Source organism: Cinclus cinclus, chromosome 6 (assembly GCF_963662255.1).
Source record: "Cinclus cinclus chromosome 6, bCinCin1.1, whole genome shotgun sequence".
NCBI lineage: Eukaryota > Metazoa > Chordata > Aves > Passeriformes > Cinclidae > Cinclus > Cinclus cinclus.
The window spans coordinates 52,211,532-52,347,845 of NC_085051.1; the positions used below are offsets into that span (position 1 = coordinate 52,211,532).

At 44.2% G+C, this 136,314-nt stretch overlaps 1 protein-coding gene across 1 annotated transcript; it reads left to right on the plus strand.

Annotated features, from left to right (window-relative positions):
• Window positions 1-11,275: 11,275 nt before the first annotated feature.
• RCOR1 (REST corepressor 1) lies at window positions 11,276-93,385 on the plus strand. The gene is made up of 12 exons (XM_062495644.1): window positions 11,276-11,462; window positions 11,558-11,617; window positions 52,088-52,171; window positions 69,711-69,763; window positions 73,738-73,899; window positions 76,443-76,561; window positions 79,991-80,069; window positions 84,587-84,781; window positions 85,753-85,830; window positions 85,990-86,047; window positions 86,606-86,835; window positions 88,992-93,385. The coding sequence occupies exons 1-12, from the start codon at window positions 11,276-11,278 to the stop codon at window positions 89,031-89,033; spliced, it is 1,347 nt and encodes a 448-aa protein (XP_062351628.1). The 3' UTR covers window positions 89,034-93,385.
• Window positions 93,386-136,314: the final 42,929 nt, after the last annotated feature.

Below are 136,314 nucleotides of genomic sequence, written 5' to 3' on the forward strand. Positions count from 1 at the left end.
GGAACATATTTACTTGCTGTAAGGAGCCATCTAGTGAGGGTTTACTGCACATAAAATTAAAGGAACTGTTTCTTCACTGTTAGCTGGCAGTACCGACAGAAAACGTGCTAATTTTTCCCCTCCCCCCCCTCCCCCCCCCCCCCCATGTTCTCCTTTCCACACTTAAGGTGTCAAAGGTCCTGAGCAGGTGAGGCTGTGCAGGACCAAATGCTCCTTCCCCACAGTCCCTGTGCAAAGGACAGCAGCACACGTGCTCACCCTGGCTCAGCTCTGCTCTCAGAGGATCTGCGTGGTCCCCAAGGACCTGCCCTGTGCGCTGACAAGAGCGAAAGCCAAGTGTGTGGGTGGAGAACACAGGGAAGGGCCAGGCTAGGCAGAAATGAAAGGCCGAAAAGTTGGTCCTGTTCTGGTGTGCGGGGAGCTGGAGGCAGAGCCAGCCGGTGAAAGTGCCCTTCATCACGCAGGCTGTGATGGCATCGCTGGGAGCTTAATTTAATTGGCAGAAGGCTGAGCCAGAGCTCCATCAGCACACAGATAAAAGAGAATGGTGAGCACTTCTTGTGAGTCTGCTTTTCAGGTTTGTTTCGTTCTTTAACGACCGAGGAGCTCGTGCAGATGGAAATGTAAGGGTAGAGTTGAGGGTGTCTGTGCACTGCAGAAATCTGAAGTCACTGCTCCTGGAGCATCAAAAGCACGGCTACAACATGCAAAAAATGCAAATTCATATTGTTACGAACTGTACAGTCTGCAAAGGGCCCAAGCACACTAAGTTAACTATTAAGCCCTCATCCAGGGAAATGACAGCAGCTTTGCTACAGGTTAGAAGTAAGATTTTGTGTTGCGCTCTGAAATTTTACCCATTGGGCGCAGCTAGGTGCAGGGACAGGGTGGAGAGGCAGCATCGCCTGTGTCAGGTGTGCAGGAACAGTCTCCAGGCTAAAACCCAGCGGGCAGTGGGGTGCCCATCAAGGTGTGCCTGGATGCTGCACAGCAGCCCATGTGCTGGAGTCTCCATCGTGACATTCACTGAGGGGGCCCCTCTGGTCCCTGCCAGCCTCCTGGGGGGAGTTTGCAAGCAAGCGAGCAGCTGCACAGCGCTTGGAGCAGCCTTATGCTGTGCTGGCACTGGAGTAATCCTCCCCATCTCCTGCCTGCCTGTTTGCAGCGCTGGCTCTTAGTAGGCAGCTTTTCTGCTCCTCGATAGCTCAGCTCTCTGCTCTCCCACGTTGTCCTCAGCTCAGTTCCCTTAGGCACAACTGGCCAGCCCTCAATGGGAGAGCTCCAGCTCAGGGGCACACTGGAGGAAAGAGACGCTGAGACATTTGACACTGCGATACACAATAAACAGGACAGTCATTTTTCATAGCTACGATGCATATCAGGATAGGGAAAGTAATCCAACTTTTATAAACAAGCCTGTATTCTACAAAACCCAGACACTCTCTCATGCACAAGAAAATGCCCTGAATTATGAATGCCTGCCATTTTACAATAACTGTTCCTTGCTTTTATTTTTTTTCCTTGAAAATGAAATAAATTAATTTTTTTCTTTTTTTTACTTTACAGTGAGAAAAATCCCCATTTTTAGTCGGTGGAAATCATTGACTACATCAATGATTAATAGGTTTAATGTAATAGCTGCAATGGAAATTTAGAAAGTAAACAAGCCAAATAGAGCTGAATGGATTTGTTACAATGATTTCATTAGGGAATTTTTAAAAGTTTGCTTTATACTTGCAGTTTGTTGTCAGAAAGAATTGTCTGAATTCAGTCAAATGGTTTGTTCTTTGTCTGTCCATGGTCACCATAGCTACCATTTCAATCTGTTAACATATGTGGTATTATTTTGTTCCTCTCTCTTTAACTCTGTTCACAGATGCTGTCAAGATTTCCCTCTGTACATATCTGATCGGTTCATGCCAGGTTTGGCTCTGTGCCTTTCCAGGGGAGAGCCTCTGTGATCAGGACAAGGTGGTTCAGCACTCAGTGCAGACACAGAGACAGGATCAGAACCTGGGGTGGGGATGGCTCCTGCTCCACTAAGGCATAGGGCCTGTGAGAAATACCTTGGGAAGACATTGTCAGAGGTGTACCTTTTTTCTGGAGAGGTGGGTATTCCCTGGATGTGCTGTGGCAGCTCCTTGGCTGCCATAAATCAGTACAAATGCATTCATTTTAGTGGAGGTGTCGTGTCTGCTGGTAGTCAGGTCCTGTGATGCTGCTCATTACACAGGTTTTGGGTGAGGAGCCAAGAGATGGAGGGAAGCACGGCTACAACATTTCAAATAAATAAGTAATAAGACTGTACAGGCTCTGTTCTTTTTCTTTTCCAGTCTTAGAAAAGGTTCAGGTTGCCACTGAGGATGGAGTTATATCCACTCTGTGCTATGGAAGGGATTGGAATATTTAGTGGAGATCAGATTATCCACATTCCGCATTTTAATTAGCATTGAGTGAGGAAAAAAAATCAGTTTTTTTCTATTGCTGAATGTGAAGGTGATTGAGATGGCTTAATTTTCTTTCCAGCTGTGAAGCAGGCAGGTAAATATATTGATGTATGTATGCAGTACAGTTTATAGTGAAGCTGTAAGAGAAATCAAATAGTCTGGAAAATACACAATTTCCTTTCAACAATGTACTCAGAGTAAGAGTAAAGTTAAGGTGAGTCCATATATTTATATTTTTAAGAGCATAAAATCATTTGATTAAAGCTCTGTGGCTCTGATTTTTCAGAGCCACTGAGCACTCTTTTCTCTGGTTTCTTTTAACTAGAGATGTAGGTTTTCAGCATTTCTGGCAGCTAGGCCCCCTTTACTAATGCCTGCAGAGAGTAGCTGGAGAAAGTGTGAGAAACATTATTGTAATGAGGGGCTAATTCTGCCTCTCCTTCCTGCCTCTCAGTGTGGATGAAAGAGTGCCTGCAAGTCGTGCTATGTGCAGGGGAAAAGGGAATTCTGATTACTGGCTCTGCGTCCCCAGGGGCAGGGATGCTCTCCTAGCACAACTCACAGTAAGTCGCATCTGCATTTCCAGTATAAGGCCCATTTTGAAGGACTCCTAGTTTAGCTATAAAAATTCACTTAGCATGCATGAATAGAAACCAAATTGACAAGATAGACCATAACTGCTCTGAAAGGGCCATTAGTTCCTGTCGTATGAAAAATCCACATTTTTAAAAAGCAAGTATTATTCACATTTGCACAACAAGCTGTAACTGTTCCTTCTAAGTCATTACAGACTGTATGGAAATAATAATTTTCAAAATCACTATTGATACCACAGGCACAGAAACAGCAGGAGACAGATACCTTTGCTTGATTTGAATCCAGAGTCTTCCAGTGCCACTGAGCAGGTTGGGATCAGTTTAAACCTTTGATTTACACCAATGTAACTGAGAAGAGGAAGACCACAGAATAAAGGCTTGATCTGATAGCTGAGTTTCTGGTGTCATCAGGGGAATCCCAGAGGGGCAGTGGCTGTAAGAGGGTACCAATGAAAGACCATCCATCTCCTGTGCTCAGTCCTGCCGGGCAGGGGAAATGAATCTGTATTTGGTATGTTCCATATTTAATAAGGGCAAAGCTTAGGTCAGATAGCAATGTAGGTGTGTTTTTTTTTTTCTCTCTCTCTCTTTTGTGGTTTTAAGAGGTATCAGGTCATGGCTTTTTAGAAAATTGTTTCTTTTGGTTCATGATTTGGTTCAAATGCCTCACTTGACACCAAACAGGTTTCATTGATTTTTTAAAAATTTCTTTTCTGTGTTTTCATGTGTTGCAGGTTTTCTTTTTACAAATACCAGTAAAGAACTAACCTGTATTTCTTTCTCCCTCTGAGAACACTAGCATTTGAGATTTCCAGATTATATTTGGGCTGAATGAAGAGAAAATGTTCAGTCAAGAGTTGGCACTAGAGTCCTGTTGAGCTGTCCTGCCTTAGGGGTGTGGTCACAGAATCTGGGCCTGAGCCTTCTGGTTTTACAACAAAGGGAATTTCCAGACATTTCAGCAGTGATCCCCACATATGTCAGAATGATGTCAGTATGATTATCTTACCTCTCACATGCATATATGGACATACCAACCTGTATGTTTTTTACTCTGTTACAACAGTTTGCTTGGACCTATGAGTTTTGAAGGGAGTTTCAGATTAATTTGAATAGTTCCCTTTCCCGTGGGAATGCCAGTGCTCAGAGGCCCTGCAGGATAGCCCTGGCTGCATTTCCCTAAGATCACCTACGTCATGAGAAGAGACTGGGCTAAGTGGTGGAGTAAAAAGAAGGCTGTGTTGGCAGAAAGTCAATGCGGGGATTTTTTGGTACGATTTCAGGAGCAAGCAGCTGCCTCTCAGCTGGACTTCTCTTCCCCATTGCTGGCATTACCAGGATAGCAGCAAGACAGCAAGACGAATGGAGGACTCCCAGGGAGGCAGGAGACCACCTGGCTGAGGGACTTTGTTGTGGTCAGAGCCCTGGGCACCAGCACGTCTCCATGGGAGGGTGCAGGCAGGGGCTGTCTGACATGTTGCAAAGGTGGGACACCTCTCTCTGGGCAGTCCCACCCTGGACTGCAGTGACACGGGCCACTGGAAAGCTGCCACCATGGAGGGGCTGGCATAGAGGAATTTTCCTACTGGATCCAGGCGACGTTTCTCATAGTTAGTTATCCTTGATACAGCAGTGTCCTTCAAAGGTAATGCCACAGTACTGCATGAGCTCCTGAGGAGAACCTCTTCCCTCACTTAATTAAAGAAAAAGGAAAAAGAAAAAGAAAAAAAAAAGAAGAAAAAGAAAAAGAAAAAAAAGAAAAAGAAAAAAAGAAAAAAAAGAAAAAGAAAAAGAAAAAGAAAAAGAAAAAGAAAAAGAAAAAGAAAAAGAAAAAGAAAAAGAAAAAGAAAAAGAAAAAGAAAAAGAAAAAGAAGTTGATTTAAACACTGAAATGCAAGGGATTGTATTCCTTGCAAAACTCTTACAATGGATATCTACTGTTGAATCTCAATCCTTTTCCCACCAGGTCTTGTAACAAAGAGCTCTCCAAAGGGATTGTATACATTTCTTGTTCAAAATCTCCTGTGAGAAGAATGATGTTATTTGACTCCCAGACACCCTAAAAATGATGGCAGCTGTCCCCTCCAATTCCATCTTCCTTAACAGACTAGCACTGCTCACTGGCTGCCCCAGAGACAAGTGAGATGGAAGTTTATAAAAAGAGAGTGGTATATTCCCAGTTTAAGTGCTGTGTTAACTGCAATCATCAATACGATTAAGTGGCTCCCTAAAAGGAAATATTTTCCCCCATATGTTTTTTTTTTTAAGGAGTGATGAATCTCTTCACACAGTGTGTTTCTCATCAGATACAGAGATTAACTTAAACACACAACTGAGTGAAGCAATCTCATCAGCTATCTGAAGCTTTCTACTCTGATTTTGCTGCATGCCTCTTCCCCATCCTCAGGGAGGGGAAGCCACTTGCCCTACCTTACTCAAGGTTTTATTTTTGGGAGAAGGCACCAGCTATGGTCCTAGAGCCTGTCTCACCTCCTCTCACTGCTGTCATTTCCCATTTTCTCCTCCTGAGCTCTTCTCCAGGGCTGATTCGAGGTGCAGGACAGGGGGCAGAGAGGGACCACCTGCTCGGGGTGCTGCTGCCAAGGCTGCCCAACCCTGGCTGGGCAGGGGGGGCAGCTGAGGTGGAACAGGGCTCCTCAACATCTTCAAGTTTAATTCACTGAGAGGAGCTCCCAGGAGGAAAGGGAGGAAGTGGGGTCCTGTGAGGGGAACATAGGGTGGTGAGGAGAGCTGTACACCCCTGCCAAAAAGGAGCCAAAACTCTGCAAAGGGGGTGGTCACAGCAGCATGTGCAGATGGGTGACTCCTGTTCCCATCAGCTTCACAAGCTGTGAAATATCTCCCAGCACAAATGCTGAAACAAACCCACCGGGGACTGCGTCCACGCTTTGCTGGGGACAGACAGGGTGTTCTCTGCAGCTCTGCCCACAACAAGATTGTCCTGTGCTCTCGTCCCACTGCTCTCCCTGGCATCGCCAGCCTCTGCTTGTGCAGGATTTCATCCTCTCCTTCCTCCCAGGGCCATCTCTTAGTGCCTCCCCTCCGGGTCAGCCTGGAGCAAGGCAGTGTTTCCTCGGTGTCTGCCCTGGTCCTGCCATGTTCACCCTGCAGCCTTTTCCTGCTGATCCAGCCCCAGCTCTGCACCCTCTCACTCCCACCACACTTCCCCCCCTCGATTTTTTTCCACTGGCCTCCCACTCACTACAGGAAATGAGCCATTCTCTCCGGTGGGAAATAAAAGTTTGGATTAAAATTTACTATATTATTCCTTCTCTAAAAGCAAATTTTAGGCTGAAAGGCTCCAAGGACAAATTTCCAAAGACCTGCAAGAGATTTAGGGACAGATTTTAAAAGTTTTTAAGTCACATTAAAATGAAATTAGACTTCCCTTGTTGTTTTTTTTTTTATTTAATTTGCATGTCATGCCTGTTTATGTCTTTTAGGCATGTAAATGCTTTCAGAGATTTGGGGGTTGAACACCCAAGTCCCCTTGAAACCTAAGAGAACCTGGCATCATCTCATGTGCATTCCTTCCAAATTCCAACCAAAATTGTTGTCGAACTTGGAGTGTGAAGTTCTAAAGTAAGAGATAATAAACCTAATTTCCTCTCTGCATTAGCAGGCAGCTTAGCACCAGGGGAAAAAAAAAAAAAACCCATAGTGTTGACTGTATAAAAATCTTGTTCAACGGGTAACATTTTCCTGATTAATAGCTTTTCAGTATTAAAAACAATCAGTCTAGAGCATGATTAATTGTCCTTTTACTACTGGTAACCAGCTATATGTATATACATGCATACACACATGTATACTTGTGTAAACACACAGACACATTCTCACTGGGGTAAGCATTTTTAGTGCGTCTGTTTTCAAGGAAAATACATTATGAAGGAGGTGAGAGAGCTGCTTTCTACAAGTCCAGTTAATGGGAAGGTTTTTAACTCTCATAACCCCTTGTTGCAGAACTAGTGACCCCGAGGATGCATGATGAGCGTTGCTGTCCTGGAAAAAGACTTGAGACACTTACCTGGGCAGGAAGGAGGCCAAGAAAGAGGCAGAAGACACTCTTCTTTTCATCCAGGGAATAAAAGCTGCTCAGTAGTTGGGCATCCTGGCTGCATTTCTACTTCATCTGTATTTTACTTGTGGGACTGACAGTGTTAATGATAATAAGAAAAGTTTTCATTTAAAAATTGGCAAGGAGAGGTGTTTTTCCCTTAACAAAGAGAAACAAATTTCAATAAATTTTTTTAAATGACAGTCCTGGCTGGTCCAACCTGTTAGGCCACAGTACACGCACAACAGTGACACTGTCTTCACAAGGAAAAGGCTTTTTTTCCACTCTTTTTGCTCTAATATATTAACAGGTGAGCAGGTTAACCACTACATTACAGTATTGTCCAGAAGCTGCAGCCAAGCTCGGGTGGTAGGAAAATACCATCTCTGCTTTACATAACTTGGTCTGCTACAGATCATACATGAAATTCCTCTTGAGGAGCCTGAGCAGGACATACAGGTGTGTGCAGCCATATGTGGATCATGGCCTGATGTCTCTAAATGAAGTTTTGATCCAGGTAAACGAGACTCTGTACCTACCAGAGGCTCTCTTGGTGCTCAAAGAGTTTACTCCCTGTCTGTCCCACTTTGCAGAACTCAAAACAATGAAGTGTTAACACAGGTTTTCTCCAGAGCAAGTGCTGTGAGCCAGAGTAGAATTTGTTGCCCCTTTGGCATTAGTTAGAGGCTGCATCAAGTGTATTCACTGTTGCTGCTAAAAAGTGAAACACAATTCTGTATTTTGTGTACAGCGTTTATGTACACGCTTGCCTACACTCTGCAAAGAATTTTCTTTATGGCCAGAAAGCAATTTTTCAAAGTTTCCTTCAAGAACAACACTGAAATCTGCTGTGGTGTTTAGGGACACTTGGAAAAAATTCGGGAGTTTTCTTTAGCTTAAGCATAAAGAAACCAAACACCACTGTTCAGAAAGCAAAAACAAACAGGAAGAATTTTCTCAGTGGTTAGAAACAAAAAGCTCCATCAGCATCAGAGATGTTATATTCAGGGCTCATGAATTTCTGCAAAAGGCTGGAAAATGAGGAGCAGCCCTGCTGTGGATGAAGAGGGTGTTGCTGGCATGGGACAGCAGCTGTGACAGGTGCAAAGGGGCTGTGACGGTGACAAGGCTGAGACTTCCTGCTCTGGACACACACACACACACACACACACACACACACACACACACACACACACACACACACACACTGCACAGTGCACACACACGCAGCCCTTGGCAGCCAGGGGACAAGACACGGACCTGCTGCTGCTGCTCCTGGGCACCTGCTTATCACCTGCTGGGGTCAAGGAGCAGCCTGGTGAGCAGGCAGGAGGGGCACAGCGTGACCTGGGGTGGCATCACAGCTCAGGAAGGGGTGGCATCCCCCAGGGCACTGCCGAGAACCGGGAATGTGCTGCTTCCCCAGCCCACTCTGACAGCATGGAGCTGCTCAACCCCACTGCTGGGAGGGGCTGCTGGGCAGGGCTTTGGGACAGGCACGCTGCGGGGAAGAACAGGCAGAAAATGTTGTTTCGACAGTTCAAATGAGGGGAATTGTGTTATAAATAATTTAAATTATTAAGATTTTAATCCTGGAGCTGAAGCGGGTGATGGCCGTGAAGAGAGGAGAATGGAGGGAGGAGGGGGAAGTGGAAGAAGATGAAAATTAGGCCCCAATTTGCAAAACTGCATACACGTGTGTGTCTCAGTGTAAGATGTACACACATTTCCAAATGTCACCTGTGGTCTCAGGTTCAAGTTCAAGTTCAAGTTCGGGTATGTTTCACCCAGGTCTTGGGTGAACCTTTTTTTTTTTTTACCCCTTCAGTACTAGGGCCTTCAAAGCTCATTTTAAAATGAAAGATCAGGCGTTCCGTTTCTGCCCTTGCATTTCTGGGGTTGAAATCCTCGAATACAGAGGAGGAGGATAATGAACACTCAGCCATATTTGCATTCCTGTCTATCATGAAAATGTATTCAGTGCTACAGGACTAATACACTTTGCAATGGGAAATATTTGTGGCTGTCAGTGCTGGGGTTTAAGAGCATCACTAATTACTCCCCTAATTTAGAACTGGTATTTTCAAAGAATGTGGGAACAAGAGTCACCATCATAAATTTTAGCTTTGTGATCTAGAAAAAGTTGTTTTTAAATATGTACTTATTTTTATGTAGTGAAAATAAGCTTATTTTTTCTAGTGGTAAATAACCGGGGAGAATAAATGCTCGCAGGTACGGTGTATGTGTAAACAAAGGAAACTGACTGCATATCAGTATGTACACACAACACACATACCGAGTGAAGATGGGAAAAGAGATATTGTGAGGACCACAGCATGCTGAAGCAACCTACCACACGCCTCAACGAGGTATTTCTTTATTTTAATGGAGAAAAATAGTGCGTGAATATTAAGGACCCTTTCCAAACTACTTCCTGGAAGTGAAATAATTTTGATAATCTTAGGCACAACATGGAGAAAGGGCAGGAGACGACGGCTCTCCCTCGGCAGGTCTTTCCCCCTCCCCCTGTGCAAATTCTCTTGGATTAAAATGGCAGAGGGAGGCGGGGAGTGGCTGGGGACAGTTTGGCTGATACGAGATAACCGCTGCTAGTCAAATGGCACTTTTAATTGCTCGGGCCAATAAAAAAAAACTTGCTGCAGAAGTTAATTTGAATGAAAATAGCTGACACACCCCACAAGATGCTTTCCGTGCCCGTGCATTGTGCTGCCTCAGCCTGATGTACAGCTCGAGTCACAAATGACAGCGTGCGGTCTGGATGTACTTTGGTTGCCCATTTTAGCTACGGCGGGGCTGGACGCTCCGGTTCCCCCCTCCCCCCGCCCCAGGGCTCTCCCCCACGCCGTGCGGGTTTTCCCGACAGGATCCTCGTGTGCCGAGGGAAGGCAAAGGGAAGCGGGGCCGCTGCCGCTTTTGTTCCCCGCCTCGCCCCGCTGCCGGGTCACGGCGGGCAAAGCTCGGAGCGTGGGACGCTGCCGGGCCGGCTCGGTTCGGCTCCGCCTCCGGGGCCGCGTGGGCAGCCGGGCGCGCCGCCGGGAATGCGGGACGCGGGGTCCGTAGCGCGGGGGCCCCGGTTCGGAACAAGAGGCCAAGGGGGAGCCACGGAGTTACTCGAGGGGACGCGGGGCGAGGGCGGCTCCCGGGCACCGTGCGAGACCCCCGGCGGGCGGCTCTGCCCCGGGGGAGTTGGGAGCGCCCCGCGGACCCGTCCGCGCGGTGCCGCTTCCCGGCTGGCTGCGGCCGCTCCCCCCGCTCTCCCCGACCCCGGCGCTGTCCCGCACTCTCGGCGCCTCTTCGGTCGGGCCGCCCCCCTGCTCTCCTCGGGCCACTCCTGGCCGCCGGGACCCCCCCCATCCCCTCGTAGGACTCTCGCCGCCGCTACCGGCGGGAGCCGTCCCGAACGCACCAAGCACGGACCCCCGACCCTGCTGGGCTCAGCTTCCCCCGGGCAACTGAGCTTTGTATGGAATCCCATTCAAACCACGCCGTAACCTTCCGCCACGAGGAAGGCGGGTGGGGGGGGGGGGGAAAGTAGTCCCTCCTCCCGGGTCCGAGTTCCCGGCGGGGCGGCGGAACCGGGGCCGAGCCGGGGGAGCGGCCGGGGAGGGGCTCCCCGTCGGGGGGTGCGGCCCCGCCTCCCGCCCGCTCCGCTCGGAGCAGAGGAGCGCGGAGCAGAGGGAGCGCTGGGCGGAGAGATCGCGGAGCCCGCACACACACGGCCCGCGGTCCGCCTCCACCGCGCCCAGCGAACGGAAGCGCCGGGCCGGCGCGATGGACAGGCGGCGCCGGCCAATGGGCGGGCGGGATGGCCTCCCAAAATGTAGGTTTGCCCAATGGCGAGGGGCAGGAGCGGGGGGAGGCGGGGCTGGCCGCGGGCAGCAGCGCAGGTTGAGCGGAGTCCCAGCGCAGGGCTGGGATGAGCCTCAAAGTTCGGGGCGATCGCGGTGGGGGATGTAGCAGCGCCGCCACCGCCGCGCACCGGCCCGGCCCGCCCCGGCTCCCGCCCGCCCTTGGCGCCTCCCACCGCCCCCCCCCCGCAGTTTTTAAACTCTGATCTTCTCTGCCCCCCCCCCCCCCCCCCCCCCCCCCCTTTTCCCTTCTTCTCCACACCCCCCCTCCCCTTCCTCCCCTAAATGCCAGCCATGATCGAGAAGGGCCCGGAGGTCTCGGGGAAACGGCGGGGCAGGAACCAGAACGCCGCCGGGGCGAATAATAACAACAACGGCGGCAGCAAAAGTTTATCCGCCGCCTCCAACGGCAACAGCAGCGTGAACTCCTGGGAGGAGGGGAGCTCGGGGTCGTCCAGCGATGAGGAGCACGGTGAGGAGCGGGTGCGGGGTGCGGTTTTTTTTGTGGGGGGTTACAGGGGCCGCTCGGGCCCACGCGGGTAACGCTTCTCCCTCTGCCTCCCTCAGCTGGCGGCGGAATGAGGGTCGGGCCGCAGTACCAGGCGGTGGTCCCTGATTTCGACCCCGGTAAGTCTTTATTATGTTTTAAGGGGGGCAAGTCCTCCCCCTCATCCAGTGCTTTGGACCCCCCCCCGCCCCTCCCCGATGAGCAGGGGTACTCCACCTCCCCCCCCCCACCCCGCTTTCCGCTCACCGGCTCCAAAAATAATCTCCCCTTAATTCCACTCTCAAACACCCAGAGCAAGAACAAGGACCCCCCCCCTCCTCCCCCCTTCCCCAGCGCACACGGTTGATAAAAGAAGTCTCGATGCTTTCCAGAGGGCGCTTTGCAGGCAGGGAGGAACAGGGAAGCTGGCAGGGCTGGAGGAGGCAGGAGATGGCAGTTGGGTGGGTTTTTTTTCTTCTTCTTCTCTCTTTCTTTCTTTTTCCTTTTTCTTTTTTTTTTCTTTTTGTTCGGGTTTTTTTTTTTCCCCTGTTTGTTTTTCCTCCTTTTTTTTGTTTGTTCCATCCTCTCATGAACTCGTGTTTCTGAGGTCTCAGTGGTAGGGGTGGAACTAGAACACATTAAGTTATAATTATAATTTTTTTTCGAAGGTATTTAAAAGTGACTTGGATCTGTATTTTAATTTTCTGTCTTCCTAAGAAGCTGGGTGCCTCTGTCCACCAAAAAAAAAAAAAATTGTTTCACGTTCCAGCTATTCTGCTGCGGTTCTTTGTAAGCTAATTTAAAGTGGTATGGAAGCAAATTTTGAGCAAACAAAGGAATTGGGGCTGTGCTGAAAGGCAGGTGCTGGAAGCACAATATTACTGATGTGTCTCCGTGTATAGAAAGACAGGTTGTTGACCTCTTTAGTTTCAAATCTAAGCTTTTTTTTTTTTTTTTTTTTTTTTTGGTATTGTTCTTTTATAAGTGGAGGTTGTAGCTAGTGAAAACCCTCCTTCTCTCTGGAGATCCTAGCGTTTGGAGTTGTCCCTTTGCCCAGCCCAAACTTAATTGAATCCTCCGCACCTCTCACACTAAAACAAAAAGAATGGTATGGAAAGCCACAGTGTCTCCTTATCGAATAATCCTGAGAGTTACTATTGTGTGGACTCAGGAAAAAGATTTATCGTGGGTCATCCTCAGACTGTGCACTAATGTTGGATGCCTTTTATATTATTAAATATATCTTTCTGTTCCTAACTGTTAAGATCTCAGGGTGGGGGTAGGGCAAAGAGGATTTTTTTTTCTTAAGTTCAGTATTACTTGTATTCATTTACAGAATAATTTCTCCCCACTCCTTCCCTCGTTCGTTTTCTTGACAAAATAATATACAAGGGAGGTCCATTTCTTGGTTGACCAGGAGGAAAAAGGGGGCGGACAGGGGGGAGGAGGAGGAGGAGGGAGGGGGAGGAAGGGGGAGCTGTTAGCTAGGCAGCAGTTGACACTGGTTTTCAATCTCTAGGTCAAACGCTGCATTTCTGTAGCACACAACGTGCATCACACTGACTTATCAGCCACGTATCACAACAATACTTGGGCTTTACAGTCACCCTGGTGAATTATGCTCTTTTGAGCAATTCATTTCTCTAAAGTAATAGGTGGAGGGGGGAAAAATGTTGTGAGCTGCTTCCTCACTGTTGTGTACTGAGATGTACATTGTTCTGGTTTAAACTTACAGACATACAGTGTACACAAAGTAACCTTGCTTTCTGTGCTGTGTGGAGTGGAAGGGAGGGGGAAGTATGTGATCTGAAGAAACAAATTTTTTTCTGAGTGATCTGTACCCTAACATGGGATCAGCAGGTGATTGTGTTTGAGTACACAGTGTAATACAGCCAGCTCATGGTAGGTTCACCCAAAGTAAATGATCAGTCTTCTGATGACCTGAATGGACATCAGTTCCTCCTTTACTGGCCTCTTGTTGGTTTTTTTTTTTTTTTTTTTTTTTTTCTTTCCCCTCCTGTTTCTGGAAAGTAAACCTTTTAGTTGAGAAGTTTGGGATGAACTTTTATCTGCATGTGTGTGGAAGAGTTTGTTTCCAGTCTTGTGGAATTACCCAGGAATTGTTCTGCAATGCCATGTTGTTCCCTGAATTTTGTCATCTCTTCTTGGTTCTAAAGGCTACAAGCTACATTAAGTTCATTTGTCATGTCTTTTTTGTTTCCTTCTTTAAGAAAGAAAACCCTAAATGAGCCTTACATGCTCCATTAAGACCTTTTGACTGAAACTGTTAAGTTATTCTGTCTCGCTAATAATGTCAAAAGTTAAATCTATGAAATAGTGTTATCAGAGTGCGCATACTGTGCTATGTCTGTTCACTAAAAATTGTAGTGACTGGTTGACCAAAAGATCCTAAAACATGAAAGTTGCTTTTTGTGGAGTTGTGGAGGCTTTTTTCCTTCAGGTTATCTGGGTGGGAAAATGTGGGGTGCTCATGCTGATCTGACTGTGTCTGAGGGGAAAATAACACAGACCAGGCCTTGTGTGTATTTCTTTTTTTAAACTTAATGTTCTATTATACCTCGGGTTTGGCTGAGGTCTATTTGTAACTGCTTATTCTTACATCAGTATTTTCCGTGGAAGTTCCTCTGTCCCCATGCCGAGGGGCAGAGAAAGCATTTCATTTTGTTTCACTTCTCAGCCACATGTGAGCTGCTGCAAAGAGCGGTGAAATTGGAAGGCTTTGAAAGGTCTGAAATCCTTTTCTGTGCAGCTGCAGGAGAAAAGAGAGGTAGAACAAGGCAGTGGTTAGATGTTAGTCTGGGTATCATGAGTTAAATAGTCAGAGAAGAGCAAAAAACTCTTGCATGGTATGGCCTGTAAGTGAAGAGAGTGTTCTCAGTGGTTGCCTACATTTAGAAAGTGAAGGACTTCTGTCCTTTTTGTTAGCATGGTGAAGGATACAAAGTTTTTGTTTGTCCCTTGCTTTACCCCAGAGTATGAGGAAAAGGGTTAAGGGTTTTGCTGCTTTGTTTTTCCTTCACCCTGGTAAAGAAAATAACACTTCAAGAAACCAGAATATGACAAGTTCACATTCTGAATTAAAATACCTTGGTCTAAATTTATATTATTCCTTGTGGCTAAAACTTGCTGTGGCAGTGGCCAGGGAAGGGCCTGATGTGATTATTTGACTGTAAAAATGCTCGTGGCTGGAATCCTCTGTAGGAGGTGGTTCTTACTCACAGCTCTTTTAGTAAGTCTCTTTACAGTGGCAAGGCCTATTCCATGAGCTGGCAGAGCCTGTAGGTTCTTTGCTGAAGTTAATGTTGCCATCCTTTTTACCTATCCCAATCTCCCCATGTCATGGGAAAGTATGTTCTCACTGTATGGATCCTACTTCTTTTATTATCTCAAAAACTTAGAGCTTTCTTATTATTGTTACGGAACTTAGAACTTTATTGTTATTTGTATAGTAAGAGTAGCTGTACAGTAAAGGCAAGGCTTTTTCAGAGGCAGTGTGTGTACTAAACAGGTCAGTTCAACTCGGGAAAAGAATAGGCAAAACTTATTTGACTGAAAATCCCATACCAAAGCTCACTAGACTCAGTAAAACTTGCGCTTCGGCTATGCTTCACTGTTTGGCCTTGAGTTCACAGATACGATGTGAAAAATTGCTGTTGTGTCTGCTATTTCTTCACTTACTAGAGCCCAAAATTCTTTGTGTTAAACAAAGGCTGATATTGGTAGGTCAGCATTTCTTGTGAGTTCTGAGACAAACAAGGAAGATTTTGAAGAAGTAAACTATTACGGCTCTTTTAATCCATACAAATGAAACCCACATGTGCTATTAATGGAAAAACTCAGTGGAAGGAAACATTGCATATCCTAAAGCTAAATAAAAATCTTTCATATATGGAGGCACTGATATTGTACTTGACTGTTTTATTTGTTGCTTATTAATTTATGCTATTGGAACACTGAAAATAGGAGGAGGAAAATTAGTGAGCACTTTAACACAGCCAGTGAATTTCACTATGATTAAAGCTTCCATGATTTTGAGGAGTGTTAAATAACTCCCTGAAGAGAACAGTTACTCCCAAATTTTGGCTTGTATTGAAGGCTGACAAACTTTTATTTTTTTGTCCTTCTTAGCATTACAACTTTAGATTTCCTTATCTGTTGGAATGGCAGTAAAAATACAAGTCACATCTTTGGACATTGATTATGTTGATCATCTTTGGAAAGCAGCTTCTGGGGCTCTTTCCAGTAAAAATAGATAAGGAAAAGCAGATTTGACTCCACAGTGTCTTGTGGAAATGCAAATTTGGAATGTATGTCAGCTGTGAGACTTCAATCCCTTGCTTGCAGTGTTGCTGTTTTCCCAGTTTTTTGGTTTTGTACTGCAACAGTAAAAGTAAAAATGGTGGAAGGAAATCTGCCTGTAGTGCTTTCACCCCTCAGAAAAGCCTACTGGAAGGTGCTCACTGCCACAGTGTCACTAATCCTTGAGGAGCTTGTTCTCTGGTCCACACTGTTATCTTCACTCTGTGTGCTCCTGCACAAACAGTTGGTATTCCCAGGCCTTCTTTCATGACCAAGACTCTGTTGTTTCAACACTGGCAAAAAATTAAGGGGAAAAAAAAAAAAAGAAACCAGCAATTCTTTTCACTATAGTGAGAAACCTTGTCAATGTAGTTGTGTCTAAGAAGAGCTTAAAAAAAAACAACCAAGAAAGTCACTGCTGTGTCTTATCTGGTGTGTCTGATCACTGTGTGGAAGTGGTGGCATGGCCATGTCCTAGGGGAGGAGGCTAATACATCCATCCAACTCTGGCTGTTAAAATGTGCCTACTCTCTGCCTATTGAGGTTCAAAGGTTGAAAGTATAATATTGGGACAGCCCGTGGGTGTCTGATTCCCCTAGAGCTGTTGTATTTCTCTGCTGGTTGTAAAGACCATGTTTTATTAGGCTGTATCATCAGCTGCTTCATGGGGCTCTGGGCAGAGGCACCTATTGACCTACACAATCAGGACTGCAACCTTTTAACAAGAGGTTATTTTAAGCCCCCTTATGACGTACACTTGACAAGTCCAACTCCAAGCCTGCTTTTTCTGGTTCCTTCTTTGCAGCTAGTCCTGTGCCTTGCAGTTTTTAATAGTTTGCAAGTAGTCTGAGTACCCAATGGGTATAGAGAAAATGGTGTTTTGCTGGATGGACTCATCAGAAAATGGATGAGAGAAAAAAAAAGTGCTTTTTAGGTGAGACTTTGGGATCTCCGTCTAAGCAAGTGGCAAATTCAAAACTGAACTCCTGAAACTGGAAATACTGGTATCCTGGAAAGCTATCTCATCTCTTCAAATGACTATGCCTTAAACTCAACAGGCAGGAACTCAGTGAAACAGTCCCTTTGGAAAAGAAGGAAGAGTTAAGAGGGTGTTTGATCTAATCAGAAATGCCAAACCATGAAATGCTAATGCCCAGGGTGTTCAGACTGACACAGGCTGCCTGATGTCTTGGTAAACCACACACGCCTTGGGTCTTTCCCAGTTGTTTGAGGAGATGTACATCATACCCAACAGGAATGTGCTTTCAGAATTCGATGGTGGAAAATATATGTTCTGCAGGTTTTCTCTTAAACTCTGGTGGGAGAAGAGGAGCTTTTTCCCCCTACTTGTACTCTGCTCAGTGCCATACTTCCTCATGGGCTATATTTGTCTTGCCCTCCTTCTCAGAGGTCACAGCCTCTGTGAATGTGCTGTAGTGCAGAGCAGATGAGCAGGTCCTCGAGCTGCTCCAGCAGAAACTGTTGCCAAACCCTTGGGTTTTTGTTTCAGCACTAAAGGAATTCAGGTACAGTCAAAGGGTCAGGCTGGTGTCCAGCAGCCCTGGGGAAGGAGGAAGGTGACTCCTGTCATCTCCTTACTGGGCTGGCAACTCTGCTGGTGTGTGGGTGAGTCTGTCTCATCTTTTTCTGTAAGCAGTAGGTACTGCTGGTCTAATCTCCAGGGCAGGAAAGGCTGCCGTCCTGCTACTGCAGAGTGAGGCCGACTTGTAGATGCTGATACTTTAGCTTATCCTCTGCTTTTAAAATCCACCCTGGAGAAAAAGGTGAGTAGTGCTCAAGTTGGAATCTTTATTATCTGTACCTCTGGCACCTCAGCAGTACAGCTATTGATTTGGTGCCGTGTCTTTTTCACCTGTGGGCTGCTTGCCTGAGGGGAGACTGTTCTTGAGCCTACATTGCTCAGTAGCCAGCTTTCACCCAGCCTGTTGACTTGTCCTGTGAAGAAGTGCAGAGGCTCTAGTGGTGAGCACAGCTCCCACTCAAACATGTTTCAAGGCATGGAGCTTTGTCATTATTCAAATAGTACCAAGAACATCCTTCTCAAACCTTAATGCTATTGTAAACAAACAAATCTCTGTGTAGCCAAAGCCTGTGGCTTCCTTCCCTGCCTGGCACATGCGGTGTTTGTATGTAGAGGTAATAGCTGTCTCATGTACTGACAAATGTATTAATGGCTGGACTGGAATTAATACTAGGTAGAGTGACTGCTTTGTTCTTCATAGCTGGTTCCTGCTGCTTAATGAAGTGCTCTTAAAACTCTTGTTTTCAGTCCTAGTTAGGTCTGTGACTTGGCTAAGTGAAGGCTTAGAGCTGCCTGTGATTAGTCATTATAATTAGCTCGGAAATCTTTGCCTCTGTGATCAAGGCACACTGTATAATGCGGCTTATAGTGGGCTCTAGCCCTGTCACATACCTTCAGAGTAGTGTGGATGACAGTGCTCTGCTGGACATATGTATGTATTTAACTGTGTTGTAACTTTAATATGCAATTTCTTAATATGTGCCAGGAAGGTAAATCTGAAGTAATTGACTCCTCAGAAACTTGTGGTTAGTGTTAGTCCCCACTTCCCTTGGACAGGGCAATTTTTGGTTTTGGCCAAGGCTTGCCTTGCCCATACCAAGTGTAAGGTAAGATTGAGACATGGTGACTAGTTTCTGAGTATAGAGAGCAAATAAAAAGGAAGACTTTGGGGTAGTTAGTATGTGCCCCTTTCCTAGGAAGTCTGTTCCTCTTTCTGCACTGGGTGACCTTGTCTTTTGAGTATTAGTCTTGGCGGTGTAACAAGAGGAGCAATCCCACATTAGGTGTTTAAACTTGAAAGAGCAGTTTGAAATTCAGTTCTTGAAAATAAAAAGTTGATTTGTAAGCTAAACTTGATCTTAAAAAGCATTTTTTAAGGAATGTTTGATTAGGTGTCTCTTTAAAATTTTCAAACCTTTAATTTGTCATTCCATATGAAAGTTTTGATGACTTTGTGCTTTCTGAAAGTGCAAGAGGACGTGTTCAGCCTTAATGAAGGCAGTGAAAGTTTCTCCAGCATACTGGAGAATTGGGCTGCTTTGGTGCTCCTCACATTGTTTTGAAATGCAACTGGTTGTGATGAGCACTGGCTTTAAGTATTGTAGGTCAAACTCAGTCAATTTTCTGTACTTCTCATGTAAGATTTTGAGATGAAATCAGAGTTTAACCTACCTTTCCGAGTATCTTCAAAAATTCAGCTTTATGCAGCAGCTTGCTCTTTGAACTTCATAAAGGAGGTATTGGTAAATGTTGCCTCTCTGGGGGACAGAGGCTGCAGTAGTGTGATAAAATTGCAAAAAATCCCCTCTGGTGAGGCAATCCTAGTCTATTCTTCCCCCTTCAGCCCTGTCCCCCTATTGTGCAGGTATGTCTAGGGGATATCAGTAGGGTCTCATAGGTACTCTGTGTGTGTGTGAATAGGTGTGTCTCTGAAAAAATATCCCCCTGCCCTTTTAGGGGCAGGAGTTTGCGATTGTGAGTTTTTGTCCTTAAAGTTATTCAATCTTTCTTGCCCCTTCCCCTCACTTTGTGCTCTTCACCTGGATGGATTTCACAACTATATAACCTGAGAGAGCTTGTTTTGCAGTGCAGTTGTATCATTAGGGGAGTCTAGCCACATGGCTGCCTATTGCAGCTTTTCAGTTCTGCTCTCTGTAGGTATCTGGGATAACCTGCCATCATAGCTTGTGCATGTACTTTTAGATGACTGCATGTTTTATCAGGTTGGGCTTTAGTTCATAGAGAGACTTTGATTTGCAAGTTTGATATTGAAAATAATTACTAGTGTACATGACCTTGAGCTGGTGTCCTTCTAGACTTTGTAACCCTAATGTGAAAGCACAAAATAACAAATGTGTAATTGTAGTTGTGGCTTCTGGGTTCAGAAATCCCTCAGGAATATGTATAACCAAGCCTTGCATGCAGGGGTACAACACCTGCTGGTCCCTGGAGAGGGTACGGAGAGATTTTAGTTCTACACAGGGCTTGGAGATGGATAAAGACTAAGAAAAGCCTTTCTTGAGGAGGACATCACCTTTTCTCTGGAAGAAATGAATTGACACGACTGGGGAAATCTGGTCTACTAACAGCGTTGTTTTTGTAGCAATTCTTTACACGCTGCTTGTGTTGAAATGCAAGGAGTATTTTTTTTTCTCTGTCCTCTGACTTCCATCTTCTTTGGTCACCTAAACTCATTCCCTGTTCTCATCAGTAACACTGGTTTGGGTTTTGGCCTTGTGTAAATGGTGATGGGGATATTTTTCCTCCCACCCTGTGTTGAGAGCCCACTACCCCATATAGCAGGTTGGCTGGAGTTGTGCATAGTTCTGCCTTTAGGTTGCTAACAGCTGTGTGAGAAGGTAAAAGTGTCGCGTCTGTAACTGAAGCTTTTTTGTTCTAAGGAATGTAAAATGATCAGTGGTACCAGTGTGTGCATCTATTCCTTTGGCTGACATCTCTCCATCCTTAGGAGGGAGCTGGTGTAGGTGCTTCTGCGAGGAGTAAAGGACTGTGAAGGCAGGCAGGCATACCAGGTGTAGCATTTGTACTTCCTCAGTATTGTTTTCTGTCTGGGAATCTTAAAGATGTCCCTCCTGGGACCCTTGTGCTGATTTGTGCAGCTGCTACCACACTGTTCATGACAGTAGCCATGGGAACACAAGTAGGATGATACAAGTTTAAAACTCTAACTTGTTGCTAGGCAGACCCAGCTCAATGTGTGGATTAAGTAGTTTTAACAACAACAAAAAAACCCACTCCAGATATTTTGCCACTTCTGTGGGGGAAGACAGCTGGGCTCACCCCTAGCACTGGGTCTTTCTTTAGGCTGGCAGAATGAAACCAGCCCCGGAAGAGTCCCCTGACACCAGCCAACCTTGGGGGAAACCCCTCTTGTACATCTGAATCATGAGTAGGTGGTGGCTGGGGGGTGGCAATTTCAGCAGGTAGGTTGTGACACAACCTTTTGTAAAAAGCCGAGTGCTGTAAAGTAAAGCCATGTACCTCCCAATGCAAAACTGTTGTGCCACTCAGTCTAAAAGTTTTAGCCTGTATTAAAATAGGTACTGCTATAAGTGACATACACTCTAAACAAAGGTCATGGGCTTAAAATATCACAAGATCATTTTTAAACTCTGGCTGTAAAAATTAAAATTATGACTAAGGCAAGGTAAGTACCTTCAAAAATTGCACTGCTTTTGCACATGGTTAGCGTAGGTGCTCTGCGTGCTGCATGAGCTGGTGTAGACCTTTTAACTTGTTGATAAGTTGTTCTGTCCTAAGCTTGTGTTTTGGCATTTTATGTTCAAGAAACAAGGGCAGCCTGTTCCCTCATGTTATTTTCATTGTCAACATCTGACAAAGGATCTACTGCACATTATGGGGGCTCAAAGGGAACTGGACACCCAAACTTTCAGGGAGTGATGGCTCCTGTATGCTACTAGAGAGCTGAGCTCCAGCATGTCTTTGTCTCTGCAGCTGTTGGCTTCCTGTATCACAGCAGTAATTAGTTATGCTCTGGCCACTGGTTTAAATGGATCTTTTTTTATTTTATAAACATTTTCTCTGCAGTTACTGTCATTCCTGTTGGAATAAGGCCATTTATAGAGATGCTCCCAATTACCACCTGCTCTTTTTCTTTCTTAGCAAAATACACTCTTACCTAATTTAACCTCCCACAGCAATTGCTTTGAAGTTGTTTTCTCTTTGCATCTTGGCTCACTGCTATACCTTTTCCCTTTGACCACCTTAACAAACTGCAGTCCTTGTTTGTCCTTCAATAAATTACCTGCTTCTGGGGAGAAAGCCTACTTGTTTGGTTTGCCCCAAACATTTCTGTAGTTAACTCTTACAAGAAAAGATTTCTTTCCTTTAGTATGTCTCAGCCCCCTTTTTTTTTTTTTTTTCCTAGGTGCTATTTGTGGTTCTCCAACTTTCATTAGAGTTTTAGTACAGTTTATACATTCTGTCTACCCTCTTATCTACCAAGGCCTGCTTGGGTTTCTCTGCTCTTCTGTGTCCTCCTGAGTCCTCTTTCTTGGTACTTTGTTCATCCAGGAGAGACACCCATGTCTGAGCTTCATTGTAGTTGTGTTCTTCCAAGTTCCCTCTCAGGCTGAAAGAAAGTGGTTGTGATTTTTACTTTGTTATAATTTTGCTCTGTAAGAAGGGAAAATATATCAGAAGTCCATCCATCCCTTAACCTCTTTTACAACTTGCATGCCTCTCTGGACATGGTATCTGCCTGCTTTTCAAGCATTTGTGTAGCATTGACATTTTTTGTCTTTTCAAGCTCCTTAAGGCTTTTGTTGCATCACTGAATTCCTGCCTCGGCTTCTCCTGTGGAAGCCACTTGTTCTTGTAGGAGCAAATGCTCCCCCACACTTTAGCTGGTGGAGTATCTGTCTCTTGGCCAGTCGTGTCACTCTTCTGAACTATTGCTGCTGTGAGCAAACAGGTGTGTGAGCAAGGTGAGAGAGCTGATCTTTCCTTCAGCCAGGGCTGCCCCAGGAACTTGTGTGCTTGTCTGGAACCTTTAGGTGGCCCCTGCCTGCTGGGCACTGAGGCTGAATAGCTGAGAGTAGCTCTGAAGTCTGTCCTATGAATTTGGAGGAAGAGGGGAGGTCTCCTTGCTGGTCTTGTGAATAAAGCAAACCTTGAGGTTGCTAGCTGACTCAAACCTGTAGACAGTGAGGACATGCAAGAGCTTTTCTCTTTGCTGTAGTCTCAGCCTTGGGCTCATCACTGCGTGTGCTGAGGCTCAGCTTGGAGGGTACAGCTGGATCTCATCTGAAGTTCTCGTCACCTCTCTTCTCCTGTTTGGCTTTATGCAAGTATCAAATAACTTGGGAGAGAGGCTTGCTGGTGGGAACTTGGTGGTGGAAGGATGATTTTTCAAAGCTATCCTCTGGATTTCAGCCCAAGAGCTGAGTTGCTTGGCAAATAATTTCTTCCTGTGTGTACTGGCTCTGAGAAGTGGGTCTGCTCTCTGGGAAACTGCTGCATTGTGCTCTAGCTTCTTCTATATTTTGGGTGGGGTTTTTAGTCCTCTTGGTTTGGTTTTTAAGATGATTCTCCCCGAAGATTTGCCCGGGATTGTGAGTGCGTGGGATCAGTTTCTTTTCCTGGGCAATTTCAGGTGAAACAGCAAGCTGTCTTCCACACACAAGTCAGGTGCAGTCCTTGTGGTGCAAACAGGACAGGCACAAATCCAGCCATTCTGCCAGCAGGCTGAAAATTGGCAAGGCTTCAAGAGTTTATTTGTAGATTAGGGTGAAAAATTACTTTTTCTACTGGAGCAGATGCAAAGGGAGTTGGGAGGTTTTGCAGTTTTGGAGGTCTGGTGCAGCTAGTGACTGGGGAAAGTGTGCTGGTGCAGAGTGGAGATGGCAATCTGAGACTGACCACTGCTGGTTTGAAAGGATGTAGATTGAGAAGACATTTATAAATGCTAAAGCTGTTTATAAAATGTGTGTGAGAGTAGTTACGTTAGGCAGATTCATGTTGTTTATTGTACTCATCTTGCTGAAGTTATATTGAAGGGTGGAGGAGAAATAAAGACAGAACTTATTGTACCCCTAATAATATTTTTAGAGATCATGAAAGCAAATAAATGAGCTTTTGGGGAGTTAGACTTGGACTCAGTCCTTGTTGCTCAGACACTTGCTAGGAAGGGGTCTGTTTGATGCCCTCTTACCTGAGCCCTTGTGAAAGAGGCTCTGGGAGACACTGGGCACCTCTTGGAACCAGCTGTCTCCAGTTCATTTTGGTGGAATGCTGTCCTGTCTGGTTATTGTTCCCTCTGCTGTGGCCGCTGTGTTGCCTGCAGCAATACCTCTGTAGCAGCAGCCATGTCCTTTTGTTTTAGCTGGAGAGAAGGAAACCACTGGGTGCACTAGTGTTGCTTGTGAAATTATTTTGGTGTCTGCTGGGTGAGGGGATAAGAGGAGATGTGATGGGGTTTCTTAGAGAGATGGATAGGAGAAATTGTACATTCATATAGGCAGTGGATTTAATTAATGCAGCCACAACTGGGACAAAGTTTGGAGCAGGTGCACACCCAGAGCTTGCTTAAGTTGGATAGATGCCTGCTGAAATGTTTATCAAACATGAGAATAAAAGGAAAAAGGTTGTATTTAATCTTTTTTTTGATGATGCATTTCAAAAATAGGTTATGTTTCTAAAGTCAGCAGCAATTACAACCAGGGTTTGAAAAATGGACTTGGCATTTGCAAGCCACAGTGGGAAACACCTGTGCTGCAATACACCCTGCAGCAGGAAGGGCTACCAGGGTCGGGTGCTGCTTGCTTACCCTGGTGCTTGTTGGCTCTTGCAGCAGGCTTCTCCTTGTGTGCTAGGATTGCCTTTGCACTCATACTGCTGCTCTGTTCTTAGTCATTCATCAGTAGACATAATTTGGCTTGATATCTGTATTTCATTGCTGTAGAAGTGATTCTTAGCCTCTGGAGTAGAAAATGAATCTAGTTACTCCTAGCTCAGTTTTACCCCGGCATGCAGTTGAAGCACTAAAGCTGCATCCAAACTAAGGAAGACACTATTGCACTAATGTGCTAATTTTATACTCTTACTTGGCAGGTTGCCTTTGTAATCAAAGGGCTGGAAATTTTTCAGTTTGAACAAAATGTTCTAAGTAGCTGTGCTCTAGGTGGAAACAGATTTGATATGGGATACTGCCTTCAAAAGAAATCCATCTTTCCCTATCTTTCTGGGCATAATTGTTCTAACTAAAATTTGCTTTCCTGAAGCTGTAGCCAAGGCTTACCTGTGAAGTTTCCTCTGCAGAGGTGTATTTCATCAATCTCTGCATCTCATGGGAACGGAGGGAAGGGGATGTTTTCAGGAACTACCTGGAAACTTTAGGAATGACAATTGTAATGAATTTCAGCAAAACAGTTATATTGCATGTAATTTTCTCCCTGTATGGGCTTGGTGGAGAACTTGGTCAAAATACAAAAGTGTTTTTAAATAAGTTTGAAAGTGAACATCCTGGTAAGCTGTACAGTTCCTGACAGAGATTATGTAGTAGGAAGTAAATACCTGATTCTCATCAATAGTGTAAAAGTAATTAAAAGCATATTTTGATGCCGTTGGGTTTTCTGCCCTTTGTTTTAGGGAATCAGTGGCCACTGAGTAGAGAATATATGTATCCAGATTTACTTTTTCCAACAAAAATGTCCACAGGAACAGAACAATCACAGAGCAGTCACATATTTCTGAAGTGGTATGAAATTAAATGCTAACTCAAAGGCCATGTTTATGTTACTGGAAAGCTTAAAACAAATGGCAGAATTGCTTTTAGGCTGTATGAAACGTGTCTTTCTGTTGCCTTTGATTTTATTTTTTTTTTAAAGTAGCTTCCAGTGTTCATGAATCTAATGCAGAAATTTCAATACACTATTTTCTAATGAGACTAAAATTTTTCCTCCTGCAATACTTTAATGAGAGCTGACTGCTAAACTTCATTGCTTTGAGTTTGAGATGAAACAAAACTCTGGGTGCCATATGTTAAAAGGACAAGCTGACTTGACAACAACAATGTGTTTTATCTTCTGCATTTTGGCAAGATTTTGTAGTCCTGGAGGCAACTGTAGGGAGAGAGAAATCCCTGAGATTCAAGAATGATATGAGAAGGACTTGTGAGGTCAGCAGAGCAGGAAGCTTAAGTGTCTAAGATGGGAGATGGGAAATAGAAAGAAGGAAGAAAACCAAGATCAGCTGGAAAGTGACACTGGGTGAAATACTAATTTTAAAAAATCTCATGGTTTTTGTGTTCTCCTCTGAAGACAGTTGGCTGTTCTTTCTGTTGTTTTGAGATTTGATAGATTAAACACCCAGTTTTCAGTTCAGGTGAGTGCAAATCCACTCTCCTAAACTTGGAGCATGTGGTCTTGAATTGAATTCCCGACGCTGGAAGCCAGCCAGGGCTAGGCTAGTGGAGTGGTGCTAGAAGGGAAGCTACATTCATGACAGTCTTGAACTAGCCAAAGGCTTGTTGGCCTGAGACCTTGAGCTTCTCCACACTGAGCTGTGCTTCTGCTTCTGCCTGCAGCAGCTCTTCTTGTCTGTGTTAGAGGTTTACATATGTGGCCGGGTACTGCTCTGGCATCCTGAGCAAATAGGCAGCTTGTCTGGTGATGGGAGAGCCAGAACAGCCCCGTCCTTCCTCTCCTCCCAGGCAAGGAGACCTGTGGCTTTCTCTGCTCACATGCCCTGTGCCAGACCTACAGTTGCTTGGGCCATTCAGCTGGAGGTCTTCGTTGCTGTGACTTCTCTTTTACCCTTTCCAAAAACAGTGTGCTTAGAAGCTGAGGGCTTACATAGTGGGGTACATGCTGTGTTTGGCACCTGCTTTTGTTGCTGTCACTTGTGATTTCCTGTAACCATCAGCAAAGTGTGATGTCCTCCACAGCACTATTTATGTGGCCCTGCTGTGCTGGGCTTGGTCACTGTGGAGCTCGTGACTTGCTTGCCATAACCTGTGATACAGGTGTGTGGGGGATTGCAATTGTTTGTTTCTGCTGTCCTGCCAGTGTATTTTACTTTCCTGTTGGTACTCCTGCCTGTCCTTTGAGGTCAGACAGCATCCCTTTGTACTGCTGCTAGGGTATGGGGACCTCGTGTGTGATCACCTGGGTTGTGGCAGGCTGCTGGGAGTGAGAGTGAGCCAAATGAGCTGCTGGCTCTGGGGAATGTGCCTGAGCCAGATGCAGGAAGATCCAAACACTGTAAGTCACCATGCAGGCCAGCTCTTGGCATGACATTCAGCTGAGTAAAAGTTGCAGGACATGTGCTCTGCAGGCTCTAGAGTCTAGATTTAGCTCTGAGTGGATCTTCTGAAGTCTTGTTACTTCTGTTCAGGCCTGAGATGAACAGTAGAGGTCCTTTTCTTCCACCTCTGTTATACTGCATGTAAGTTCTTGGCTAGATACTTGTTTGGGTTAAGGAGCCCTTACGGCTTTCTCTCTTTCCACCTATAACCTCCCTTCTTTACAGACACCTTGCTTCATCCCTGAGCAGCACAAAGCATTCTATCTTTTTTGGAGGTGGAAATATTGTTATTATCCACATTTCTGGGCTTCTAAGAGGCTGGGACAGGTCTTGTGTAACTCAGATCTTGTGAGTCATGTCAGTTCCTGTTCCTTGTGCTGTTTGACAGATCTACCCCTTCTGGAAAACAAGCAGTCAGTTACTCGTGCAATGTTCCCACGGTAGGTGTTCAGACCAGGACCCTCCTTTGTCATTGGGGTGTCCTTGATGGAGCAGCTGGTCACTGTGGTGCAGAACCCTGCTCAATAAGAAGAGACACTTAGTGCCATTGTTATACAGGCATGAGATCCCTGTTGCACTTGGATCACAGTACAGTTACACCCTTTTGTTTTAGAGATGCTGTTGGTGTCACACAGCTGTAGAATGACAAAGCTTTTCTTGTCGAAACAGATGTTTAAGTGGCTATTTAACTTCTGTTGTAGTGAGCTACCTCCATGCAACTACAAGTCAATGGAGTAGGACTATGGGCTAGCACTGAGGGAGGTGGTGGGAATACTGCCTCCAAATGGCCATAAATAAATAGTCTTTGGTTGTGGCCAAGCACAGCTAGATGTTAGTGAAGCGAGGGAGAGAATGAAGTAATGATCGTGGACAGACCCTGGAATGAATTGGACAGGGGAAGCTGTCAGCATACCAAAAATGGCCCTTCTGTATAGATGTCTGACTAATTGGCAGTGATAGGGGAAAGCGCATGTAGGATGCTGGGATTTGACACAAGCCTCTGAAGGGCTCTTGGGCATATCTGACCACTGCCAGTGGCTTGACTGATAAGTGAAGCTGACTGATAAGTTCCTTCCAGGGTTTAGATGTGTAAGAACAAGAGGTGGGCAGTGGCAAGGGAAGAAAAATAACCTGTTCCCCTCCTTCAGTCATTTGGATTGTCAGAGTATGAGCTTGTGCTGGGATTGGGGAAAATAGCTTCTCTTGCCTGCAGCATTTTTGGCTCTTGGTACTTACTTCAGTCCACATAGAGGAGCTTGGGACATCAGTGTGTCACATGAAAAGTAGAAACTGTTCCCATTCAGGACAGAGCTTTTCTTACTGGGTAGTAAGATGAGTAATTAGCACCTCTACTCTGCCTGCATGTGTTTTCTCCACAGCTAAGCATTCATCAAGCTCTTAACTTTTGCATTCTCTTAGCCCCCAGCTGGGTCACCTCTCTTTGTACAATGGAGGCTGGACTTGGATGAATGAGAAATCAGTTAGGAAGTGAGCCAGTGTGGTATGCAGATAATGTGATGATGTTTCTTCCCCTTTCTCCTCCTTTTGGCCCAATGGCTTCAAATCTTGTTCTGAAAAAATATCCTCCAGTTGATTTTGCAAATGGGGCAACAGACAAGTTTTCCCTTAATAAGAGAAGGTAAACTTTGTTTAGAGTACTCTGCCCTGCAGCAAAGAGAACTGACATCTGCAGGTAAGAGGTAGTGGCTGGGAGAACACTCCAGAAAGAGCTTGGTTTCATTAAGGAGAGTCACCTGAAATCCTAACACGTGAGAATCATTGCCACTTGGTGGAAATTATGACAGGTGTTTCACCATAGGAAACTCATTTCTTGACTTCCAGTGTGACCTTGGGCTGAAAGCTGAACCTTTTAGCTTTCTCTGTTTTATGTTAAAGCTACCTGTTTTGTTCAGTATGGAGATGAGAGTGGACTGGACAAATGTGTGTGAATGTAGAAACATCAGAAGAAAAAATGCAGCCTGAGAAGAGTTTGTGTTTTATGAGGCAGGACTGGAATTCCCCATCTGATTTGGTGACAAGATGGGAAGAGGAGATGTCAGTGATTGTGGTCTGTCATATGAACAGAACTGATGCATCTGAAGTCTGGTCTGACCACAACAGACTTATTCATGTTCTGGAGGTAGAACAGGAAGAAATGTTCCTTTGTAATCTGTCTTCCAAAAGTCAGAAGTGTTTCTGGCTGCAGGCTAACTAAGATGCATTAACTATTCCACTGTGAATTCATTGTGGAGACAGTGTGCTTTGTCCAGCTTTATTGCAAAGCAAAGCAGGTGCAGCCTGTGCTTGGCTTGCCTGGCTACCTCGGGGAGGAGCCTGCATTCATGCACTGGGCGAGAGGGAGAGATGTCTCTAACAGGGAGGGCAGAGGCTAAATTTATGCATTTCCCCTTCAGGATGCTTGGAAGGAAGAGAAATACATAAGAAGCAAATGTGTGTTGGGTTTAGACTCTGTTATGCCAGACCTGTTCTGTGCCTTACGAGCAGCCTTGAAGCATCTGAAAAGTTTAACTCCTTCCCTCTGCCTGTAATGGAGTGATGAGGGACTGTGCACTGTCCAGTGCTGCTCATGTATGGGCACATTTGTCTGGGTTACCTTAATTTTGTAGTTCATAGTGCTGCCTCTCTTGCTTGCTCATGAAAGAAAAACTGCTCCCAGGGACCACTGAAATTGACTGCTTGGGTGTTGTCCCTCTTCCTGTGGGTGAAGCCTGGCATCATAGAGCAGCCAGAGCCCTGGAGCCAGGGGGTTTCCCTGACTCAGGAGAAACCCTTTTACCCCTTACACAAAGGTTTTGGAGGGTGTTTCTTCACAATTTGTATTCCATGCTTTTTGTTTGTGAAATAGTAACAGAAAATGGTTTCTGGAAATCTGGAGACCTGTGCCCTGAAAGTCTGTGAGGTAATTCAAGGTACCAGAGTGGGCAGGGAAATTCTTCAGGTTGGGTTCAGGCAAGTGCCTGAATCCCAGAATTTCCAGCACTCAGTGGCCTCATATACTGCAAAAGCTGAAGAAGGGAATGTCAAGTGATGCTAATAGAAGCATGTTCATTACTTCCAGATTTCTTTCTAGCTGCTTGCCTAAATAAACACCCTCTCCATCAGTCACACCATTCATTGTCTTATGCCTCTGAGCTATGCTGATTTTCCCCATGATGGTGTAAAACAGGAAATGAATTCAAAATCTTCAAGTGACAACTACAGAACCTCTCCCCTGCGAAGTGATGACAGGACAGCTGGTCTACAGAGACACCACAGCATTTGTCACTTGGCCGTGTGCAAGGTAGCCAGAGGGTACCAAGTGCCTGCCATGGTCATCAAAAGTCCTTGGTAGTGGATCTCAGGTTTGTTCCAGCCCACTCTGTGCAAGGTGTGTCTGTACAACACGCCTGTTATTTGGAAACTTTAGTAGTTGTGTTCAGTTGGCTCTTGGAAGGGAGAGATTAAAAGCAGGTCCTAAATGTGTTTGCTGTGGTCTGTGAAAACCGCGGTCTATTGGATAGTGAAATTATCTCCCTGGGTTCAGTTATAATGGAGCCTTAGGGCATCCTGAGGGGAATAAGCTCTTGCTACTCTGATGCAGAAGCATAATTTAAGGAGGCCCCTCTCAAGGTTCAAGGCCTCCTGGTGACCTACTTTACCATGAAGAGATGCTGTCATGACATGGACAAGCAGGAGCTGCTCCAAGGTCATGACCAATTACACTAGGCTGTAGTTTGACGTGTGTTCTGACAGATGGGCACACAGGTGAGCCAACAAGAGGGCAAGAGGTCAGAGTAGCTAGAACAGCTTCTAGATCTTGCAGCCAAACAGACGTTGTCCTAATCAGTACCTTGTGGGAATGGCTTGCAGAGAGAAGAATGAAGCAAACACTGGCTCATCAAACAGCTTGCTAGTATGCACCCAAGGGTTCTGGCAAATGTATTTCTGTAAGGCATATTACCAGCTATGCAGGGCATTTCGTGGTTAAGACAAATTGGTCTGTAGCTGTTCCTTGGTTATCATAAGACTTTTTGCAGGGTGCGTTTATCATGCTGAGAAAAGTTATCCATCCATCTAGTGACAAAAATCCCTGCTACTTATTCCTGGAAACTTGCTTTTGAATTGTCAGAGTGTGAACACTGGTGGGCTAAGCAGCAAGTCTGAAGTGTGTTGTTCTGGCTTGGTCCCTGCTTGGCACAGTGTGTGCAAAGGATCCCGGATGGAGCCTCCGAGTGCAGGAGCGCTTGCTGGAAGTCTGGCTGCCTGCATCTTCTCAGCTCTGAAATTTTATGCTTTTAGGTAAATGATCTTTCTCAGTAATTGGCCCAGGGCCTTGGAAGAGAGAGGTGTACAGTACCATGTTCTGCTGTAGAGATGCTTGCAGGGGAGCAGAGAGCAATGTTGCTGGTATTTTGAGAGCAGCCCATGAGGCAGATCATTCTTAAGTACGCTGTGACTGGTTCTGTCACCATGCAAATGTCTTTCATCATGGCTTTATCAATTACAGTTTTAAAAATTTCTGGACTTACTGGCTGTGTGCAGTTGATGTGGGATTGGTGGTGGGATACACTGTTAGTTTATATTTGAGGCAGAGGTATGGGTCATCTGCTGGCAATCAGAAATCCCCTATGTAAGTGCTGTGTGACCAGTAAACCAAACCCTTCTACAGCAGGACTTGGTGGGAAGTTTGCAGTGTAACTGCACAAAGCACACCTCTACGAATATAGCAGAGTATATACTGGGAATGCTCCAGGGATGCTTTTGTACTTAACTGCTATGGAGTGAATTCATGAACTTCAGAGTGTAAATGCTGTGACCCAGAGCCCAGCTAGGTCAGTGGAACAAGTCCCTATGGGTTGGAGGACTGTAGGCTGGGCCTTGTATTGCCATTTATCCTCTTTTCCAATTTATGATGTGAAAGAATTGTGAGGTTTTTTCCCTTCCATCACCTTTATGTAGCTAATTTTAATCCATGGTATTGTCTTCTCCTATCACCTGTGATTTTCTACAATTTTAAATTGGCAAGAGACTTGATTAAGGCTCAGTGATACGTGAAAATGTTTTTTAGTTGTCTAAGAGCTTTTATGGCAAGAGCAAAAAGATTCCTAGAACCTGAATGTTATGTCTTCATTTGTTTAGTTTTTTGCTTCAATAGCTGTCTCTGGTGATCGTTTTCAGGCAGTTCACCTGGTGTGGAGGTAAGATTGTTGTGAACTTTTCAGAATGACTTCTACCCCCTTGCCTCCCAAAGGTGTTCTGTACTTGGAGCCACAGAGTGGCAGTGCCTGGTTGGAATAAACTCGTGTGGCACATACAGAAGGAGGGACTGGGGAAGCAGGGGGGGAGAATTGTGTCTGGAACTCCAAAGGCAGAGAGAGTCTCCTTTGTTATGACTGGTACCTTGCTCTTCTTTCTAGTTCATTACATTATTACTTTTACCTGTGCATTAATTTTTGAAATAGTGCTAGAAAAGGAGAGGCATAGATGCAGTTTTCCTCTATTCTGAAGTCATAACAGAGATAGATAATTAGCTTCTCTGTAACTAACTTATCACCCTTAACTACTGCTCTTTGTTACTGGGTTTTCTAGAAGATCTTGCTGACTGGCATTGAAATGGGAAGTCTGCAATGCTGTAAATGACTGGATGGTTCAGTCTGATTTTTTTCCATTGAGCAGTTTACCAGACGGAGGAGTTAAAATTTCTTTTAATTGGCATCAGTCATCCTGAGCTAGGGCTAGACTTTCCCTTGGCATGTAATAATTTATCAGTTTCGTTATGGAGAAATATGGGATTTGAGGAAGAGTGGGATTTGTCCTGCCTTGTCTTTCTGTTGTATTTTGGCAATATTCCCTCCAAAGATACCATATGTAAAGACATTGCAGAATGCCAGAGCATCTTTGGACTCAGCCTGAAGATTGCTGTCTTTAACCTGACTGTAGAGAAGGAAGGTTTAGTTCGGCAGCCTCTGAGGAGCACACCTGAAGGACACAGAGGATTTTGGCTTCCTGGTAAAGTTCTGCTGCTGAATTGATACAATCATAACAATATAACCATGGAGCAACCTCCCTGCATTGCAAGAGTGGGCATAATGTAATGTGGCTCCTTTTTCATCAGTAACTGCTCAGTTTAACTTGCTCTCATCTCCTGTATCTGTACAGGGCTTTGAGTTATGTCATAACTGTCCTAGCTAGGCTTAGCAGCTGCAGTAAGTCAGCTGTACTCAGCAGTGAGATTCCTGGGTGTAAGAAAGCACTTCATGAACTCCTGTAGGTAACTCAGGTATGTGGGTATCATTGTCCTGCTATATTCTTTTAGTAGTTTAAGTAAAGCTTGAGCTGTGTAGCACATCTCTGGCTACAGATCTGCTCATGGTTCTAACTCTTTGTCTATACTAGAAAGCTTTTCCTGTGTGAGCCAAATTGGGCTGTGAATTTAATGTGTTGTAGTTAAGGCTTTATAATCCTTACAGAGGAAGTCCAGTTGCTTTTGAATAGCTTGCTTTTGCCTTCCTTCCTTTTTCTTTCCTTTGGGGTCTCCTATTTAGAAGGGAGTTTTGTGAAGCCTTAAATAATGTTTGGGAAGCTGCATACTTTCCTAGGTAGTCAAGGCTTTCCATTTCCTACTAGACTCCATTCTGAGGCTGTGAGGCCAAGGACACCTTTCTTCTGTCCGGTTGGAGTGAATGGTTTTTGGTTTTTCTTTGCCCCCTCTGGACAGGAGCCATTTTATGATATCTGGGTCCCTGAAAAGGCCTTTTTCTGAAGCAAAAGGGACAAAGCTACCAAGAGACTTGCCCCAGTTAACTGGCCTGACGTCGGTGTCTACTCTCACTAGCACTGGAACTAGGTATGCAACTGCTGGTGGTGTCTGTACAGGAACAATTAGACATAATTGGGGGTGTGACCACAAAGCGCAGTAGCTCTCCTGCAGGACTCCACCTTTTTGTTTGTTTATTTTTTCCTTTCACCTCAGAAAAGACATTTTTGTAGTTGAGTCTACTGTGGAAGTTGTTCTTCAGCAGGCACAGTGATCTGCCTGTGTTGGTGAGCTGTTAACAGTGGGTGATTAATTCTCTGGGTGTGATGGATGCTATGGCCACCAGGAGGTAAATGGAATTGACTTTCTGTGGTCTTCTCACTTTGAACTGCATGGTGAGAAATTCCCCCAAGATCAGTCCTTGCCTGACTTGTGGAAGTGCAGCAATTCTTTTTGCCCTGGAGTGTGGAATACTGTCCTGATCACGGCCCATAGGCTTTCTAGCCCTCTGCAAAGTGCTATCACCTATGCTGAAGGCAGGAGCAAATTGAGGCACTGAGGTAAAATGACTTACTTCTGCTCCAGGGAACAAAACACAGTTTTCTGATAGCATCCTAGTTCCATGCTCAGTCACTTTCTGTGGTAGTCAGAAATAAATCCATTTTTATACAGCTTTTTCTTTAGAACCGCATTGCATAAGCATTCTAGCAGGCAATCTAAGCTTTTGTTGTAGTGCTGCTTCAGAGAAGAAAACATGGGGCTTCTGGCCACAAAGCAACTTAGCAGGGTAGGTCTTCATGAATCAGTAATAAGATGCAGGGAGTCCCATTCCAAGGATCAGATCTTTTAGGTCTGTGAGAAGAAAGTAATATCCTTGGGTTCATTGTTTGCTTTAATAAATGAATAAAATGGCTTTATGGGTGTCTTGTGAACTCTGGGCTCAAAGTCAGAAGGTCATACTAACACATATCCTCATAACTGGAAGGAAATGGCACTTAGGACTGATTCATGGATGGTGGCGTGTTTCATGAAGGCTGGATAGTTCCCTAGGCAAGATTGAGTACATGAAACAACTCTTAATCTCAGTGGAAAAGTCATGGATGTTGTGTACTTGATGTGAGGACTTGACAGTGAAAAAGAGGAATTTATAATACGAGTCTACTCTTCTCTCACCATGTCCATTGTGGAAAAATCAGAAGAGATATTCTTGAGGTATATTTAGAATTAAAAGTGAAAAGCTTTAAATGCAAATGACTCCTGCAATTAAGTTATTCAGAATGTTTTCTGTCACTAGTGAATTTGAATGTATGTTTCATTTAAAAAAAGAAAATTGGTATGTATGAATTTAATTAGTGGTAACATGGGATCAGATTTACTTCTTGTCCTTGATGTTTTCATGTTGCAATGGAGGACACTTCCATGCAGACTGGGATGTTGTATTTGTTTCTTTATGTTTGCATTATGACATGAGGTTTTTCTTTATGAACCATTTCATAGCCCCCAGGATATTGAACCTTCTGTTTGAGTTAACAATATTGATACTTCCTATTTCTGACACTTTTCTTCCCTCCTTTGTCTCATTTTAGAAATACACCAACTGGCAACAAATACATTTATTACTGCAGTGTGTTGTGGTGTTCTGGTGTCACCTTTGAACAGTGACAAATGTACCCTGTATTAAAGAGCTTTGTTTGAAAGCATACCTGGTTGAAATTTATGAGCTAACTCAAGTAAGCATGGCATGTGTCTCATTCCTAAATGAGACAGTGAAGTTCCAAGTTCCTACAGCTGACTTCTTTGAAAGCTTCTGGTAAAGGTGGGAAGAAAAAAGTAGTTTTCACTCCCTATTTTTTCAGACTTCCAGCAGTATTACACCTCTGGATGATGCATGAGGGGAACAAGACTGATTGTCTTTACATTATGGCGTAAGAAGACAACACATGTACAAACCATTCTTTCTATCCACTATGTGTGTACATTGTTCTACTGGAATTTAGGTGCCTATGGAAGCTCCCCTTTCAATTTAAGTGCTACTTCTAGTGGCAGTGCTGAGAATGATACTGAAATTACCCAAATGAAAGAAATGGGAGGTACAAGGGAATCTCACAATGTTTTTTAGCAATGGCGGAAGTGGTAGGAATGTGTTATAGTTTCAAGAGTTTTATGCAGAAGAGCCAAGAAGCCTGAAAGATTGCTAGGTTAGCTAAATGGCGAAACCAGGGAGGATAATTGCTGCTTCTATTTAAAAAAAAAAAAAAAAGGTATTTCTTCTCCTTGTGGCAAGGTTTTTAGTGGCCAAAATTGATGGTTCTGTAGGAGCAGCAGAGGAATTGCTCCTGAAAGCACAAAAATCTGCTTTCCTAGTGGTATTGTTAGGACGTCCTTGGCTGATACAATGGAACTGAGTCCTCTGTTCAGGAAGGTGCCATCACAGGGCAAAGTTGGACATGACTGATTATAAACTTGGCGAGGGAGTAACCACTGACCACCCAACACGTGTTCACTCGGCAGTATTCTGTCAGGAGATGGCTCTAAGAGACAAATGCTTACATTTTGTTTGTCCATACCATGCCCGCTGTGTTTCCTGTGCCTTTTTTCTTTCCCCTGCTCCTGCAGGGGAAAATGTTTCCTTTCAGAGGGGTGAGCAGCAGAGCAAAGGCATGGTGCCCTTCCCTTACACAGACTGTGAGCTGCAGGGCACTTGCTGAGCCTGCTGCCATGTGGCCTTCAGTTTTAGGGATTGAGAAGCACCGTAGAAGCTTGTTGTGAAAGCTTTAACTTTTCAGTAGCGTCAAGCCAGCAAAGTGGGGCTAAGTGGAAAAATGTGTAGTTCCTTTGTTCCTGAAGACACTGGGACTTCAGCAGGGCTGTGCTCTTGGTTAGGCTGCATCGTGACTCAGTGTCAGACTGAAACAAGTTTTCAGCCTTGCCGACTCTGCACAGAAAGAACTGTCGTCCAAGGGCAGTAAGCCAGGGATGTGGAAACTGGTGCTCTGGTGTCATCTTTCCTAGAAATTGCTGCAGAGTTCTCTATGGAGATAGCACTGATATTTAAACAAACTGTGTAAAAGGGAGTGTAGTTTTCTTGTTATACTGCTCTAGTCAAGGGAGGAAGGACTCTCAAACAGATTGAGTCTGGGAATCTTACTAGACATTGCTTAATTATCGCTCTTTTTTCCTGTGCAGGAATAACTTAAAACCTGCTCTCCCAGGATCTGTGCTAGTCTCATGTGACTCTTCTGCATACTGACTGGATAGTTGCATAAGGAGCTGCTGAGGTTGTCAGGGGACATGCCAGGAGTCTGAGACTTGTTGAACTGTTCTTGGACTGATCATGTCTTTTGAAGAACCTGTTCATACATGTAGTCGAACTGTTGTGTCTGGGGGCGGGACAGTGAGGTGGAGGGGAAGAAGGAGAAGCAGAGGCTTTTGGAGGGGACTCTTTGCAGATTTAGACCAAGCACACCAGCCACAAACATCTAAACTCTCTTGCATGTAAGTTGATGCCTCTGGTTCAGGACAGCATCAGATGCAATGGGATTGTCCCGTTCTGCAAGTTGGGAACAGCTGGCAGTGGACCTGAAGCACTGCTATGAGAAAGTGTTTTTTTTATGGAGTGTTGTAAGCAGCTTTCTTTTGTCTTTCTCTGTGGGGGCAGGGAAACAAGCAAGGCCCAGCTGTCAGCAGTTTGGCCGTCTGAGGTACAGTGCCCAAGGTAGTTACAGGTCCAAGACTGTTGTTGTTGGGACTGTTTTTCTGGAGGCTGTGTGAGTTGATCAAGCATGTACCTTACCAGCCTGGATATCTGTTGCTGGTACCTGTGATAATCATGACCTGGAAGAAAATAATATCCTGAATTTCTTGGGACTTGTCAGGGGTTTTCCCATCTTCCTGCCTTGTGCTAATGATGTTACAAGCATTGCTGGTGTTCAGGTCTTGCTGGAGCAGAAACGCTGGTATTTGAGTTTTAGGCTGGATATATCAGAAAAAATACCTGGGTACAAAGATCTCAGCATTAAGCTGCTGAGAAAACTTAGACCATGTTCCTGCTGAATGATGGTGAAGATGGTATGTACCTTGGTCTTCAAGGAGTCCCATTTCCCTGCTGCTTCTGTGCCTTGAGCAGCAGCACCTGTTGTGTCTTCTCCTGCAGGATATTGAAGAGCTGTCTGTGGACGTGTGGGAGGGTGAGCATGTCAGTGTTGCAGCTGGATGCCCTCATGCAGGAGTGGAGGTGTAGGAAGTGTTAACAAGAGCATGTTCGGAGTCTTGCATTTGGGCCCAGTACAGCCAGCCAGTGCCTTCTGTGGGCATCACTTGGGTGGGATCTTGGGAACAAGTGGAATAAGATGTTCTTGTTGCTCTGCTCAGTAAATGCATGCTTCAGAAATCTGGCATAAGAAAAGAGCTTTAGTGGTTTTGTTTGGTGAGGCTGGTTTACCCTTGATTATTTTTAAGTGAAACTTGGTATCTTCTACAGGCTGTGGGCTCTCCCTCCTTTGCTGTTATATGTTCAGGCTAGGTATTAGTAATTATACCAAGAATCACTGCCAGTATCATGAATATCTGACTACAAATATCTTTGTTATTGGAAAGTCAGAGCAATTGGAGCATGTCTTGAGGGAGCTGAGGCTCTCAGCAGGGTCCCTGGCCATACTGACAAGTATTGGTTTAACCTGTGCAAAGCTCTTGCTGAGGGGTTGTGTGTGACCAAGGGGGGAGGTGAGACTGAAGGATTTCCTGAGGCAGAAGAAAGAGTAGACGAGGGAAGTATGTGGAACCAACGTACCCTGAATTATTTTGACACTTGTTTTTGCCTTTCAATATAGATATAACTGGACTTGTAGCAATTTGTATTTGAAAGGTGGCACAGAGCAGAAGACTGAAGACTTTCAAATGCACAGGGTTGCAGCAGTACCTGCAGCTTCTGGTCACAGATCAGAGCTCACTTGCACTAGGAATAGTTGCACTAATTCAACCTGTTGCATGGTACCTGTCTTGTAGTCTAGTCTTTAAAGTATTTTATTGAAATAGCAGCCTGTGAAAATCCAGATGTTAGGTAAAATGGCCATCTTTCAGTAAAAGCAATAAATAGTGCTGGGAAAGTTACAGAGAAAATGCAGGCCAGCTCAGAAGTGAAGAGGATGCAGCTTTTCTCCTGAGGAACATACAAGTGTCTCGAAATACTTGGCAGAGCCCCTTGCTACAGGTAAATGATATGTATTTGCTGGCCTGTCTTGTCTTGTAGGTTTGACAGTCTGCTTTCTTCTCTGGTGCCAGTATGTCTCAGCTTTTCTGTGCTGCAGCCTGCATATGCACCTGTACGGCTGTTGTGTTCTCAAAGCTGCACAGACTTTTTCCCCCCCTTTGAAGGCCCAGCAACCCTAACATGGTTTAGCTTCTCAGTCTCTAGTAACTCTAAATACTGTCTCTCCCTGAGGCTCTCTGTCCTCTTTATGTCCCTGTGTGTTTTGTTTCCCTTGCTGCCCTGTTCTTGTTGCTGCGCTTTTTTTTTTTAACTTCTGCATTCATCTGTACAAGCCCCATTAAACACTTCTGTACAAGCTGGGGGGGGGAGCTGAGGTTGGGATTTGAAGCAAACTGATGGCAGAACAAGGAACTACTTTGGCTCATGGATGCTCAGAAGGTGTTAATGTGGAGTCTGTTCCAGAGTAGCCAGGGTGGTAGCACTGGTTGTAAGAGGACAGGGACAATTGCTTAGTGCCTCTTTAGGTGTCTGGAGCTCAATATGATGCCATGTGGAAGGTCACTGGTTGCTTTCGTGGAGTTACCCAGTATTCACTGGGCGAAGAAAATGAAGCCACACTTTGAATTTGTTGAGAGCAGTGTGGGGCAGCATAACTGGTGTGCAGGGAGGCACATCTGTATTCCTATCAAACAGCTGCTAGGGCATGGCCACTACTTTTTTTTGTTGTTGTTTTTTCCATTCTCTGATTTGTGGAAAGGGAAAACAAGACCTCTGGGCTCTTAACACATTCAGGGACGATCTGGTTGCTTTCATGATGACGATGTTTTTTGGAAGAAAAGAAGAGAGGGGATATTTTGCCCTGAGCATAAATTATACCTAAGAGATATTCCCCCGCCCCCCAAATTGGAGAAAGCAAGAACTTTCGGCCTCAATAAGGAGGCGTTTAGGTGCTGAATAGGATCTCACTTCTCGGATTGGAAAGACTAATGGCCCCGAACACAGTGGAATGAAGTTAATTTTGTAGCTGTGTGTGCGCGGAGGGCCGTGCCGCAGCAGGCGCCGTGCGAGGGACGTGCCGTGGCGCAGGTAAGTGCTGTGCAAACCCTTCCTCTGCCTCCTCCTCCTCCCGGGGCAGTGCCAAGCCGGGTTCCTCCCTCAGCTCTCCACCAAACCACGCTCTGCCCCTTCCAGCAGCGTCCTGGCTCCTCGGTTTATCTGCGCTGCCAGCCTGGCATTCAGCGGGCTTCTCCTTATCTGCTTAGCCTCAGTGTCCCCTTTGTGCTTGCTTCCTGCTGGGGAGAAGGGCTGGCTCTCCCCTTCCCCCGGCTCCTGGCTGCCCAGGCCTTCCCAGCCCTCTCCCCTGTCTCCTGCTGCTTCTCGGCTCTTTGTGTGAGCTCTGCTCCCGATGCTCACCACGTGGTGGTTGCGTTTGAGAGCCTGTAGGGCCCTGCGCCTGCAAACTTCTGTCCTCTTTGTCAAACGGGGTGGGGAACGGGATCCTGCCGGTTCGCTTTTCCCTGAAGCGTCTGAGCAGAAAGCCACGAGCTTTTCTGCAGGCTGCCCCGAGTGCTGTGGGCCCCTTCTCCGTGTTCACCTCCGGGCTTGTGTCCCGATTGATTTCTTTGTAAATATGCTGTGGTATGCAAATGCTGGCACTGCAGAAGGAGCGTTTGTAATCCTAACGCAGAGGCAGCTCAGGAAAATCCAGCGTCTTTGCAGAGCTCTGCCCCTGTTGTGTTCCTCTGGGCTGAAGTGTACTTGCTGCTACTTAGTGCCAAGAGCCTGTGTCTCCAGGGCTTGGTTCACTGTTACTCGGCATCTTTTAGGATCAGGTTTGGTGTGAAGTGGGAACCTGCAGAGTGAGTGCAAGGCAGTACTTGGTGAGCAGCAGTGATGAATTGCTTAGCCTCTCTTGTTGTCATATGGTGTTCTTGCTCTGATTATTAATGTAGATGCAGGACAAGCTAGTTCTCAGATTCTTTGAAGGCGGGAGAAGGAGAGAAACCAGATAAGTTGTTTTGGATAGTCTTTTAGTAAAAGTTGAATGTTAAAACCAGAATGCCATGATTGTTAGCTACATTTTAAATATAGTCTTTACTGTGCCTCTGAGTTTGGCAGATACGGGGAAAAAACAAACTAACTTGTGAAATCTGTTGGAAAATTGTGATCCAGGAGCCGCCTGCATTTCAAGGGCATGTTAAATCTGACTTAGTGTTTTTGGGTATGAATATTATCCTTGCAGCACCCTGTGGAGGTGGGCCCCATGCAGACAGAAGGAGAGGGACTGTCTGTACCTTGGGGAGCTTGTGGGCTAATGAATGCACCAGTCATCTCCAAGGAGAGTTGGAAGCAAACTGGGTTTTCAAGATCTGATTTGAAATAACACAAAAATGTTTTATGTGGGTCCCTATTTGATTTCAGCATTTCTGAGGGTGGAGTGATGAGAGAGGATGATCCACAGTTAGGGCTCTTATATGGGGTCAGGGAAACCTCACTCAGCCTCTGTGAGCCTGGCAGTCAGCATTTTGTGTGTGTTGATAAAGGCTCTCATCTGCTGGTAGGGGTGCTGTGAGGATAAGGACCTGGAAGAGTGTCATGGATGGGGGTGAGAGGAGGATATGCAACTGTCACAGACGTTTAGAAGTCGGATTTGTGTGGGTTAAACCGGGCATGCTCGCAGCCGGTTGATTGCAGTTGCACACCACATCGCGCATGACTCAGTGCTGGGTGGGATTTGATATATAAGCTTCTTGCATGCTCACGTTGGCCTGAGGACAGGTATCCGTTTCTGGAGGTGGTTGTGGTGGGAGAGGAGGCTGCGTCCCCCTTCTGGAGGCTATGATCTCCACAGCTCTGCCAGCCAGGCCCCCTCTATAAAACCAGCTTTGGGTAGAAATGGGTTAGTTTAGGTGACTTCAGCACAGAGGTGAGGGCCTCTCCTGGGCATGCTGGCAGGGCCTGATTCTGCTGTTCTTGGAGGGCACTACCTCTCAGGGAGGTGCCATGGTGGTGCCTTCCTTGGATGTCCAGCCTATTCAAAGCACCCAGCTGAGTTTGGAAGATGTGTTTGCTGCTGCTGTGTGATGGGCTTTTCTGCCTGTGGTCTTGAAGAGTGTTGGTGTTTGACCCAGGTTTTAAAGAATAATAATGTGACAAACTTTTACTGTCTTTGAGAGCTGGCTGTGCTTGATTGATTCATTTGACTGTCTACAATTATTTGGTTCTGCAAGAGCAGAGTAATGTGGAATTTCTCTCTGTGTTGTCCTTTTGGGTGGACTCTTGCCTGGATGCAGATGTGAATGTGTCCTGTTTACTTGTCCTTCACAGTACTGTCTTGCAAAGCAGTAGCAAGTTTGCCTAGCAGCCTTATTTTGTAAGCCTTTGAGAATAGCTGGTCATTAGTTTTTTAAAATTTATTCTGATCTCCTGAGATGTGGGGTGAGGATGAGAGGTTCCCACATCCCATACTGTTTGAAAACTCAGTTCTAGTTAGTCGGATGCGTTCCTGGCTGTAGTCCTGGCAAGGTTTTTTGAAGTGGAAAAAAGAGACCAGTTACTCTGTTCACCAAGAATCTACATTTTATGTCACTGGTGCTTTCTAGACACTTGTACTTCCACTAATCAGTTTAAGCTATCTCAAAAGAAGGCTGTCATGAACTTTTGATGGGTGGGAAGGGAAGAGGTATTGCTAAAAATACCAAAAAGTGATTTCTGCTTAGTGAGCACTTGAGACTGACTTTTTTTTAGTTTCTTCTTGCATTGGGCAATAGAAACAGGCCAGCTGGTCCTTAATGTGTGGGAAAGATGAGTAAAATGCTGCTTGTTTGGGTTGCCAGGGAATGGAAAAGGGTTGCTTGAGCTGAGGAGTGGGGACTACTGGAATGGTGGTCTAGGCAGCATTGCTGTTTAAGGGGAAAGGGAAGTGGGGGGATGCAAGATCTGAGAAACCCTTCTGTTGGCTTCTTGGTCCTTGTGCCACTTTTCCCCGGGAAGCCAAGGGTGTCCTGCAGTTGGGGGTTGGAGAGGAGTCACTGCACTTGTCACTCTCCAAATAAAGCAACACTTGTGTATTCCCCATTTCAAATTACACATCTTGTTATTTCTGTTTCTTACCTTATTTTTGCTACTAAACTGCTGGATTGTCCTTTTGTCAGAAAACAGTATGTGAATGGGAGGAGTGGGCAGCAGGGGGAGGGAGTGTGGGCATCTGCTGAATGGAGGGAATGGGCAACGTGTTCAGCCGTGTGACAGGTGGCATTTGTTATGTGCTAACTAATATTGAGGGGGAGGGTAGGGTGGAACAACCCTTAACTGTATGTGTACAGAGAGGTCTCTAAACTGCCCTCAACTGTTTGTACAGCAGTGGTCTTGAAATTTGGTGTTGCCTTTCCAGATAAAGATCTTGGTAGACTTTTCTCATCAACTCAATGGTAATAATGGAAAAGCAAGTATATTGTTAAAAGCTGTTATGAAAGCATCTGAGAATGAAACAACACCTCATTATGGCATGTTTTATAAATCCTGTGTTGTGCCCTCTCTTTGAACACTGTGTACAGTTCTGGTTGTGCCCCGTTCCCATCCCTCCCCTATGTGTACGTGCTGCTTAGAGCTGTAAGATAACTGAAGTACAGGAATTATTCTTGTTTCCCATCTCCATACGAGGGAGAAGCAGAAAAGCCTGAACTGTCTAGCTTGGAAAGCAGATGACTGAGAATAGTGTAGTAGAAGGATCTGTAAAATAACAAGAGACATGGAGGAGGTGAACAGGGTGCAGTTATTCTCTGCTTCTCATAAGGCAGGAAATGGGGCCACCAAATGAAGTGACTGGGTAGCAGCTTCAGAGTAGAGAAGGGAGTGTGTGCATGGGTTTTCTTTGTTCTCCTTCAGACAACAAACATATAATTAAATTGAAGCACTCTGCCACAGGATGTTGTAGATGCCAAAATTACAAATAGGTTCAAAAAGGATTAGTCTATTTGATAGACTAATTTTTTTTAATTTTTTAAATTTATTTTTTATTCCCTCCTCCCATGAAGGGCCATTACATCTAGTGATGCAGATACAGTACCAGGCTCAGGAAGTCTTTCTGCTGGTCCTGGTCGTGTTATTCCGAAGTGCTGCTTTTGAATAATGGGCAGGACTGGCCCAAGCAGCTGCTCTTGTTCTTAAGGGAACACAACAGACGACCCCGTTCAGTGGGTGGGAAGATCTGAGGGCTGGCTTAGTAAGGAAATGGGAGGCTGTATGAATGTGGAGCTGTGCATGTAAGAGTTGCTGGTTGTCAGAGATCAGGGGAGGTAGCAGAATGAAGATCTGTGATGGAAAGAGAGGATGTGTTTGCCTTATCTTTGCTTCCTCATCAGTAGGTTGTTTGGCTTCAAATAGATTTAGCAGTGTCTAGATGTTTGTTAGCAGCACAAGACCTAGCACTTGAGGAAACTGCTGTGTTATTGTTGTTCTTTTTCGGTATATTAAATTCTATATGTGGATCTTAACTTGCGTGCATGTAGGCATTCCTGTGTAGCTTTTTGGTTATCTAAGTGAAACTGGAAGGAAAAAAAAGGAAGGAAGGAAAGAAGTGTCATTTTGTTGGGTCAGTTTTTGGAGAGAACAGAAATCAGGAGTAGTTTGCTTATTGGAGCTTGGTTTTCAGATCTGATTGTGTGCATACATTTACCTATTTTTAACAAGCTTAGGTCACTGTATGGCTCTGTTGAGGTACTTTTTTTTTTTTTCGTAGGGTTGTGAGTGTGCAGGGATTCCCACGGTTACATACGGGGTTATGGGGTGCTAGCCATAGGGTGTATGGGGCCTGTGAGGCCCCGTGTGTGGTGCTTTCTTTTGTTGGTACTGACCAGTGGGGTAGAATGGTTCTAGTCCTGATGGAGCTTTGGAGTTGCTCAGGCACTGAACTGCAGAGAGGGGAGGTGGGAGGTGCTCCCAGGGACGTGGAGCAGGGAGAAGTGTGCTTGGGAGGGCAGGTGAGCCTCAGTGGTTCAATGTGACATGTGTGCTACAGACTTTGGCTTTGTTCTGGTTGCTGCTTTCTGACTGTGCATTCAGGATTGTTGTGGTATAGTTAGCAGCTGTCCTCCTTTAAAAAAAAAAAAAAGTGGATGGTGTTGTAAAAAGGCTTGCAGGAGATTTCTGATAAAATCTTGATCAAATGTGCCTTTTCTCTCTGCTCTTAATTTTATACTTGACTCTCTCTTTAAACAAACCTCAGCCCTTTCACATTTCAGTACAAAACCCCAGCTATGTCTAGACAAAAGCTTGTTGTGATTAGCAGAGGTGTACTGCTCAACACTAAGCATGTGCAGGGGTATATTCTTGTTCCTGATGGGGTAATATGCTTCCTGTTCGTGTATGGATTGCAGGGCTTATAGGTGCAGAACTCGCTGAAAAGCTCCGGTTGAAATTGTATGGGTGTAGAAGATTTTACACACTTAAAGTGTATATTGAAAGACTGTTTGCTTGTATAGTTATTCAGACCTCATCTATGGCTGCACATTGGTGCCACCTGCTTGCAGGAGAGAATGAGCAGACTCCTATTATTCAAGAAAAAAAAATACAAGGCGAGGCCTCAACATCTGTTCTGGCTTTATTGTTCAGTCTGGCCTGGGCTGTGGGCAGAATGTAGGCCACAGCTTTTGCACTACTGCTGGCTCTTAAACTGGAAAGGCATCTTGGATCAGATGTGTTCTTTAAAGGTTTAAAAATAATAATATAAAGATGCAAAGTTCAAACTTAGGATGGGTTACTTTATAGAAAAGGCAATTACTGCTATCTATAATTTTTCTCATTTTCTCTTCCAGTTCTTCTAATGGTAATAATTTTTATCACTGCAAAGTGACCTTTGTAATCATTGCTGGGTGATTAATCTTTAACTGGGTAATTTTAAAAGCAATATTTTGCACACAGTTGTAACATACTGTGGGGTTTTGTAGCGCAGCACCTACAGTAATTTTGAGGCAATAAGGTCCTTCACTCCATGTTTCCAGTCCTGCTGCTCTGTATAGAAACCCAAATAGTTGCTTTTGTTTCCCTAGGCAGATATAAAAATGCCCTCAGAACTTTATTTGCATATAGATTATAGTGCCAGCCGGGTGTAGTCATGTATAGGAAGAGCTAACTGCTGCTTCATTTATAGGTTTTTAATTAAAAAATGTTTCTCAGTTTGCAGGATTCCAGTTCTGTTTCATTTAATACTGCTATAGTGTGTACAATGATGGTATTTCTGTGAGGTACCAGCTGCTATGACTAGGCAGTCCTTGGAAAATACGAATGAAAGGGAATCACAAGCATTATCTGCTGACTCAGGGAGAAGTCACATGCAGAAGGAAGTGGAGATGAGTAGCAAAGTTCTTCAAATGTCTTTGAGTTGCTGCTTGGGCCATCAGTGCCAGTAGTGGGGGAGGAAGGTGGAAAAAACTTTCCTTCTGACTCTGAATTTAGTTTGGATTCTCTTGTGTCACATAGGTGTTGTGCTGTTGTGCACACCGCAGCTGTGCATTTACAATTACACTGTGAGCCTGAGTAATACCAATGAACCCATAAGAGAGGTTTTTTTCTACTATGGGAGCCCGTGCCTCCCTTGTCTTATTTTGTTGAACAGCTAACATGGGTATTGTAAATGGGGGATTTTACACTATGCAATAAATTTAAGTTCTACATTGATAAAGAAGATGCAGGGTTGGGAATGGAAGCACTTGTTTAATCTCACTTTGCTAGAAGTAAGTACATCAGGCTTGATCCAAAACTGCTTTAAGAAGCATTCAGCAGCTAAGTTATTATATGGCAGCTCCAGCTCTTCCAAACAATAAAAGCATCTATTCACCTTTGGATATTACACAATGCATATTTTATGTATAATGCTCAGGGTTGCATATGAAGAGGAAGAGATATTTCTTGCACTTTCTTTTAAAATCTGCAGTGTGTGATTTAAAAATGAGTTAGTTGGGGAGGGATCAGTAAGTGCTGTTTGTAAAGCAGTAGCTTTTGTAGGTGGGAATCTTACCATCCTGTGCCTTGGGTATTTCTGTTGTTTTATAAACTTTATTAACTTCATGAAAGACATTGTTCAGATCTGGAAGTATATTCTTACCTGTTGTTTTGCAAAAGATCAGTACCTGAAGAATTCCCTGTAGTTTTATGGCAAGTGCTTTTAAACTTTGGTTTAAGGCTCATGTTTGCTTTCCAGAGAAGGTACAGAAGTATGTGTTTGTATCAAGCACCTGACTGTGGACCTACTCTTCTGAGTTAGCTTTTGCAGATTCTAAATAACAGAAGCTGCTGACCAGAGCAAGGTCTCACTCGTCATGGTGTGTGTTGCAGTGCTCTCACATAGTCATGTGTTAGTGTGCTTTGCTTTGAAATCCAGAGGGTTTCAGTAGCTCTGAAATGCCTTGTGCAAACAGCAACAGCAAAAAACATCATAAACTGCTGAGAGGGTTATGGAGAAGGCAAAATGCTGGGGGCATCCTGCCCAAGCTTCACTTTGACTTAGGCAGGATGCAACTGGAAAAAAAAATCTTGACGTCTGCAGGAGGTATCATTTCTCCAAGGGGTCAGTACAGGTGTCAAAAGGAAATGTAAAGCTCCTGAATGGCTCACAGCTGTGGCTGGACCATGCAGCATCCTTGGAGAGAGCTGTGACATGGAGCAGGTCCCACAAGAGCAGGAACTCAAGTGGGAGCTGGCAATGCTGCCTTGCACAGAAGCAAAGTAACAGATAACAGAGTGATTGGTGGCTCTTTGAGAGGCCTCTGCTCCCACTGAGTTTATTCTGGCATGTTTCTTCTCTAACTTGAAGAAGAAAAATAAAACATGATGTGTGAGGCTGGAGGTGCACAGTGCTGAGCTCCTGCTCACAGGAGGTGTTTTGCCTTCCTGCATGCTTCTTGTGTATGGTTTCCATTCCACCCATGGTCCTTAACACAGTTTGAACTGGTGCTGTGCTTGAGGGAGGTGTCCTGGCTGTCCCTGCTTCCTTACTCTTCCTCCTTGTCTCTAAATATATGTGGTAGAAAACTAGGAACTGGTACTGAGTTAAAGCTAACAGCTTTTTAGTTGGATTACTTTCATATTTTTTTTTAAAGCTTGTGTAGATCCCTTGCTTTGGTTTGTCAGGTGGTCAGGTCAGATGGTGGAAGGGGAAACAATGCTCTCTCTTTTATAGTGGTGCTGTATTTCCTTCTGATGCCAGTTATTCCATGGCTAACTTGAAACTGGGGAGGAGTCAGAAGGACAGGGAAAGTACTCTCTGACCTGTAGGGGGGGACTTGATGTATGTACACTCATACAGTGAGCTTTGGTAATTCCTCTGGAGACTTTCCCTTTCCCTATCAGGTGTCCTGGCTTGACAGCTCCTGGGTAGAGGTGAGGAGAGCCTTAGCTGCTGTTGATCAGGGTTTCAAATCTTGCAGTGTGCTGCTCTTGCATGTGCCAGGCTTGTGCATTAGCTGAGGGTCCCCCCAGGGATGGAGAGCCTTCAGTCAGTGAGTAAAAGTGATAGGAAATTAAGTGGCTGTGTTGTTTCTGTCCTGTGCAAATTAGGGTATTTCTGCACACTGTTTTTGAGATGTGAATAGAATAATATTGATATATATGTGTTCTGCCCTGTTTCATCTCCTCCCTTGCACAGTAGAATCTTTTGGGCTTGTGCAGTAAAACACATCTTTAAAATGGGACAAACTTTAAAAATATTTTCCTCTTAAAGTGAATTTTAAGATGGATTGGTTCTCTCCTGAGTTTTAGTGTATAGTCTATAGAGTAGGGGTATGTTCTAGTGGTAAGAAAAGAGAGAGCTAGGGTAACTGCTGTGGAAAAAGCAACATGGTACTGTGTCTGGTTGGGGCTGCACTTCTCTGCCTGAGTAAAGGCAATGGAAGTTTGCATTCCCTGTGAATTCTGATAGTGGAAGAAAATTTAAGGGGTGCTGCTTGTTGTAGAAAGTCTTCCTCTTAGAGGAAGCAACTATGATTCCTGACAGACTTGGGACAAATGGGAAAGCTAACAGTGGGAAAGTGATTACAGAGTGTTTGCTCCCACAACAACTGTGATACGGAACTGTAATGGCTGTGGCAGAGACTTTACAAATATCTGGTGGGTAGCTAGATGAAAGTGCAGGATTACCTGAAATGTCAGATCTTCTTGTCTGCCAGTATACGGCTTCGCTAAACACAGGTTGCACTGGCTTAGCTGCAATTGCTAAAACAAGCAAACCTCATTGATTCTAAATTGATCTGTTCTCCTAAAAAGAGAGTAACCCTTGCCCTTCTTACGTGGCTATTTTTACATGAAATACGCCACAGATTAAATTTAATTATCTTTATAGCTTTATCACTGAAGTGCAGAGTGTCAGAATTCATCCTGGTATTCCTTGTTCAGAAGCATGGGACAGTGTTGGTGAGCATTGCAGCTGTGCTTGGAATGGTGCTGTAAAGGAATGTAACAGCCACTCTGCTCTGAGGCCCCTCTTCTGCCCTCCTGGCTGTTGCTCTGAAGCAGTCACTTCATTTCAATGTGCTTCCAAATTCTGAGCAAGCTCTTAAACTCTTTGTTGGTACATCATGCAGTAAGAGTACTTATGCTGTGTATATTTATGGTGGGGTCAGCACTGTACTTGGAAGAATGCCTGTCATGTCTGTCTTAGATATGAGGGACAGTAAATGTGGAGCTGTGGGCTTGAGAAGGATGATGAGGAGGATGTGGTGTTGGAAGGTGAAGGACCTGGCAAGCATCTTGGAATGTAGGGAGGGAGTATCAGCCTTTATGGATGTTTGAGGAACACCCCACTCCCATCTTTCTGTGTGTGTTGGCCTTTAGGTGCTTCTGCCCTTTGCAGAAAAGCATGAGTTTCAGCATAACCCTACTGTGTGCCTTGGACTGGCCTCTACAGCTGTCAAGGAATGAGGCCTGAGGGTGGATAGATGTAGGCTTGGGTGGAGAGTTGGAGTGGGGGATAAGTTGTGGGAGCACTGGAGATGCTGCCTCACACCCATTCATGAGGCCAGTGTAACTTGGCTGGTTGGTGCTACAGAGGGGCTGGAGGGATGAAGGCACTGGGCTGTGGGAACTGGGCAGAAGGGGGTCCCGAGAGTGGCATGAAGTCCAGCATCTGCAGGCACCTCTGTGAATGATGCCCAGGGAGGGAATGTGTGGCTGGAAGGAGGTTGCTCCTAACCCAAGGCATTTCCTTGGGCAGAGGGAGTCTCGGATACCTGTTGTGGAGCTGCGATGGAGCATGAGGAGCATGTTTTGCTGCCTTGCTTTTGGGTGCCATGAAGTCCTGCAGTACTTCCCTGCACTGGTTATCACCTCCTAGGGCTGGCTCAGTCACAGCCTGGGAGGGCTGTGGGGCTCTTTCTGCAATTCTCCAAAGCCTAACCTGGGATTTTAACCATGGGAGGTGAAACTTCACCCAGCTTACTGTGGGTGAGCTGCTCCTCACAGGGGCAGCTGGGCTGGGATGTGCACCTGATGCGTCCCAAAGCAGAGGAAGTTCAGACTGCTAAACTGGGAGGAAACTTTCCTTTTCCTGATTTAGGTCAGTTTAGCCAGTTCAGCAAGTGAGACTGTGTTAAAGCAGGCTGCCATTGTCTGCCAGGTGTTACAGCTCACTTTGGCAGTGTTTGGGCATCCAGCTCCTGAGCTGCAGTGGGTACTGGGGGTGTGTTGGGATTTGGGTGGAAGCATTTAAATTCATGGAGACCTGGCTGGTGATTTCTGTCTTTGAGCATTTTTATAGAATAGGAATTTGCTTTTCAGTGTAGGTTAAAGTGAGGAGAGAGACTTCTTAGTTTTCTGTTCTTTGAACCCCATGTTAGACTTCAGTAGAACAGGCAATCCTGGATAAGGAGAATGAAGAGAAAAAATTTGTTTAAAGATGAGGCTTAGGGTTGACTCCTTCTTTGCATTCCAGCCTAGACTTGAAATGAGGAAGAAGGTAACATTTAATGCCAAATGTTTCAGAACTTGTAATTTTAATTTCAGACATTCTTTGTTTTATATCTGGTCTTCACCTCCTGTCTCTTGCCAACAGAGGATGTTGCCCTTGTCACTCTTTTTTTTTTTTTTTTTTTTTTGTTTGTTTGTTTGTTTGTTTGTTTGTTTTTTTTTGCTTAGTAGAGAAAGTAATGAACATGCAGAGTGTGCGAAGTACCTGTATGTGCAGTTGCTAACCTCCCTAAAACAATGCAAAACCTTCTCAAAAACCTGAGTGAAAGATAATCATGGTGTCTGTAATGAAAAAACCCTGCCTGTAATGAAAAACCCTGTTCAGTGTAAATATATTGCTGAAAGGTGGTTATATTTAATACATGCTATCTGTGCTTTAAATTTAATGTTGAAATATTTTTGTCATCTAAAGCCTGACTGTTCTTAGCTGAGCAGATTTCAGGTTAAAAGCAGTTGTGGAACCATGAGTGTTCATAGTACTGTAGTGTAATTTTGTGTTACTGGATCTTTTCTGACCTGTTTTAATGCATCATGAAGTAGTGGTTATATGTGTAATTGCACAATGTAGAGAAAATAGCATTGTGTTGAAATATTGCATAAAAGTTGAGCGTTATGTGGCATTTTGTAGTGGAAATAGCACTGTAGGTACTCATTCATAACAAGATTTGCAAGTTTCTCTCTGCCAGGGTGGGTGGTTGGGCTGGCTGTGTGTGTGCTGACTCAAACAAGGGAGTTTCTTTTTTCTCTTCTTGTCCTCTTCCTCCTTCTCCTCTTCTGACTGTGACCGAACATCATCAGAATCGACAAGAGCTTGCCCTTGAAACATACCTAAGTTTGAACTTACTTTTACAAACTATGTGCAGCTGTGGATCTTCACTTGAGACTTTCAGAGCTCTCCCGCCAGCCAGGTGTTAAGCTGGTTAAAAACAGACTTGTTGTCTGAGTGTGGGTTCTTGTCTCAGTGTGGTATGAATGTGTTTGGATTTCTCTGGAGCAGTTGAGACTGGGTCCTAATTGTGACCTGAGGAACGTAGTGTCACTTGGGTAGGTATTCCTGATTGTATGGGGAATGGAGGCACAGAAGGGCTACTGGGATGGTGCAGGAGGTGCTCAGAATTGTAGTGTGTGACTACCCTGTGCCTACCCTGAAGGGTTAATCTGTCTGCACACTGCAGTCTCATGATGTCCGGGGCTTGGAGCCTGCTGCCTGAGTCCTTCCTTTTTCATTTAATGATGGCTGGAAGAAAAATAATCAAGTGTGCTGGAAGAGAAACATTAATTAACTTTTAATTTAGGTCTAACGTATGCTGCTTAGTGTACTGCATGAGAGTGTGCGATATCTGTCATGTTATATAGAGGGTGATGCATTGAAGAAACAAGGAAAAGCCTCAGGTCTGAATGAGAAGATGGGGTTTTAACTGTGGATGTGTTTTATATCTTGATTAAAAGTTGCAGATGTGTGATATGTTGCTTTTGTATCCATTTTGCATCTGAAATTACTTTCTCTGTAACTTGGTTTGTATCTGTTTTCTCTTAAGCCAAACTTGCAAGGCGAAGTCAGGAGAGAGAGAATCTTGGCATGCTGGTCTGGTCACCTAACCAGAATCTGTCTGAAGCAAAATGTAAGTCTCTTCAACTATTTTTATTCCCTTCTTTCCTCACTTTGAAAATGCAAAGTTGCCAGTTTTGGTAGAGAGGTTATATCTGTGACCTTCCCATTATGAATTGAAATTAATTTGAGAAAAGAAAAGCCTGCAAAGCAATCCCCAGATGATCTCTGTTCTCCACTGAGCAGCTGCTCAGTGTCAAATCCACAGGGGCAGGGAAAGCAAGAGAAATGTGACAAACATTATTCCGTGGTATGATTTCTTTAAGATACTCATCTGCAGGCCTACACGATCAGCTTTTTTTGCTGTTGGTGCTATAGAAGACGACAGAAATAACTGGGAAGAAAAAATGAAAAGTGTTGGGGGGTGAAGGGTCTGGGTAATATTTGGTAATTAGTAGTACCTTTTCTTCCACGAAGATAAATCCACATCTGGAGCCCATGAAGGCTTTAAATGCCAGAACAATTGCAGTGCCTTGCAATTCCACGTGAGGGCAATTAACAGCGCTCTGTGTGTGTCTGGGAACAAGTCTCAGTGCTGCTGCCAGATGGCAGAACTAGTGTTTGAAAGGCTTGTCTAGCTACAGTTCTCCTCATGAATAAGTAGGACTCCTTGATTAAAGGGCTGCTGTTTGAATGCAGTAACTAAACCTAAGCGCTTTTGGGGGAGGGAGCTGAAAAGGGCTAATTTTGATTTTATGCTTATACCTTGTTTTTTGATTTTTGGTTTTTTTTTTTTTTTGGTAATCCTTTCTGATTCTGGAGTCAAGAATGAGAGCTGTGCATTCCTGTTCCTCTGCAGTTTTTGTGGTGGCATTATTAAGTGAATACCTGATTTTCCTCTAGACCTGGGATGCATCATAAGGCACATGTGATGTAGAGGCATTTGCAAATTAAGGCAGCAGAGATTGTGCACCAACTGGCTCTGTCATGAAAGGCCTGTGCTCTGCCCTGGGGCATTTGTTCCACTGAGCAAGTTGCCCCTTAAATTACAGAAGGATGATGGTACTGATCTGCAGATAAAAAGGGCTTTGCAAGGATCCTTGTCTGCTCCCTGCTGGCTATTGGATGCTGAAATAAATAAGACTGATGAGGAGAGGAATGTATTTGACAGTTATTTACAGCTAGAAACACCTCTTAAAAGGTATAGCAGCAAGAAATAGTTGCATCCACCAAAAGGAGTTGACTGTTCATGGGTTTTCTGTGACACAGGATTCATGTAGCTGCCTCTCAAATCTGAATGTCTTTGACTCTCAGCTCAGCTTTGGAACCTTTAACTCCTGCCTGATAGGAAACTGGTTTCTTGAAGAGGGAAGGCAGAATGGAGGAAGAAAAGAAGGGAAGACATGTGGAATTGAGTAAAATTATCCTTAACTGAGTATTCTGTGGTAATTGACACAAAAATATATTTATAGAGCATAGAGAAGATATAATCTCTGCTAAGATTTCATGAACATAGGAGTAATTAAAGAGGTAGTATGACATTGATAAATAAAAACTAGGTGGCAGTTGTCTGTTAGTACAGTAAAAAAACTGGGGAAAACAGTGTGATTATAAGAGGAGGGCTAGAATGAATTTCTCAAAATATGGACCATTTTAGTAAGGGTGTGAGGCTCACCAGTGAGTTCACCTTATGAAAGAGGTGCAGAAAAAAAATAGTAAAATTTATTTGGAGTTTGGGGAAGTATGGGGCTGTTGCACTGTATATGGCACAAGAAATACCTCCCAGGTGCCTATTTGATACAGAGGGATGGAGTTAAGAAATTAGGTCTCTAATAGTAGTAAAAATTTGAAGGAGCGTTGTGAGAAGTGGCTGAGGGGACCTTAGGGATGGCACATAGGAAGAGGGCAGCTGTGCAGGGAATGAGAGAACAGGGTGGGGGCTGGTTGGTCATAGCTTGGTTTTGTGTCAGTCTGAGCTGATCCTTTTGAAAGGGATCAGGTATTCCTGTCTCTGACATTTCTTAAAAATGGTCTGTGAAAAACAAATGCTGCTGAAGGTAGGAGCTTTTGGGCTTTTCTTTTTTTAAACTAAAACTGGATTGATTGGTATAAATAAGTTTATTGCTCTAATGTATTCAAGAGAGCTGTTAGGTAGGCACTGATTGCATGAGAGCCTGAGTCAGTACTCCTTCCTTGCATGGGAACTTCCTCCAAAACACCAGTGCTCTGCAATGGCTGTAGAGCACTTAGTAAATGTATCACAAGCAGGGTTCCCTAATCTCCTTTATGGTATATGATGAAAGAACATCAGGGGACAGGAGGTCTCTCCAGCAACTCTCAGGTTCACTGACAAGTCTTGGCATCGTTGATAGTGAATCCTAATTAAATGACGTCCATGGGGATGTGAGAGAGGACTGATGATCATGAGCATTTCCATCAGTGATGTGGGAATTGATATGGAATTGTGGATGAGCTGTGGACTGGCAGGATGGTAAATAAAATTAATGCTACTGAGTCTTGTAGAGTGCTTTGGGTTTTTTCCTTACTTGGACTGCTGCCAATGCAGTGGGCTCTTAATGACCCAACTGCAGGGTTATGAATCCCAGTACTGAAATCCCTGGCTTTCTACATCAAGCCTGATGTTTGGAAAGAAATGGCTTAGAGAGCAATCTTAGGGAAACAGTGGGCAGGTAATTCAGCAAAGCTTCCCAGTATCCTGCTTGACCAAGAAGATGATGTGGGTGTAAAGAGTGAGGTAGTAACTTGCATAGTTTGCTGCCTCTTCACCCAGCAGCATTCAGGGAATGAACCTTGGCTTTAGTGTTTAAAAATTGAGAAAAGGATGAAGACAGGAGCTGCTGAAATAATTTGGAAACAGAAGCTGAAGCAAACTCCATCTGTTTAGCTTACCGAGGAGAGACTGAAAGGGGACTATTGTCAATTATTCTCTCAAAGCGAAATTTTAACATAATAAGAGACACATAATACAAATAGATGGCTGCAAAATAAGCCCACAGAGACTGAAATGAAATGTCTGAGTGTGTGGTGGGTTTTTTTTGGAGATTGACTACTGGGAGTTATCCAGGGTAGTGATGGATTCTGGTATTTCTTGATGGCTTTTTAAACCATGGGGTTTTGTGATGTATTATCTTTGGTGGGGGAGATCATTCATTTGCAATGTGAATTTGCAAGTAGAAGGAGCTGTGTTCTCCAGGAGGTTGGTGTAGCCCCTTGGGCTGTACGTCGTTGAGTCCCAGCTAGCACATCCATTTCAATACTACTGTTCAGGCGGAAGTGTGGGTGAACAAATCCTTCCAATCTGCAGAGCACTGGTACCTGTGTTTACTTTTGTTTGTATTCCAAAGCTTTCAATCCATCCTGTGCCTGTAAGTCACAGAACTCTTGTTTCTTCCTGTGACTGGGGCTCCCCATGAAGATGGAAGCAGCACATGTTAGCTCTTTCTCATACCGAGCTGTAGCTCTTGTGAACAGGAGAGTTCTGTGCAATCAGTGGAACTTGTGCAACCCACCCTTGTTAAAGTGGAATCTGTGCTAAAAAACACAATGGATCTGTGACTATGCTCAGAGCAGTGCACCTGATGGGTTTGGCAGAGGGCTGGCCAAACTCTTGGAAGTGAGAAGGTCTCCTGTAAACTGCTGAAATGAATCCCGGAAAGACCAGCATGTCAGCCAAGACCTGATGGATATCTGCATACCTGATGCTCTAGGCTCATGCAATAAGTTAAAAGCTTGTTTGGGCCCCATGCACCCCGCGTGCTGAAGAAATGTTTTAATCACACTGGAGAGACCTTTTACCTAGATGTCATAGAGTGATGGATGTAATAGAAAAGATGAAAGCAAAAGTATGTGTTGGCACATAGCTGATTTTTTTATCCTCTGCCTTGTTAACCATTAATCTTGGATACAAACCACTTACTGCCTTGCCCATATTAATACCAAAGTTGAATGCTGCCAGCATGGTCCATATGTACTGCCAGACTTCTGCGTTCAAGGGGCCACTTGCATAGCAGTGCCACCATAGGAGTCATGAAGTTAGCCCAAAACTAGAAGTTTGTCCTGTCTCTTTTGAAGACAAAATAAAGACATGTCACATGCAGTAACTGAGCATTTGGACTTAAAATAACTGTGCTCCCCTCCTAGTTCTGCTCCAGATGCCCTGTGCTGTGGTTGGGTCACACCTCTCACAAAGAGCTTGCTCTCGAGCTGAGACTCCTGAGAGGCTCTGTGATCTTGGTGCCATGGAGGGCAGCTGTTCTGGCTGTGCTGGGACTCTGTCACAGAGAGTGGGGAGGGACACAGGAGGAAGAATGATGCCTTAAGCAAGGTGACATTGAGGAGCAGGAACAGCTAGGTGGAAGACAGGCATCTGCTCTCTTGGAGTGGCACGTGGTTAAGGAGGAGGGGAAATGAAAAATGCGTTGTAATGATGCTGTGGAAACCCTGTACAGGATCAAGCTGGGCCAGCATGAAGCTATTAATAAAACAGCAGTGTCTCTCTCTGTGCCAAGTGCGCCAGTGAGTGGAACCAAAAAAATGACTTTGGGTTGGTTTAGAAATGAGCAAGTGTTGGCATGCAGCAGCTGCCCAGGAGTGAGGCATGGACACCAGGCGAGAGGGTAGGATGTGATTATTGCTTTTATGCATCTGCAGCTCAGAGATGAACTACAAAAAGTAAAGATGTATTGTTTTGCTAGTGATAAGCTCTGCTTTAAAAGTAATTTTTCATCTCTCTTCTTGACAGAATGTGTGCTGCTAGATGGGAGTTTTGTTTTCTCACTGATATCTTGGTGGATATCTCCAGTGGATTTACGTTTATGGTGTGTCACTGAGCAGGCAAACACTGTTCCTAATACCTATGGGACACTGGATCATGGATGGCAACTGGATCTTCTGGTCTTGCAGTGTTGCTTCTGTTCAGTGGCCTGATGGCTGATTGGTATTGTCAGCTTCAACATTCATCAGTACTTTCCTGTGTTATCCTGTGGCGTCTCATCTTTAGAGGCTGCAGCTACCTCCCTGCTTTACATTATGCCTGCCTTGGTGTGCATGGGGGGAATTCAGGCATCCTCCTTCCTCCTTGGAAGGGAGATGGAAAGACCCAGGGGACATGGGGACAGAGAAATGCCAGGATTAGGTGAAACAGCTGAGTGCTCCAACATCCCCCTAATGTGCCTGGCCACACCCTATGGCTGGGGGGAAAGGGAGCAGTCCCTAAAAGTGCTGCAAAACCTGATGCTGGGAAGGCAGTAATGTGCCAGCTGAGGCTCTGATGGAGGAAGAAGTGCTGGTTGCTATGGTTACTAAAGACATTAACCCTGTGGTGTTTGGATGGGCAAGGTTTAGTTAACTGTGCCACAGGCTGGGTAACTGGGAGTGGTGTGGTGCTCCACCCTAAGAAGTTATGAGTCTCAGGATTTGAAAAAGCCCGTGTCCCAACCACATTTTTAAGTGTGCCCTGGTCCTTAGTATGTCAGCAGCCTTCTTAGGGTGCAAGTGAGTTTTGGTAGCTCTTCTCTGTGGTGGTGGATGCCAAAATTTTTGAGGGCAGGTTGCATGTTTAAGTGGCCAGAGTCTGTTTCCAGCTTTAGTTCAAGGGTTAATCTTTGCATAAAATGGACTCTGTATTACTCCTTAATTTTTTTCTAAAAAGAATGTTGAGCAAGCTTGAAAATCTGTTTTGTCTATTCTCTAATTTAAAGTGACTATCAGAATAAAGAACATGAAAATGTCTTCTAAGGTTTACTGCAGGTGTCTGATCATTAATTTTGTGGCTGTTTTCAGTGGGTATTTGAGCCGTAGCTGTTTTTAAGAAGAGCTTCTTTTTGGACATAGCCTTTTCCCCTTGGCTCACTTGATTTGTCCTGTGAATTCTCTGAACGTATGACTCTGTCACTATCATCATTAACTCTCATTTTCCATGGGGTGTAGAGTGCCCTAGCAATAAATAATTATGAGCAGAAAACCACAAATGGGCGAGTATAGATAGGGAAAGCACTGATCTTAAAATCTTCCTTTTAGAAGATAAAGCCCCTATTTACAGGATGCATTTAAAATGGAAGTGAATATTGCTTCAGAGATATTTGAGAGCGGCATCCTCCCCAGCACACAGGCACCCTTCCTCAGGCAGTGGTAGTGAGGCAGAGGATATAGTCTCGTGTGTATCAGAAAAGCTGTTTTTAAGTCCCTCCTTCCCATCACGCGCTAAGCAGAGTCCTTGAAACAGTTGAAATTGTTTTATTTTGAGCCCACTTTCCCCTCCATCCTCTAATGTGACCTGTTTTGTGACTCCACAAAAGCTTGTTTTGATGCTGAGTAAAAGTGCAGCCACATTGGCCAGGGATGGGAGAGTAGGAGCTGCTTAGACTTTGCTACCAGAGTGAAAAAAGTATTGTTGAACTCTTAGCTGAATTTATACTTGGGGTTTTTTTTGTGGCTGGCTGAGTGCTGTGTGAGGTTATGAAAGAAGATACCGTGCTTCTGTTTGGGATTTTTCTGCTTGTTTATGTCCAAGGTTTTACTTGTTGAGGTATTGGTTTCTTTGGTTTCTTTTTTTTTTTTTTTTTTGGTAGTAGTAAAAGTATGAGGACTGAAAAAATGCTTCTAGGTCTCTAAGGGATGGGCTTCAGGAGTTGTGATTGTCTCCTGAAGGTACATGCTGACCTTTTGTTGCTCAAGTGAAGATAGCAAAAAAATCCAAACTTAGGTTTGTGCTCTTTGTGCATGCTCCTTGCCTAGAAATATCAGTTTGTTGTCTGTCCTAGTGACAGCAAAAAAGATTAATGTAAAAGCAGAATTGCATTTATGTTTATCCCTAATCCAAATTTCATATTACGCAACAGACCTGGCAGCTGTGAAGCTTGGATGTAAATACAGTAGCTGAAGAATGCATCTCCATGAATTCAGAAATGAAAGAATTAGTGTTTAATTTAAGATTCTGCTTGAATTTGGCTGTAGAAATAATAGTCATGGCCACTTTTCCCTGTAGCTGCAGTTGCACTCTTCAAAAAATGCTCAAAAGAGGAAGGTGAAGGAATGCAGTTTTTTGTTTTAATTAAGGCAACTTTTAATGCACATAGTGCCAATATTATGAATAGCAAAAAGAAGGTAACCAAGGCTCAAAGGCTATGGGTGTATCCCTGAAATGGCTGAGTTGCCTCAAACTTAGCTGCAGTTTCCCCTTTGTATGTCATCTGCTGTGCTAGTTGCTGTTGCTGCGCTGTGTGGAAATCTCAGAGCAGTTCTTTCATCATTATTGCTGCAGGTTGATATTTCTGGATCCTGAATGCATATTTAAATTAAGATGAATTTTTAACCCTTTCACAGTAGTGGAGTCAGGAAAGCAATTTAGTTTGAGAGAACTAGAATGTGTATTTGTATGGATTGTAACAAAGGTACCTTGGATTGTGTTGTTATGTTTTGTATTGTTGTTTGGTTTGGTGTTTTTCCCAAAGCCCACAAACAAAAAAAATAAAGCCTGAAGAAGAGAATGTGTTGGAGAGTATCCAGGAAAGGGGCGTCTTAGCTAAGGTAGCTGTGTTATCCTGGGGGAATTTTTGCTGCTGTTCTGGGAGGGGGGAGGTAGTCACCAGTTTCTTCATGTGCCTTGTTCTCTCCTGCCACCTGTTTGTTCGTCCCTTTCACTGCAGTGTGATCCAGGCCTTCTCAGAACGTGTCAAGATGACCCACTTTGAAAATGCCGGCTGCCGCTGCTGCGGGATTGAAGCCATGCTGGCGCTCGGAAGAAGCTTTTTCCCTAGGAGAAGTTTAGAGACAGGATGACATGGATATAATGCGTGATGATAGCTGTGTTGAGAGTTACCCTGGCAGTGAGCCTTGATCTGAAAGACGTTTGGGAACAGCCTTAGCCAGCCTGGTTGGTGCTGTGCGAGTTGTAGGACCAGTGTGACGAGAACTAGGAGGCTGCTGCTGCTTCACACTGCTTGGCCCAGCCCTGGGCTGGGCTGAGTGTGCTCCAGTCTTGCTGGGAATGGTAGGCTTGGGGCAATTTCAGTGTACAAGGTTGTTCTTTCTGGTCTCTTATGGTGGCTGTGAGCAAAAAATAGGAAGGGTCAAGGAACTGAGGGTAACTATGTTCTATGCTTTTAACTATGTTTCTATGTTATTTTTTTTTTTCCTTAGAGAAAAGTTAGTCAGCAAGTGTGTTTATGGGTATGTGAGGGAAGCGGTGCACAGGCAGGGAGGAGCTCTTGTGGGAGATGTCTCCATGGAGGAATGTTTGAGGAGGTTATAGCCATAACAGCTTGCTATGACGAGTGCATATGCTGCCAAGTGTGACCTTTAGAGACATGCTAGTGCAGGAGGCAAAGCAGCTTGGCTTTCTCCAGGACATGTGCCAGAGCTTCCCTCATCTTTATGTCTTTACTGTGGCATTTATTTGTTCTAATTAGGAACTCCACTCCTACTACTTAATTTTCCTATACTCTTACTCTTGCGCTCTACATTAAGTTACTTCCCCGTTCATGTGCTTCTTGTGCAGGTTCAAATTGTGGTAGGGTTGTAGTGAATTTTCTAGCATTGCAAGGGTTAGTGGTGATAAATATACATAATAGCTTCTCAGTAAGGACTGGATTTGTAACTGCTGGCTAAAAGCCATGATAACCCACCACAGTTATTCCAGGTCTATTTAGTAACATTGGTTTATGATAGTATCTTAAGGTCAGCCTTGAGGACTGAGAGCCTGTGTGTAATACAAGTTTCAGCATGTGCTGTATGAATCTGTAACTTGATTTTTTTCTAAACCAACTTAATTTGACAGGTATTTTAATACCTTAAGATCTGACAACATAGCACTACTACTTTGGTTTAGAGGTTACTGTAAGGATGATGTTATCCAAGATTTGGCTGTGGAATCTTGCTGTCTTTCTGCATGGATTTCTCGGATATGTCAGACACATCTTTGTGCCTCCTCTGCTTCTAAGCCTATAAGAAGTAGATAAGTGCAAGAATGGATGCACTGAGTGTTAGTGTCTCCCAAAGGCTGACCTGTCTGTAGGAGGGTGATCCACATCTGGTGAGGGCAGCAACTGTGTGACTCAGACTTGTCTCCTTCCTCTTGCTGACTGCTGGCTTGCCCGATGCTTCCTTTCTGCCCAAGTGACATCCCTCAAGGAGGTAGCCAGGGGACAAATTGATCATTTCTTTTACTTTTGTGTCCAATATAAAGGGAGTCAGCGTGGCTTCTCCTTCCTTGTCACAGGCCTTATTATCAGTAGCAATAATAATGAGCTGTAATTTAACCTGATGGCTATTCTGCTCTCGCATACCCCTTGTGCATGTGCCCTCATGCTGCACAAAGACCCTGTGTTGTGGGGAGGTGGAGTTACACATGCTGTTTAGGAAGCCTGGCTCTCATACAGGGCTTTTCATTAGTCAGCAGAGAATATAATAGTTTGGGGTTTTAGGAGCTTTCAAAATCTCTGAGGTTGGAAAATAGACCTTGTGGAAGGTTTTGCCCTCTTGAGAGTGTTTTCACTCTGGATGTTCCTTGGTGGTTTCTGAAGCTTGTTGGCAGCAGATTACTCAATGAATCTTTATGGTATGCTCACTGACTGTTTTGCAGACCAAGAATTTCAGCGTATAAAGCATGACATGGATGGAGAGCTGAGAATGTTCCTAGGCAGGGTACTGAAGCCTTGTATTGGATTGTTGGGAACCTGACTCTGATTCTGTCATTAGCGTGTGTCAAATTGGTGTGATTTTTTTGGGGGGGGGGTGGGGTGGTTGTTTGCTTTGTTTTCAAATTAGCAACTATGGCTTTAGGAAGCATTCACTGGATCAGGCATTCTCAAGAAGTGAGCATGATAATTTCTATACAAAAAATCTGTGCAAAGGATGTTTCTTCTAACCCAAGTGAGAATCCCCAGCACTGAACAACATGGTGAATTTTACTTTTTTTAATAATCTACCTCTTGTTGCAACTGTATTTATAATGTTGCTACTTGAGTTGCTTGGATGTGTTGCTGCCTGTAGTTGAAGTGTATAATCCAAGGCTGTAACCTCCCAGTAGGGTGAACTCAAGCCATGGTTTGACAGCAGAATAAATCTGGCTTTAGGGCTTCTCGGGCTGAATTGAGAGCACTGTACTGAATAATGCAAAGAGCTGTTCTGCCATAAACTCTCTTTGCTGTTTAGGTGTTTGCTGTGTGCATTTATCCTGTCTGTAACTTCTCTTTCTGTCTTGGAAGGTCATACATGGGAATGAGTGTTTTATCCCTGCCAAAAGCTAATGTGCTGGGTTTCTGTTCTCACATGGGCTTTAAACCCAGTATCAATTGCTCTATATCAGTATCAAATCCAGCGTCTGTATCTGATTTAGGATCAGGCTTGCAGTGCTAAATGATAACCATGCTCAGTTTCCATATGGTCACAGTTGAGGTCCCATGGTTATCCTATTTGACTCTTCCTGTTCTCTGCTAGGTCCCAAAGACAGTATTTCGTCTTTGTTACTGCCCTGTCAGGTCTCTCTCATCTTTTTCTGTAGTACATCTGGATTTGTGGTGTCCAGGGCTCTGTAGATATTTAAACCTGTGGCATCCCTCCAGTAAAGTGATGTGCAGTTTGCTATGGCAAACTGTGCTATGGCAGAGTGAAGTTCTGACTGAAGGTTGAATATGATGGACGTATAAGATATAAGTAGTATTCTTTCTTCCCAGAGGATCCTCCATGGATGTCCTTACCATGGCCATCCACATGGCCTTTCTGAAGGAGAACGGCAGCAGAGAGCATCAGCCACCCGGCTTTCCTTATGGCAGTCCTCATTAGCACACCCGTATATATGCACAGTGTGTTGAGACTTTTCATGGTGTGATGGTGTCAGCAGAGGGTGCAACTTCAGAAAGGAGCTTATGCTGGTAAAGGCTTTAAAAGTTACAGATGTACTAACTAAAGGCCATTCCTGGTAAAGAGTTTAATGTAGTTTTGGCAAGCCACAAAAACTACGGCAGTTTGTCAGTACACCGGTGGCTGTAGTACAACCTTCTAGCTGGTGTAGCAAAACCTAAAGGCAGATGAGTGGTGTCTTTAACCATCACTGAGGTTTCACTTTTGAACTTGTCCTTAGATGCAGGCCATGCAAAGAGCAGTATTAAAAATAATAAAAATGGAGGTAGGAAATAATGGTGTTTCTTTTTAGTTTATTAGTGTGCACTGCTTGGGCACTGATTGCCTATGTGACAAAGGAAACTCTTGGTAGATATTAGGGTTTTTAAAGGGAGAAATCTCCCAGCAGTGGGGCACTCCGTTTTATTTCTTGATTTTTCTCTCTCAGGCTGCAGCTTCCATGCTCCAGGTATGGTTTTGTGATCAACTTCTTCCTCACCAGTGCAAGTTTACATAGACCTGTTCATACCCACCTGCTGTGCTGTGCTGGGGCAAGGAATGAGTTACACATTTGGCTTGAGCCAGTCTCATTTTTTGCTGAAATTAGGAGGGCTCATCTCTTCTCAGGTTTGTGTGACCTCCCAACAAAAGGGATTTTTATATGGCACACAACCATATAAAACTTCTGTGATTTGAACTTTTTGCTTTGGTGATGGTCAGTGCCTTGAGTGGCTTCGGAGCTGGTACAGGAAAAGGGAGCAGCCTGTGTGGGTAGGGCTGGTGACAGGACGGTCCAGGACTGCCTCTCCTAGGAGCTCAGAGCATCTCCATGCTCTCAGCTACCACTTGTATGCCTTTAACTGTGTGCTTGGGTCAGGAAACTGATGTGCTGGGAAAGTTCAAGTGGGGGAGTTTGCCAGTCTGGTTCCCTGGGATTCCTGGCAGGTTCTTCTGGAAAGAGGCGGATGGGGGATAGGAGTTCTTAGTCTGATCTTGCTGCCGTAGGAGACTTTTAATGCAGTGGCAACCTATGGTTCTTGGTATGTGGACAAGAGAGGATATACAAGTAAAATCTGAGCAGCAGGGAGGTAAGTGGGTGGGAGATTGGTAAGATACTGTGGAGTCCCATGACTCAAGTTACCATGCCCCTGCTGCAGCATATTTTCTCTTGGTCCTACTCAGGTAAGCTTCTCCAGATAAGGGGTAAGTTTTCCTTTGCTTTGCAATTGCATCAAGACTTTATCCTCCCCTGCTACAGATGGAGTTGGAGCCTAAATCCTCTTGCGCCTTCAGTTGTGTGAAGTGGTTTTTAAGTAGCCTTTGTGTCTGTGTAACTAGCACTCTGTTCCTAGAAACAGTGTTAAAGGAGGCTGTGTGCCTGCGCAGGTGGGTCAGCACAGGACACAGAACAGTCTGTGCTCTGTCTCCCACTCTTCTTGTTACATCATATCTTACCAAGAAGAGGAAATAGCTTTTCCAAGGCATAAAAACCTTTTGAATAGAACCTTCTGAATAGAAACATAGAATAATTAAGGTTAGAACGAACTCTAATATCAGGTGCAGTTTAGTTTCTTTAAAGTGATTTTGTTCAGGATCTTTGCCTGCTTTCCCTGCTTCCAGTTGCAGCTAACTTTAGGGAGACAATTGAGCAGAGTCTGTGCTTTTGGCAGCTTCCTCTCCCGAGCCGGGACCACGAGGTGGCAGGAGCGCTCCACCGGTGCCGCCAGGGCAGCGTGACGGCAATGCAGCTGCTCGATTTTATAGGCGAGGCGAAAACTCTGCTCGCTTGTTTGCGAACCGTCATAATTGTGTTTTGGAATTTGGAAAAGTTTCACGTGTGTGTGACTACATGTCCTTATTTTCTTTATGTAGTATTGATTTATTTTGGGTCTTGACACTCTCTCTCTCTTTTTTTTTTCTTTTATTTTTTTTTTTCCCCTGTTCTCAAGGGAGATGGAGAGGAGGGAGGGATGTATAGCAGCATCCAGAATTCTTTGCAGGTTCCAGCATTGATCAAACCCTGTGAAGCACATTACTGAGGCTGCAAAGGATGCTGCTTTTGTCCTCATTTCACCCTGTTCTGTCAGGGTATTGCATCACGTAATATGCAAAGTGTTCAGAGCTCCTGCAGTACCCCAGTAATAGGGGTGAACTGAGGTTGCAGCAACAGCTCTACCTCTGCATTCCTGTTGCTTTCTATAGGCTTTAGCACACTCGCTTATGCTGCAAACCTGCCTTGGGGGTCACTGAGTTTGCTGAACAGTGTTATCCTTGTGGGGTCGTTGAGAAGCAGTTTGGGTGGGAAGAAGAAATACTCCAGGAGGACCCACTCACAGAGATCGTAATGTGATCAAATGGTGATGAGGGGAGTAATTATTTTCAGGTATGTCTCCTTTCAGAGTTCTCCTGCCCTCCTGAAATAAATGTTCATGTTTTACATCTCAATTCACTGTTCAAGGATGTGAGAGTGAAAATCAGCAATGCAGTTGTTTGCTCTTGTTCCTCCTTTCCTGTGTCAGCCAAGAAGGTCTCCTTTCTTTTACCTCTGGTAAGGAATTTTTGCAGGAAGGTGGTTAGCAAAGACAAGTCTTTATGAGAAAGCTGGCTGGGAACAAGAACACAAAGTTCGGGGGGTTAAGGGCATGATCTTGGTCGAACTCCCCTCTCTAGAGGGCAGAGGGGTGGAAGTAGCTTTCTGTGCTTCATTTGCCACTCCCTTCCATTTCAGTTATCTCTTTGGCTGTCTTAGTGCTACACACAGGGTCCTTCAGTCATCTTTTAATCAGAAGATGTATTTTAAGCATCTGAGCACTCTCTGCCCCTCTTTGCTGTTGACAGTGTGTGTGTGAAGCTCTGTTCCCTTTGCATCCCTGCCTTTTGTGCTACTCCTGCCTTCTTCAGCATGACTGACTGTAGGAAGGGGCTCTTTGGGCCAGTGCTCACTCATTTTGAGTGCGGGTTGGACAGAGGGATCCTGTTCACCCCAACACACCTAAAATGCATATAGGAGAAGAAATGCAGCCAAGTAGGTGAAGAAATACAGTTTATGGCTCTCTTCTCTATCCCTCCCCCCATCTGGTTTCTAGTAGCAACAAGAGCCTTCACAGGAGCAATGCATCTTCTGTGTCACACAACTGTCTCTATTTAAATATCATTGTATTTTTGGCATGGTCTGTGTTGAAATACCTTTCTGACATAGTGAGATGAGTCGGATGGGCCATGAGGATACTCTTACCTACCCTGTTCAGGGAAAAGTTATGCTGGTAGGAAAAGTGCTTGGTGGCGTATTTTATGCTGGGGGAAATGGGCTGGGATTACTCTGCTGCTCTTGCTTGTTCTCTACTGGAAAGCAGCTCAGAGCTGTGCTGGCAAGCTGTCTCTTCTAGTGTAAGAGCCCTCTGCCCCAGGCTCCTCTGGCTCTGAACTGTGATGTCTAAACAGATTGCTGGGTTACGCGCCGAGCCTGACTGAAATGCTTCTGAAATGCAATGAGCAGAATTGCACGTGCCGGCTGTCCTGTACTTGCTAGAGGTGTGGAGGGAAGGCAGAGATGGAAGAGGACACTTCTTTATCTGGTGTGGTGTGTAAAGCATTGAGCTTGTGGCAATTCCAGGCTCCACTGGTATAAGAGACTAAAGGCATCCTGTGACTCAGCTGGTACTCTTCCTTGCTTACTTCATATGGAGGGGGAAGGTAAAGAAAGAGAATTGAAAGGATTGCTTAAGGGACTGTCATTCCTCTAAGCTAGTGCAAGCATCAAAGCAAGCGAGCTCACAATTAACCAAGAAATGACAAGCAGAAGGGGCTAGATTGGCAGTAAGCAGGCAGGAAACAAGCCAAGAGGAGAGTACGGTGGTGTATTCCTTGTCTGTCCTTCACCCACAAATGTTCTTTTAGTGTTTAGGAGTAGTATTGCTGTGTGCTCATGTACTGCCTTATTGCCTTTTTCTTATTCTTTTTCATCCTCCACTATAACAATGAGATATAATACTGAGGTGTTCCAGAGCCTACTGTGAGAGTAAAAGCATATTTTCCTGAAAGCTTACCTTCATGGTGTCTAGTCACTCATAATCTACTGTTTGACTCAGTGGTGTATTGGCTTGTTTGAAGAGAAATCCTATTGATATATGGGGACCTTGCTAATATTCTTGCTTAGTTAGGAGAGAAAATGCTGTAAAGAGTTTTTGGGGAGCGAGTATGTTTTCATTACTTAACAACATCAGGCATAAGAAAGATAATACACTGGAAAGGAGAACGACCTCATCTCTTCTCTGTATATGTTAAAGGATAAGATGCTGAAGCTCCTCAAAGGAGGAGCTGTAGATCTTTCTACGGTGAAAGCCAGGTAGCTAATGCAGTAGTACTTAGCATTCAGGAGCTTAATTCAGCCTTGGACTTGAGAGAATTCAGCTCCTTTCCTTCCTCCTTCCTTCACATCCTCCTTAGACAAAATATATAACACTGCATGTGCAATACTTGTTTTTTAAGGAAGCAGAGAGCATTTAGCTGAACAGGGAAATGCTGCATGTAGGGTTTCCCCGCAGCCTTTGTTCCTGATGTGGTTTTATAACTCTGGAAGCAGCTGAAGTTGCTGTTCTGCCCCCATCCTACTGGTGTTCCCTGCCCCACTGGGCATGTGGAGGGAAGGGATGTGTGTATATGAGGTAGTTCCCTTCTCTGTCCCTGTTTACCCTGTTTTTCCCTTCTGGATCATGTTCTCTGGTTGGGATGTGGTTTTGCAAGTTGGTATTTTTTTCCTGTGGTGAAGCTGATTTTCAAGGTTCATACTAGGCATCAGTAACAGGATGTTCTATTAGGCAATGCAGCAAATTCAGCCTAGGAAGTTGGTCGCTGCCCCAAGCACCTCCACTGCATTTGCAACTATTTTATTATGTTTCCCTTGTGCAAGAAGAGGTTGTTTGCAAGAAGGGGTGGTTTTCATCCCAGTTCAACATGGTTCTTAGAAATAATTTGTTGACTTAGAGAGATAGATGTGCTTGTGTTGTAGCAGTGCAAATAAATGGTTGTGGCTGGACCTTTTTCCAGCAGGCTAATATAACTTTAACTAAATGGATCTAGAACATGGGGCAATGAACATGTTTGTCAGCCTGTTGGGGGTTGCCATTGTGTGCAGGTGGGAGCTTGGAAGGACAAAAACCTCATGGAATGTCCTTGCTAGTGTAGAACTGTGCCTGTGTTTACAGCGTGCTCTTCTGCCACAACGCATGGCTGTATTAATAGTCTCATGGAGTTTTGCAGGGCACTTAACAAGGGCCTCTTTTCCAACACCTTTTTGTGAATATTAACACAAAATTTTTGTGCTTTCCTTTTCGAGATGAAGGTCTGTGATTAACATCACATGTCATATTGGCAAGTCTAAAGATGAGATTTCTACTTTAAGTACCTAGATCTGAATTCTTATTATTAATGACAGGTTGAAAATAAGAGGCTGGGGCTCTCCTGCTGTGCATTTTCTGATTTATCCTTTCTGTTTTCCCCAGTACCTTTTGAGCTTACAGCTTAGTTTAATAAGCTGAAGGAATAATTGAGGACTGTCACAGCTTGAAGGAATACTTTTAAAGAATGCCACACTATTCCATAAGATTTTATAAAGGTAGAAAATATGCAAGAAGTGCATTTAAGAGCTGAAGTTAATCATGAGGTCCAGACTGCTGGAAATCTGGCTTCCTTAGCTGCAGAGTGTACAGTACCATTTCCTTGCTGTGCACGCTCTCCATGAGTCTGGTGCTCAGCACTGGAATTTGCTTTCATCCTTCCCTGGGTATCTGTAGAAAAAGAAGGGGGAATGATTTTTGAGTTCATTGCTATGAGACTCATTGTGAAGTCCAAATTTTGTAGAGGGATGAAAACTGGTTGTTTCAGTTTTTGGTCAGGGTACTAGCATGTTGTTGAGGATTGTACAGACAACCAGTGCTTCTTTGACTCAGCATCTTCCATTCCACTAGGTGAAGCAGGATTATTTTTTTGTTTTCAAGGGTGTTATTATCATTACAGTGTGGTTAATAATGATCAGGCACAACGGCACAGACTTCAGAACATCACTGCTACTAACTTTGATCCATTCCTTTCAAATGGGTGCTGTTGGACATAATGTGGGCTCAGTCACTCTGAGTGAAAGACATTTGGATTTAGTCCCATCTATACAAAATATAACTTCTTAGGGTATGTTCACATTGTAAAGATTAAAAGCTCATGGGGCATAATGATACAAGAATGTGGGGTTTGGTCCAAGATAAAAATTGCTGAAACCTAAGAATTAAAAAAAAAAAAAAGATATCTGCCGTGGTTGTGCAGCACTAGGATACTGGCAGTATTGGAAGATACGGATTGTGTCTGGGGATGTTTTTCCTTCAGAAAACAACAACTTTGGGACTATTAAAAAGAATCACCACCAAACAACCAATAAAAAACACACCACAAAATGAACACACACCCCAAAAAGCAGCTACAACAGTCATGTTTACAGTTTTGATGAACAAGTTCTGAAATACTGTAGACAGTGTTTCAGAAGTACTGAAACTGGATTGGATATCGTGGAACATTTAGGCTTGTTAAGGAAGATGCATTGTTTTTCTGGTGGCTTATTTTTCTTACATTTCCTTCTGTTCCTGATTTGTTGGAAACAGTAGCTGTTCATGAGAGTTCTCTGTGGAGGGCTGAAGTCATAGACTGGGAAAGGGAAGATGAGAACAATATATGAAATGCACTTACACCTTCTCTTTGTTTTTCAGTGGATGAATATATTGCCATTGCTAAAGAGAAGCATGGATACAATATGGAGCAGGTAACAACCCTTTGAATATTTAAAAATATTTTTCAGCAAGTATTCAAATATGACTTCAAGCAACTGCCTAGAAGTGCTTCTTTCGTTCTGTACCTTCTATGTTTTCTCTTCTACTACTTGTCCCAAAACTGACTGTTCCTAACAGTAGCCTGTGCTCTGTGGATATGGAGTTCATCCCTATTTTTATGTCAAGAGTCAAAAGAAGAAAAACAAAGCCATTATAATTTCTAATGGAGTCTGGCCATGAGTATTATACTTCCTTTGGTGACTGCTCCTCGAGCACTTTCGGAACCCCTAAACAACATTAAAAAGATTGGCTTATCTTTGGACAGCTGCCTGATTGCGCTGCAGTTTCCAGCTGACTGCACCATCTCTGCTTCATGGATGTCTTGGCAGTTATTAATGAGCTATTGAACCATCATGTGCTTTTCTGAGGCAAACCGATACCCACAGTTATTTACCTTAAAACTGTGTTTCAAATAATTTTCCATTTCACAGATGAGCACCTTGGCTTGTTAGTGCAGTAAATGGGATGGCTTTGCCAGCAGCCACTGCCCTTAGTCAGTACCTGTAACCTAGGGATGGAAATCCTGGTCTGAGGAACAAACCTCTCCTTTATTCCCTGCGGTCTAGGATTGTGTACTAATCTTTCCTGTGTTAACTGAAAATGGTTTCAAAACTTGCTGGGGAGATGAGTACATCTCAGAAACTTTTCTGAATTCTGTGGAGTTTCCTCATTCACTAATACTTGCTCGGAAAGGGAAGGCAGGGAATCTCATGATTTACTATGTTGGCAAATCGCATACTGTCTCTACAAGTACAAAACTTGAAAGTTTATGAAATTGTTCAGAGGCTGTGAGCATAGAAACAAATGGTTAGGATGGGCAAGGGCTTCTATGTAAGTTATTGTGCTGTCATCATTGAGTCAGACTTTCAGTGGTTGATACTCATGCTCAAAAAGACTCCTTGCTGAACAAGAGCACTAAAGTTGAGATAGCAAAATCTCTGGTGAAACCAAGAATGATCAGACTTGATAATTGTAGTTTCTAAGAGCAGAAAACAGCAATAAAATGAACATGAAGGCATCAAAAGGCTATGAACTTGAAAATAAAGATGGTAACATTTTCCAGTTGATATTGGTATACCCTTGTGTTGGCTATTGTGGATAACGTTTTCTAAGAGTCTTAGTCCTGGAATAGTAGAAATGAGTTCCATTATTTTAGTGGTGAAGTGGTTTTGGAAAGTAAAGACTGATACAGAAGACTGATGAAAATGAAGCTTGTGATTTAAAAAAAAACCACACTGAATTCTAGTGGTTCAAAAACCTTAAATTTAGCTAACAGAGAGTTGCATTAATTTTACTGTTGAAAATATAGACCTCCCACTCATTCCTTGAGGTCGTCTTCTCCATTTTTCTCTCCCCCTTTGTGTACAGAAGCTGCATGACTTTCCGCATCAGAGTATAAAGTGGCTGAGCAGCTTGTAAAAGCATCCCCGCTCCTAAAAATTTTCTCGTTCCTTCTGTAGCACTTTCACATAATACTCTGGAGTTAAACATGTTTCCCAGGTCCTTTGGGATTTCCTAGAGAGCTGTGCTAAGCATTTTTAGGAAATAACTAGAGAAGATCTAGCTTGTATTGCTCTGGAAGGCACGCATTCATTTTGTATTACAGGGAAAAGTGTCAAGGCTTTCAAATGAGGATGATTATTTGTGTCATCAAGGGAAATAGTCTTCAGCAGGTATCATCAGAGTTGCTGTTGGCTGGGTAACAGGACAAGCTGATACAGATTCCCTGGAAGCCACTAAAAAGCTCACTTAAGCAGTTGGCCACTGTCTCTGGGCTTCGCTGGCCAAGGCAACCCTCTCTCACGCGTGCATTCCCCTGACAGCCGGTCACTTTGCTCCTCTGTCTGGGTGGCTTGGCTAACAGTCATTGTACAGAGATTGCCTTTTTTCCACCTGTGCCCCCTGCCCGAAACATCCCTTTAAAAGGCCGAGATGTGCCAGTCTGCCAAAGGGAGTGGGAGCTGCTGGCGGGGTGCTGGGGTGTGTGCTAGCTGGTGTTCCTCTGCCCAGCAGCGTTCCTGTCCAGCTGCCCAATCCATGCCAGCCTCCCGTTCCTGTCCTTTCACTCCCCTTGCCCATGGCTGAGTGCCCTGTTGTTGGCTCTGCTGCTGTTGGATCATGGCTGGAGGTTCAGGATTGTGCTGGTGGGAGTCCCTGCAGCCAGGGCAGGCTCCTCACAGGCCGTTGAGCTCTGGCAGGGCAGGTGCTTCAGCTGGTGGTGCAGACACCTGTGGGTGGTTGGGCTGAGCTGTAGTAGTCACAGACTTCTGGAAGCACCACAGTAAGTCTGGCTGTGACCCAGGCTTTCCTGCCAGCTTTTGTCAGACACCCTGGGACAAAAGGAGCCTGGGAAGGCCCTGTGCTCACCTGTGTATGAGTGCAGAGTTCTTCCAGGGCAGGTGGAAGAGGAGTACTGATCTCCTGTTAAACAAGCCTCTAGGGAAAATCTTTTTGTTTACCTCTTGCTTTAAGCAACTCTCCCCTCAGTCTTCACTAACACCTCAGTGCTATTTAATGCTACCCTGCCCTCTCAAAATGTCCTGGTCCTTGTTTATCCCTTGCTTTCTCCTAGAGATATCAGGTAGATCTCATATTAGAAGCTGAAGGAGGTTGTCAGGGGAGAGAAAACTCAGTCCTTCATGACTGCAAAACAGTATGTTTGACCCCATCCTTGCCAGAATGGCTGTGTGTCTTCTGTGACATATTGAGTGTCTGCAGCTGAGATTGCTGCTTGTTCTGCATGGTGGCAAAAGGGAGGAGACAGTATCTGGCAGCATTTGAGAGTTCAGTAGGATCTGGGCAAGATCTTGGATAACACTAACATTTGTATGCATGCTCTCTGCAGAATCTTAGGGGCATAAGATCCCATAAAGGAACTGCTTTTTTGCATAGCAAAGCATAACGGGGAAACCCCAGTTTTGGAGGGATTTTGTAATGCTGGCTGGCCAGGGTGAAACTACTAGATGAGGGTAACTGGCTGTGAAACCTGGGCTGAGTTTGCATATGATGAGCAGGTTACTCTTACGTTCTACTCAGCATGTTAGGGATTATTTTCACTTCATAGCAATTGTGAAAGGCTGGTTTTTAGCTCTGCAGAGTCAGGCCTTCCCAAAATGACTCGCTGTGGTTGCTGGCATGCCAGAGGTAGTGTTGTGTCATAGCACACGGGCTGTGGAGCCCTGGGAGAGAGGGGCTGCACACAAGTGTCTCGGAGACAGCAAAAGGGGAATGCTTTGCAGGTGGTGAAGTGCAGCACAGGCACGTTGTCTTTGGAACTGAGAACCAGAGACTGCAACAGCAAAATGAGGCCTCTCTCAAGGGAACAAAATAGCTGCCCCCAGAATGAGTGAGATTTATTCCTCCTTTGGGCCAGGGACTTTTTAGCAGCAAGTCAAGGTAGTGCATGTTCTCTTCTTTCCTTCTTCCAGTTCTTGTTTCATTTTCTTCTGCTTTTCCCCTTCCCCCTCAGAAAGAACCCCATAAACAATTAAAAAAAAAACCCCATCTACTCAACCATCCTTTTAATTGCCAGGAAATGGAGTCCAGAACTGGAAATAAGCTGCCTTTCATTCAGTCTTTTTTAGGTAGACTTCCCCAAGCCTTTGCTTTCCTTATCTGTGCATACTATGATCAGTAAAGCTGAAGTAATTTCTTAAGTTTTTTCTCCCACCTTTCTCTTGCTAATCTTTTATTGCATAATGACCTGTGTGATTTTTTCAGGCTGGTCTTCACAGCCTAGCTGGGGAGCAGATTCCTGGTTTCTTGCACTCAGAAAAGCATTTGATGTAGCTGAGAATTAAAATGTCTAATGTTTGCCTGAGAAAAATGTTGTAGCTCTCCCTTTCCATTTTCAAGTAATGTTTCTTTTTATTTTTTATTGTCACTTTGGTATCTATATTATTTCTAGGCTCTTGGGATGCTATTTTGGCACAAGCACAACATTGAGAAGTCTTTGGCAGATCTGCCAAACTTTACTCCATTCCCAGATGAGTGGACAGTGGAAGACAAGGTCTTATTTGAACAGGCCTTCAGTTTCCATGGGAAAACCTTTCACAGGATCCAGCAGATGGTAAGTAGTTTCACGGGAGCAGAAAAGCAGAACAGACTGTCGTCTTCAGTGCTGTTTGTGCTGAATGTGTGTCTAATGCTCTTGAGAATGAGCAGGCTAAAGGGGATGTTAGAGGGAAAATGCTGCCGTGCATAGAAAGAAACAATATTATTCCCAGAGTCTCTGTAGAAGTGTTTTCCTGAAGTGCTTAAATGGTTCAGGATAAACTATGTCTGTGATTTTTTTTTTTTTTCCTTTTTTTTTTTTTTTTTTTGGTTGGAAATAACAGTTTTCAGTCCCCTGTGTGCTATGATAGTGTTTGTCTCAGCTGGAGTTCAGGCATGGTCTGTACACATGTGCCTACACATACGCAGTAAAGATTACCTCTGCAAAGTTGATCTCCTTTCTTACAGCCTACTTTTTAGGAATTAATTTTTTTGAATGGTGAAGTCTGTGCTTCACAGCAGAAGCTTTGTACATCCTTGCAAGCTTCAGTCCTTTGCTTTTGGTTGGTAATGATACTGTTTTAAGTATATGATTGAAAACTTTAAGGACAGGTTTCTGTCTGAAAGGGAAGTGCTAAAGAATGTGCAGTTTTCTTTTGAAAGAGGGAAAGGATGGATTGTAGAAATATTTCTTAATTGTATCTTGGAAGTGTCTTCAAGTGGTTCATCACCTGGGTAGGAACTGGACTTTGTTCTTTGCCCTCCTTCAGTAAAGCAGCCTCTTGAGTGTTCCAACAAGACCCAGTTCCACTGGGTCTTGTGACCCTTTGAAGTGAGCCTAGGCTGTTGCAGTCTGTTCAGCCTCCTTAAAGCACATGTGACACAGGTCTGTTGCTGATCCCGCTGAAAACCAAAAGGTCATTTGCCTTCCAAGGATGAAGGTCCCTTTTGAAAAGGGTGTCAGAAAGAGGCTTGTTTTTGTCATGTTCTCCTTGATGTTCCTTGTCCTTCATTGACATTCACTTCCAAATGTTCTTGGAGTCCTAGGGTCTCCCACACCCTTGGGTCAGGTGATGGAACTCTTGAAGAGTTATACTGCTTTATTCCTATGCTCGTATATGGGAGGAAAAAATAGGGCAGGGGAATGTCCTGGGGAAAAAAGAGAACATAAAGCCCATCATTGGTTGGTTAACTGCCAAAGCAAGAAATTCTCACTTAAGTTTATGTGCAGAAGCATGGCTCTCTGTCCCTGAGTGAAGTGCATTCCAGTACAGGGATGCCAAGCTCATGCACTGTTCCCTAGGTAATATATTTTTTTATTGTTGCTCCCTGGAAGGCAATTCTGCAGGAAAGGAATTAGATGGCATAAAGCTTTGTGTTTAGCAGGGGACAGGAATCAATGGCTTGGGAGCATGTTAGTTGTTAATTTATAGATGCTGCCCCATCAGCACCTGTGCAGATTGGAACTGGGGGGAGAAACCTCCAAAGCCAGAGAATGAAAAGTAAGTTAGATTATTTACCAGAGCTGGTTCTGATATTTTGTCACTCTCAGCACAGGTTTATAGCCAAGTGGATATTTGTATGAACAGCCTTGTCCTTGAGTTTGTTCTGTGGAACTCTTTATAATTTCAGAACACCAGCCTGTTGCATGGCTGTTGGCAGCACAACATTGACTTAGCACCTGTGCTTTGCCAGTGCTCATGGATTTCTGCCTGAGTGCAGCTGTTGGCCAGAGTGGGAGTGCTGGTGTGATCAGTTATCAGAACCTAAAGTCAGTCTGCGGTTTGAGAACCAAGTCTGTCTCAGGTGAAGATTTAAACTGTGATGTTTGAGTGAAAGAGATCTGACTCTTGCTCCCCACCTGCTCTGCCCTCCAAACTGAATCAGACACTTAAATAAGACATGTTTCATTCATCAGAAAAGGCTGGAGTTTCACCTTTTAGAAGTCCTGTCTAATAGCATCCATGTAGAGCACCTCAAAAGTAGAGTATTAGTCTTAATGTGATTTTATGCTTTTTGGAGGCAGATTTTTCTTCCCTAGCTGCAGGGTAATGGCATTTGTGTAAGAGGACAAAAAAGTAATTTGTGTTTTCTTGTACCCTCAGTTCACCATACAGTAACGATTCACCTTTTGAAAACATCCTTTGTTGAGACCTTTGAATAGACTTTGTCATGTGAATGGTGTGAATAAACCTATTTAACCAGATGTCAAAGATATGCTTGGGATATTTGCAATTCAGCAGTTTCTGTGATTGTTTGCATGTGTCTGTGTTGACTTTTAGATCTGTTCTGGCTTTAAAACTGTTACCTCATTTTGGAGGCCCCATTTCAAGTTTTCTCTCACTGTGTTCCCCTATTCAGGAAGGAATCAGCTACTTGACTAGTAAAGGGAAGCTTGCTGAGATGCTCTTTAGACATTATCCTAAATAGTAGGCACTAACCTGAAACACTTCCCCATAGATCATTTTTTGAAAGGTTGCAGAACTGTCTTGCTTGAGCCTTTGAGGGAATCCAGTTTAAAGAAATCAGATGTTCCTTGGAGCAACAGACCCCTTGTATGTGAACTTCTGGGGATACTTTACATATAAACATATAAAAGGATACGTGTTTAATTTACAGCTTCCTGACAAATCAATAGCCAGCCTGGTGAAATTTTACTACTCCTGGAAGAAGACAAGGACTAAAACTAGTGTGATGGACCGTCATGCTCGTAAACAAAAAAGGGAACGTGAGGAAAGGTAGGTTTGCAAGCAGAAAGGCCATGTATTGCTGCACGCTGATTTCTTCAGTCTATCCCAGAAATTTCTGTTAGCTTATAAGAAACTAGATGTAGGATTTTCTCCAAAACATTTCCTGGTACCACACCTTTCCCCACCCCTCTTCCCTGCTATGTTTTGCTTTGCTTAAAGCCAATAGGCAGTTGGCAGTCAGCTGTGCTCCCTTTTTTGACACTGTAATTCCTGACTGCCCTCTAGTGCACTGGTTACAGTCCCACCATTCTAGAACCTTTTCTCTGATACTGCTTGAAGGTTGGGAAATTGAAATTAAAGCTGTTTATAATGTGATTGGCACTGTTATCAGCAGAGCCAGAAAAGCTGGTAAGCAGGACAGTAAAAGGAATTAATGAGAGAGCTGAAATCTGCCTTTATTTCCTCCATGTGAAGCTCAGCAGAGTGAGAATGTGCACCTGCTACAGGAAACAGGCTCCAGTGCAGGACTTCTCTCAGCCTGTGCCTGTACACACACAGACCCTTCTTCTCCTGCATCTTAGAAAACTGTGACCAAGCATAAGGTTTCCAGGCCAAGCTGCATTCTCTGAGAAAGATGAAGTTAAAGCTCTGATTTTGAGTGACAGAGAAGAGGGTAGCACAGGGGAATTTAGGATGAGCTCTCTGGCTGAGCTGTTCCAGGGAGTGCTGGGTGATTTGGCATTTGGGTGAGGCTGGTGGTGTTGAGGATGTCATTAGCTACTGAGCTTTAGCAAATGAGCTTGACTCGTGCTTTTTCTGCAAGCTCACCCTCGTGGATAACCATGCAAGCCCTTGAATGTAGGTCAGCAGTGGCCTTGTGCATATGGGTCTAAGTATCTGTACAGTTACTGTCACTTGGTGACTTCACCTAGTTCTGAATCTGAAAGAGCCTCAGAAATGCAGATGTTTCAGGTGACTGTGGGGAAGGCAACCACTCTGAGCAGCAGCAGCTCTTATCTGCTTGATGCAGGTGCCTTCTCAACCTTCTCTAAAATGCAATTAATGTCTTTGCAGACCAGGCTTGTGTGCCTGCCTTTGGAAGACTTCTGACACAATTGGGCAAAACTCTGCAAAACCCTTTCCCCTCAGAGGAGTTGTTGCATTTCCCAGTTGGCTGTTTGCTGGCTCCACTGCTTATGAGCAAGTCCTGTTTGGGAAGGGGGAAGAAATGTGTTTCTAGGGTTGAGCTGTGCTACATCAATGACTCACTCAACCTCTCCCATCTCTCCATTAGGTCAGCAATACTTGCTTAACAGGCAGGGCTGGGGAGAATACTGCCAGCCAACTTGTCCAGTATTTGGTTGGCTTTCTTCGACCTGAGCCTCTTTTTCCATTCTGTTCTTTTCTCTTCTCTGCATAGGCTGCCTATTTTTCTGCTCTGTCCTGGTTGTTGGGGTTTTTGTTTGTTTAGTTTTCCAGTTTTCCTGCTATGTTATTGGGCGAGAGGAGGGGCACAATCTTTTATATGGAGTATGTGTTTGTCTTGTACTATGTAGTTTAGGCTCTTTTAATACTTACCTCTCTCTTTCTGTAGTCATAAATGAAATTATGAATAAATGTTCTCTTGTTCTGTGCTCATAAATGAAATTATTGGAATTCAGAAATACAGCTCTCAGTACCTATGCCTGTTTGCTAGGAAAAGTAGCACCTCACACCATCTGGTGAAGGGGAAAGAATTGTATGGGCTGCCATGTGCTGTAATTTTGTAACCTTTGAGGAAGGCAGCTGGATTGGAAATGCTTAACTTGATTTACATCTGCAGGAAGCTAAGCACCAGGCTGTCAGCTTGATGTTTGATTTCTGTTCTTCCCCTCCATTATGTAAAACAGTCAAACCCCTACACCCTCAAAAGATTTGTCAGTGCAGCCATGAAGGATGTGGAATCCACTCTGGGTGAGTTTAGGATTTTCAGGTTGCACTGTGCCATTCAGTGTTGGCAGAACTTCAAAAGTGTTCTTTGGTTATGGCAATCAGTGTCTACAACTGCAGAAATGAGGGAGTAGGTTTTAGTTTAGGTCATGTCTAGGGAACTTGCTAGAATACAAGAGCAAACTGTCAGCACAGCAAAGACTGTTGTGAAAAGGCTGAAATCTGAACCTAAGTGAGAACACAAGAAAGTTCGGTTGGAGATGGGGTTAAGAGAAGAGGCAGTCTGAGGTATCTCACTCAGATACCTCTATATCTCTTTTGTGGCTAGGCAGGGAAATTCCCCAACCCATCAGATTGCCACTAACACAATTCTCAGTGCATTTGGGACCAGGTTTTCAGCAGCTGTTCTAAGTTGTATGTGAGGGGCTTTGTGTATAGCTCTGGAAGGGGATGCTTGGGAGTTGATTCCCTGGAATCATCATGATCCAGACTAAATGTCTTGTGAATCAGCTGGTGAGCCAGGTGGCTTGGGAGAGCACAAGTGGCTTGTATGACTGCCTGTTCTTGTGGAGAAGGATGGCAGCTCCTTCCTTCTTAGGATATGGCTGCAACAGGGAGTTGGCCACGTGAGTGCTGATGCCACAGCCAAGGCCACCAGCAGGTGCTGTGCCTGCTGGCTCCTGTTCCCTGTGAGCTCAGCCCTACCCTGCACTGGCACTGTGGCATACCTGTACCAGCTGATGCTCCTCAGCACAGGCTATGAAGTTTGATATGACAAAATAGGTTTAATTTTGATTTTAAAAAAGCTTTGATTACATCTTCCTATTTCTTCTGTTTCTGGTCACCATTTCAAATGGTGCAATTAAATTTGGTTGTGTACAGTACAAAAATTCTAAGTCCTGAAAATGCATTTGATTTAATGTCTGACTAAAATTTCACCTAAGCCAGGCTGGACAGGTGTGCCAAGGTCACTTTCAATATGGCCCCAATTTCATGCCTATTATTACTTTGTAACTGATAACGTCTTTTTCTTTTCCAGGGGAGAATAAAATGTGAGGCTGTCACTGAGGAAAAAAAAAAAAAAAGAGAAACCAAACATTTTTTGTGCTTGTTCTTGAGGGAGTTAATCTTGTGCATGTCTGTTTTGCTAAATATTAAGGAGTTGTATGAAATCTGTGTTTTAGCTACTTGCTGTATTTTTAAGTCTTTCTGTCTCAGTTTGCCTAAAGTAAGTGTTTATTGTCCCATGTTCTTTGAAAGATAACTTGCAGAATTAATTTCATGTCTCCTGCCTTCATCTATGTAGATTTATTTTGCCGAAGTACACTGCTGAGAAGTGTTCCTGTATGCACTATCCTCAGAATTAAGAATTTATTGACTTAAACCAAATAAAATCAACACCAACCCCCCCAAAAAAACCACACCCTGGGAATAAAACTAAGGAAAGCTGTTAGGCTTGCTGCAGCATTCACGCATTTGTTTTAGCTTGCTGTTTATAGAAAAAGACTCTCACAAACAAATTCAGTACTGTTTGCTTTTGTCTTCCAGTGAGGATGAAATGGAGGAAGCAAATGGAAATAACCCTATTGACATTGAAGTTGAACAAAACAAGGAGAGCAAAAAGGAGGTAAAATTCTGTTTCTTACTCCTGTACAAATGAAAGTGTTTACTTACTAGCTACTTCGTATAGAAGCTGACAGTATCTAATTTTCTGTAGTACTTTGTATAGTTGTCATACAACAAAAGAATTGTCTTCAGAATTATTCTTGGATTAAGACAAGTATAGATAAATGAGTTGTTATGGATATAGCTGGGAAAATTTAACACTTTACCATCCCATGATAATGTACTGTGTGATTGTTTCCAGTGTATTTTATCCTCTCTTTGGCTGTGTTAGTTTAAACCACCCTCAGTGGTTTAAATCAACCTAACTGCATGGAGATGGAGTAGAAGCACATCCCCCTGTGGATATGGCTTGGTGGAGGAGAAATAAATCCTTTTGTTCTAGGTAGACCAACAGAAGTGTGCTTATGTACGTTTTAGACTCTGAGGTAAATTCCTGATGTCCTAAAATCCCTAGCAATATTTGTCACTTCACTAGGCACCAGCATTGCAGCTGTATTGGTGAAAAGTGAAGGAGAAAGCTTTTGTGACCAGTTAATTTTGTCTGTCAGGGTGACCTTAACCTGCTACGTCAGCTCAAAATGTAGTACTTGCTTCTCACTTCTTCATTTTCAGTAGGTACAGAATTCTGGATGAAAATAGCTACACAAATACAACAGTTCTGAAACCCCAGCCTGCAATGCCCTATAGGAAATCATATACTTCATCTCCATGTGTATAACCTGCAGGTTACCTGTTGCTAAATAAAAACACCTCGTTCAGCAGCAGTGTGGATTGTATGTATGAGTTACAGGAAGATGCTTAAGACCTTCTCTCCTTGCAGTTAGCTCCCTTTCCTGTTTTTTTTCTATCCTGATTTCTCCCCTAGTCTCTCTCTCCCCTAGTCATTCTGTTTGACTTTTTAATTTTTTAAAGGTTATATTTAGGGAAAACACACTAGAAGTATTTAAAAGCATGATCCCACACAATAAAAAAAAATCCCGGAGTAACAGTTCTGTCACTCACTCTTAGTGAGATTAGTGAGTGAGATTAGTAAGATTTCTCCTACAAATAATTTTGAATGGAAATAATTGAAAAAGCACAACATTCCCATTTGCTCTTCACCCACGTGAGGGTGCTCTCTAGACTTTCCAGAGAAGTTCAGCTGTTGTTTCTACTGAAGGAACCAGCACCCTTGATGTCTTCATAGGGGCAGAGTGGATGTGAAGCCATTTGTATTAATCCTTATAAGAAACTGAGTTCTCGGAAGCCTCAGCAGCACCCAGACTGGAAAGGTTCTCACTTGGCTAAGTTGCAGCTGTGTACTGCAGCTCTGTAGTGTTTTGTAGCTAATACTGTTGTCCCATTTCCCATTATGCTAATAAATTTACAGTCTAGATTTTTCTGTAAGCCCTTCAAAAGCTTGTATCTGCAACAGAGCTCCCTTCAACCCCCTTTATTATTTCTTCCTTCCCAACCAATGCTGTCATGTCCTGAACTTGCTGTGGAAGAGGGAAAGGTAGTTCTTCACCAACTTGGCTACATCTCTTGTAAGGCCAAACCAGCTAAGACATCTGGTTTAGACAGTTACCATCAAGACATTTTTTCAGGAAATCTTAGTGTGGGGGGAGGTCTTGTGCACTCCTTGTCACACTGGTACAGGCCATGGCACTCCAGCCAATCTGAAGCTCATGGAGCAGATGCAGTCTGGCTGTGTATGCCATGGCAGGCAGCCTTGTGGGGACATTTCAGGACAGGGATTGTGCTGGAGGACAAAATGGAGCTGACAGCCTTCATAGCGTAGTCAGAGTTCAGCTGTGGTTGTTTAGTCAGGAGAGGAGAAGACTCGGGGGTGACTTCTGTCACTCTCTACAGCTACCTGAAAGGAGGCTGTAGCAAGGTGGAGGTTGGTCTCTTCTCCCAGGCCACCAGGGACACGATGAGAGAAAATGTCCTCAAGGAAGGGTTCAGGTTGGACATCAGGAAGAATTTTTCCACTGAAAGGGTGATTAAGCACTGGAATGGGCTGCCTGGGGACATAGCAGAGTCACCATACCTGGTGGTGTTCAAGAAACGCCTGGACATGGCAGTTAGTGCTGTGGTTTAGTTGACAAGTGTTTGGTCAAATGTTGGACTCCATGATCTAGGAAGTCTTCTCCAACCTTAATGATTCAATGATTCTGATTTTATAGTACCTGAACTCGGGGCTTATTGAAATGCCTTGAGAGGGAGCAAGCAGGTAACCACAAGGGGATAAGTTTGTTGATCATTAGGTTTCTTTTAATCATGTGGTCAGACGTGCAGGGGGTGTGATGTGCCAGCAGCTCAGGACTCTTACCGTAAGGAACCTCCCTGTCCCAGACCTGCAGAGCTGTTTTTCAGCTCTGAGACCAGTTGGTTGCTCTCTGACTTACCCAGTAATACTGGGATTTCTCAGAGTATCAGACATCTCTCACCTGTTTCCTCTTGCCTCTTTGAGGATCACTGGAGGGGGAAATTTTTTTTATTTTATTTTTTTTTAAAAACAACTTCCAGTGTTAGCACAACTGTTTGGTTCCATCATAATGAGGTCATGACCTAGACCTGCTTTCTTTGTATCTTCCTTGTTCCTGGAAGTGCCTCCCACTTCAGCCTCTGTTTTTATGTAGCTGGAGATAGCTTTATCTTCTTTTTACACAGTTAAATCTGAGGAAAAGAACTTTGTATTAAGGGGTTTGTAAGATGAAATGCACTGGATGGCAATATCTAAATAAATAGGAGCACTGCTAAATCCCTTCTAAATCCCTGCATTTTAATTCTCTCTGGTTTTCAAAAATTGGTTTAATTCTAGAGAGAAATGTGTGTGGCCAGGAAAGAAGAGTTTCCAGGACAGACTAGATGTTCCAATTTTTGCTGGGGCCTAGAGGCATTTGGAGCTGTCAAAAATTGTTCTGCTGGAGCTCTGGTTCTTGTCTGCAACACAAAAGAGCTTTGCATTTTTTGTACTGTGTAAAACAGTCATTTGAAACTGCTTTTATTTTTCTTTAATGTTGAGGCTTCTGGGATGTTTGCACTGCTGGCATTGCCTGTTGGTCAACAGACAGCCTGAACCTGAAGTGAGGCATTGCTGTGTGGTCCTGGGAAGCAGTGTATGTAGATGAAATATGAGTGGATCTGAAATGTCTGTCCATGCTGAATAATTAACCTGGCTCAGTTATCATAGTGCTCCCTTCTGAAGCAGAGAGCAGAGCTTACTTCACTTGTTCAAAGCTAAGCCACTCTGGTTTCTCTTGCTCAGGACTCCCATCTGCAAAGAGAAATAGGGGTATCCCTCCTGCAATGGCAAGAGTTACCTCTTGCCTCTGGGCTTGCCCTGGACATTGTATCTCATGGAAAACTTTGCACCAGTGGATGGAAGGAAAGGTTTGAGAGCAGGCAGCTATCCTCACTGCTGCTGTGGGGCTCTGGCCATTGTGCCCATGAGGAGGGTGAAAGCTTTTGTCTGTGGCAGCTGTGCTGGAGTCCTTTGGGAGCCAGAACCTCATGCTTACTTGGGGTTTTGAATGTAAGGATTCAATGCTAATGAGAAAATGCCACAACTGTGTAGAGTGTAGCTGCAAATTTGGAAGAAAACAATAGCACCAAGTGAAGCCAATGTGTTTAAAGCTCACAGTCATCAAGCAGAGGATTCAGATGTACTGCCTCCCCTCTCTGCTTTTTCTTTCCTTGCCATCCTGCTGTTCTGTGTTCTTGGCCAGGCTCCAGTCACTGGGTAGTAAATCTTAGGTATGAGTTGATTGTTGAGTATTTCTGTAAGAAATGGTTTTGCTGTCTCTAGAATCAGGTGTGCTCTTAAAGGATCTGTAGTAAGTGGCCTGGCTAATCTACCTGTCTTTGCTTTAGACATAAGGGGTAAAAACAGGAAGTGGTCTGTGAAATACTCCTGTTTCCAAAAAATACTTAAAGTTTATTTTAGGCAAAACTGCACCATTTTGATGGAACAGTTGATATATAAGTGTTATGCAAGAAAACCTGGCTTCCAAGGAATGGTGTATTTATCTAAGAATTATCCTGTTGTCACCTCACTCCTTTATCCTTTGCTTTTAAAAAAATTTGTTTTATTCCTTCCTGTGTCTGTCAGGTAGTAAAAAACTTCTCAGTAAATCGTTTCAGTTATGTTCTTTCTGTCTTCACACTTCACTTTGTTTCCTTCTGGTGTTCAGTTAAACTGGTGTGTTCGGATGTGATGATGAAAACGAAAGGAGGGGTTTTGGAGGTTTGAAAATAACCAGAACATTTAACAAGTGCAGAATTTGGTATCTGTCTCCCAAAATGAGAATGGGCAGAGAAGGCAACCACAGTGTCTCTGTAAACACTGAAAACTGCTAAAGGAAAGGAGAAACTTTGACATGCCACTTAAAGCAAAAATGTCTTCCTGTCTGCCTACTGACATTGTCATTCTCCAGCCTTTGATGGTGACTAAAAATCAGAATCACAGAGTGGTTTGAGCTGGAAAGGATTGCTAAAGATACTTGGTTTTGTAACATTACTGCTGTTTCCCAGGTGCCGCCTGCTGAAACTGTCCCTCAGGTGAAGAAGGAGAAGCACAGTACACAGGCCAAGAACAGAGCAAAGAGGAAACCTCCCAAAGGAATGTTCCTTTCCCAAGAAGATGTGGAGGCTGTTTCTGCCAATGCAACAGCTGCTACCACTGTACTCAGACAACTGGACATGGAATTAGTCTCAATCAAACGGCAGGTATGAGCAGGATCGTACAGGAGTGACTGCTGGGTTTGCTGGTAGTGCCTGTTGCAGTCTGCAAAGCTGGCAGGAATTTGTAGCTTGGCAGTAATGATGCACAATGCTACATGCCTTAGTTGACACACTGCTGTCCTTGTGCTCTGAATGCAGCTCTGGGTTTTGCATCTCTTAAGTTTTAGTTCTGTGGCAAGCCTACTTCCGACTTGAAGTGAAGCAAGGAAGAGTTCATGGGAGGGACTTGAAGGAACATCAGCTTTTCTTGCAGCTCAGAATTCCTTCTGTTTTAACTAACTTTCCTCAGGTGACATTGATTTCAGCAGTGTATGATTTCCATCTGCAGCCGCTGTTTCCTTTGCCTTTTCATGTGGTACTTTTAGAAGTGGCAGATATGTTAGGCTTAGTCTTTCCTAGACAGGTATCCTACAAACTTCTATGTACCTTTTGCTTCCCTGATAGATCTGCCTTTTAAACAAATGTTTTTCAGGTATCTGTGAGTAAAGACAGGTTTGCTACATGAGTTTGTTGCCTTGATCTGAGCATTTTGGTGTTTTTAAAGCAGAGGTCTGTCTCAAGCTCTTTATTAAACCTTATAGAATTGGTATTTTGGCCTGAAGCCTTTTGCTTGGCACACTGGGAGAAACTGAACTCTCTAGCAGTCTTTGATTCATTACTTGCTGCAAATGGGTTTGGTCTTCTTACGCTGGGCTTTATACAGACCTGAAAGTTGGGGCAGTTCTTGCTCCAAATAACTTGTAGACAGCAGAGAATAACTTAAATGGGATCTCCTAATTTGTCAGCTGCTCCTGCTGTACATTATTACAATAGAGCAAACTTTCTTTTTGGAAAAGGCAGGCTCTGAGAAAAACTGGAAGGCTGATCTTGTGAGGTTCCTGACAAGGCTGCTGGAAAAGGGCTTGTCCAAAGACATTTTTTAAATCTTCCTTAAAGGGGTGAAACTTTCTTTTCAGATTCAGAATATCAAACAGACAAACAGCGCACTCAAAGAAAAACTTGAAGGTGGTATAGAACAGTACAGACTTCCAGAGGTGAGATAATTTTCTGACCTTTGATAATTGTGAAGGTAAATGATAATAATATGCTTTGACTAACAGTTAATTCCTTGTTGCACTTTTAAGGGGTTTTTATGAGCTCAGATACAAGTGAAAGTATATAAATGAAGTTACCTAGTTTTTGTTGTTTTCTAGGTCGTCCAGAAATTTAATGCACGTTGGACCACAGATGAGCAGCTTCTTGCTGTACAAGGTATGGCACTACAAGTTTATTTGTACTTCTGTTCGTGATAGTCAAAACCCTGCTGCGTTTCAGAGCTGAGTTTCTCTTCAGTAGCTAAGGAAGGAGGACTTTGGCACTGCCATGTAGTAACACCCAAAGAATGTATTTGTACAAGGAAACAATATTCCTCCTTCCCCTCCATAGGCAGTATAAATGGCATAGTATGAATTATTTGCCAATAGTGTCTACTTGTCCAAGCCTTCAGAAAGTGAAACTCTGCTGGAGTGACTGCTATGATCTTTGCCTGTGTAACTTTTCAAGCACTACAGGCAGATTTAAACAGGTCTTGTACTTTTGACTCTGCCCATCTTTTACTATATCTCTTTTTCTTCAGTTCTCCAGGGCTGGTCTTAACTTGCGTCTCTTGCACAGTTTATACATTTTTTTTTTTAATCCTGGATTAATCTGAAGAAGGTTTGAAACCTTGACAGAAGTTCAACTTTGTATCTTTATGCTGTGACTTGATCCTGATTTGTGGTCTTTGTGGAAATAAAACACTTCTTCTGTTTTTCTTTGTGTTGCTTTTAGCAATCAGGAAATATGGCCGAGACTTTCAGGCAATCTCTGATGTGATTGGAAACAAATCTGTGGTGCAAGTGAAAAACTTTTTTGTAAATTATCGACGTCGTTTCAACATAGATGAAGTCCTGCAGGAGTGGGAGGCAGAGCACGGCAAAGAGGAGACAAATGGAACCAATAGCCAGAAGCCTGTAAAATCCCCTGATAATTCCACTAAAATGTCTGAAGAGGAAGATGAGGTAAATCCAATTTAAAAGTCACATAAAATTCCCAATCTGAGCTCAGTTCAGATAGATATGTGTATGTATTTATATGTATAGTCTTTGCAGAAGCCCTTTTTGTCAATCTTCAATTTGTGCATATTTCTCTTCATCTGAATATACAATTCCAGTACTGATTTGGGGAATTGGGAAATCCAGGCTTGTATGAAAGTGGAAGGAGAACAGTAAATTTGCTGCCCTCTGACAGTATGTGTATCTCATCAGAATGCAGATGCTTTAATACCTCTTGCTGCTGAAACCCCTTGCATCTTTATCTCACTTAGATGTTTTCCCTGCACTCAGTTCTCCCAGCTCTTTGGGTTTGGCTTTCTGGGACCATAGAGTCCTCTGAGCCAAGAGCTGGCTCTTTCATTTTTGATGAGTGGTTTCACTTGAGTGAAGGAATGAAAGAAAGCTGTGAGCAAGAGGAGTGTGTGAAACTTCACTCTGCAATTACCTAAAGGGAAAGTTTCCTTAATTTTACAGCTGTGTCTATAAAGGCAGATTCTAGGAGCAGCCTCCCTTGATAGAGGTTCACAAAGTTAACACTTCTCCAAAGGCCATGTAGGTTTGAAATTAACAAAGAGATTGTAGGATGTTTAAGTATGGAAGTTAGTTACAAAAATTTAGTATTAACAATAAAGACTAATATTTAGTCATGCAGAAGAAAACCATGGTGGAGGTTTGTATTTAAAAATGGGATCTAAGGACTCCCCTTTGGCCTGATTTATAAGACAAGTTAGTGAAAAAGCTGTATATTGTAAATGCAAGCACAGTCAACAGTGTAAGGCAACTTTAGATAGTGAATGGAGTAAAGACTCCTCAGTGTGCTGCGTATTTTTGTTGCTGTGATTAGGGCTGGATCACTTGGACATTGTCCTTCAGACATTCAAAAAGCAGAACTTCACTGTTTCATAAAACCTAATATCATGCAATTCAAAGATGTTTATATTTGGGAACGAAGTCCAAAAGTACAACAGCTGAACAAAACCAGACTCAGTAAACTTGTCTTCACAGGCATGTGTGAAAGAAATTGTCCCATTCTGACAGAATTGAGAGGAGGAGCAAAGCAGCATTGGTGTTAGTGCATAACCACCTATTTGAAAGATGTGTGGCTCTTGTCACTGTCTTTTCCTGTGACCTGTAGAAGTATACGTTGATAATGCAGAGCTTTTTTTCTCTGAGCCCTCTGAGATTCTTCCTAGCTTCAAATGCACCCTTGCTTCTGAAAGCTGAGGTCAAAAAAGGGGAGTCTCACTTGACATAGGGAAAAATGGCTTCAGCAGGAGCTGGAGTGGGCTGATGTGGCCAGGTATATGAAGCAATGGGTCATGAGGATCCATGGAGCAATGAGGATCCCAAATGAGTTGGGAGAGTGGAGGCATGACAGCAAGGTCTGGTAAAATTACTACAGGAGCAGCAGTTGTGATCCCCAGATTAGTGATGGAAAGTGCCCACTCTGGAGCAGACCAAGTGCTGAGTGGTGGGAACCAGAGCAAAAGAAGCTGTGAATGTGGTACTCCTGCCTTCAGAGGTGGTGTAAGCACAGTGCTACCTGGGTGTCTGTCTCAGCAGTTCTGGGGCCAAAGTAAAATGTCACTGGGGTTATGACACAAGTGACCTGCTGGGAGTGGGTTCCTGGTCCCTCCTTGTGCAGTGCTGCAAGGCTGGTGCTTGCTCTTGAGAGCACTTGCAAAGGCAGTGTCTGGTCAAGTCAGGTGGACTCAGCAGCAGAAGACCTTGCTGGCCTAACGCTGAAATCCCTCAGGTGCTTTCTTCCCTGGCATGCCTTGGCTGTCTGGCCACCAGCCTCGTGAGACGTTCATCTGGCTTCTGAGGGCTTTGGGCTTTTCCATAGCAAGTGTCCGTAGTTCCTTTTATTTGAAGAGGGGAGGTGAGGCTACTGGTCACAAAGCAGCATCAGCTCCAGTCTTAATTCCTTCACATTCCTGCCAAAAAAATCCCAGTGTGCCTCAGAACAGGGAATGCTATTGGAATTCCTCCCATGTGCCAGGGTTGTACATTTTGTTACTGTCAGTATCATGGATTTGGGCTGAAGTTTGGAGATACAAGAGAGCCTATGTGTATTCATTTTAAACTAAATATCTGCTTTTTCTCCCCCTCCTTTCCTCCAGGCTACTTCTGTTCTTGATGTCAGATATGCATCTGCTTCGTGAGAAGGTGCTGTAGCCTAGAACAATTTGTGTTGACTACTGTGTTATCCAGGATATCAGGTATTAGCAAACCTCAGACAGCCATCTGCATCATATCTGTGGACAAGCAGCTATTACCAAAAAAAAGGCAAACGCTTCCAGTCCTGCGCTACATCTGCCTTAATCTCCCCTCATTCCTCCATACTGCCTCCACTTTCTTTCAAAAGCACCCAGGTAGCTCAGCTCTCCATTTCACCAACGTCATGCTTAAGCATGGGGACTTCTAGAACCAGTAACACCTGTCTATAAATTTTGACCAACCTGCAAAACAAGGAGCTCCTTAGCAGCCCCACAGTAACTCTACACATTAGGAGTTCTTATAATACTTGGTCTCTAGGGTATAAGTATGTATTGCTGCATGGCCTTGTGGTCTCCGCTTCCTGTGTATTCTTATGATGACACTATGGTTAGTGAGCTTTCTATAAAGGAGGTGCCTGTGCACATGCCAGCTGTGTCAGGTTTGTTCTGCAGTGACAGGACATGTTAGCAAGCAATCATGAATAATGCAAAGTGATAGGAAATGCTATTTCCAAGGTTTGGTCAGTCCAAGGTTGTAGATGTAACTCATTACACTTCTGGTTTGTGCAATTCTTTCCACTGTATTTGTGTGTTCTTGCTTCATAGAAAGCTCCCTAATTGAGCATTTTATTCCTGTATATTTTAATGGCTTTTGTTTAGTGCAAAAGGGAATACTTAGCCTGAAACTGATACGCTATTTAACCCCTGGCATTCAGCATTTACATTGTAACTTGTTAAGTGAGTGCTACACAACTTTCTTTTTCCTGATCCTCTGTGGGATTAAGTCAAAACAACTTTCTCTGGTGCCTCTCCTTTTGGGGAATATGTGCCTTTTTGCATTTGGCTACCATAGATCACTTTCTGTCCCAGTGTCTCATTCCTCTTCAGAGCGCTGTTTGCCAAAGACATCAAACTGCTTCTCCCACTGGAAGTTTGGGTGAGGGTTGGAGCACAAAATTCAACCTTCAAGAGTTTTTTGGTTTCTTGGAAGTATAATGGAGAAGAACTGGGTTAATTTTCATTGGCCATTTTAACCCTTCTGAAGCACACATCTCTTTCATGTTCTGAACCAAAATATGCAATTTAAAATCTAAGAGGTGCTTTTCCAAATACTTGGTGCATGCAGCTTTCAAATCCCAGCCCTCTGCTTGGATGGCCCGTGCTGTGGCCTGTCTAGCTGGCTTGAACTGGAAATGTCCTTGCAAGTCCCATGGTAGGACTTTGCATCTCGAACAAGGTGGTTGCTGACTGCTGAGCAGACAGTGTCCGGAGAAGCTAGAAGCAACAGTATTACTTCTTGTCCAATGGAAAGCTGCAAAATAACACTAGTCACAAAGCATTTAAAAATGGTTAATTTAATGATGTTGGAAGAAACCACCAGATGTCTTTGCAGGTGGAAAAAAGGACCTTTCTTGCCTCTCTTTCTCTACAGAGGTTTCAAGCCAAGATGGCACACAGTGATGTACAGCAACAGCCTTTCTTAACACAACTTGAAATGAACTAGCCCATGGCCAGGCCTGCAGCTGAGGTTGGTGGAGCTCATGGCTGAGCCCTGGACTTGGTGCTGAGGTTTGGCTGCTGGGCTGTGCTGTGCTGTGTGCTGTGGTGGCTCTGCTGTCTGTACCTAAGCAGGGTAGGCTGACGCCAGCTGGGCAATGGAGCTGGCTCTGACACCTCCTGCAGTGTGGTCACAGCCCCAGGAAAGGTAGGGGACAATGGCCACTTGTAGCACTGAGGTATGGTCTTACTCTTGGGCCATGTTTGAGGAAAGTAATTCAGTGTCAGAAACTGGGCAGCAACACACAGGCACTACACAGGTAGAGATTTCCTAGGGCAGGTTAGAGTGTGGAGCCCCAAAAGGGTCTGTTTTTAGCCACTTGGCAGCTGTTGATGAGCAGTTCCATTCTAGTAGCTCCAGAGAGATCCTCCGAGGTGATGGGAGGATGGAAGGGAGCTATTCCCTATCCTCTGTATTGCTGTTGTGTCTCTGCAGCTGTTGCTGTGAACTGGCAGCTCTGGTGGCTCAAATGTTCCTTCAGACCTCTGCCAGTTGGAGCTGGGAATCTCTTGTGAGAAGGAATGGTAGGTGTTAGCCAGTGTGAATTAGGAATAAAGACCGGGCAAATAGCACTGTGAATCCAGTTGACAGTTGTGATGTAAAGCAATGCTGCTCTTTAGAAACACTCTAGTATTAAGTATGAAACCTCCTGCTGGTACCAATGCATGGAGACAGGTCCTTGCTGGTGTGGGAGCTTGCATCCCAGCTGGGGGAACTCATCAGGAGAGGCTTCTGCTGGAGGCTTAGGTACCTGTGAGGATTTCTCATTGGTTTTTGCCCTCAAATCTGTCCATCTTATCAGAAAAGTTGTGTTTTGGCTTCATCCCCATGGGGTAGGGGGGAACATGTATAATTTGTGATATTAGGAAGAAAAAAGTTGTTTAATTACTTTTCAGTTGACTGCTATCTTATTGTAGTTGATACATGCAATATAATAGCACTGTATTTTAAACGTTTAGTTTTTTACATTCTCTTGAACTATGTTTTTAAATGCGATAAAATCATTTTAGCTTTTGAAATGGTTTGACCTTGTTTAGGTGAAGACCCTGTTTTTCTTTTGTTAAATGGGTCAAGCATTAGATACATCAACTGGTTGCATTCTGACTAGAAGGGTCCACAAAGATAACTGCATAAGATAAGAATATTCACTTAAATTTTGTTTCTTAAACTATCGATGTGAATGTCATAATTATATATATTTTGTGGAAAATGGGAAATTATTTCTCCTAAGTATAAGTTATTGTGCAAAATATGGTATCGTTAAAGAAAATGATAGTTTAAGTTTTAGTTTTAGAAATCTTAAAGATATAAAAGTGTATTGCATATGCATAAAAAATTTCATTTGTTCTATTTAATTTTTATGTAGTTGTGTAAAGTGCTAGGTAACTTCTTTTTTCACTTATCCATTAAAACAACCTTGTTACTTGAATATTCGTGTTTAACTGGTTTGAAACAGTGATCAATTTTTGTAATATAATCTTACAACCAAGGGAAAAAAATACATGCCTCAGTTGTGCTTAACAGTATAGCAACAATGTACAATCAGATGCTTAAGACAGTAGTAGCCATACCTGGTAGTGCAACCACAATGGTTGTGTCTTGATATATTTAATACCAATGGGGATAATGGTTTCTTAATATATTTTTACAAGTTTGCAACCAGGAAGACCCCATAAATACCCACTAGAACACTTTTTTAATAGTTAAAATAAGAGTGAAGCTCTTACTCTCTTCAAGCAATGTCCTGACAAACATTTTTCTTTCCTGTACAAATACATCAGAAACATTATGTATTAAAATATGCTTGTTGTCACTTTAAATTTCAGTTTTTATTCTATGAAATTGCTGATATGCTGTTGGTATTCTTGCACACCAAATATGAGCCAAACAGTGCATTACACTAACTTGATCACTGGATTTGTGGACAAAAATCTCCAAGTCACTGAAATGCAAAAAAACATAGGAGATTTTTTTGATAATGCGTTTATTTTTCAAATTGGTATGAATCTGTGCATAGCCCATTCAACAGTGAGTGGGCTGATATGTTACAAAAAAATAAGAGAAAAATCATTTTATTAGCTCCAGCTTGTCTTCAGAAAGTCAAAATGTAGTGATCTTGTGCAATGCCCCTAAAGCAAATACTTTCTGCCACTCCCTGGATTAATGCAGCTTTTCCTGTTGATAGTAAAGCACAATTGCAGTGAAAGTTACAGTTCAGAAGATGGAAGGTCAGTATAGTCTATGCATGTTGTATAATAATGAGTGTTTACATTCATATTCTCCTAAAATAAAATTTATACTGGAGTGTATAGTATTCCATTATGTAGATTTTATCAATTTTGTTAACTGCTTATAGATTGCTTAAAAGAAGTTTTTTCAAGATTTTAAAAGATGTATAAGGTTAAGTTTGCAAATATAATGGAAATGCTGTATAGCTTTTGAAGTGATGAAATACTCGTTGGGATTTTAAAGAAAGTATGTTGTAATAATGCTGTTGTAAGTAATATTTTAAATGTCTTTTTTGCCTGTTTTCTATTATTCAGCACACTTACTGTGATGAATGTTCATAGCATTATAAAATTGCTTAGCCACTGAAAAGTAACATTTGGTTTTGGATTATTTTACTGTATGAGGAATTATAGTGGGGTAAATTCCTTTGTGAAATTCTACATAATTCATTTTTCTATGATTTCCAATGTTTGCTGACATCAAATAAAATTTTTTCAAGCCATTGATGTAATAAAATATGTAGTAAAACGTTAATGATGTAAAGTATGGTTCTGATGTGTAACTGACCCCCTAACTTTCAGATTTTGGTCAGGGGATGCAAAAGGGGTTTCCCCCTTCCTAACAGTGTTGTCCCTAAGATAAGGATGACTGAAGAATAAACTGCTGCCTCTTTGCTTCATGTAAAAAGTACTTGGCTGTGCAAGTTAACAAGATTGTCATCTTTCAAATGAAAGAAACACATTTTAAATACGAAAAGGCAACACTTGCCCTCAGTGTTTAGCAGCGTGCAGTGCTGCACTTGAAGATGCTCAGAAGGGCAGGAAATTTTGCACCTTGGAATCTTCAGGAAGATGATGTTTTTTTGTCTTCACCTGGTGGGGAGCTGCTCAGCATTAAACACAGAAGCACAGACAAGACTTTTGGGGCTGTTTGGGGGGAAACTGCTGTGGGAGCCCGGGGTTAGTGCAGGACAGGTGATGAGTTCTCTGCTTTGCTCGTGTGTGTTAAAGGCAGCAGAACTCCTACAGCAGGACGCTGGTGATTTCCAGTTCTGCAGCCTATGGGGGGCAGGAATTAGTCATGCATTTCTATATTGTAAAGCAAAGTGCTAGGGAAGGAGACTGATTTGGGGTTTTGGAAAAAAAAGCAGCATTTTTGAGAGCTGAGGGTGTTTCCTTACTGGAAAGCATTCCTTGTAATTTTCCTGCTGGTAGAGAATACGGTACCAATATTGTAAGGTAGCAATCTGCTTTTTTAGGGGAGTTACTTGACTCAAATCACTTAAACCTTCAATACAAACCAGCCCTTCTTGTCCACATGTCCCCCAACCCCAAAGTAAAACAAAGAAACAAAAAAGAAGGAACTTCCCTTTCAATCAGGGAGCATAAAAAAGGTGAGGAAATGGGAACTTTTCCTGCCTGAACATGTAATCTTCTGAAGAGTCTAGAAGCAAAGGTAAAATACTGATAATGCCACTGTTTTTGGAAACACAGGTGCTGCATCTGTGTCTAATAATGGTATGTATTTGTAAATGGGTATGCAGTGTTCAATGAACACTATATTATTCCTGCTATCCTGTCGTACGTAATTTGGAATCTTAACATGGTGGCACCAAGCACTTCTCCGTTAGACTTGGAGCTGCCTTGCAGGATGTGGTACAAGCTAGAATTCAGGCTGAAAGGCAAAGGTTCACTGTTGGTGCTGCTAAGTGTGCAGAGATCTTAATATGATCCCCAAGTATCAGCTTTATGAAGTTACAGTATAAACCTGGATTTAGTTTCATAAACCATCTTCCAGTCTGAAAGATACAGAGTAAAGTTTGAGAGAGAAAAGCAGGTATCAAACCTATTATTCACCTCTAAAGCATGCTTTGGCTTATCCACCCCTTAGCCTTTGATGTACTAAGAGCAAATGTAATTTCTGGTCATGCTTTTAGTAAACAGTCAACAAAATGTATATGTACAAACAAAATCAAACAAAAGCATTTCTGCAAAGGGCCTGCTGACCGTGGTAGAAAAATTTTCTTTTGCTGCAGAAGAAATAAGGAGGAATCACTAAAATTTTATGGGAACAAAGTTTCTGAGGTTATCAAGAGGGCAATTCTTGAGGACAGTAGTATAGAGGAGATCTGAACATGGATAGATGGAGAAATCACCTGGAAGTTTCCCCTACTGAAAGGGAAGAAGTTTGTGTGGAGGATGACTGCAGCCTAGCCTGACAAAGGCAGCAAAGGAGAGGATTTTCTGATTTAGGTAAGAACACTGACCAGGTAAGGAGTTCACACTGGGCAGATCAGGAAATGGGAGTCATGTCATGCTGGCTTCTTGTTTGTAGCTGGAGACAAGGATGAGGGAGAGGTGAGGTGTTTGTTCTGTTTCTGGATGTGTTCTTGGTTTTCATGAAGGTAGTTTGCAAGAGGAGAAGGTTTGTGGAATGATGGAAATAAAATGTGAAGTGGGAGATGCGTTTCCCTCTCTGCACACTTTGGGGGCACAGACCTAATTTGTTTGACATCTAGCATACGAGACTGTGGCATAGCAAGAGTGGGATAAGCTTTTGAAATGGAAGATGAGACTGTGTGACAAAAGTGATTTCTATTAGAAAAAGCTGAATAGGAGATCTCAGCAGCTGCAGACTTCTTGACGCTGCCTTGTGTATTCAAGGTTCAGAAGAAGACACGATGGAAAGTGAATTAATGAAATAGAAGAATGGGTGCAGTGTATTTGGCAGAGATCCACGTGTGCCTAAGTCTATGGCAAGGTGCAGGATTCATCAGTGGGTAAGGCTATCACTGCCTGAGCTCGCTGTCCAGAATCCCTTAGAGAGAAATAAGCTTTTCTAGGGTATAATTAATTTAATCCTAAATTAGATGTTGAAAACTGATCTAATGTATTACATCCTGAAAGTGCTTATTCCCTTCCTTATTATAGATGAAGGTAGAGCCTAGGGCTCTGTCTCTGATGTGGGAGCTGGGCATTAACCACACTGGTGCTATGGCTGCCTGGGCTTAACCCAAGAGGGGGCGAGGACTTGTACCCCTCACTGTAGTGCTGGGCATTATGCTTGGAGCTGGACAAAGAAATGGTGATGCCCCATATTTCCAATTTCCAATGCTTTGGAAAGTTACACTGGGGTATTGTGTTCTTGACACAAGATATAGTAGGGAACCTAGGACTGTTAGAAACTTGTGTGGCTTCTAGACAAGTATGTCCTCAAGATCCCAAATTTTCATTGCTTGTTGGAATTTGCCTCTTATTACAGAACTAGCTCCCCAGTGCTTGGAACCTTTTAAGTGCTCTGTAAATGTACCTTAGTTGTGTGGGGAACCCCACTGGGCCAAATTTCAATTCCTTTGAGCCCTGTATCCCACCTCTCTCGAAGGGACAGCTCAGGTAAGAAATGTCCTGTGAAGAAGTGTCACTAATGCTGAAAATGTTATAATGCTATATTTTCTACCATGTTTAGCCTTTCCAGTACAACTTTTTGGGACAGCTTTTCTAGTGCCAAAAAGTAGCTTTGTGTCTCTTGTCAATATGTTGCGCTGCTAATGCTCCCAAAAATAAATTAAAATCAACTATTAATAAACCAAACCCTAAAGCAGTCAATTGGATGTTCTCCTTCAAGCTAATTCCCATTTGCTGCGTGACTGGTTCTCCCCCTTGTACAGTCAAGTCTCACTGGCACAAATACTCTGAGAAGATAACTTTTAAGCTTAAACAAATTATCCTTTAAAAGTATTTGTATAAAGATTTTGGTTTCTGCAATTAATCACGGGAGGCCGGGGGTTCAGCACCATGCTGTGCTCGGGAAGCAAACAATACCCTGTGCCTGTGCTCCATCACAAGCAGCCTCTTGCCTTGAATTTTCAACGGGTGACCCAGAACCACACTGGGATTTAGCAGCAGAAAAATAATATAAGAGAACTGTTCCATGCACACAGGGAAGATAAACTAGTCAAGCAATTTCTTATGAACAATGCCTTTAGCCCAAGGCATGGATGGGTAACTTCACTTCTTCATGGTTTTATTTTAGTGCTTTGTTAGCAGTGAGTGCTGGGTTCTGCCAGGGCTTCACATTTGTGGTTCAGCATTCAGTGTCAAGAAAAAAAGATCATAATAAATATCAACTGACTTGCATCTTCTCTTCCCTCAAATGTGCACTGCCTAGGGCTTCCAGAATGAGAAATACAGGGAGTCCTCTTCTGCCAGCCTGGCTCTCAAGGTGCAGAGAAAATCTCTTAACACTAAGAGGAGAAAACTTGACTTTGTGTGTGTGTATGTGTAAAAATAAGAAAATAACCTATGACTCCGTAACTTCTGCTGGATTTCCCAAGGTATTTTTGTATTAATGTTTTAAACTTTAAGTCCCTCAAATGAGGGTATGTAACTCCTGCTGTAGGCATTAAAAAATGGGGAGCCTAATCCAAGCTTTGTTAGGTGCATTTATATAATCTGCAGGGAGTGCTGGATTAGGTGGATAGTAAATAACTTCATCATTTTAGAGCAAATGCAGTTTGAAATGATTACCTGTCAGCCTCTCATTAGGCGTGGGCCAAGCAGAAACTTGACAAGGATGTGCCTTGCTCATGAGGAGATGTGGTGGTGTGCTGTGCAGAGCAGCAAGGTATAACAAGGCTTTATTGACTCGAGAGAGTGTCCAGCTCCTCAAATGGCTCCCCTGTTAGTTGGTGGACCTGTTTTGAGGACACAGGGGAGGGAATTGTGTTGCATTCATGAGACATTTTCTTTTTCTCTTTGTCCACTGGAGATGGTAGTTTCGTGGATTGAACTGGGTAATCTCAAGGATTTCACTAGTAATTGTACCAACAAGAGGGCAGTGAAATATGGTCCAGTTTTCCATCCTTCTGCAATGTTTTGCTTCTGTTATGAAAAGAAAAAGTTATCTGTAAAACGAAGCTAAGAGTGTGTTTGTGGTTTTTGTTGCTGTTCTTGCATTTAAAGATTGCCATAAAGCAGTGGAATCATCTGTTTCTCTTGTAAAGGTGCATTTTTTTATTTAGTAACTCAGTTTTGTTTCTACAGCCTCCTGGGATGGAGAGGTCACAGTGCTGTATAAATGAAAGCTGAGTAATTGAGATGGTTTTCAATGTTTTTACATTTTGCTAAAAAGTTAAATGTTTACTTAATGGCCTGTAAACCCTCAGGAGAATATGTCTTTGTTTAAAAATTCAAAACCTGCTAAAGGCTTCAAGCAACTGCTGGTTGCTTGAGCATTTCTGTGAGTTGCTAACATGCTCATGGAGGCAGAGCAAAACGATAATTGCTGCTAATTTCTGCCAAACCCAAGGCAAGGTTAACTCACCCATGAGCTGACATCTGCAGATGGGCAGTGTTAGGATGTGTCCTTCCCATGGATTAGTCAGTCCTAGAATAATGACCAGCTAGGGCTTGCAATTGCCGGCCTGTGGGTCTTTGGGAGGTAAAATCCTTAGCTAGTGTTTCACAGTATTAAAAGAGGAATTATGTACCTAAGGAGGAGATATTTCCTCATCCTTGTGGCATTTGGCTACCAAAAGCCCCAGAATTGTCATTATAGGCAGTGTGATCAACAAGGTGTTGTTAAAGAGGTTTTGTGGTGGATCTTGTCTGATAGCAAAGGGTTATTTTTGGCTGGTGTCAGACAAGCCCCATGAAAAGTCACTGCTGGTGGGAAGAGGCTGACTTGAGCTCCGTGTACCTGTTGGAGGAACATCACAGAGGCTGAGGCTGTGTAGCAGACTAGAGGGATGGGTACCTCAGCTGGATGCAAGAGGCTTCTGGAGAGATGTCAGCAGGGACTTACTCCCTGAAGGCTGAAGTTCTCTGACACTGGAAGAATATTGCCCTTGGTGTTAACTTGCTCCTTAGCAATGATGGTATTTTTAGCAGGTTTTTCTGCAAACTCCAAACCAGGCATAATCAAAGCACAGAGTAAACTTGGAGAGCACAAGAAGAATGTCCTGATATTATACACATCAACAAGGTTGCTGGGCTGTGCTCCAGCTGCAGATTAGCGTGGGCGTGTAGAAATCAACAGAAGGTACCTGGAACCTACACTGGGAGCAATGGAAGCACCATCGCAGTCTGTGGGGGAGTTGGCTTGGGACTGCTGCCACGATCCTGTCTCTAACACCATTCCTGAGTAATGGATGAAAAGGTTGGGTTGTTTTTCCTGCTGAGTCGGGCTGCACATTACAAGTTCCCTTTTTTCACGACAACCTTTTATAGCAGGTTGTTCTAGAATAGCTGAAGCTTTGGAGAGCAGTGTCCAAATTTCTTCAGGGTGTTACTATTTTGTTCTAAATGAGTTGTTTTGCAGGCAGACCCCCAAGGGCCACTTGTCTGGGTGGCTTTAGCTTGGCTTGGTTTATTTTTCGTGTACTAATTATTCCTTTGAGATTCACTTTGTGATTTCTGTTCAGCTGTTTAGGTGTCTCGGATGAGAAGACAAAGTAACATGTCATTTAAGTAAATTAGTACGTGAAAACTGTGTGTCCCGAAGTCTTTGAGTAATACTCTCAGAAGCCTTTGGAAGCCATGTGTTTGTGGCTGGAAGCTGGGCAGTGTGTGCAGGCTGCTGTCTTAAATAGCACCTGCAGCAGAAGCTAGGGAAGAAACTGTCAACCCTGCAGGAGAAAGGGGAATGGATGTGTCCTTGCACTTCCTCTGCACTCCTTCCTGGCTCCCCTACTGGGGAGGCTTTCCCTGTGGGAAGCTTGGTATAAATCTGCATTACTCTGGACATTCAAAACTACTGAAATCTACTGGCAAAAGATCCACCTCTTGTCTAAGTGGTGAGGCTGGGGCTGCAGGACTGGTGATGGGCTGGAGGGAGGTGGTGCGAGTCCTTGGGGGATGGAAAGGAGGTACTGAGTGTAGGCTGTGCCCCTGGATCAGGGAGCAGTTTGGAGCCCTGAACTGACAGAATTTCTTTTTTCGGGAGATGTTTTTTTGGCCAGGGAGGTTGAACAGGTGGATGCTTCAGCCCAGGCTGTGTGGTAAGGCTAGAAATCAGCTCCTGACAAAGTCCTGGAAATGCGGCAGCAAAGGGAATTAATCATTAGTGGAGCTGAGTGACAGATGTGCCACATTCTTTATTGCTGTGTAACTTTGAGTTTGGTTATATTTCTACAGAAACTCTTTCTCAACAGCCTGTGTTCAATGCAGCAGTGCCAGGTGGCACCTCCAGCCTATGCTTTGCCAGAGTTGGCAAAACTCTGAGGAGGCAGGAATGGGGAAGGTGTTCCCAGTGGCCCTGAAAAGTGATTAATCTTGTCAGATGACAGCCCAAGCAATACCTATTCAAAAGAATTGGGGACTGCTTCAATAAATTATGATTCACTAATGATTTATTTGGGGGATTTCTCTGAAATAAAGTCTAGATGAATATAGTTTGAAAGGGAGGCATAAACTGCGCTGGGATGCATGAAGGACCCATGATCAAGTGGGATAACTTTTGGTAGGTTTTGAATGCTGGAAACCAAGGAGTGGGGGTTTAACAGGCAGCTGCCTTCAGATGTAATGTAGTAGGTTGCTGGTGTTGGATGCCAGCCTGACCTGGCCAGCTGAGGGTCCCACAAAGCAGGTCCCCATTTGCCCAGGTCAGCAGGACAGAAGGGAGCAGATGGTGCATGTGGAACATGTGTTTGGCATTTAGTACCTGAGTGAGGAGTGCTCTCCCAAATCCAGCACTGCTGGTATTTATCTCAAAGGCTTCAACCAGCCTGCCAGGCCAAGTGATGCTGTTCTCTTTGGGAGGAGATGTCTCAGGAGGACAAGCCATCTGTACAGGCAATTGTGGGAGCTTGCCCTAATTATGCTTTTCTCCCCTTTCCTCTTCCACACACTTCAGCAGCTCCCATTGGGTAAGGAATGCCAATTTATTCATAATAGCATCCGCTTGATGTGACTGTTTCCACGGCCTTTATCATATCTCTGTGCTTCCAGAACATCAGCTCCGTCACATCTGTAATTTATTCTCGAACTGTAACGTAGCTCTTGGAACGATGCCCAGGTTTGAGTTCAAGCAATGATGAATTCACAAGGTCCCTAAGCAAGTGGCTTCAATTTTAAGTTACCTTTGCTGCCTTAATTTGCCCAGCATCTTTTTTGTTTTCTACTTGGCGTATCTCATTGCATCGCATTCTGCCAGGTTAAAAATGATCAGCCACTTCTTCCCAGCCTGCTACTTGTAAACGAGGGGGCAGCTATGCCTCAGTCTTATTTTGGATAAACCAAGTATTAGTTTGCTGCTCCTCTCATTGAAAGGACTTTACAGAATTTAAATGCCCTCCACGCAAACTCATGGTGTTTGCCACTGGTGACCTGCAGAGGTAAATCTCCCTTCTTCTGTGTTTCATGGATTAAATTGTCAGACAGGTTGGTTACTGGCTGCAACCAGTTACCTGGTTCCTGTTTCGTGGCTGCATTGAAGATGCTCTGGAAGTCAAGAAATCCATTTAACCCAATCCAAGGTTCCTTCTTTCCAAAAGGTGATTTCCTGTCTTTGTGTTTGTCCTTGTGCATCGGCCACCACTTGCTCGGGAAATAACTGTGGCTTTGCCTCTTTGAGCCCACCTCCTGTGTGATGGAGGATGCTGAGTGCAGAAAGTGATTAAATGTTTGCCTAGCAAGTGGAGCAGTGTGTTTAACTGCCTGGAGGAAAAACAGGCTTGTGGGACTTGAGCTAAGCTCATTCATTTTCTGATCCCTGAACTAATCTAAACGAAAAAAATGAAATACAAAATGAGAGCAGTTCTGCAGTCTCTGAAGCTCTGCCTCTAATTGGCAAAGTACAGGCAAGCCCCCAGGTATCCCTGAGAAAAAAACAATGTGGTTTCCTCGGGAGGTCTGGGGGGCACCAGGATCTCAAGGCAAAACCAGCCCATGGGGCAGGGAGCTGCATGGAGCATCCTCTGGGAGGAGCATGGGGTTGGCTCCAGCGGCTCAGCAAGCCAGGAGTGCCACCTTGCTCCTGCACCAAGGAGCTTTCTAGATGTCACTTTTTAGAGTGGCACAGCTCACAGGTCTGCATTCCCTGTGGTGCTCCGCTGTGCCTCCTCTCTGCTGCCAGAGGGAGAGGTGGAGAAATGGTTTGCCAATGGAGGAGCTTCATTGGCATGACAGGCAAGTCTGCTTTCACGTTTATAACTCGTCATCTTGCTCCTTCTACCCTGTTTATCTCTGGTATTCACATGTTGCAAGTTCAATTAAAAATAAAGGAGGAGATGGGTTATTCATGACCAGGAAGAAGGAGTGTGGACCCTCGCTCTGGAGTCTTGTCCACAAATATTGAGCATGGCCAAGGATAAATTAGTAAGAGCCCCTGGGTAAGCAACTTTCCTGTGGGGCAGGAAATGCCAGCCCCAGAAGTGTCATGTTAAGGACACTTGTCAGTGCATAGGAACTGACAGCACAAAACCAAGCATGGTGCTAAACTGCTCACAGATCTCACTCCAGCCATGGGGTCTGCTGGGTTCCAGCTCAAGCCAAGTGCCTTCAGGTGAAATGGGAAAAGAGCAGTGGGATGTTCTGTTCCCCCTGTGAGTGGCTGATGGTTCTGTGTTGAGCCTTTCAAAAGGTGATTTTCCACCCAGAGATGAAGGCATTCAAATCTCCTCCTGTTGGAGAGGATTGCTTTACACCTAAGTCGAGGAACGCATCTCTTGCATCAGAAATAATGGGAAAGTCCTGGGGTCTGTGGAAGAGGCTGAAGGAAGGACAAAGGCAACTACTGAAATTGCTTCCCACTAGTGCAGTACCAGCAGTGTTTCACCCACTCGGTTAGGAGGAATGATTGTGGGGATTCTTGATAGTGACCAAGTGGGATTTATCGAAGTCAGCCAGCTGCTGTTCATCAGCAATGGAGAAAAATTATGTGCTGTGCTGGGAGAGGAATTTGCAAACCCCAGTACAAAATGAGTAATAAGGGTAAATCAATTGGAGATGCACTGTGCTTTTCCTGGGTACGGCAGAGTGAGCAGCACAGTGTTTAGTTCAATTGGGAGTGTTGGATAAAATGCTGCATTTCATATGTAGGCATTTCCTGGTATTTCTTTATTTTTAGAAACACTGTTGGCTTTTATAATCATGTTTCATTTTGGTATTGCAGCAGTATTGGGAAGAGAAATAGTGGTGCAGATGTCGAGTTTCTTCCTGAGTGCTGTTCTTGAGTTCTTGCATATTCTTCCAGGTCTTGGGGAGATCTGGAGCCAAAGACCTTCCCAATTTACTGCAGCCTAGTTGGGCTACTCAAGGATGAGCTGCTGCTGCCATGGTGGGAGCCTCCTGCACATGCCTTTGAGCAGTCACTTTAGGGACATGCTCCCCTTGTCCTGTAAGCCCCCAGGCCCCTGCTTCCTGCAGGAAAAGTTTCCCAAGCCTGTCTCTTCAGCTTCAGCCAGAATTTCTCCCTGTGGCTCCTGTGACAAGCCCACAAGTGTGATTGCTCTCTCACAAATATGCCACCCCTGGGGCTGTGCAAACATCAGGTGCTTGCAGGATCACAGGGAGCGTTCTCCAAGCAGGAGAACCTCTTCAGTGCTGTATTACAGCTGCCTTCATAGTGGGCTGGAAAAGTTAAACCTTCCATACTGCTTTCCAGGAGTCAGTGGTGTCCTTTCCCAGTGACTCTTGGGCTTGATAACCGTGGTACAGAGAGGAGAACTGGCACAAAGGAGGTTGCCTTCCTTCCCCATGCTTGTGGGAGATGGAATAAAATGATGCTTGGCTTTGGTTTTTTTTCCTCTAACAGAGAGCTGTAATTAAATGTCTCTTTCCTTAATGTCTCCTATGGTAATTTGAGACAACTTATTAAAGGCTCTATGGCTGTTCCTGCTGCAGAGTGCTGCTGCCTCCTGCCCAGCACCCCAAGCAAGGTCAGGGGTCTGTTGTGTGAGATGCTGCACTGATACACAGTGAGATGTGTCTCTTGCTTTAATGACCTGCTTCTCAGTAGGTAGCTGGGACCTGTGAACTCCCAAAGGAGGCCTTTATTGTATTTTGTTTAAGAGATGTTCCCTGAAATAGAGGAATGAGATGAACACCATATTGCTCTGTTACTGTTTTTAAAGAGGAAGGGTAAGCCATTGAAAATATTACTCATGCTTTTCCCAGTTGATGCTCAGGCATGCTGATGGGATGGACCAAAAGAGAAGCTTTCTTCAGTGAAACAGTACTGCTCAGTAGGAAATTTCCTATATGAAAACCCCCCCAAGTAAGGGCAGGAACACAGAGATTAAGTGTCTACATGAAGCTTCAGTTGTGGAAAGGAAAATAAATGACAGCTCTGAGGAGAAAATGAGATGTAATTCAGCATGCTTTAGCATGCCTACTCTGCTAGGACTTCCAGCACTCAATCAGACTTCCTATCCTTTGAAAAAAATAAAAAACTGCAGTCAATTAAAAATCAAATTGTCCCATGCGGATGAGTTCAAGTGACTAGGCTGTTTTTTTTTAAAATGTTTACTCCATGTGCTTACACTAATTGAAATGCTAGTTATATTGAATGAGTCCTTTAAAATGCCCTGGCCTCACTATATCCCAGCAAATGTCACAGAGAAAAGCATATTTAATTATAGCCTGCTTCAGGAAAAAAAAAATCAAGATTAAATTAATACTAATGTCTGTTTGAAAAATATAATAAATGTTACACTAGGTGAGGAAGCATGAACAATCATCTGCAGCTTTGCAGGATACTGCTTTTGCAAATTCATGGAAAATTAAAACCCATTAACATCTTGAGTCCTTTGCAGAGGAATTTGAGCAGGAGTTGTAGCTGTTCTGCTGCCCTGCTGGCAGCGCCCTGGGTGGCTGCTGCACCCTCCCAGCAGTGCCTGCCCTGGGCTTGGTTACCTGAGCCTTCCTCCTGACCAGGTGGAAGGAAGGTCAGATGCTGTGCTGCTATCAGGGACTTGGCAGAGGTGGGTCCTGAGCCAGGACTCATCAGCCTGGAGCAGCATCAATGAGTCAGTGTGGGACAGGGGATGCAGGGGGGGTTAAATCTCCACGAGAGGGGAGGCTGCAGGTTGCGTGTGGCCCTTGGCCATCAGTAACACAAATTTGTTCCTTTTGCAAGTGCCAAAGCAATAAAACACACTAGAAGAGCCATCCCAGAATGCCTGCCAGCCTTCAGATGAGTTTATACAGAAGTTGATGTGTAGCCAAAGTGGAAGGACTTTTACTGATATTAGCAGATGTTGGTGGCTGCCAGTCTAAAAATGAGCTTAGCTATAAATCAGTTTTTCTACTTCTGCAGGATTATTTTTCCTTTCTGTAGTTTTCACTGTATTTAGAGTAGTATCGAATTCTTCTCTATCACTCTCTCCCTCCTCCATTCTTTCTTGTGCCTTTGCCATGGGCTAAAAATTCCTGATTTCCAAACCTTAACATCAAGCTTGCAGCAGACCCTGAAGTCACAGCACTCTGGATGCAGAGGAGCCACTGGAGACCCAGAGGAGCTGCAGCTCCAGGAGCAGCTCCCCAGCCCCTGGCCAGTGCCAGATCCCCTGGGACCAGCTATCAAAGAGGCTCAGCCACAGGGCTGGGTGGAGGTGCCCAGCTGTGGTAACAGCCTCTTCACACAGGCAGTTTCTGTAGGAGGAGGGGGGAAATTGCTTGCCTAGGGTAATGACTTGGATGCATCTCGCAGTGTATGAGATAAATCTAAAAAATCCTCCTGCCGGCTGAAGAAAGGCGTCGTCTGCTTGTCCCTGGCTGCAGACTCAAGCTGTTCCCAAACCTGCCCTGTCTGGGCTACTCTGGGACACTGCAGTTCAGCCCCACTGTTTGAGGGACAGAAGGGCAGACTGGCACTCAGCAAGCAATACAACAGGACTTGGTTGTTCTCCTCACCCTTGTGCCCCCCAAGTGTCCTGTGCTGGCCCCTCAGCCCCCTTCCAGGTGCCATGATCCTGACCAGCCTCCCTCTCCAGCCCAGAGAGCCAGAGCTGCCCTCTCCCTTTTCCCTGCATGAACCTGGTCAGGCTCTCCTGTTCCCTTACTGGTTTGGCCCCTCTAGTAATCCCTTTAGAGGAGAGTAGAATTGCCCACCAGCACACAGAATAACACCTCATAATACATTTGTGTGCTGGTCTGGGACAGCAGGCATTGCTTCCCATGAGCTGGAGATCCCAGACTGAATCAAATCACTTTGGGCTCAGAGGATTTTATTCACAATAATTTTTCTACCCCCCAGGAACAATTTAACTTGTAACAGATGAGCTGTGGTTTGTTTATCTGTTGTTTCCATAGTTGTTATGCTGTGACTGGCAGATAGATTTTAGACACATGGTTACTGGTTTGTAATCTTTAATCACACTATTTTGGGGTTTTAAGGACAATGATCCAAAATCAATATATATATTTTCCCAGAAAAAGCAGGCCTTGGCCAGCCTTGGTCATGAATCTGGCTTCCACCAGTATGTTCAGAAACACTAGCTTATGATTTTTTTTATTCTTCTGTCTCTTTTTCATTTTGCTTTAGAGGTATTTCTTTATGTGTTGCCTTCACCTACTACTGGGAATTGGGCTTTTATTTTGGTTTTGTTCCCTTCTTTAGTTCTACTTCTCTTTATTTTTTACCTGCAAGCTCCTAAACTACAATACAAAATTTTCTTCAGTTAGATGAGATGAATCCCATCCCAGTTTCAGATGATGGTGAACAACTCACGTGTAGACAATGACACGTGACCAACTCACCTTTACCTGTGTTGTAAAGCCTCCCTTTTGGTTTGATGGAGAAAAAGACCCTCTTCTAGGACACAATTCATGCCCTCCTAAGTTAGATTTCTAAGGTGAACTGAACTGCATCCCAAAGGTGCCTGTTCTCCTCCCTTAACCCATGAGGGATGCTGGACAGTCAGTGCAGACTCATGTTTCCATCCAAGCTGGGGGAGATGAGTCCAGGTGCTGAAGCTTAAGTTGTTTTCAGCTCTGGGATAGAAACTTGCTACTTGAAACAGACTGCTCAACATTTTGTTTTCCTCAGACCTCTATGACAGAAATGATTTCCCACTGTTCTAGATGAGTTCAGCAATGAGCTCGATTACATTTTCTTTCCACCCTTTGTACTGAACCTCTACCCACTCACAGAGGTATCCACGTTATAAAAGACCCTGACACTGGTGTTTCACACCCTGAGAGCCTTGACTTCTGGAGAGATCCCTGCAGGTGGTTCCCCTCCTCACCTCTGTACTGGGGCCACCTGCTCCTGGTGGGGCTGGACTTTTGGGGCTGCTCCAGGGTGTGTTTCTGTGGGTCTGCACTGTGTTCTTGTCAGTGCAGCAGAGCTGCAGAAGCCCACGTGTACTTTCACAATGGATGGAAAACCCTTTCTTCAAGGACACTGGACTTTGCAAATCTTGTCTTGGGTCTTGCAGTTCTGGCTCTGCACCAGTTCCCGGTTTTGGGATGTGCTCGCTCAGTCTACTGTGGGTTTCTGCCCAGGATCTGCAGCTGTGATCCTCAGCAATGGTGAATCCTTACTGGGCTTTTTTTTAGCAGGCTCTTTCCAGTTTGGTGTCTCTGACAGCCCTTATAACCTACTGTTAAACTGGGCATTTCAGTATACTGAGTTAGATGTAAATCTCCCATCTTAGACCTCAGAAGTTTCTGTCTTTATATGAGAATGATATCCCTCCAACTTTTTTTTTTTTTGTGAGACTGCAGTGTTCTCTTTCTTTTTTAGTGTCACCTAATTGCCAGCTCTTCCCACTTAGCTGTAGACTATTGAGCAAGACTAATCTTTTTGACTGTGAAAAATTATATTTGTGTTAGAGCCATGCTTTGCTTGTCTTCCTTTTGAGCGTATCTTCATAAAAATAAAATCTTGCATGAGCTTTTATTGGTGATATTTGTGGTGCTGGGCACCTTTCTGTCTCTATTTTCCAAATTCTTACAGGTGAGAGACAAGTGTTATAATCCATTATTTAATTTCATATCTCATTTCTCCTTTACTCCTGTCAGCTTTGTCCACTTGATGCCCTGTGCTCTTGAAGCTCCATGAGTCCGTGAGTAATTTCCCCACAGTAAACAAGGAACAAGATATTTTTTGAGGTAAAACAGTGATTTTAGCACATCCCAATGCCATGGCCTTTCCTAGATTATTGAATTTTGCAGCCATAATACATCAGTGATGCAAATCCTGCCTGCACATCTGGTGTTGCTTTCCCCTGTCTGGTCCCACACTGCAGCACTGGATTAACTAATGCAGCACCGTCTCTGGGAGAGCAGGTGAGGCTGTGGCACCCTGAGATATTTGGGTGCTTGAGAAGACCAGAAGAATGCTCTTGAGTCAGGAACCTCAGACTCAGCTCTGTATGTCCAGAAATACAGGCACACTGCTGGTTTGAAACACCCATTCTTACCTGATCTGCAAACAATAAACCCTGTGGTGGTTGGTGTGTATCTTTCCTCCTGGATGATTTCTGTGAGCTGGCCAGATGGGAATACAGTGATTCAAGCCTGCAGCTGGATCCTCTGCTGTACAAAATCCTGAAATGACAAATCAAGCTTTCAGGAACAGGTACAGTGTAAGTCCAGAGCTGCTGCGGAGCATTTTGTGTACACGCTGTTCCCCTGACTGATTGCTCTTCATGGGTTATGATGCCTTTTCTTCCCCTCCCCTATTATGTGCAGTGAAAAAATGGCTTATTCTGAGCATTTGAACTGGTAGTTGCAGCCCTCCTAATCCACAGGAAAGAGAGGCTGTAATATTTATTAGGCTGTCAATAAGGATTGCCTGAAGAGGGAAAAAAGGAGGTCTGAAATACAAACACAGAAAACAAACAACATATATATAGCTGACATGGTATTCTTCACAAATGAGCAAAAAGGAAGCAAACTGGTGTGTCCATGGTGTAAAAATGAGCTGCTACAGTGAAAGCAAGAGGAGCATTATCACCTAAACCCTCACAAAAACTGCAAATCAATGTTTTTCTGAGCTAAGCCACTATAAAAGAGGCACCTCTGCATTCCATTTCTGAATTAATCTGTGTAAAAGCAAAAACCCCAACCAACCCCAACCCACACATGCCAAAACCCTGACAAATATCCAGCCAGCTCCTGTTCCTGTTGCAGTGGGGATAGTTGCTAATTTTTATGTAGAAGGACTTGGTGCCAGACTTATCCTGATGCTTTTTGTTTGGGTTAGAAATGTCCTGCAGCTCCTTACTTCCCCTCTCCGGGAGCAAGGAGGACTTCCCCTCTTCCCTCCCCACCCTATGATTGATTGTTTAACACCCTGGGAAATGGAACAGAAGGCATCAGGTAAAGGGAAAACAGTAATTCCTTGTGATGCTGGAGACAAGGTCATGGATGCATCAGCAGTCAGGCATTTCTGCATGTTTGTTAGCAACAAATTTTGTTGGTGGCTGCATGTTGGATTAATGCCGAGTCCTGTGCTGCATAAGCAGCATGGATAAGGTAAGAGGTTTCTGGTGAGCATTTAATGAAAGAATTTCTTGCACTAAACTGAATCTGAAGTGTATTTGCTCACTGTGCCATAGCAAAACAGTGGGAATGAAGGACATAGGTACCCAATCACTGGGGATGTCATTTGACTTTGAGCACGTTTTGACTCTGAGCAAGTGCTGGAAGCAGAGCACAGGCTGATGATGTGAGCAGAGATGGCAGCTTGGCAGGGGAGAGCTGTGGGTACAAACACAGCTGGACAGAGGGATGCACCGTGTGCACCCACAAGGGACTCGCAGATCTGTCATCAGAGCTCAGGCATCCACAGTGCTTGGCTGCAGTGATCCAGCCAAAGGCTGTCCTCTGCCACCGTGGACATCTGCTGGCAGCTTCCAAATCCAACCTCAGCCAGAGAAGTGACTCTGGGGACTGGTGAGGAAAAAGCTGTGGGGGGAAATGAAGTGCAGAGATTGGGGACCAATCTTGGTGGGGAGCTGATGATCCTTGCCTGAGAGAGAGTGCAGCTTGGATCAGTGTTGGGAGCTTCAAATGTCAGAGGCTGAACCCACTGGTTTTGGTAGGAACCATGGGTGGGTTTGAGAGGAGGAAGAAAACAGTTTGAAAATGTTAGGGGGGGAATGAAAGTGATAAAATGAGACAACACTGAATAGAGAGCAAACCAAAAGGAAGATCCTGCCTCTTCACAGTCCTTCTGGTGCAGCTCTTCCTTCCACACTCTCAGCTTAGTGTGCCAGGGTGCTGTGGCTGCCAAGCTGCCTTTGCTTGGCAGTGGCAGCTGGGTGCTGTTGGCTACATGAGAAAACACAGCATTTCTTGAGTGGCAAAACAGAAAATAAGAACATTACACGGGGTTTTGGGTTTTTTGGAGTCAAGTTACAGCCCCAGCCTGGACACCTTGGGCCTGGTAGGTGGCTGGTTCCTCGTAACAGTGTCATGCTCAGAAGAGCATCTGAAGGTCCTGCAAACAGAGAGCTCCAGGTCTAGCTCCCTAAATTGAACTGCTACTTGTAATTTGAACATTCTAGATTGAGATCCCATTAGGCAGGTGTACTGGGTCTGACTGAGGTAAAGTTCACAGCCCCTGCAGTGCTGTGCTTTGCACTGGTAGCTGGAAGGGTGTTGATAACAGACCAGTGTTTTGGCTGCTGCTGAACAGTGCAGTCCCTCTGACATTCCTTCACCCATCAAGGGGATGAGAGTGAGCAAGATCCTGGGAGGGGACATAACCAGGCCAGCTGACCCAAATTAGCCAAAGGGATATTCCTTCTCATATGACATCAGCTCAGATATCAGCCAAGGGAGAGAGGAGGAAGGGGGAGTATTCCTGAGTTTTCACTGTTTGCCTTCTGGAGGAACCATTACACGTGCTCAAGCCCAGCTTCCCAGGAAGTGTCTGAACATTGCTGCTGATGGGAAGTAGAGACTGATCTATTTCCTCTTTAGCTCTTTTTTGTGCAGATCTCCACTTGTTTCTTTCTTTTTGCTGTAATAAAACTGCCTTATCTCACCCTGCTGGTCATTGTCCATCTGTCCCAGTGGGAAAGGGAGTGATAGAGTGACTGAGTGGGCACCTGGCACCCAGCCAGGGTCAACCCACTACAGCAGGTAACCCCCCCACTGCTACTTGGAGCACTCTTCAGGTGCCAGCCAGTTGACCAGTGGCATTAGCCCCCACCCTGCTCAGTTGCCCTTTGCAAAGGGAGTCACAGAGGCTGCACAAAACCACCCCAGCCACAGGGCTTTTGGCTGTGACTTGTGCTGGTCACTGCTGCCAAAGAGAGTGACTTCATGAGCTGGACTGAGCAGTGCAGAGAGCAGTGCTCAGTGCTCCACAGGTCCCGAGCACATCACATCAGCTGGAGGCACTGAGGTCTAGCTCCTGCACAGCTTGGCAGTGTGCAGGACAGGCTCATGTCACACAGTGATCCACAGCCTGTGGCATGCATGGTACAGAGTGCTGTTGCCTGGGTCTGGCCTTTGCAGGGAATGAGAAATGGGTACTTTAAGGGAACTTCTTCCCTCTTTCATCCAGCCCATCTTTGGGTATAGATAATGGAAGTACCTTCTCTGCCCATAGAATAGATAGATCTCTATAGGTACAGCTACAGCTACCTGCTCTCATTAAGGAGTGTGGGACAGGGTCTCTGGCTTGTTTTACAAGAGCATGAAGTCAGTTTTACACAGTAAAAGCAATTGTGTGCCAACAGCAAGTGCCACCCCTGCATCTGTAGTGGCACGTCATCGGGGTACTTCTTGCTTATTTGGGTTCTCCAAACACTGCCTGCAGTGGGAGAGAATGCAGATGGTAAGTAGGAAAGGAAAATGAGATTCTTATTATCTATAAGCTTGAAATGCATAATAGGAATACTGGGTTCTCCCTCCTGCCCCACCTCCCCATATCTATACTCAATTTTACCTAAGCCACTCTTTGGTTGTGTGCACCTCTGGAGTATCTGTAACTTCTGGGGTGCTCTTTTCCTCTGCATGTGTAGCAGAAGTTGTAAGTGATTTGAAGCGAGGTAGTCCATGAGTGAAATGCCAAAGCTTGAGCTGACTACATTTCATTTGGTATCTTTCGCTTCTCAGTTCTGGACCAGCAGCCAACTGTGACTCGAGTTCCAGATAAGCAGCTACAGACAACAAGCCATGGCAGGCAGCCTCCCCTGCCTGCCTGCTGCAGCTCTCAGAGCAGATGGTCCCAACAAACACACTTAATAACTTTACATCTTTAGGGTGCAGTGATCCAAGGCACTCTAAATTCAGGCCAGGAAGGAATCCCTTGTCCTCCATTACTGTCTGCAACCCTGAAGATGACTGTGGATGGCTGTGTTGCTGCACTGTGTGTAATGCCATGTAACTCACAAGTAGGAATCAACCTGAGCTGCTTAATTTATTAGCTGAAGCCATTAGTTTCCTTAATTTTTAAGCTATTGTGCTGACAGCTTTTAGAGGGAAGTTTCAATTCTGTTTGAGCTAACCAGAAAAGTCTTCATTTTGTTCATCCTGAGGTTGGGGGATGATTTTGCTATTTTCATAGGAGATTTATCTTCTCATTTTTAGGTATACTCACAGGAAATTAAAAAAAACCCAAAACATCACAAAAGGTGCCAGACTTGTTTTCTGCTGAGATTTGGGTAGTGCTGGGAAGTAGTGGGGGATGGAGATGCCAAGAAAGGCAGTGGCAGGCGTGAAGAGGTCATGGAGAAGTGGGACAGACCTGGGAAATAGCCTGGGCAGGAGGAGGTGGCAAAAAAGAAATGTGACATGTCCAAAGGGTCACCATGTGATATTTAGAAAGCAAAAGATGTATTTAAGCACCTTGCAGGACAAAGAGCAAGCAGGTGCCTGAGGACAGAAAAATAACCATTCTACTCCCCTATTTTTGCTAAAGGGGAACAATGTGTGTGCTGAAGCCCCGCAGTCTGGAAAGGTGGCATGTTATGTTTAAGACCAGAGGTAACTTCATTAGAGCTGTTATATTTAGCCCATCTTATAAAGACTATTATTTCTATGGAATATTACATAGAAACTGTTACTATGTACAACACAGTGGAAAAATGTGGTTTCTGTCCCACAGAGCTCACAATCTGCCTCTGCAAATTAACTTTGCCGACAAAGGTTAAATGGCAAGAAGTAGAATATTTGAATCTGAGAATTATCACGTGGATGGTGAGCTCAGAGAGGGGAGTAGGTCTAGCTGAGAGACTGTCTCCTGTCCTGGTGTACCTCTGAGATGGTGCAGGCTCCCAGGGAGCAGAGCTGGACTGAGGCCAGGCAGAGGGTGATGGTTTTACACAGACACAGAGGACACTTGGGGTAAGGGTGAGAGTGACCAGCTCTGCTCCAGCTTTGATGACATTTTCAGATATTGACTGAGATTAAATTCCAGCCTGCCTGGATGTTATGGATGTTACCAGTGGCAAACATGGGAAAAGGAGAACATGGGAACAGGGCCCTCAGAGGGAATGTAGCATCTCTACTCTCAGAGATGTACAAAGCCCAGTTGAGCAACCCACCTTGTCTGACCCTGCCAGGGCGTGCAGGGAAGTCAGAGGGTTAATTGTGAGAAGCATTGCCTTTGAAACTGGCACTGAAACTTGTAGCTCAGCTCTCTGCTCCCTAGGGAAGGTGTGCAGCTGTTGCTTCCCCTCACACTTCTGCCCTGCACCTCAGGCGTGCCCCAGAACCCCTTCCCACCTGCCTGGCCTCCACCCAAACATCAGGTCATCTCTCCCCAGAGATGGCCTGAAGGTGTTGGAGGGGTGAGCTTCAGGCTCAGGATGGGACAGAGCCAGCCCTCTGTGCACTGGCCTGCATGGGCTGGGCATCCTTGAGGAGGTGGAAACACTGAAGCATCCATCCATCCATCCATCCATCCATCCATCCATCCATCCATCCATCCATCCATCCATCCACCTAAATGGGTGTGAAACAGGAGCTCTGATGGAGGTAGCTGCCCTCTGGTTCTCCCCATCCAGAGAAAGGACTTTGCTGGTAGAAACCACAAGCCCTTTGGAGGTTATCTGCAGGAACAGTGCTCTGGGCAGTGCCCATGTGCAGGGATCAGGTGGCCACTTTACATCCACTGGTGCTTTTGGACCATGAGATGCCTCTGGGCTTCATGCAGAAAGCCAGTTCTGGGGAAACCCCCTCTGGTGGGACTTGGCTGTGGGTGGCTTGCTTTTGAAAAGCAAGCAAGCATCACCTGGAGGAGTGCCAGACAGCTGTGAGCTGGAGCAGCACCCTTCTCTGCTCACTGGAGGAAAGCTGGGTGCCTTCAGAGCCTTCCTCATGCCCTGTGGGAGCTGCACCAGTCCCAGCAGACCCTGTGAGGGGTGAGCAGGCTGCTGTGGGGTTTATTAAGGAGGGGCTTTTGGGAAGCCTTCAGCATTGATAACATCAGGGACCGTGCTTTAGGTAGGCAGAAGTCACTCAGCTGAGACAGAGGTGAGCTGAAAGAGGCATTGCTGTGGTTTTGGCATCACATCACTGCTTGGTCCAGGCAGTGGGTGGGCAGCAGCAATCCAAGGTGTCAGGTGATGGCAAGGAGCAAAGAAAAACTGCAGGAAAACTATTAACCTTGGCTATAAATACTCTGTTAAATTGCCATAAACTGCATGCAGAGGTAGCTTAAGATGATGCAAACAAATGGTCACTCACTCAAGTCCTGAGCAGATCTCTAAACCACAATTAGCATAAATATGTTCTACTTCACAAAGCCAGAGTTTTATTCTATTGTTTTCTATTCAGAGCAATATTACAATGCTGGAATGTGTCTCAACAGCCTTTTAGCCCTTGCCCATAAAAAAAAAAAAAACAACAAGTTTTTTCAGCCACAGATTAGTTGCCTGGTTGTGTGTCCCCAGCAGAACCTGAATGCTGGAGAGGAAAACTCCTGCACCGGCAGCACACCTATCCATGAGGTGGTTTCACACTTTGCTTGCTGAAGGGAAGAGCTTTGCAGAATCGCTTGCACTTTGTTTTCCACCTGAGCCATCATGGTACTGCAAAAACCTAATGGGAGGTGAGCCAGAGGAGGAAAGCTGGTTTGGAGAAGGCTCAGGGATTTATTCCTTGTGGGAGTGGAGCTGTACACCTGGTGTCAGAGCAGCAGCACATTAAGCTGCCTCTAGTAATATGTGTATCCAGCAGTGGGAGATGCCAGGGATTTCTTATCTTGTAGTCTCAAGTTCTGGGTGACTGATTTTGTTACTCCTCTCAAAAATCCTTTTTTTTTCCTCTCAAGTCTCCCCTAAAATCAATCAGGTTTTGATTATTGGGAGCTGGAACATGCTACAGATCAGTATAATTTTCTGCTTACTTCAGCTTAACTTTGAGTTTTCTGTTTCCCTGCTGTAGACTTTACTCACTTAAACAATAAGTAGAAGGTAGGTCTTTGAAGCATGGATGTTAAGCGTGCTTCTCCTCAGATTCAGATTCCTACTGTGTATTTATTCAGCCTATGACTAGGCTTGCAGTATGAATGGGGAACCTGCTTGGCATCTTTTGTACCAAGAAGCTCCTTTGGTGAGAGGAACCTTCTCCAATTATTTCCAGCAAGTACCTGAGGGTACCCAGATTTGAGGAGGTCTTGATTTATGTGTGTCAACGCTTGGTTAGATGGCAGCTCCAGGCTCTGCGTGGAGAAGCATCTCATCCTGAAATGATTGTTTTAATTTCATTCTAAAGGTAGAGGATATTAGAACCTGAAGTCTTAATGGCTCATGATAAAATATGGAATAGCAACTACCCATTACATTTGTTATTGTCTCTTTCTTCCGTAAATCAATATAATTGAATTTCTCCTAACTTCCCCAGTATTGCATGCAGCCGTGTGCAATCACAGGGGACATTGCACAAAGATGAATAAGCACAATGCCATTCTAAATGAGCAAAGCACCCAGTAGCCTCTTTCAGGGATTTGTTTTGCAGCACACTCACGTTCTCCTGAGCCAGCCTGACTCTGTCCTGGGGGGAAGACTCCTTTCCCTGCAGCAGCTGGGACTTTCTGCAATATTTAGAAGTAGCATATGGAATTCTCATTGCCAGGAATGTCTCAGTCTCAAGAATGGATGAGAGCCTCTGCTGAAAAGGCTTTTCACTGTCAGTGAATTGATTCCCAAGTGAAGTTTGTCTCTGCCTCAGTTTCCTGAGTTGTATGAGTTCACCAGCCACCTGGTTTCTCACCCGACTTTCTTAATTTCTTTCCCTTCATCAAGGTTTCCTCATTTTTTAAAAAATTAATTTTTGTGGAAAACCCAGGTTCTAAGGTCCTTTCTGCTGTTCCTGCTACACAGCTGGAACATCTACCCACCCCCTTCTCTCTCCCTGCCACTCCTCAGGAGCAGAGCTGAGTGCTGGCTCTTGCAGTGCCTCCCCTCCCTGCCCCTTTTACAGAGAGGGGAAACTGAGGCATGGAGCCTTGTACAGGCTCATCACGAGGCAAAGGTGCTGCTGGAAGTAGAGCTTCTGTTTCCTGAGCTGCAGGTCTGTGCTCTCACCCGTGCCAAAGCTCGCCCTGAGCACGGCTCCTCCTGGCCACGGGGAGCCCTTGCTGCAGAACCAGGCTGCCTCTCTAGCCAGGGACAAGCCAGGTCTTGTGCATTGTAATTGCCCCAAGGCTCCCGAGGGGACCTGGGGAAAAAGCAAACAGCATCTTGAACTCTGGGATTTCCCCAAAGGGGGTCCAGAGCTATGAGCCAAAATGCTGAGGTTTCACTTTCCATTCTGTCTTCACTGCAGAGCCGATGGTCTGTGCCTGTCCCTCCCAGTGCTGCCAGCAGCCAGCTCAATTCTTCCCATCTGGACAACACACGTCTCCTTCAACAGCAGCAGCTGGGAGGCTGAACCAGCCTTCCATCCTGAGCTGGTGTGTGCTGAGATGCAGGGCAAACCCGCTCGAATTTGGAGCACGGGTCTGTGCTCAGGTACTGTAAACCCTTCAGAGCAGCTCTGACATGCAGCCTGTCACTGAGCCTCATCTTTAATCCCAGCAGGGACCCAGGTGGGACCCCTGCACTCATATGTGGCTAGTGCCAGGTACTGCTGCACATTGAAATGGCCGCATCCTGGAGCTGGAATGGATTACAGCCACTGCCTGGGAAGAGGGCTTCCCAGGGTCCTGCTCCCCAACCCATGCAGAAGGGCTTTACTCCCTCAGCAGCCCAGGATGACGGGACCAGGCTTTATTCCTGCCTGCCTGCAAAGCAGGCTAGTACACTTATCAGTCATTAAGCTCCTCCCTCATCACCAAGAAACCCCCTAAAAATCCCAAACCACCATAAAAATGTGTTGGCAGAATGGGAGCGAGTCATGCAGTGCTATTTGGAAAACACGATCTTGTTTTCAAAATAGATTAATGATGGGTTTGGTGCCGGGGAGTCTGCCCTCCCCAGCCCCCCCTTGGAAAAGCATTGCCGGCAGGTCTGCAGTCCAGCAGTAGAACTTCCTAAAAAATAAATACAAGACTGGCTAATAATAACAGTGCCACTGCTAGTACTACTAATAGTGTGTTTCTGGCTGGCGAGGTCTGTGCCTTTAGAGACTGCTCTGAATGAGAGGAGTCAGGGATGGGGAGGGATGGGGAGGGATGGGGAGGGATGGGGTGAGATGGGGAGGTGATGAACCCGATCAACTGGGATCCACCCTGGCAGGGGCAGTGGTGTCACCTGATGGAAACTTAACTGTGAGGTTAAATGGCTGCCTCACAGATCCAGCACAATTTGTTCTGTTCTGAGCAGGAGCTACTTTTCCCACTTGTCTTACTGGAGGCCAGGCTCAGGTCTTACCCCACAGAGCCAGACCAGCTGGAAGTGTTATAAGATCCAGAAGATAATGGAGATGGAAGTGATGGAAAAAGCCACTTGGATATGCCTTAAGCAGCTTTTTTCCTACCAGGGCTTGTTTGGGGTAAGGGGCACAGAGGAGATGTTGTGTGTGTTTATGTGACAGAAATTCACTTTTACAGATGATCAGCACCTGCACCTAGATGGCTTTGCCTTGGGGTAGTCTGGTTTAGTTGTCCTGGTAAAACCCCACCAGTACTGCTTTAGCCCCTACCCATTCCATGGAATCACGAAATGGATTGGGTTGAAAGGGACCTTAAAGATCACCCTTCATTAGACCAGGTTTCTCAAAGCCCCATCCAACCTGTGCTTCAACACCTTCAGGGATGGGGCAGCCACAGCTTCTCTGGGCAGCCTGTGCCAGGGCCTCAGCACTCTCACAGCAAAGAATTTCTGCCTAACATCTGATCTAAGTCTTTTCCCTTTTAGATTGAAACATTTTATTCTGGCACAGTTAATTGTGGCACGATCTGCCCAGGCTGAGCACAAGTGCTGCTCGGAAGGATTGATGCTGTGTCTGGCGATGAAGGATTTCAACATCTCTTCTTGGGGACGCAGGGCAGAGCAGGGCTGGGGGATTGCAGTCACACGCTGCTACTGCAGGGCTGGAGGAGAATTAGTAAAATTTGCTGCAGGATTCCCACACCCTTGCAGCAGAGACTGGCACTGCATCCCGAGGGCCTCTGATTCAGCTCTTTCTCCCCTTGGTCTCAATTGCCAGCACTGTTTTTTATCAGATGCTATGGACTATAAAGTGATTTTCCTAAAAGCCACTATTCAGAGCAACACCCTCCCCCCACCCAATGCTATTATTTAATGAAATCAATACACGGTGTTGTTACATGTTATGTTGTTTGTAAGCTGTAAGCTTTCAAGCTAGGAATTGGAGTAACATTACTCAAAGCCTTTTAAATTTGCTGTGCCTGCCAACTTATATGTTGATTGTGGCGTTTTGTCCAAATAGCATCAACTTGCTAAATGATAGTAAGAAATTTAAGTATGTTAACAAGAAGGGTTAGAGTATGCCATCAGGATTCACCTGCATGTCAGCAGAGATGTGCTTCATACAGTTTGTTTTTCTTACCTGTTCCTCAGTTTGCTTGCATGTGTGGCACAGGCTCCTTCCAGGCACTGTCAGACTGCACCATGTGCTGCCTGCTAAAATGAGAGCCAAGGTGTGAACCTGCAGAGGCTCTGGAAGTTGCATCCAGGCTGTGCCAAGTCTCCCTGAGCTCTGAGCTCTGCCAAAGAATCATGATGGAAGTTGTAACACTGTCAGCGTGTCCTCGCCTAGGGGAACCCACCTGGGTCACTGCAGCAAGGCTGGACTATGGCTGCTTCTGAAACAGCTCCTCAGTTTCCCCTTTCTAAGCCTTTTCTTGAACTGTAATTTTACAGTTGCATTAGCACAGAGTCCAGAATTGAATTTCTCTCCTTTTTAACAGGCAGGAGGAGGAGGTAGGGGGTCAAATGTTATTGATGAAATAGCCCCAACTCCCCCATGAAGTTCCCTGTTCATTAAAGTGTCAGGGCTGCAGCCACGCTGGCTCTTCAGAGCTTTTAGCAGTGCCTCACAGACCAAGCAGCAGTGCTGCAGCTCTCAGTGCCAACATGGTATCTTTTCTTGCACAAACATCATTCAAAGCTTTTCCCTTTGAAACAAAGCCTTTGTAGTTAGATGAGATCTGAGTAGATGCTGTCAGGTTAGGGGCTCAATGAGGTGATGAGTGAATGAGCTGACTTGCAGCATACAGCTCACATGTCTCACAGATCCCTTGGACTTGTTTCCATGAGACATTTTATCTACATGAGAAGATAACAGTGCATCCCTCCCCTTCCTGGGCTGACCCAAAATGGTGTGTGTAAGTGATGGTGGGAGACAGTGGGGCCAGGGAAGGGGAGCATAGGGGACAGATGCTATCAGGGATGCAATGGTCTGCCCTGTTGTTTTGCCAGTGCTGTTATGTTGGTTGGAGCAGTGACTTTTCACTCTTCTGTTGCCAAAAAATGTCTGTGCTGGCAAATGTCCCACTGCTGATGCAGTTGTATCACTTGAAAAGGACTTTGACAGCGTTGTTTGCTATCTCTTAAAAGCCAGTCTGAGATATTCCAGATGAAGGAGGTTGCAATAAGCTGCATTTCCTTAAGGGTGTTTGCCAAGAGGTGTGACTCGTTTCTGGGGAAGGTGGGGATGTTCAGGAAGAAAAATATATCCTTGTGAAAACGTGAATCTGCCAACCGCTTGCAAATTCATATACATTTCTGCTACTGAAACAAAAAAAAAAAGAGGAAACAAACCTCGGGTTTTGGGGTGCTGTTCTGCATGCTTTTTGAACCTCTGGTCTTACTGGAGAGCCAGAAAACTGAAAGCAGGAAAGGGGGAGCAGTTTTATATTCATGAGAACCACTAAACCACAGAGACCAAGGGCTTTATCAGAGGAGCTCCAGGAGGTCCTGTGGTAATGGTTTGAAGTCTGAATGGACTCCAGGCTTTGCAGGATGTTACTACTTGTGTAGCAGTGAATGGGAGTCCCTGGTTGTGAATTGTCCCCCTGGTGTTAGTGGGCCAGCAGGAAAAAAAATAGAGATGAATTCATGCCCACAGAGAGATGTCCCATTTGAGGTCTGTGACACACACTTTGCTGTGCTCTTGTTCAGCACATGGGAAAACTTCCCACCAGGTGGGAAGGTCCAGGTGGCACAGGTCCTGTTGTCCTGCCCTCAGTTCTCCCAGAGGACCAGAAGTTGCAGGAAAGGTGTTTGTGACTTGGGCTAAATGGCTACTATGCAAACAATACTGTGTGCTCATATTATCACTCTGTCCCCTTCAGATTTTTAACTTGTTTGACCAGATGAGACAAAATTTCAAGGACCTCAGAAATACCGAGCTCCCTAAGTTCCATGAATATGAAGACCTGTTACCACTCATAACACAGGAAAGGAGCAGCAACTCATCTTTCTTTGGGTGTCTGGTAAGAATCAAGCTTCACCTTTAAGATACTGTTTGTAGAAAACAAAACTTTGCTGTACAAAAAAAAAAGCAAATTTTCTTTCTTTGATTCATTGCACTTGTATGTTTTACTGTATGAAGATCCCAAGAAGGGCTCCATGACACTGAGACTCAAGGTTTATTTAAATCCTGGGGAGAACAGCCTTTCCATCTGTGTTGGACCTTGTCTTGCCTTGGTGCTTTGGGAGGAGAGGGGTGAACAGGGGAGCAGCTGCTCTTCAGTTGTCTGCTATGAACAACACTTTTAACACAGCCTGAAGATGCTGACCAGCAGTGATGGCCTGAAACAGGAACAATCAGGTGATACAGACCAAGACAGCCCTGGAATTCATCAGGGTGATTTGGCTGCCTGTGCCAAAACCCAGCACAGTGAGTTTAGAGAGACCCCTGCCTGTACCTGACCTGGACCTGCCAGTTTGGTGTGTAAGTCTACTGGGAAGAAAGGTAAAAACAACTTGAATATGCCTGGACAAGGATGCTAACAAAGCCAAATTTGGATGATGATGGATTGGTAGAAAGTGGGGTGATGATGGGCTGTAATTTCTCTCTTGAATTTTGGAAGGATAAGTAGGTGAGGGAGCTTTAGACATGCTCATGGCAAGGTACCAGAATACCTCAGATTGTGCTCAAAGCCTGAGTTTGTGCTGCTGGTGTAAACCAGTGTGGGAACTGACGTGGTTTTTGGGGTGCTGGTGATACTCAGCAGGTATTTCAGGGCTGTGATATGAGAGTGAGGCAGGGCAGCATGGGCTGGGTGTCACACAGACACACACTGCTGGCATGAAGGGGACATGCCTCTGGGGCTTACAGGGCTGGCACGGGTGTTGCAGCATCAGCTGGTTACTGAGTCACAAGGTCCAGGGCTGGGGGCGGATGTTTGAAATCCATCTGCCTGCCATCAGTGCCCCCAAACAGCAGCAGTACTGTAGGATAGTCCTTTCTTCATGACCAGATGATCACAAGGTGTTCTGAGTCCCTCTGTCACTGGTATCATGGCAAAAACCTGGACCCAAACTCTCTCAATTATGAGATCTCTATGGACTTTAGAACCTATTTCTGATCTGGTTCAGCCATCCATGTGTAGCACCTGGGAAGTGCTTCCATTTGGAGCAAAGTCTGATGTCCATGAGCTGGAATGGTCCAGAGCTTGTGTGCACTGCATGGGTGGAGTGTAACCCTGGGTGCTGGGGTTCACTGGGGCAGACTGGAGATAGAAGAACTCACTGCCCTCGTTGCTTCAGGGTACAGACTAAGGAGAGAGGGGCCAAGTCATATCACTGAATCATAGCATGGTTTGGGTTGGAAGGGACTGTAAAGATCCTCTGGATCCTGGAAGAATTGCTTGGCAGATGAGCAGGGGATGAAGTACTCAAATGGGGGAACCATCTCTGTGTTCCTGGGAACAGAGAGAAGGGGAGGGAGAAGAGGAGACTTCCTTCCCAAGGGAGCCAAAGAGAAAGGCTTACCCTGAAGATACTGGCAAAGGCAGTCCCCTAAGCATGGGGCATTACTCCACCACAGGATTTCACCCAAACAAAAGGGATCAATTTCTTTTCAAGCCCTGAAATCAAGAAAAAATAAGCTAATAATAAGAATAATAATTTAAAAATTGTAATTTTTACACAGGAAATTTAAAGCAAGGAAAAAAGCTCCTCCATTCAAAAAACAAATCCAGTCACAATTCCCAAGGTGGAAGTTACAACAGAAGCTGTTTTCCTTTAGCAATATTCACGGCAGAATTCCCTTTATTGCAGTGTAATGGTCACAGCACACAGTGCATTGGCACAAATGACATAATTTAGACAGAAATGAAACTTGTAGTCTGAATGTCTTTTAAAGTAATCTGTTGTTTCTGTGTCATCTCCTTTCTTATTTCATCTCCTGCTTTACTTATATGAAGTAGAAAAAGACCCCAGCTCAATGACCAGGGGTGTGTGTACCTGCATTAAATGAGAAATCTCCATTACATAGGGACAAGACACTGATCCCCAGAAAAGACTGGCAGTCTTTGCTAACGATGAAAATATATTACCAGTTTCAGCATCACACTGCTTTTATTCAAAATAATAAAAAAATCTCTATTTTTCTTGTGTATTCCCTGGATAGATTTGACCACATCCACTGTATGATTGGTTCTGCTGCTACTTTCAAGTAAAATCAGCTAATTTTTTTCCTCTTGTAACTCTGTATAGATCTCTTCTAGAGTAAGAAGGAAGCCCAAAAGGCAACTGCAATTATATATCCAGAAGAGCATGCAATGGAGAGAAAAAGGCCAGGTGTAGCACATGAAACTATCTGCATTTTCTACCACAATCCCAACACCAGGCTGAAAATATCCCATGGCATTTACAAGTGTCTTAAAATAAAAGGTAAAAACCCACAACACAAAGATTTTCTTGCCTTTGTTCCTGTTAGTTCAGAAAACTGCATATTCATGCTATTCATGCTAATTATTATTCCTGAAACAAAACCCACACGGCACAATGTTGGGAATTATCTTTTTCTTTGGGATGGCTTTTGTGGTGAGCATTGTGTTTGCCTCTAGAACACATTTTTCCATTTGTTTTCATGCAGTTTCATAACTCCTACCAAAAAAAAACAAACAAGAAACCAAACCATAAACAAACAAAAACCCCAATCAAAAACCTCCCTCAAAAACCCCAAAAACTTTTGATTGATAACTTAGCACAAATCCCTACTTCCTTCAACACTATTTTCACAGTACAAATCAAATGCATAGCTCATCCACTGGTGCAGTCCTGCAGCTTGAAAGGTGTTTGCTGTATTATCTCACTTAGATAATTATGTAGGCACTGGTGAACATCACTTTGAAACAGTCAATAAAGTAAGGTGAAAACCTGAATTATCTTTGTTTTCACACATTTTGGAATGCTGATAGAAAACTCAAGTAGCAACACCAAGAGGAGCATTGTATGTGTGCATTTAGCTGTAAAGATTTCCTTCAGTTCAGCTCCATGGAGCCCACAGGAGCATTTATGAGACCAGATGTTTTTCTCATTCATTAAACAGTGCTGGCCAGCATGTAACTCTGAGCAGAAAAATGTTGGGATTGCTGGAAATACAAGACCTCTTTGTGATGTGAGCTGTGGTTTTACACCAGATCCTGCTGTGTGCAAGTGCTGCAGGGCTGCACAGTCAGACCTGGGAGGTGTGAGCTGGAAATAAACCCCAAATCCAAGGCACAAGTGCACACACCTGACAGCCCCCAGGAGAAAGGGTGGATTTCTGGTCCCACTGAATCTGACAGGAGTCTTCTCATCAACTTCAGCGTGTTTTACTTTGCCTGTCTGGTTGTTTGACTCCAAACCCCACATTTTTATGTCTTGAGCAAAAAGAGAGTTCCTGCAGCTGTTAGTAGTAATAAGTCTCTCCAAATCAGTCACTAGGGAACAGCATCACTCATTTGTACACACAAAGCCAATGTAATGCAGGGATGTGAAAAAGTGACTGTGGCTGGCACCTGCAGGGAGGCTGAAAAAGTCAATTCAGGATGACTTCAGAGCTGCAGTTCTGTATTGACTTCCAGAGAGTCTTCCCTGCATGTGGATGCTGGGGTTTAGCCAGGAAAATGCTAGAGCCAGCTAAAGGAAAGTGCAATTATAGGTGATGATTATAGATAAGGAGTGCCTCTCAGGATCCCCCTTGCTTCTTGCTCCAGCCCAGAAGAGTAGTTTAGACTGGAAAGCAGACAGCATGTGGAGTAAGACATGGGTTTAAACTTCAATTTTCTTTTAAAGGTGGCCAATTGTAACTCTTCATAGTAATGCTTCATAAAAATGCCGCAAAATCTGTAGATGTGTTTGGTTGGTTGTTTCATTCTCTGTGGGTTGTGTTTTTTTGGTTTTTTTTTCCCCCAAAGGTGAATTTTATTTTACTTGGAACAATTGGGTTTGGTAGCTTTTTAAGGAAATTAAGCCCAGATTTTTTTTCTGCATTTTTGAATGGTAACTAAACTGATGTTGCTGGCACTGAGAGGGGCTGCTACTGAGTCAAAGGTTCCTGTGTTTGCCAGCAAAGCTCCCTCTGGGATGAGCCTGGCTTGGCAAAGAGGGTTCCGTGTGGTCCTATACATTTTTATGTATACCTGTATATATCTAATCTATCTATCTCTATCTATCTCTATCTCTATCTCTATCTCTATCTCTATCTCTATCTCTATCTCTATCTCTATCTCTATCTCTATTCTTTTGTGTGTGTATACCTATAGGAAGACAGGAGTTTTTAAAAAACAAAAAACTAAAAAACTAAAAACTAAAAAAAACCTAAAAAACCTAAAAACTTGAAAAAACTGAACTCAAGGAAATTAACCACTTATTGAATCCAAATGGGCTCTGCTCATTCAAAAATATTTTCAATGTAAAATACTTGTGTTAGTTAAAACACATATTTCCCACGACATCAAGATTCAGAAGGATTCTCTCAATAGACTGTGTATTTTTAGGAGTGTGGAGAGGATGGAAGGTGAGGTTAAGCTACCAGAAGCATCAACAACACAATATTTGTGCATTGCAGTGAGTATTTCGAGAGTGGATTGAATTTTTTCCTGGGTTCATGCCTTGGTGAAAGGTTTTCACTGGTAACATGATGAAAACCTGCCCTTCTGCCCATATTTTGAATGTAGGACAGAAAGAACTCTATGAGCATTTCTTGTCAATAAGGATGGATTCTGGGATGGGAACAGGGAATTTTTCCTAGTACATGATGTGCGAGGGAAGAGGCAATTAGTTTACTAACTTTGTGCACTTTGACCCTTTTATACACACTGAGTAAACTGGTTTGATGGGAGTTTGAAGATAGTACTAGGATCATCTGTTAGTCAGATTTCAAGTTAATTAACCAGTCAATCTGCTCACATTGGAAGGGGCTTGTGTATGATTATGAGTCACCCAGTAGGGTAACTGATATTTGTTTATTTTTAGGCAGACTGTGAGGCACCCAGACACTATGGCAATGGGTTCCAGATCAGTACTTTAAATATATGAAATATACTGGTGATTTGGACCTTGCAGATGAGAGGAGTGTCTGCTTTCTCACAACCTCTCCCTTTGTAGAAGATGAGGTCAGGCTCATCACATGAAGACAAATTCCTTATCCTAAGTATAGTTAAGGCTCATTCCTGAAATATACAGAAAGCATTATTTTGGGATGGATCTGTATGTACTCTCGTATCCCTTGGTAGGCCCAGTATTTCTAAGATAAAGACTTGGTCTTATCTGGGTAAGAGTATAAAATTGTGTGGCCCTGCATTAATAGCATCCACATTTTTTTGTGCTTCGGACCTTTATTCTTGAAATATTGTGCTGAAAGTGTGGGTCCATGGAAGTACGAGAGGCTGGCAAAAGTGAGGCAAAGAAAGTACAGTGGGATTTGGGAACAGAGGTGGGGGTCTCGGGTACCACTGAAACAAGTTGCCTGTCTTCTGAGTTGATCACACTCTATAATCCCTTTAATGAATGCATCAAGCTCCTTTCCATGCTTAATTAAGCTCCTCTCCTTTCCCACCCCACAGCCACCAGCTTCTCACTGCCACTTTAAACGAATTTGTGGCCAGCTCAAACCCATTTGATCTTGTGCTAATGCTGACTTTCCTTCAGTAGCTTTTCTTCTAGGGCACATCTCAATTTATTTTGTCAAGAGCAGGAGGAAAATTTTTGCTGTCCACATTTCTGCATAAGGAATTTGGAAACAGAGGGAAGGCTTTGTCTAATAAGGACTTTTCCAGGGGCCAGTGCCTCCTCCTCAAGAGGAGTAAGTGCTTTTTTCAGTTTCCCTTTACTTTCCTCAATTTTTGCCTCCTCCATCCTTTTCTCTGTCACATATTTCTCCCACTGGGCTCCTGTTCTGTTTCCTGTGGCACCTGGCTTGTGCATTCCCTGCGCCTTGGGTCCCTTTGCTGTGGGTGGGTGATGGGCTCAGACACAAACTCTGCCATCTCCAGGGTAAGGCAGCAGTGAAAAAAAAGGTGACATAAGCTTCATGGCACATTATTTTCTTTTGTTTCTGGGGAAAGCATGGGGTAGGGGGACATAAACATCACCAAGTCCCCTGTAGAAGTGACTTTGGATTGTGTAGGATGACAGGAAGACAGACAGAGTGAAATGGAGACCTGGCAGCTTGTTCACGTTGCTGGATACCATGAGTCCCCAACATTTATCTGTGGATGTGAGATATGGAACATTAATTAAACTGTGTAAACAATCATTTATGCATTCTCACTCTATAACCTGGTGCACAGAACAATGAAATGCTGGGAATTAAGTATCTGTTTGGAAAAGTGTAATTTTTATTAGAATTGCATTAAGCGAAGAGTTGACTTGATTTAGAATTCCCCTTTTGTGTATTTATGTCATAATATTGCATTTCTAACATTGTTTTTGTTCAGTGTATTTTGTGTAAGCAGTCACTTAATTAGCAATGACTTTATTTAACTATTACAAATATGATTTCTGCATTTTATTGTATTTGTTTTAACATTGTAACTGCATAAGCACAGTCTTCTCTTCAGTTTCCAGATGGAAACAGCTGCATTTTCATTTTCCTGAAATGGGTTCTTTTAGGATCTTTCCTTGAAATTATTTTGCTCTATACATTTCATATTTGATCACTTCTGCAATGAAATTTAATGAGTTTTCCTTATACCAGTTTCCAGTGCAATGGTACTACAGCATCATGATTCTGGTAAGCACAGTGAGGAGAGAAGACTTTTACATAAATTCTTTCTATGTTTCTATGTGGTTGCAATAGGATTTGAAGAAAAATTTTGATAATTACTGTGAAATTAAAGCGAGGTGATTTTGTGCATGATTTCAGACCCAGAAACACCTTCTCACAGCGATTTCACCCCACCTGGTGTTGCTCATGGAATCACACGAAGGAGGTTTGGTACTGGGTGCCTGGAAAGGTGTTTTCTGTGAGCCACAGAGGCCTGGCAATGTCAATGGGATGGGGGGGAAGCCTTCTGGCTCCTGCCAATGGCACACATCTCATGCTATTACAAACACCCAATTAAATCAGCAGTGGTTTTAATAAACAATTTAAAAATATCAGACAAAGCAAAACAAACCTGGAGATGCCAGAAAGAGTGTTGTTTTTAGAGGTGCTGGAGAACAGAATGTCCTTTGCTTGGAAACACTACACGTCCAGGAGGAAAGCGGCTCCTTTGCAGCCTCTCAGCTTCCCCAGGCACTGCTCACACAGTCTCAAGTAGTGCTGGCCCGTGGAAACCCATGTGCCAATGTTGGTAGAAGCATGGGCTTCCCAGCTGTCCCAGGGATATTCTGTCTATCTGTCGCCTAAATAAAAATTCCTCTTGCAATTCTTGCATGTGAGCGCTAAAAAGTTTTGGTAATAACCTAAGAAATAAATAATTTAGATAGAGAAAAAGAAGGACTTTTAGTGACCCAAAGCAGTCACTCATTTTGAATGTTAGTGGCACAAATCATGCCTGGGCCTTGTCTTGTAATTTGTTATTTTAGCTGATGGCCAAGAAGTAGGTAGCTGCCATGCTTTCCACCATGGCTTTTTCCATGGCAAAAGCCCATTTTGTGGGCTGGCTTTGGTCACTGATGTGTGAGAAAGGACCACTTCAGGTTGTGTTGATGCTTGAATAGTTTGAAAACACACGGATGATTCCTCATTTAATAAAGGAACGGGCCAGCCCTCACTGCAAAACCCTGAATGTCCCAAATACAGCACAGTGTTAAATAATTTCCCTAAAGCAACCTTCTAAAATTAAGATGCAGGTAAGTCTGCCTGAGGGGTAAGAAGCGAAGAGATTTAAAATGGGTATTTCCATGGAAGAGCAAGAAGTGAACTCAAATGGGCTGGTGTCTTTCCATGAATGTTTGCCATTGAACTCACAGTAACACAGGTGTCATCTCTGGGGGCTTGGGGGGAATCTGTAGAGACCAATGCATGCACTTTAGTCTCTAGATAACTTTGATTTAATTATTGGACTCTAGACTTTGGAAAACATGCAGTAAAAGTTTATTAAGTAATGATTTATCTATATCAAGAAGTACTGGTTTAATTCTTGGGCTGGTGTGCTCCTTGCCTACCTCTGTTCCTCAGCTTTAACCATCCTTCAGCTCTGAGGCACCTCTTGGAGCAATGACCAGTTTATTATGAAAAATGATGGTCCCAAAGCAGAACAAAGACCTAGCTGACTCATGAAAATTTGCAGGGAGTGGGGGCAAATGCCTGTTTAGCTCTGTTTCAATTCTGTTGGCATAAAGTTAAAGTGTATAAAAGTTAAGATGTAAATAGATAAAATGTCCTGGAGGATGTCAGTCCTTTGGGTGACTTCATGCAGGTGTATGACTGAGTGATGCAGAAAGCCTGTCTGGTTTTCTTTGCTCCTGACCCTTGTCCCCCGCCAGCCCCAGCACCATTCTCAGTTGTTAGCTGCCTTACCTGGACATTGGGCCCTGCTCAGACCTCCCTGCCCACCTGGGAAGGTGTTTTAAGCCTCTTTCCTTCACATGACAGAGGAAAGAGTACAATAAAAATGAAATCTCTTCACTGGAGCTGGGCAAATATTCAACTCGCTGACCTCTGCAAGTTATTTTTGTTTAATAAAACGCAGCAGAGGAGGATTTCTCAGGAGTCTCTCTGCTTCACTCCATACTGCAGGGTCAATATTTTAACAACTTATTTTTCTTTGTGCTTGTACTCCTAGAATAAGTGTTTTTGCTGGTAGGGCTGAAGTGGGAGTGACACCATTGAAATACAGGGAGAGAGGAGTTAACAGCTGTGACCCTCAGCCTGTCATGCAAAAACACCATGAACAAAATGCCCCAAGCACAGGCTCCAGCCATGGGCAGTGGGGGCTTTCTTGGGTGCTTGTAAATGCAGCAGTTGTAAGAGTCCACAACATTAAATTATAGCAGAACTAACTGTGGTTGAATAGAGAGAAGTGAAAACATGAAAATAACAGATATAAGGCATTTGGGGCTACCCAGGGCTGAACTCAGTCCCTCCCACAAGATTTTTTAATAAATAAAAGTAATTATTTTATTTAACAAACCACAGAATTGATTAGCACAAAAGGCCTGTTGTCACAGATTCAGGGTTCTGTAGATTCACAAACTAAAAGGTCATTAATGTGGATGTAAATGAGTGAGTAGGGTTTCTGCCGATATTGGCTCTGCAGCAGGCGTTAGGTGAAGTAGTTGTTAACTCTCAGGTCTGCCCTGCCCAAGCATTTCTCAAATCCCAAAAACAACTAAGTTACTAAAAATGGGTGTAATCTACTTCGTCTTAGAAAAGTTATATAGTTAGGGAAATTGAAGGAAAGGATCTAGCCAGTAGTTCATTGCTGGCTACAGTTTCTTATTTTCTTTCTTCCCTCTCCCTGCTTCCTCTTCTCTGTCTGCTTGTGCCTATTTCAGAGTGTGGATTAAGCAGCCAAGATTGCATTTTTGTTAGAGTACTGCAAGGGTGCTCAGGAAGGCTGAGCAGTGCCCAGTGTTGGTACAAATAATCTCAGAGGAAATGGTAAGAGTGTGAGCTGTGCCCTTTCTTTCACAATGAGATGGAGAGGAAGAGTCAGCACCACAACAGCTGCCGTCTTTTCTGTCTCTGCAGCTCTTTCCTCTTGCCCTCCATTTATGTGCTCTTGTCTTTTTATTTTTTTTTTTTTTTTTTTTTTTAGCTCTGGAGCAACAGGGAACAACATCTCCTGTGGCCCATTTAAAATAACCTTTTCCCTTTTTGCCAGCATGGACAGTTGTTGTCACCTCCAGTACCTTACAAGAACCAGTCAGAGAGTGACTTTCCCTGAGAGTAGGTCATCCTGTAAGCAGGAAAAATAATGAAGCCTGTTTCTCTGCAGTTCTATGTTCCTATCATGTAAAGGGCAGCATTGACTTTTAAGTTAATTATACTCAAATCTACTGTTACCTCTGCATAAAGCTTAAAGCCCTGTCATGCCCTGCAACTTCCATGTTCTTCAGCCACTCTGCCTTCCTGACCTCCCCATGGCTGCTCTGCTGCCTTCAGCCTTTCATCCTCCTTTCCATCCTCTCTGCACTTTACAGCCTCTGTGTTTTTCTGCTGCTCCATATTTCTCTTGTGATTGTCTTGTCATTTCCTCCTCCTTTTTAACCCATCCCTTCCCATGACTTGATCATTCTCATTGAGGGGCTGTGTGAGCTGCTGCTGTCAGCATAACTAACAGCAGGCCTGTGGTTGAGCAGTAGCAACTCCCAGCATATGGGGAGCTCTAGGTAAACGTGGCAATACCTCACCCCTCTCCTCCACAACTGGTGAGCTCTCAAGGTCTTTCACATCCCATTAACCACAACACTCTCCAGAACTCGCTGTGCTCCAGAGATGGGACCCATCAACAGCCCATCTCTACTGTTGACCATCTACTCACTGACCACAGTCCAGCTAGGGAATGTCCTTGTCCTGCTGCCTGCCATTGCACAGCTTTTTCACACAGCTCTGGACAGCACATGGCTCACCCCAGCACTTGATAGGGGGGAGAGTAGCTTAACATTAGTACCAGGGCTTCCATGACACAGCAGCTAAAGGTGGAAGAACTGAGCCACAGCTGCTCCCTGCTTCAGTCAGTCCTTTGCACTGTGCAGTACACTTCCTCAGTGGCTGCTATCTCTTATTATACATTTTTAATTGATTAATTTTTCATCCTTATCCTAAGGTCGTGCTTTCATGGCAGTCATTGTCAGCACCCCATGTTCATTTCATGTAAAGCTATATTTAGACATTTCCTGGATGACATATCCCTAATGTACAGCATCCTTTTATGGCTCATATTAAGTCAGACTTCAGACCTTTAGGCCAGGATTTGGTTAGTCCTTGACTGGACCATAGGGTGGGCTGCTCTGGAGAAGCTTGTTGGTCCCACCACTGTGACCACAGTTACACAGTTACATGATGTTTCCTGGTTTTGTCACACTGTTTTTGGCAGTGTAATATCTTGCCTTATTCCCCTCCTATTCCTGTGCCTGTCCACGGCTTGCTGCCCAAGGGTGGCTGTGAGGATTCTGTCTTTGGCCTTCACCAGAGCAGCTCTGCAGTGGCTGCTGTGGATGGTGTTAGTTGATGCTCTGGTGTACTCAGCACGGAGCTGTGTTTCCCCTTTGCTTTGCCCTTACAACACTCCACACATATTCACCCCTGCCATCCTGCTCTCACTTCTCCCCCTCCCCACCAAGGATTTTAAAGCAAAGAGATATTCTAGAAATTGGGTAACAGGAGCAAAATCATCAGAAGTCAACTTGGGAAAGTCCAAACGACGGTCTCTGCTTTCGCCACTGTTTGTTATAAATCCTGTAAGAATTAATTTAAGCCTGAAGGACTTTGCTTTCTATTAAGTGCTCTTGAAATTGGTTAATGGGGGAAAGAAGGTTGAAGGGTGAGAGCTGTGCATTGCCCAGCTGATCTCATAAGCTTTATTTCTATAGGAAATGGGTATAAAATTTGAAAGGGAGAAAGTCATGTTAAAATAGCGGTTGTACTTGATCCTTCACATATCTGATGCTTTTAATACTTCCTCTCCCTTCCAATACATTAAGGGGGACACACAGGTCTGAGATGCTCTGTCTGAAGCCTCAAACTTCATTTGCCTACTGAAGTTGAATTAGCACTTTTGAGCCTCTGGGGCTGTGCCTTGCATCAGAAACAACACAGCTTGTTATCATCCCTGAACCCTGCTCCTATCTGCAGCTGTGTTACGTGATGGTGGGCGACAGGTGGAGGGAAACAGGATCTGTTCCAGAATATGTGAAAAGGTAGCTTTGACATATGATTAAATCAATAAGAGGAAGATGGATGAGCATTCATTACCTGCATTATGGAGGAGACTGTTTTAAGAGAAGGGAAAGTTTATGTTAGGACTCCCCTTTGTTGTAAAGCTGCTTGTCAGTCAGTTCTTTGGCTGCCACAGCTGGAAGTGTGTGTTTCAAGGTGAACTGTTGCTTATTTCAGTTTGCTTTAAAATGTTGCTTGGCAAACTGAGGTAGTTCAGGAGATGATTGATGAGCAATGAGACAAGCACGCAGCACAGACAGGCTGGACAGCTGGGATGACTTCAGCCTCAGTCCAGAGCTGATCCTATCATTTAAAGGGCAGGACTGGGTCAAAAGGAAAAGGGATGCTAAAGGAAAGAGAATGAATAAGGAAGAGAAATTGAGAGTTTCAAGGGCTCTGATACAGTAGTCACCATAGTGATGATGAGGGAGAGAGGCAGAAGAGAGAGCAAAGTCAGTTGACAGTGAAAACAGTCAAGGTTTAAAAGGCAGCCTGATGGCTTTGTGCATGTCTGGGCACCCTAAAGACTCCATCTGTCATCTCCGAGCCTTTCTGCTGCTGCTGGTTTAATTCTGGAAAGATTAATTTCAAGTTATTATTTGGATCATCATGTCAAAGTTACAATTAACTTTAGTTAAAGAATATTCCCTTTTGATACAAGTGACTCTTGGCTAAACCTGACCAACTTTGTGTTGAGATTGGTGTGGGAAAAAAATCCTTGTGGCTTCCTTCCTGTCTTTTAGTAGTTCCTTTGAGTAGTTAGTGCATTTTCTTGCTGTGGAAGGTAGATTGCCCTACTGATGGGGTAATTAAAACACGGCTGCACAGCAGCCACAGGAGCATCTTCAGGTCTCTGGCAGACTCCCAGTGCATGGAGATGGCAAGGGAACATCAGAAGAAGATCCCAAAAACCACTATACTGAGATGCCAGTTATCAAAAATAGGAGGCACTGAAAAGAGGAGACACCCTTGGATATCCATTACCACTTTAGAAGAAACTGCATCAATTTAAGACATGATCATCCCTTCAGCTGTTTGAGTTGGTCACACCCCTGCCGAGGTTCCCATTGTCACACCACAGCAGCTCACCTGAGCACTCCTCACCTGCCCCAGGGCAATGTCAGACCTCTGAGGCAGGTGAGGTGTGACACAAGAAGCTCTGCCAGCCCTGCTAAGGGAAAGCAACAGTTTTCAGGCCAGGAGTTGTAGCTGAAGGACAAGGACATTCCTTACACTGCCACAGCTACATTTGCAAGAGGCCACCTGACCAAAGCTTTAAATCCATCCTTTCTCATGGGAGAGACATATGACTGCACACCACCAGGCAGTGCCTGTCTCCTTTCAGAATTCAAACTGCAGCTTGATGCCTGAAACGTTGCTTTATTGTGCTAGGATGTTGTTGTTTGTGCTGTTTTTGTGTCAGCTGCTGGAGATGACACAAGAGGCAGGGGTTAGAGCACTTGACAAAGAGATCCATTCACCTCCTGTCAGTCAGCAGAGCACTGAGCCAGAGCTGGAACTATGCTACAAGGGAAGATCCTGAAGACCTTTCAAAGCTTTTATCTGTTGCATGAACTAATTAGAAATTCTTGAGGGGCAACAAAGGGGGAGAATAATTGTTCCAGATATTACAGTTCCTAATATCTCTGAATCTCAGCATCCCAGGCCATCCCTATTAATTTAGCTAGTCATGCCTAGACTTGTTCAGTCTTTGTCTTCTCAGAACTTTATTCCAGACAGCAGGGTTTCTCTGAACTGTTGGGAAAGAGACCTAGAAGATTAAAGACTAAAAAGTCAGACTTATTCCAGTTATTACTGGAATACTCCAAGGGCACAAGAATTTGACACTGGTTATTAAGTGTGTTATTGCTATCCCCTTGAAGGCTTCAGGTTATGCTGTATTTACTGTGATCCTTTTACTTGCACCTGTCTCTTGTAATGCTTCATGGTAAAATCCTCTAGTGTTGTCTTTTTTAATCTCTTTCTTTAGAAATTATGTAAATTTTAGATTTTCAAACCTGTTTTCCTCAACCTTCTTCAATAAGAAAAGGCCTTTGAGTACGCCATGAGATCTCTGGGGATTTTTCTATTTTTTGCCTAATTTTTAAGTGTGTGGAATGGACTGAGCCTGGATTGACTTCCTGTTCAATAAATATCCTCACCGGAATATTCCCATTCCATTTGGGTTGTAAAACCAAGCCTACTGTTGGAGGAAAAGTGGGTCAAGCCAAATTAGCCCCCTTCCTTTGGTCTCTTCAGCAGACCAGAGCATGTTAAAATTCTTTATTCTTGAACCCTGCAGTTCTGGACAGATTTCAGACTTCTTCAGCCCTCCAACAAATGTCTTAAAATGTGCGGGTGAAGTGCACTGCATGATGGACAATGAAACTGTGTACTAGAATCATCAGAGGAACATACAGACCCTTGCTCCTGCATGTTTTTTTACTGTATTTCAATACTCTGTGTTATTTGTAGTTTCATGCACCAACAAGGGCTCCAATTGCAGCATGGCTGTCTCCAATAACCCAACCCTGGGTGTTTATTTTGACAAAGATGTCACAGTGATAGCTGGTGTGGGACACAGGCTTGGAGGTGACAGAGATATAAAGGGAAATTATACAAGCACAAGAGAGAAAAAACAGGGATGAACGTGATTGAGAGATGGCTGGTCTTTGGTGCAAAGGCATTGGCTGTGTAGAAAGAAAACAGTACTTGGATGGAAACTCAAGAGTTGGAGGTTATAATGAGAGAGAGACTGATCCCTGAAAAACAGAGATTGAAGTTAAAACAACAGGAAAAATGAGCAGCATGACAGGAAGTAGGGTCCCCTTGAGGGGAATGCCCATCAAGATGTGCAACACCCCCCATCAGGGCATGGAAAAGCATCCAGGCTGCTGAGCCTCACTCTTCTGTTGTGGTTAAACAGCAGTGGTGCTGTGTTGGCAGGAGAGGAGCTCTTCCTCCTGAGCTCCTGGCATTGCAGCACTGTGAAAAGCTGCTCTCTTTGGTCAAGCAGTAGACGTCTGTGGAGCGGATGCAAAGAGTCTTCTCTATCTGAGTGTGAGAATATGAATTACTCTGAATGACACAATAACAAAAATTTAAAAATCAGTCGTCACTCTCCTTGCCCTCAACCCAAAATAGAAATCCACATGAACAAGTGAAATGAGGTTGAAGTTCAGGTGATTCAGAAATTCAGATGACTCAGAAAAATGTCAGAATAAAGATGGTGTTATTATGCAGTCCTTAGTGGGATACTATTCTTTCTGAAAGACTTGAATTTCTCTGATACACAAGATGGTCAAAGGACCCCTTAGTAATTTTGTTTTATCTTCACTATTTAATGTGTGGTGCCCTACACATTTATTTTGTGTTATGCAGGCATGTTTGAAAAGCCATCTGTTTCCTCCTAAGTAAGGGTACTATATATTTGTTTTTCTCTGGTATATACTTTTTTTCTGTCCTTTGAATCTCAGCTGGATGATTCTCTTAGGCAGTAAACAGGATTTTAAAAGAGGGTTTGAGGGTTAAGTGCTCTTGGCTTTGGAGGATTTGAGAGTAACCATGTAAGACCTCTGTCCCTCTACTTTTTGTCAGTGATGTGCTAGCTCAAGTCCTAAAATTTCTCTCTCTGATACTCATCACTGCTGCTCTTGAGGGCTTCACAAACACTCAATGGATCTTCATATCAGCTTGGCAAGGGTTTCATTTTGCTCTGTTGTTTTTGGGAAGAATAGAAGTTAGGTGGGTCTTTAGAAATAAATTTCATAATCCATCTTTCATCTTTGATTATAGGGTGAATCTATCCAAGCAAAGACCTTGCCAATAGCATTCTGGTAGCATAATAGCTAATGCCTTC

Excerpts from the sequence above, each read along its gene's own strand:
- RCOR1 (XM_062495644.1), top strand. The coding sequence starts at position 11,276 with ATGCCAGCCATGATCGAGAAGGGCCCGGAGGTCTCGGGGAAACGGCGG. Across the intron at positions 52,172-69,710 it reads GAATCTGTCTGAAGCAAAAT|TGGATGAATATATTGCCATT; the intron begins GTAAGTCTCTTC and ends TTTGTTTTTCAG. Across the intron at positions 73,900-76,442 it reads TTCACAGGATCCAGCAGATG|CTTCCTGACAAATCAATAGC; the intron begins GTAAGTAGTTTC and ends TTTAATTTACAG.